Below are 144,179 nucleotides of genomic sequence, written 5' to 3' on the forward strand. Positions count from 1 at the left end.
GCTAAAGCATGGGTGCAGGGCTTTCCAGTTACTTGCCAAGCCCTACAAGGACATGTTTTTTGTCCTAAGTTGATTGTGTACTTGAATCTATTCATAGTTACTTCAGCTGTTACAGCGCCACATATCAATACCTCGTGGCCCTTGATACTCTTGGCTTTAGCATTTAGAGCATTGGTCACAACTGGAATGATTGTGCTTGATATTTTACTAGCAATCTTGGTTCTCAAAATAAATTTCTCAATGATTATTTGTCTTATCTTGTCATGCATATCCACAATTTGAAAATCCTTGGTTTTGGACACCCAACTATTAAAGCTTTCAGAGAGGTTATTATTGATGTAATCTACCTTGCATTCTTCCCCAAATTTGCTTCTACTCCACACAAGTGGATGGTTGTCATCCAACCAGGATAGTGCACTAGGATCCTTCTCAATGTTTCACATGAAGTACTTGAATTTGTCATTTGTGAAGCTCTTTGGCAGCTGCTCACATATTCTTACCATAAAGCTCACCACTGTACCCATTCTTCTTCATGTTCTTCCACAAGTGCCTCATGCATTCTCTATGTTCCACTCCTAGGTACACATCATGTACAACCACCTCAATTCCTTTGCCCGCATCTATACTAATGACCAAGCCTGTAGGAGTACCAAAAGCCTTCTTTAAGTTATTCACAAACCAAGTCCAACTTTCCATAGACTCAGTCTCAATCACACCATAAGCCACTAGAAATAAGCAGTTCTAACCATCCACCGCAACAGCTGCTGCTAACTGACCCCTTCCCCTTCTAGTCAAGTGTGTGGCATCCATGGCAATGTAAGGCCTACATCCTTGTAAGAACCCATCAATGCATGGTTTAAGAGCAACAAAGAACCTACTGAAACACAAATCAGCATTGTCATCTTCTTCAGTGTCTATGTCAATGACGCTGCAAGGTACTACTCTTAGAAGCTTAGCTTGATAACTTGGTAGCAAGTTATAACTATTAGCCAACTTCCCATATATGATGTCCATTGCCCTTAGCTTGCCTCTGAAAACTCTATCATATGGAACTTCTATTGAGTACTTCTTCTTGAGCCTATCTTCCAACTCCTTTGGTCTCATTTCAGGGTCTTCCCGCAACAAATCGACTTGGAGGCCATTGTTTCACCACAATTGTTGCAGGACCCACAAGTATGCTTTGGACCACTAGTCTTAACCTGTAATAAAAAAATAGCAAGAAAAGAACCATTTTATTAGTAAATTGCTACACACTAATACTTCTTACTTGATGTTGAATGTTACAAAAAATTGAAATTACCTTACAACCAATGTGTTTTTTACTTGTAGATGCAAAAAACTTCCACTTGCAACCCTGATCTGCTCTCTTGCATATGGCTCTAAATCTACTCTTGCCCTTTTTCACAATCTCAAAAGCATGATCATTCAAGATGGCATGATGTGTAACTGCAGACTTGCACTGATCCACGTCTAGGAACACCACATTTACATCAATATATGGATTATCAACATCATATGAGAAGGGTGGAGGGTCATATTCATCATCATCAATAACAACTTCACCATCAGGATTAAACTTAGGGTCAGAGCAATCGTCACAAGAATCAGAGGATGCATCCAAGTCACTATCATAGCTGCTATCACTTGCTGCCACAAGTGAATCAGTGTCAGAATATATGCCCTCCTCATCAACTCCTACACCCTCATCATCATGTGTGCCTTTTGCTTTGGATTTGGTGGCTCTCTTTTTTGTTTGTGGATGTGGCTCTCTCAGCAGTGTTTGTCTCATTGGTGGGCACTCTATTCCTTACAGAAGGGTGGCACCTACATTTTGTTGGTGAATATTGCAATGGACCCTCAAAATCATTAATTTGGGCATTAATGTACACCTATCCCTTATCTTTATTGAGTTCAAACCACTCAATCAATTGCTCATCCATTTTAATCTCAATAGAAGTTCCTCTAGAAATTTCATCCAATGCATGCCACAAAGTTATGTACTATTTTGAACCCCACATGTAGTGCTTAGCTATGAAATTAGCTAGCTATAGTAGGTCAAAGCTATGCATGTCAACAACTTGAGTAGGCAAGGTTCTACCCTATAGCCATGATTTTGGTACCCCATCAGGCAAACTGAAAAATGACATAACTAACAACAAGGCTCATATCCATGTGATTTGGCCTACAAATCACATCATCGAATACACAGTTAGCTAAATCGCTCTACAAATAGAAACAAATTCTTCCTACAAATCGCTCTACAAACAGAAACTAATTTTCCTACAAACCAAATGATAGGAGCTCCAAATCTTACCTAGTCTCTTCACCAACGTTTGCATAAATCCATCTTGCCAGGGTCGCCGGTCCTATCCTCGCGTGGCATAGCGCCTAGAGGCCTACTCGCTTGGGGCGCCTATCGCCTGGCCGTGCTAGGCCCTGTCCGCTCCTACACCGCTTGGCCGCCCACGCCGCACAGGGCACCTGGCCACCCGTTATGGCAAAACCGTCTAATCTAATGCCCTCCCAAGAGTACTTGTCCTCCATTAGACACTAAGTACCCAAGAGAGTGTACTAAATTATGCCGTTCCATTGAACCAACCCAAAGGGAGAGCTCAAAAATCCACATTTTTTGTCAGGATCGTAAATGAGAGGGTAAAGCTTACAACATTCTTAGCCATTTCTTACATCACTTTATTACAACATTAGGGTACTTAAACAAGTTGAATGCAACAACAGGATTAAAACAGTTTACATGTAAACAAGTTTATACATTTCAAGTTCACAAGTTTTATCTTGTAGCAGAAAATAAACATACGATCGGAGTTACAGCGGAAACAAAGATTAATTTAATAACATGGTGAAATATTAACATAGTGGACATTTATATACCCCAAAACACATGCCCCGCTTGTACCCCAGGCACAAATGGAACCAACTCGTCCTACTCCTATCAAGGGGTCTAGGTCCCCGTCCAAACGTGGACTCCAAGCCTCCAACACCTGTGACCCGGTCTCAGTATGGTGCTCAGACCTCCACCTAATACCCACCCCTAAAGTCAGTCCGGAAAGAGCCAGTACCCATGACAAGAGAGTGATAAGTCTTCCCACTCCCATATGTTTGTTTGTGCTCAGGATAATAGGTCTATGAACTGACTACCATCCACAACAACGGATGATCCTCAATTGATGCAGGCGGAACAAGTGCAATCCAAGCCTCGCTCGAATGCCTAACCAAGTCTAGATCCAAAGTACCATTCTGCCCGGTCTCCAATTAACATCCATATATATTTTAGGGGATAGTATATATAATAATAATATTTTTCCTATCTCTCGTGAGTGATAGGTAATCACTCGACTTCTACCGGATCCTATAGCATAGCAATCTACACGATCCTATCATACTAGTAAGACTCATAGGATAGGGATATATATATATATATATATATATATATATATATATATATATATATATACACACACACACACACACACACAAGTGGGTTTCATTCAACTCCTAAAAACTTAATGCACAAATATGAAATTAAGTGTTGCATAATAGAGGTTATGCACCGAGGCTTGCCTAGGCAAGACGTAACCAAGGATTAGCATTCCACCATTGCGACATGATCACCAAAGCACCACCTTTGCTGCTACTCCGGTCGACTCCACGATCCATCGTTTCCTATTATGATGTTCGCAGATGCAACGCAGAAAACATAATTAACCAACTGCAACCGCAACTCTAAAAACACGACAATGCCTCGCAAGCTAATGGGCTAGCCCTAATGACTAACGTACTAGGCTACGTATCCATGTCATCAAATAAGACCTCATTTTCAGAAAATGTTTTAGTTCTACAACCCTAAGGTGTTTTGGCTTCTTATTGATTAAATTTATATATTTGAACTAGGGTTCATTTAGCTACCTTAGCAAATTAATTATTATGGAGCTACAAAAATTACAGTGAGCATCTAATAATGTTAGGAATTTTCTGTAAAAATTCTAGAGCCAACACTACTACCAATTCCTCACAATAATTCCTACAAGTTGATGTTTTAACAATATTAAGTGCTTCCAATTAATTAGATTACTCTTGAAATTTCCATGAACCATGTGAACAAAATACACTAACAGGTAGATCATGATTTTAGCAACTAAACAAAATTAGTTTCACAATTTTTGGTCAACTACATAAATTTATATTGAATTTACAAGTTTGCCTTAGAAACTAAATTAGAAAAATGCTTTAGGAAAAGGAAAAGGCTGACGGCAACTAATTCGGCCCAAAAGCCTAGCGCAGGGTGTGACTGCGCACGTGTTGCTATGGTCCAGCACAATCCAAGGCCGGAGGAGCCCACGCGACTAGTGCAATTTCAGAACAAACCCTGTCATTTAGACGAATTACGCGTCGCAACGCCTCACTATTCCCTCAGTCTTTGGTTTTGCAAAAAACACCCCCAAAGAAGTTGCTTTCTCATAGAGTCGGTCCTTGATGCCCCCGCACATGATGGCGTGGCCCCAACCATCATTGCGCGCCTTCGCCAGTCAACAGAGTGAAGCACCGGTCAAATGAGCAAGCCGACGAGCACCGTGGAGCAAAACCGAAACCCTGGACAACGATTAGAAGTTAAATGGTGACTCTAGTGCACTGCTCATGCCGACGAACCAACTTCCATGATGGCATGTCCGTTCCGATGAGTCTAAGTGCTAACGAGATGATAGAGATTGCGAGGGACCAGAAGGGGCTTACCATGAGGCCAGCTGCGCAACCGGTTGAGGAGTGCACCCGTAAAGCACGGCGGTGCTTTGAGAGTGGCACCGGTGCATCACCGCACCCACGGTGGGGACCTTGGCCAGAATGACATGAGCACCGGCTAGAGGGGGTCAAAGATGAGCCCAAAAACACCATCAATTGAATCTTTTCCTTTGGTTTAGCACTTACCCCCAACTCTACCAGCTCAGCGGCGCACCTGGCCGGCGGCAAGCAAAACACCGAATTGGCCAACTACAAGGCTCGTCTGCGCCTTAGTGCGGGTCGATTTACTAGCTAGCTTCCAATCCTAGCTGCTAGGGCACTAAATCAAGGTGGGATATCATGGACTGCGTGTTTTTAGCTTGTGAAGCAGCGCGGATCCTTCTACGGCAATGGCAAACGGGCCAGCGGCTTCTAGGCTTGACCAACCTCGGGCGAGGCTATGTTTAATGAGCGAGAGCATCTGCACGGTGTGGCTTAGAGGGAGCATGTCGTGGGGTGCTAGGATGGGACGGCTTGGTCTTGGCAGGGCGCGGACGGTAGCAGCAGAACAACGGTTGCACACTAGGTGGTCACGCGGGGAGGGAAGCGACACCACGTCAAGGAGGCAGCAGCGCGACATGACAGTGGATGCAGGCGGTGACTCGGTGGTAGGAGGATCGAGCAGTTGAGACAGGCACCATGTCGGCCATATGATGACTACTACGGCATTGGCTAGGCCCACACATGGCATGGCCGGCAGTGCGCACATGATGGCCACACAGCAGCAACCCTGCAACTCAGTCCTGGCCTAGAGAGGCAACCGTGGCCAACCCTAGCCCGACACGTGGTCGGTAGCCAGCAAAGCCAGTCACAGGGCATGACCAAGGCCAAGAATGGTCAAGCAGCGACAGCGTGCGTGCATGGTGACTACAGACATTGGCTAAGCAACGACGAGCGGTGACATGCATGGATTTTAAAGCAAAGCAAGCCCTGCTGATTAACTCGATAAGGTTCAACCAATTCCCCGAACCCAAAGTTGGTACTATTGACTAGTTAGTAGACCAACTCAGACATCCAGAGGATGACCGGAGAGAAAGATAAAGATATGCCAAGAAAGGTTCATCATGCCGAACGCCGGTTCACTAACAAAGCGTCAACAACATGGTTACAACATGTTCCAACGAAGTTTGGGGAATTTGTAAGAGCACAACGTGACACCCAACACAACTATGACCTACCCCTTGCCCAAGAGCTTACTTAGATACAACCAACAATACAAGAATATGAAGCTAGTGTTTAAACATTTTAGTTAGAATTTAAATGCCAAAATGACATTTTAAACATAAGTTCATTTTCTTGCCGATTAAATGAAAAGTTCTAGTTTAAATTTTGAACTCGATGTTTGAGCTCCCAAAAACGCTAGTTAACAATATTCACTTCCCAAAAATTAAAGTTGCACTCTTATCTACACTATTTGCTCATCATTTTTACATAAACACTATACACACATTATATGTTGTTTTTGTTTATAGAAATTATTTTTCGTTTCATGTGTGTTTTAACGCGTTAAAATTTGAAAACTTGTTGGGCTATATTTCCTAAGGCCCTAACCTAGGTGCTAAGCAAGTTTGTAACACCAGAGGTGTTACAACCTTCCCCTTAAAAGAATCTTGTATCGAGATTCGAAACAAGAATCAAAAAGGGGAAAATGCGATTACCCTTCATAGATCTGAAATTACACGGAAGATTACACGACTTTAGATACTAAACCACCCAGAGATTTGGAGATACATGATTAAGAGCAACCTAGTACAACCAAGGCTTAATCTAGAAGTCTAGCTAGACGAGGACAATGGAGAAACAACAAGACAATGATCCACCAAAACATGGCGTATGACCAACAGATCTAGAAGAACGAGGGTGAAAAATTGATCATCGTGAACCCTAAGACTTAAACTAACCAGAGATGGACTTGAACTTCTTTGATAGAAATCTAGATCCCCTCTTCTTCTTGAATTACACAATCACCTCTGATTGGCGACCCTAGTTCCATGAACGATGATTAGATCTCATAGCTCTATCTCCAACTGCTTCTTTCTTGACTTAGTTACTTCCTAAGCTACTCCAACTTGCATGAACGGAAAGGATCTACTCTATGAGCTCTGCTTCAAATTCAAGGGGAATAGGATTGGAGGAGGAGAGAAAGGACATCTTATAGTGGTGAACGGAGGTGGGGGCGCAGCGCACCGGGAGTGGAGGGGATTCGCTTGATTGGGGAGGTGTGTGGCGGCCGTGTCCCCAAAAGATGAAAAAGGAGAGGGGAAAGGGGGGGTCGGTATGGGAGCGAGGGTGAGGATCAGGAGCCATAGGTGCCGGGAAAAGGGGAAGCACATAATGCACGAGTACGGGGGGAGGTGTGGCATAATGCCGTGGTCACACAAGAACAGGGTGTGAGTGGGCCCAGACATTCACGATGTCTGCAGGGCACACAACAATAGTGACCTAGCATGCATAGTGCAATCGAGCTGGACACAGGTCTTGGGACATGACGTCTACTCTGGCCTTACCAATCACTCCCGACCACCCGAGGACTAACTTTTCCTAGTTGCTCTTCTTTTCCTTCCCTTCCTTGACCACAATATGCACCAATCTTTCGTATGAACTAAGATTGGGACATACGTACTCCCTCCCAAAACCATGTTCTCTCAGTTACTTTGAGGGAACACTCTTTCACCAACCCATTGTGGATTTCCTGTTTGAACACCGGATTGTTTTCCAAGGAGAATATTTTGTAGCAAGAGCGGTACGACGGTGTAGCTTGGCAAAAGTGCTGTTCAACAACCTCGATACCAGCGTGTGTTGTGTAGCGTCACCATGTGGCAGCTATTCCATAGGGGCCCTTGGTTTTGCTGTGGCACCATAAGTTATTAACCAGGCAGTTTTACCAACTTACACACAGTGAAAGCAGTGGGGTCATAGACCATAGAATCAGAGTATTGCAAGGGAAGATTCAGACAACGAGGATTCCTTATACAATAAGGGACAAGGAAATCAAATCCCACAACAAATTTAATTTAAGAGATTCAAATGTTCTACTAGGATATCCACAACCAGTTGATACAGTGTCCTCTGTTATCCAATCATGGCTGGTTTGCTTGTATCTAAATAGTAGCTCTTCTTGTAACCCACTTAATGTCACCTCAAAAATCCTAAGCAAGTTTAACGAGACCTAAGGGTAGATCGACATAATAAACACAACAAAATAAGTGAAATGCATGTTCCAAAAGCCCTCACACTAGTACAACATACATGCACTCCCATTCCCATCACATCGCTTGCCTCCTACAACCAGATGATCATAACAACTATGGATGAAATACAACAGAAGGATTACACACTGGAGGATAGCGACGAGAAGCACCACAGACTATGGATACACCTCCCTAAGGCAACTAATCTACTTTGTCGGACCACAGCTTCATCCTCAGGCTCAATAGATTCTCCTACTGCCCGGCTATGGGTCTACCTCCTTTCTTGGTAGTGGCTGAGTGAGGGGAAGCAAGGGCTCTCCTTCTGAAACCTCTAAGGGTGGGAGTGGTGGCGGTACTGCAACACCGATCCTCCTTCTTTCTGTTGGGTGGACAGGGATCCCATCCAAGATCAAGGGGTTCTGCTGCTCAGCGGTGATGTCCTTCGCTTGGCCCTGGTGACAAGATAGGCCTCCTCTAGCTGATGGGCATGCCGATCTTCGGCCCCCTTTAGGGCTTCCGCCATGGCAGTTTCACAACTCTCTGTGGCTACCACACTAGCATGTGCTTTAGCAAGCTGTACCTAAAGCATCCTAGAGAAGATCTCGCCTTCCTCGGCTCATCGGAGACATTTCCTCAGCTTCGAGGCCTACCGGTCATACTGCTCATCCAGAGTGAGCAAGTATGTAGTCAAATGCACCATGTTAGGGTTGTCTTCTTTTCCAAAGGTGGTCAAATGCACCATGTTAGAGCAAGTACGTGGTCAAATGCTCATCCAGAGCGAGCAAGTACATGGTCTCGCCCTTGCAAAGCCTCCATGCGAGCCCTCCATACTTGTCGATTCTTTTCCAAAGGTGGAAAGAACCTCATAGGGGTATGAGCAATGGGCTCTTCATAGATCTAGCAAAGGTGCCACAAGGCTTTGTGGGCCACAACTTGGTAGGTATCAACAAAGCGAAACCCGGTTGTGGTCACATTCTAGGCTTTGGTGATATTGGGGAACTCTTCACTCTTCCCAATATAGATGGTAACCTCACACCGCTCAGTGCCATGCTTTTCATACTCACGTCCTTCATACTCAGGATGATCTTTGACTCTGAGCTTTTGTAAGGTGGCATACAGGATTTTGGGAAAACCCTCAACGTTTAGGTAGTAACTACTAACACAGGCTCTTGCCATCCCTGGCGGGTGGTTGCAAGGGAGGATTGAGGGAAAGGCTTGCTCAAAAGGAAAAGCTAGGCGAGCTAGAGGGCACCGAGTGGTGGTACCAATAGCTAGGCCAGGCCCTTTTTGTAATGGCAGAGTGGTCAGTGGTCCTAGCGTAGTCCACCTTTAGTTCCTGCGTGGGGTCACTCCAAAGAACACAACTAGAATTTTTGCACGCTCGAGGCGAGCGGTGTCCACGGCCATTAATGACTAGTATGACTATAGGGCAGAGGTTCGATAAGAGCGTAGAAAAGGGGTACGGACAACATGAGCCTTGGTGGCTTGAACCATGGGTGAGCGCAAAGTACGAAGCCACGGTACAACAGAAATTTATGGACAAGGACTGGGTCATCAGCGTACTTTGTGAAATACATGACACCTACGAGAGATGTACCTACAAGCAATACTGGCACGATGACTGAGGCAGTACCAACGCAACTGACCTAAAGATCATATACTGTGCATGATTTAGTCCACCAGAGAAAGCCTAGTTAAACCTATTCTGAATGCTTAACCATAACAATAGGGCTACCTATATACTTCATAGGTAAATGCCCTAACTTTTTGCAAAAATAGGTTATCAGATTTTAATTTGGAAAAGGGTTTTGAAGTTTTATTTCTTCATTTATGCTCTGATACCACATGTGGCAGGACCGTCTAATCTAATGCCCTCCTAAGAGTACTTGTCCTCCATTAGACACTAAGTACCCAACATAGTACACTAAATCATGCCGTTCCATCGAACCCACCCAAAGGGAGATCTTGAAAATCCACATTTTTTGTCAGGATCATAAATGAGAGGGTAAAGCTTATAACATTCTTAGCCATTTCTTACATCACTTTATTACAACATCAGGGTACTTAAACAAGTTGAATGCAACAACAGGATTAAAATAGTTTACATGTAAACGAGTTTATACATTTCAAGTTCACAAGTTTTATCTTGTAGCAAAAAAATAAACATATGATCAGAGTTACAGCGGAAACAAATATTAATTTAATGACATGGTGAAGTTTAACATAGTGGACATTTATATACAAGAGATGCTAGCAGATTTTATATCTTTTCTTATAAAAACCTTTAGTGAGGGTTATAAATAAACCAACTCGTCCCACTCCTATCAAGGGGTCTAGGTTCCCATCAAAACTTGGACTCCAAGCCTCCAACACCTAATACCCGGTCTCAGTATGGTGCTCAGACCTCCACCTAATACCCACCCCTAAATTCAGTCCGGAAAGAGCCGGAACCCATGACAAGAGAGTGATAAGTCTTCCTACTCCTATAAGCAAGTATGTGCTTAGGATAATAAGTCTATGACCTGACTACCATTCATAGCAACAGACGGTCCTCAATCGACACAGGCGGAACAAGTGCAATCTAAGCCTTGCTCGAATGCCTAACCAAGTCTAGATCCAAAGTACCATTCTGCCCGGTCTCCAATTAGCATCCACATATATTTTAGGGGATAGCATATATAATAATAATAATAATATTTTTCCTATATCTCGCGAGTGATAGGTAATCACTCGACTTCTACCGGATCCTATAGCATAGCAATCTACATGATCATACCATACTAGTAAGACTCATATATATGCAAGTGGGTTTCATTCAACTCCTCAAAACTTAATGCACAAACATGAAATAAAGTGCTGCATAATAGATGTTATGCACCGAGGCTTGCCTAGGCAAGATGTAACCAAGGATTAGCATTCCACCATGGCGACATGATGACCAAAACACCACCTTTGCTGCTACTGTGGTCGACTCCATGATCCATGGTTTCCTATTATGATGTTCACAGATGCAACACAGAAAACGTAATGAACCGACAGCAACCGCAACTGTAAAAACATGACAACGCCTCGCAAGCTAACGAACTAGTTCTAATGACTAACGTACTAGGCTATGTATCCATATCATCAAATAAGACCTCATTTCTGGAAAATGTTTTAGTTCTACACCTCTAAGGTGTTTTGGCTTCTTATTGATTAAATTTATATATTCGAACTAGGGCTCATTTAGCCACCTTAGCAAATTAATTATTATGGAGCTACAAAAATTATAGTGAGTATCTAATAATGTTAGGAATTTTCTATAAAAATTTTAGAGCCAACACTACTACCAATTCCTCACAATAATTCTTACAGGTTGATGTTTTAACAATATTAAGTGCTTCCAATTAATTACATTACTCTTGAAATTTCCATGAAACTATGTGAACAAAATACACTAGCAGGTAGATCATGATTTTGGAAACTAAACAAAATAGGTTTCACAATTTTTGGACAACTACACAAATTTATATTGAATTTACAAGTTTGTATTAGAAACTAAATTAGAAAAATGCTTTAGGGAAAGGAAAAGGCCGACGACAACCAATTCAGCCCAAAAGGCCAGTGCGGGGTGCGACTACGCATGCGTCACTATGGCCTAGCACGGCCCAAGGCTGGGGGAGCCCGCGCGACCGATGCAATTTCAGAACGAACCCTTCTGTTTAGACGAATTACGCGTCACAACGCCTCACTATTCCCTCAGTCTTAGTTTTTTTTGAAAAACACCCCCAAAGAAGTCACCTTCTCATTTAGTCAGTCCCCAATGCCCCCCACACGATGGTGCAGCCCCGACCGACATTGCGCGCCTTCACCGGTCAATAGAGCAAAGCACTGGCCAAACGAGCAAGCCGACGAGCACCGTGGAGCAAAAGCGAAACCCTGGGCAGCGATTAGAAGTTAAACGGTGACTCTAGTGCATGGCTCATGCCGATGGGCCAACTTCCATGGCGGCGCGTCCATTCCAATGAGTCTAAGAGATAACGAGACGATAGAGATTGTGAGGGAGCAGAAGGGGCTTACCACGAGGCCAGCTGCGCAACCGATTGTGGAGGGGAAGTGAAAGGTCCTAATATGGCTAGAGGGGGGTGAATAACCTATTTAAAAAATCTACGAATCAACTAGAGCAATTTGATTAGTATGACAAATAGCGAAATGCAAATTTGCTCTAGCTCTACAAGGGTTGCAAGCCACCCATCCAACAATTCTAGTTGCAATGATTACTAGGCACACAACTTGCAATGTTACTACTCACTAAGAGCTCTCAATATTGCTACTCTAAAGAGCTCCACTAGATGAACTTAAAATAACAAAGCAAGCTCCCAATTCTAATTATACTAAAGAGCTTGCCACAACTAGTTTGCAAGAATATAAATGAGTGAGTAGGGTGATTATACCGTCGTGTAGAGGAGTGAACCAATCACAAGATGAATACTAAATCAATCACTGGGAGAATACCAAAGGGCAAGAGACAACCAATTTTTCTCCTGAGGTTCACGTGCTTGCCGACATGCTAGTCCCCGTTGTGTCGACCAACACTTGGTGGTTCGGCGACTAAGAGGTGTTGCACGAACCTTATCCACACAATTGGACACCACAAGAACCTACCCACAAGTGAGGTAACTCAATGACACGAGCAATCCACTAAAGTTACCTTTCGGCTCTCCACCGGGGAAGGCACAAGACCCCTCACAATCACCACGATCAGAGCCGGAGATAATCACCAACCTCCGCTCAACGATCCTCGCTGCTCCAAGCCATCTAGGTGGCGGCAACCACCAAGAGTAACAAGTGAATCCCACAGCAAAACATGAATGCCAAGTGCCACTAGATGCAATCACTCACGCAATGCACTTGGATTCTCTCCCAATCTCACAATGATGATGAAACAATGATGGAGATGAGTGGGAGGGTTTTGGCTAAGCTCACAAGGTTGCTATGTCAATGCAAATGGCCAAGAGAGTGAGCTTGAGCCGACCATGGGGCTTAAATAGAAGCCCCCACGAAATAGAGTCGTTGTACCCCTTCACTAGGCATAATACGGGGTGACGAACGCTTTGGTTAGTTCGACCGGATGCAGGACCCTAGCGTCCGGTCGCCCGATGCTTGCCACGTATCATCGGCTTCAAACGTCGGTTGCCCGATCTCAATGGTCAAGTGATGACCGGACGCGTCAGTTAGAAAGTGACCGGACACAGGACCCCAGTGTCCGGTCATTTCTAGTAAGGTTCCAAACATGAAATTTCACGATTGGACATGTCCAGTCATGCTCGACCAGACTCACCCGGTGTCCGGTCACTCAACGTTTCTTCTGTGCACCTCACATCAGCATACGTCAGCACTGACCGAACTCAGACCATGAGCGTCCAATCAGTTTACACGCCAACGTCCGGTCACAAGACCAAGACAGTGTGCTTACTGCTATCACTGACTGGACTCTGAACCCAGCGTCTGGTCACTGCATCACCAGTGTTCGGTCCCTTTGTGAACCCTGTCTTTTCTGTATAGGGCGCCGGTGGCACCATCGGACTATCCGCACTCTACAGGCGGACACTCCACCGGTGAAGTTTCTAACCCTTGTTCAAATGTGCCAACCACCAAGTTTATCACCTTGTGCACATGTGTTAGCATATTTTTACAAGCATTTTCAAGGGTGTTAGCACTCTACTAGATCCTAAATGCATATGCAATGAGTTAGAGCATCTAGTGGCACTTTGATAACTGCATTTCAATACGAGTTTCACCCCTCTTAATAGTATGGCTATCTAACCTAAATGTGATCACACTCACTAAGTGTCTTGATCACTGAAACAAAATGGCTCCTACTATTTATACCTTTGCCTTGAGCCTTTTGTTTTTCTCTTTCTTCTTTTCAAGTTCAAGCATTTGGTCATCACCATGCCATCACCATCGTCATGATCTTCGCCATTGCTTCATCACTTGGAGTAGTGCTACCTATCTCATAATCACTTTGATAAACTAGGTTAGCACTTAGGGTTTCATCAATTAACCAAAACTAAACTAGAGCTTTCAGGAAGGTTGAGAGAACCTTGGCCACGTGCGCCCACACCGCGTGGTGGCGCTCCAAGTGTGGCACCGGTGCGTCACCGCACCCACGGAGGGGACCCTTGCTAGATTGACGTGAGCACCAGCTAGAAGGGGTCAAGACGAGCCTAGAAACACCATCAAATGAATCTTTACCTTCGGTTTGGCACTTACCCCCAACTCTATCGGCTCAGCGACATACCTGGCTAGCGGTGAGAAAAACGCTGAATTGGCTAACTACAAGGCTCGTCAACGCCTTAGTGCGGGTCGATTTTCTAGTTAGCTTCCAATCCTAGCTGCTAGGCACTAAATCGAGGTGGGATATCATGGACCACACGTTTTTAGCTAATGAAGCAGCGCGGCTCCTTCGGCGGCAAGGGCAAACGGGCCAGCGGCTTCTAGGCTTGGCCACCCTCGGCCGAGGCTGCGTTTAATGAGCGATAGCATTCGCACGGTGCGGCTCAAAGGGAGCGTATCGTGGGGTGCCAGGATGGGACGACTTGGTCTTGGTAGGGCGGGGATGGTGGCAGTGGAACAATGGTCATGCACTAGGTGGTCACACGGGAAGGGCAACAACATCGTGTCAAGGGCAGTAGCGCGACGTGACAGCGGATGCTAGCAGCGACTCAGTGGTATGTGGATCGAGCAGTCGAGATGGGCGCCACGTGGCCATATGGCAACTGTCGTGGCATCGGCTAGGCCCGCGCATGGCCTGGTCGGTAGCGCGCACGCATGGCCACGCAGCAGCATCCCTGCAGCTCAATCCTAGCCCATGGAGGCAACAGTGGCCAACCCTAGCCCAACGCATGGCCGACAGCCAGCAAAGCTGGCCACGGGGCATGACCAAGGCCAAGAATGGTCAAGCAGCGGCAGCATGCGCGCGTGGTGACTACAGACACTGGCTGAGCAACGACGAGGGGTGATCTGCATGGATTTTAAAGCGAAGCAAAGGCTACTGATTAACTCGATAAGGTTCAACCAATTCCCTGAACCCAAAGTCAGTACTATTGACTAGCTAGCAGAGCAACTCACACATCCAGAGGATGACCAGAGAGAAAGATAAAGATATGCCAAGATAGGTTCGTCGCACCGAACATTGGTTCACAAACAGAGCGTCAACAACATGGTTACAGCACGTTCCAACGAAGTTTGGGGAATTTTTAAGAGAGCAACGCGACACCCAATGCAACTATGACCTACCCCATGGCCAAGAGCTTACTTAGATGCAACCAACAATACAAGAATATGAAGCTTGTGTTTAAACATTTTAGTTAGAATTTAAACGCCAAATTGGCATTTTAAACCTAAGTTCAATTTCTTGCCAATTAAACGAAAAGTTCTAGTTTAAATTTCGGACTCGATGTTCTAGCTCCCAAAAACGCTAGTTAACAATATTCACTTCCCAAAAATTAAAGTTGCACTCTTATCTACTCTATTTGATCATCATTTTTACATAAACACTATACACACGTTATATGTTGTTTCTGTTTACAAAAATTATTTTTCGTTTCATGTGTGTTTCAACTCGTTAAATTTGAAAACTGGTTTGGCTAGATTTCCCGAGACCTTAACCTAGGTGCTAAGCAAGTTCGTAACACCAGAGGTGTTACACCCGCGATGCACGGTGCCTGGGCACCCGTGACGCGTAGCGCCTGGCCACCCACGACGCACCCGTGCCCTCGTCGCCCAGCCACACCCGCTAGGGTTTTAGAGAAGAACGGAGAGATAGAGAGGATACGGTAGAGAGAATGGAAAATTATGGAAGGTATGATTGGATAAGGGGTATTATTGTCCTTTGGTCTTATTGTGAAGGGTTTTGTTGTTTTTTATTTTTTTTTATTCCAGAAACAACTAACAGAGTTAAAAGTAGGGATAAACTGAGCCTTAGTAGTTACAAAGCAGAGGTAAAATTACAACGATGACAAAAACAAGGATAAAATCACAATTGGACATCAAAGTAGAGGCAAGAACACATTATTCCCATCAGCAAGAGGTTCCCTTCACTTTGTTGGCTACGGACTACTGTAGTACTTCATGGCCAGGGCATTTGAGTGCAGCGGCAGAGTGACACAGTAACATGGAAGAAGCATGATAGCTTGTGTGGGTGTGGGGGCGTGCTAGAGCCCACCATCCAGTGATTTTTTCTTCCACACCATCTTCCTTCCTCTTAGCGCCAAAACTTAAGAAGGTCATTCACATGGCTGCCACATGGGTCTTACTAATCCCATAAAAGATATACATGTGAATTACATCTGGATTTTTCAGTTTATTAAAAAAATAATGTAATTTTTTATTAAACTTTTTTCTGGGTGCATGTATTGTCTGTCGCTCTTATAGTGAAGCTAAATGTGTATAACTAATTTTATATAGGGAAATCTACTCTGGAAGGAGCTTCAAGTAGCATGGTCATTAATTTTATATACACTCGTGAGTGCTTTTATTCAGCGGTTAAAACTTGTCGCTGTGTTGTTGAATCAGACTCATTTGAGTGTTGCGCGTGTGTGTTATCCTTGCAAATCTAGAGAGAGAGAAAGAGAGTGAATAAACTGTCTAATTTGATTTTTTTCTCCATATTATAATTTTGTCCTAGGCAAATTTATTTGTTGTAAGACATCAGAGAAATAAGGTATTGACCAGGTCACACCACCAACATCGAAATTTGCTGAGTACCATTATGCAAACACAATTATTTGTTGTAAGACACCGTACTGATTATTTTATTCATTTCTCAAATTCAGAGAGAAAAGGAAGAGAAAATGTTTTTTTGCTCTTATCTTCGACCTCTAGTGTCGGGGCCACATCCTTTGAGTCACACTCCCACCCTCCTCACCGCCGGCTCACCACCCACCAATCTTCAACTACTGGGATGCTCCTACACCCATATGTGAAGATGAGCTGATGGGAACGAGTTCTCGATCTTCCATCAGGTGAAGGTAATTATCGATTTGGTGGAGGCTTGACACACCGATCTAGCTTCAGATCATAAAGACCTGAACCCTACAACCTTAGCACCAAATCTTCTCTGGTTATCAACAATGTCACAATCCAATTGACCTCGTTGAGAAGGCTAATTCCTTCTCAAATCAAAGAACACATGCAAGAACAAGATAAACACAATTGAAGTAAAGTGACAATTGCTAATGTAGGATTAAGCTCTCGAATGTGGGGTTTCACAAACCGACGAAGGCAGATTGATCTAAAGCAAAACCCCCCAAACCCTAACTCGGGCGATGGCTATAGAATATATAGTCTAACGGGTGGCCAAGGACATAGACATTAGAAGGCCCAATGGCCCAAAAGATGGCGACGCAACACCCTGACAGATTCTAGATGTCCACTTATTTCGATGACCCCATCGATTCCTAAGGAAATTTGACATGAGACCGGTTCTATTGGAAATCTTATCTCCTTAGCTTTCCATCCATAGGAAGAACATCCAAAATGGAGTTCAATTCGTATGTGACCTAGGCATCCATTTTAGTACGGGCTGCTCCTGGATTCTATGGTGAACTCGAACTTCCAACTTAACTTGGATGCCTACACTAGCCTCATAAGGTGGTGTCCAAGAAAGAGGATGTCCTTGAGCATGGTTGGGGCATTCTCCAACTTGGACCAGGTCCCAAGGTTGGTTATGAGGCCCAAGGCGACGCGCTGCACCTGACAAATACATTAGTAACTTGTCATGATGATTTGAAGGATTTTGTGATGTGATATTGAGGTGGGACCAGATCTATTTGAAAGGTTATCAAACAAGCTTTTCATCAAGTTCTCATTGATCTCAATCGCACTCTAGATGGGTGAGTTATGGTCTTCCCAATGAAGTACTATCGGGTTGCCAACGAACCGAATGTTAGGCTTCGATGAGATTGCACTCTATAATTGGTCTTGTGAATGGTGTATCATTGCCCCATATGTTGTAGAGGTCATAGAAAGTGTCTTTCCAAAGCTCATTTCATCATCACCATTGTTTCTAAGTATATTGAAAGTAAGACATTAGATAGCATCAAATTCGTATTTATAATGTTATGCAACATAGGAACGACCTTACCTTGTTTTTAACTAAGTTTCATGGTCGTATCAGTAGGTGTCATGTACTCATCATGATTAGCAGCCAACAGAATGTTGACATAGTTCAAGAACTCAAGAAGGGGATCCATTTCCAATTGGAATGGATCTCCCGCTCATCCTGGTCATGCTAGGCGTCTATGCTGTGGTGGTAGAGATAGGGGGAGCGGCCCACTAGGAGTGCCAGGGGCACCAACAGGAGCAACCACGACATGATTAGTAGTAAAGGCGACATTCACCATTTGACGTAGCCACCATGCTGAACCGGATGAGGACGAGGCCAACGATGCAGTGGATGACAAGCGACGCCAAGAGGGCGCTGAAGTGATAGGGATGGGTGACCTCTCCAGTGCATGCCGAAGGAGAGCTCCATGGTCAGGGCTGGGCTCTTCGTTTTGCTGTTGTTGGTCAGATCCAGCAGGCTTGGGTTATCCCATGGCACGGCATCGACCGGCATGGAAGCGTTCTCTTCTTTGCGTTGTCTGCTATGGGAAGGTGACATTGTGTGGTAGAAGGAACACGAGTGCCAGGAGGGGCATCTGGTCGATGGCTGAAGGGGACGTAGAGGCGGCGTCAGTTGTGTAGGTGAGCTCACGGCCGCGGGTCTGGCAGTGCGTCACTAGAGTGTGTGTGTGTGTATTTTGTGCTTGATGAAGGCACTAAAGTGGGAGCCAGTGTAGGGGAGAACAATGGTGGTCGGCCCTAGAGGTTGAAGACAAGAGCAAAAAAGATATTTCCTTCGGCTTCTGCCTCTAAAACTAAGAAATAAATAAAATAATCAATGCATTGTGTTTCGACAAATAACTGCTATTTCATAATGGTACTCAACTAGCTAATACCATGTTTCTCCAATATGCCATAACAAAATTTACCTTTGTTCTAATAAAGATTAGTAATAACATTTTAGTTTATTTTGAATCTTGCTCCGTACAACATATTTGACTACCCTTCATGTTCGCATCTATTCAGTTTGGTTTTTCTAAGTACAATTTTTTTACTATATACCTAGATATATGCTATATCTAGATACATCGAAATACTATATAAATATAAAAACCAAAGCGATCGACTTAAAGTCTGAAATAGAGAGAGTAGCATATTCTGGTATAACAAGTAAACACAAACACAAGAAGAACACATTTTTCAAGTTGGATAAGTTGAAACATTCCGAAAATACGTCAAAGAATCATTGATTGTTTATGAGCCACTAGTGATCTGAATTCCAAAGTACCCAGAAACACTTGCGATCGACCGATCGTGCTGTGTGGCAGCTGGAAATTAGCTGTGACATGGCTTTGTTGTTAACAATAATTAGAATGTCATAATATGAAATGAGGGTTTGAATTGCATATGAAAATTTTTGGTGGCATATTTAATTTGTTTACATGAATATGTCCACAATATCAAGTCCAGTAGTCTACGCTTGACTACAGGAGAATGACAGGGCCCATCGTAGTCGAGCCAGTCGTCGACCTCTGAATCTCTGATAAGCACACATAACCAATCCATGGTTTCCAATATCGGCCGAAATCTCCTGATATTTCCGATATATCCTCTTTATCTGTAGGTGCCGATAAGGAAATATCTATCTTTTTCATACAAATTTTATTTAAATTTATTTAAATTTACTTAAATTCAAATTAAATTTTATTTGAATTTGGTCCGATATTTCCGATATATCATGTTTATCCTCTTTATCTGTGACCCCCGATAAATTTTAATTTCCGAAAATGAAAACCTTGAACCAATCTCGCTCCTGTACACAGATCTAGTCTTTTTCTTTAAAAGATATATGCTTCTCCCAAATCAAGTTGGGCAAACAGTACGATTCCCACATTGCATTGAATTATGGACAAGTGCACACAAACTTTCTGTTCCAAAAAACTCGTTTTCGAATATTTGAAGATGACAGCAGTACCTCATTTTGATAGGGATATGTAACCTCTTTCCTGTGAAACTGTACCGAGATGCTCAAAATAACATGGGAGGCATGCACGCAGTTTTTATCAATAATAGTCAATATATAACTCTGTTCAAGCTAGTGGGCCTAAGATATCAAACATGCCTCCTAGGACCAAAGACAACTCCAATGCCGTCAGAGCTTTCTCATCCATATATATTGATAGAGAGAAAGAGAGTTGGCATATATAGTACATATAATTAAACTTAGCAGCTAAAATCTAGAGTGGATCAACTCATATATCGGACAGTAAATGGTGTAGACATTTTCCGATTGATCAACTGACCCACTGAAGGGTTTCAATGTCTGTATGAAATGTATCGTATCCGAATCTGGAGATTTAGCATCCATACCATTCATATGTTATCTGAAATATCCATAACTGAATATGAATCTGAATCCGACGTTTGTTGTAGCTATATCCATAGGTATCCAACCGTGTTCATCTGTTTACACCCCTAATCATATATATGGAAGCTGATGACACTTGGATTGTAGATTAATCTTGCACTGAAAGAGGAACAAAGGTTGCAAATCCGCAAGATACATCACTATAATAAGGATTTTAGGAGACAAGGCTCCTGATTCATAAACAAACTAAAAGAGAGGGTGCCTTCTAAAATGACCAGCGTTTTCAGAGGCGGTCCTCCCATTTATGGAGTTACTCCACCTTTGTAAATCAATTAACAAATACTGGTTTCTTGAGACGTTTGCCTCTGAAAGTGGCGGCTATTTTTAGAGATGAATCTCTTAAGAGACCCATATCTAAAAATTGAAGTCCAACCCAACAACTCATCTTGGTCCTCAGATATATATAAACACATGGAGAAACACTAGCTCAAATAGTTTAATTCTCTCTCACTCTTCTCCAGTGCATCCTCCCTAGTGTTCATCGACACCCTCCCTCCTCTCCATCTCCGTCTCCCTCCACCCCCAACCTCTCTCCCTCCTTCCCTCACTTCTCCCTCCTTCCTAGGGTGAGGCAAGACAACACAACCAAGGCGATGGATCACAAGGCACAAATCCGGCAATGACAATGGCAATGGCCGAGGCGCAAGAGGTGGCAGCGGTGCATATCCCGATAATGGTGCGGCCCGTCTTCAAACCAGTGGTGGTGGCATGCATCCCACGATGAGATCAAGTGATGGTGCAGCCCTAGACGTCTAAGCGGATGCTACATGACAAGGCCAAGGTGGCGAACGATGAGGCTGTGCAGATCTTCACCACCGACGAGTCCAAGGTGGCGCATGAACGAAGTGATGGGCTCGGCAGCAGGCTCAGATGGGCTCGGCGTAGTGAGGTGTGCCGACATGGTGGATTTTTTTATTTTTGTTTTCACAGGCGGGCAAGTGTCCTGCCTCTATTAATGCTTCATTAACAAAAGCCTCGTAGTGGAGGCGGGCGCTCGCTGGCTTGTATAAACCATGTTTGCCCAGTAATGATATGGTTAACTCATTTGGTTTTTGCATTCATCGTTCATCTTTTTGTTAATTCACAGTAGGATGCATATGCATCTCATATGTAAAGGTTAGGACAACACACCAAGATGGACTACGATCAATATTCGTTGGCTCTCTAGCTACAATGCACCTAGCTAGGATGACTTGATATCAACTGTCAACCAAATTATTCGTAGTTATGAGAGGAACTAGCTAAACTAGTGTCAGCAACTTGCTCTGCTCCTCATATGATATGATGTGCTTACACAGGCACAGCACAGGACCCCAACCATATTAGCATCAAAATCCAAGTGCCACAAGCACTGGACGGTGGCCCCTTTGAAACACTGAGAGCAACACATTTGTCAATTGGGGCGCTGGCGAGTAGTGTCTGTACTAGGCTTGTTGAGGCTGTCCCCTGGAAACCACATGCCTCTATTCAGGTGCCCGTGTCATGCGGACACATGGATGGGCTCCTCCTGCCCAGGCAAAGCCACGCATCGCTCCTTTCAAGAATTATTAGAGATCTGATGAAGGCCAGCAGTCCGTCCGTCACAGGGACCCATGCGTGCGTGCCGGCCGGCCTCCCATTCCTGCCTACAATCTGGGTGCAACTTGCATTGCATTTGCAATACAGTATGTATCAGTCAGTCAAATTGCTCACTTTCATTTCTTCTTTTCGTTTTGGGCTACAGGCCGGGAATCTAAATAGGGCACGTACGTTGCCTCCTCCTCCTACCTTTCGTTTACACTGCACATGCCATATTGCCATCTATTCCAAAAGGCTATATATGGTTTGCCTTTCCATTTACTTTAATTAAACCTTTGTTTAGATCATTGTTATCTATCTATATTCATGTAACCTGTTTTTATCTATATGTATGTATAGGCCGATCGACGGATCGAGAACTTAGTGCCGAACTCACTAATAAATGATGAAATTAAGTTTGAATGTGCTAGCTAGAGAGTTATGACAGCCCAGTGTGTGGTTAGAGGAGCTACTAGGACCACTCATTGTTCACAAGACATTTTGATGGGTACCTAAAGAAATCTCCCATCCAGGAAAATTGAGCACATGCTATTTACCTCAGATCTCTAACCCGGATGATTGAGATGTAAAGACCACCATGGGCAGCCCTACTAGGTTCTTTCCATGCCCCTACTTTGGGTGCAAATGCAAAAGAGATCCGTCATGCCTGTCAGCCCTGCTGTCCACTTGGACTTGAGTAGTGGAGGACTGCATCTGTACTGCGTCCAAGCATGGTTTGCTCTCAGTGAGTTTTTGCTGTTTGCACATGCCTGCTTCTGATTTCGAAAAGGTAACCTTGGTGTTATCCAAGGAAGCAATGGACAAGTTGCTGCTTCTGGTTTTTTTTATTAGTTTCCCCAAGCTCAGTCTCATGCTTGGATAGGCTCCGCTTGAAACATGGAGAGCGAGAGGCCTGTCACCTCTGTCTGCTTGCTGTTGTTCTTATCAGATTGGGGCTTAGTGGCAAAAACAAGGCTTTGTTGATATAAAGCTGCGAGACCATGCCCGGAATGTGATGAATCAGCACATGTGCGGGTATATATACAATGGGTGACACAGCGTCCAACTTATTCCCTTGGACCTTGGTATTGTTTCACCCTGAGATGGATGATATGTGCTCAGTCTTGACCAACAGTGTATGACTAGCATACTTAACAAGTATCTGTTCTAGAACTTCCAACTATGCAACCAATATTACTAACCGTATACAAATTGGGATTACGACTATCACAATTGGGTAAAAAACTGATAATATCTTCATCACAAATCTGGATACTAATAGCGCTTAGCTATGCACGGGAGATAATTGTTATATAAAATAAGGATTTTTTTGGGCCCTTTGGACATAGAAAAAATGAGATAACTATTGGAGATACCCCCCGCCCCCATTTGATCCTTTTGATCGGAAACCTTGGAAGATGGTTGGGGTTTATATATGATTACTAATATAAAATTTAGAAACTTGTAGATTTTGTTGAGTTCTACAAGTTTCATATGAACTTTTAGAATATGTTATCACTACTTATTCTAACTGATTATAATCACGTGGTCTAACTTGTTACCGATCATCAGTACAGTACCCACACTTTCTTGCATGCATGCAACACCGCTGCTGCCTTTTCATTATCTTCTCTCGAATTAGCCATGCTAGAGCTAGCCTAGGTGTAAAAATTAATTGATCTAAATGAAGTGAAAGACTTTGCTAACTGGTCCCCCTTGTTTTCATGTCAGGCTCACTGCCACTATAGAGTGGTTGTTGATGGCAAATGTGAACCAAAAACCAGGCAGCTTGCTTTGGAGACTGTAGGAACCTTGTTGAGAACTAGTGCGCATTCAGTGGTGCTGTGATGCATACGACGTGCCATGCTATCGGTGAGAATCTAATTAAGACCTTGCATTGATAGAACATATATCTACTAAATGTGAGCTCATTGCAGCTCTTCAATTGGAATGCTTCTCCTTAGCCCTCAATTTTATCACCCGTTTGCATCTCATGGCATTGCATAGATAGAACATGTACAAGTACACAATTTTACATAATAGCCTTGATTATTGACACGCAGGCACCATTATAGGTAAGTACATATAGTTATGAATAATGCATGAGGTTACACTGCTCATCCTTGGTTATGCATACATATGGTTGGTGTAACACCATGAATTTTATTAAATTGATGTGTTGGCCAAGCATACGAAAGCGAGGAGAAATTTTTGTTTTTTTGAACCACAAGTTATATAGACAATCAAAGACTATGGTTGCGTAGAGCTTGTCGAATCGAAGACCATGGACTATAGACTAAAACTCTCAAACCGACTTGTACCCAACCTTCCTCAGAATATAAGGGGAGGTTCGGCTCCCATAGAAGGAGAGCCCGCTCAGAAGGAAGAGAGGGCGACAGATTTGACAAGGCTAATTAGACAGCAGAACCATCGGTCAAGAGAGCAACCGAAAGGAACAACAGAGTGTTCCTCCCCCGGCAACCCAGCAAGAGAGAGGGCGGTCCCTTACTCGTTGGTGAGAAATCTCACTGCCGACGAGCCGTAGGATAGCACCGAGCGATCCCCTGACAAAAACTCTCATTCTTCTCCGTTGTAAACTCCAATTTGGATGCTCTTGAATACGAAAAACACCTCACCGCTGGACGTAGGGTCTCGATATATAGCCCAAATCAGGATAAACCACAATGTCTCCCTTGTGTTTTTAGTACCCGAGCCACCGAAGACCCACACTTCCGGCAACCAACGAACAACCACGATGCTTGTCGCGGTTACGAACCCACGACAGTCGTTATTTTCGGGCGGCACACATTAAATGCCAAAACCGGCATGGGATGGGTTGCCAAACCGGCTCCTAAATTTGTTTTTCTTTTGTTTGTATTTGGTTAAATCCGATTGGGACTTGTCTGACTTTTTTGCTGTCAAAACATATTAAACAATAACTCCAATGCACACTCCTTAGTCCTCAGCCCTCACAGACCCAGATGTATCTAGGGATGGAAACGGATCATATTGCATGGCGGGATATCACCTTTTATCATATTTTAATTCGATTTCGAGTATGGATGCGGATTTTTTTAATACAAATACAAAACATATGTCTCATATTCGGATATTTACTCAATTCAAGTGTGCATATTGTTATATTCAACATATATGAATAGGATTTAGTAAAAAGTTGAAATAAAATCAAAGTACACTTCTATTAATCTCCAATATCAAAGTGAACTAAATTATAACGGATAATATTTAATAAAATGATAGGTCAAGTAAATAAGTTCAAATTAGAATGGTTGGCAACAAGTTGCCATTTTATTTATCAGTGTTTTTGTAATTACAAAATTATTACACAAGCATAGATTAAAATATGTGGCTATATAACATAGACAAGCATAGCCCATAAAAACAATATAGTTATCAACAAATATTGAATGATTAAATATATAAATTAATTAATCCTTATTTATATAATATTAGGAGAATAACCCGCACGCTGCTGCGGGGATTCTAGATAATTTAAAAAGAAATTAGACTATTTATATTTATAGTTATATGAATGAAACTATCTTAAATTAACTTTGGTGAATGGCCAAACCACTCTACCGCGCAATGCATGGCGGCGCGGCTAGGCTGCCACCGTGGCAGCGACCGGTGATGTGGCCCAGCTCTGCCACGCCACAAATCATAGCGCGGCACCGACGCGCCATCGCGCACGGCGCGGCATGCCCTAGTAAAGGCCCGCGACGCGGCTCTCTCTTCCCTTTCTCTATCTTTCTCACTCGGCCCCAGTAAAGGCACGCCCGCCGCCCGCCAGCACGCCCGCCACCGCCCTCGCCGCCGTGCCATGCACGCCGCTGCCCCCCATCGCGCCACGCACGGCTGACGCCCCACGCACGCCGCCGCGCCACTGCCACGCCCGTGACTGCTGCCCCTCGCCATGCCACCTCCCGCCACCGCGTCATGTAGGGCCGCCGCGCCCGCCGCCGCCCTCACTGCCGCGCCACGCACGCCGCCGCCCGCCACCACCCTCACTACCGCGCCACCACTATACACCGCTATCCACTGTCGCGCGCCCCTCCATCTATCTCGCGTCCACTCGCCGCCGCCGAGGCCAGCGCCTGCGCCTCCCCCCCCCCCACGGCACCCGCCTCCCGGCCCGATCTAGCGCTCCGCCCCCGCGAGAACAAGCGCACGCTGCTGCCGCGAGGATGAACGCCACCGCCGTGAGGACGAGTGCACGCTGCTCCTGGTAGGACGAGCACCGCCGCTGCGAGGACGAGCGTACGCTGCTGCCACGAGGATGAGCGCCGCCACCGCGAGGACGAGAGCATGCTGCTGCCGTGAGGTACTCCCCTTGTGTATTTGTTGGCTGAATCAAAATTGTTGTTACTTAGGGTTAAGATGGAAAATGAGTTTGAATGATTAGTTAGTATAGTTAGTATAGTAAGTTAGTACAGTAAGTAAAGTTAGTATAGGTAGTAAAGTATAGTTAGTATAGTTAGTAAAATTAGTTAGTTAGTATAGTTAGTACAGTTAGTGAGTCTAGTTAGTTATTGTATTTAGTATAATTAGTTGTTGTAGTTAGTCTTGTATAGGTGTTAATATTAGATTAGTTAGTATAGTTATAGTTAGAATAGATATTAATATTACTATGGACAGTACGTAAGACGATTTTGATGACTTGATGATGTTTCTTGAAATGCTTTTGTAGATGGTTTGTTGTGTTAGAGTTTTTTCGGAGGAAGTGTTAGGAGAGAAGATGGTATGTTTGAGGATATGGAAGAAGAATTGGAATGGTATGATGAACCTCCTAGTTTCAATGACCTTTGTGTTCATTTGAATGCAAAGTTTGACGGTGATTTCACACTGAAGGGGAGGTTTGATACTAGGAAGACTAGGGCACACTATGTCCTAATGCCCTTGCGCGGCCCTGCTCACTGGTCCCGCTATAATAGGGTGCTCCAAGGTTCCAATGTGCCCATGGCTGAGGTGGTGGTGGAGAATAGGTACATGATACAAGGTGTCCTGGACGAGCCGTCCATTGACAGTGTTGGAGGCAATGAGCAAGAATTGAGGGTCAAAGGGGAAGCAACTCAGGGTAATATGGATTTAGACACTCAATTAACGCAGGAGCAGTTTCATTCAAGTCAAGTAGGCTGTATAAGCAATGACTTCGATGTGAACAAGTTTGAACTAGAAGAGGAGGAGCAAGAGGAGGAGGACATGATCGGTGATGTAGTTAGCAATGATTTAGATGATTCAGATGATGACCAGGGAGGCAGACATGCTTTGCCCACACTGGTTGATGCCATGCCAGTACCTGTTCATGGTATGCCATTACCTGTACCAACTAAGGTGTTGCATGCTATCTAGGCTCAGGGTAGACTCATCACAGATATGCCAACAGATGATACCCCCTATGATTTATGGGGCAGAATTAGCGAAGCGCATTAGTATGTTCCATCACAACCTTACACAGTGACTAAGCTTGAGCAACTAAGGTCGATGAACGTACCTTTTAGGGGCGCTCCAAACTATAGGGATGTCAGCATGACGGATATGGCAGTTTGTGACACCGGTCTCCAGATGTGTAGGAAATCATTATATGACCATGAGAAAGAAATCCTTAGTAAAGGGATGATATTCAATACAATGTCAGCGATGAATCTCTTCCTTCAGGACTATGCTATGTATCACCATAGGCCATACAGCGTCACTCATTTGGACTAGGAGTTGAGGTACAACGTGATATGCAAAAATGGTTGTATGTGGAGGTTAAATGCATAAAAGAGATAGAGTGATGGCAAGTGGAGGATAAGTAAAGTGGTCAAACCCCACACTTGCCAAACAAATAGGGGGAAGGAAAATCATCAGCAGCTCACTGCACGTTACCTTGCCCATCGTATATTGGGGCTCGTTGATGACAATAACGATATTTCGGTGTCTTCATTACAACAGTCCATATCTAGATTCGTTAAGTATGATGTGAAGTACGGAAAGGCTTGGCGTGCTAAGCAAATTACCCTAGCGATTCGTTGGGGTAGTTGGGAGGAAGCGTACAATAGGGTGCCCCGCATCTTATGTGCAATGCATTACTACAACCCTGGCTTGAAATGATTTGTGGACACCGGATGGATGTATTTTTAGGACCCGTTGAGGCATGTCCTCTATCGTATGTTCTGGTCATTCGCGCAAATGGAACATGCATTCTAGTTTTATCGGCCAGTCATACTTGTTGATGGCACTTTCCTAATAGGAAAGTATAGGGACACCTTGATGATGGTTGCTGCTGTTGATCCTGAGAATAATGAATCGTGGTCATGGTTCATGCGTCTTCTATGTATACAAGTGCTTGGCCCATCTCGTACTATATGTTTGATCTCAGACCATCACCCATGGCTTCTTAATGTTGCAGCTAAGCATATAGATGGGTTCCCGCCTCTAGTGCACAGATGGTGCATGAGACACTTTGCCATTAATTTCTGGTGGCGTCAGAGGAAGGAGGTATGTGACAAGATAAAGGCTCTATGTTGTACGTGTACATACAGAGCACTAGTTCAAGGAGACAAAGAGAGAACTAGACAAGATGTTAAATGAAGTAGGAAAGGCCTGGTTAGAGGCGCAGATGGAACATAAGGCTAAGTGGGCATTAGCATATAACAAGGGGGGTTTCAGGTATGACATCATGACCACTAACTCCTCAGAGTCTTTCAACCATGTATTCACCGGAGTTCGATCGTTGCCTGTGTCTGAAATTGTTGAGTTCTCCTTTCATAAGTGCAACGAATATTTTGTCAAGAGGTGAAAACTTGCGTAGAGGAATATAGATGAGCAGGGGCATTTTGGAAAGGCCAGAGCAGAACATTTGAAGGAGGGCGAGGAATTGGCCAAGCAGCACACCACCAAGCCGTATGGACCCCACTGCCATATCTTTAGTGTACGGGGCAAGGGTGGCACAAGCTTGGGTGGTGAACGTTATGGTGGACAAAACTACCGAGTTGATCTTGAAAAAGTAGAGTGCAGTTGCAACATCCCTCAGATCATGTATACCCCTTGCTCTGATATGATCACGGCCTGTAGGGTTCGTGGGTATAACTATGAGGATCTGCCATATATGTCACCCTTGTATGTTCGTTCGAACACTGTTAGTATTTGGGAGAGGAGCTTCGAGCCATACCAGACCCGACACAGTGGCCACCTTATCATGGTTATGATTACGTGCCGCATCCGGATCTAATGAAGGTAGGTAAGGGTAGGAGGAAGAATAAGCAACTCAAGGGGGACATGGACGCTATGAGAGGGTATGGCGAAGACATGTACGGAGAGGGAGACTTCAACGAGACCCATGGCAGGAATCTTTGTTCCGTTTGCAAAGAACCTGGTCACGTATGGCGAAGACATGTATGGAGAGGGAGACTTCAACGAGACCCATGGCAGGAATCTTTGTTCCGTTTGCAAAGAACCTAGTCACAAGGCTAGCAGGCATAGAAGACAAGGGCAGTAGGTGCATATAGCATACATTTTATTATATTAATGTTAATTGTTTGCTATGCTATTTAAAACTACTATGTTAGTACATTGGAACCTTGGAGCTATGTTTATTATGATATATGTTTATTCTCTAATTTTGCATAATAGTTTATTCCTTTTACATTTACTTTGTTTTTATGCACTAATGTTCCATCATATTATAGTACTCTTAATGTATGTTCTAACATATCCATTTGAAATTTGAACCACGATGGGGGATCATCATCCGTAGTACCCCATTCTTGAGGTGCACTATGATAAGGACCACCGAGCCAAGCGTCTGTCAGAGCTTTAGGAGGACTTGGTACCTCTTAGACTATGCACGCACTAGCCGCACCGCTGGATGAGCGATATCGGCCATACATATAGCGTGCCAACTTCCTTGAGATCATCCGGGTCTTCAACACTGGGCTACCGATCCTCGACCCTGCACTTCTCACTGCTGCTGTCGATAGGTATGATTTGATACACGTTTGCGACAGTACAAAGCATTGATTTGTCTCATTGTTTGAATTAAAAAAAATTCTTGTATTGAATTAAAAACCAACGAGTGGAGGCCAGAGACCCACATCTTCCACCTTTCGTGCGGCGAGATGACTATCACGATGCAGGACGTGAAGATGATTCTGTGTCTATGGTTGGGGGTCTTCTAGTGACTAGGATCCTTGATAACGATCATTGGATGGACTTGGTGGAGCAGTTCTATGGCAGAAGACCACCTGAGGACGAGGATGCTAAGAGAGCAAAGTAAGAATTTCTATATTCCAAACATTTACCATTTTGACACTAGCACATATTCTGCAAATTATTTTGCTATTTAGATGGAGGGTGTAGTACATAACTTTTATGATTTGTATTGTCTTTGTCTAATTTAATGTTTGTTTTTGTTCCCTCAGCTCTCATGTAACATCCGGTGTTAGCTCTAATTTAATGTTTGCAAAATATTTTAGGAAAACATCCGGTGTCAGTTCAGTCTAGATAACATAAAACTTTGGGGGCACCGCTGCACTTAAACTTGATGCATCGATTTTTTATTTTCCTCAAACTTGATGCCGCACTTATGACTGACTATCCTATTCAATGCAGGCATGGAATCACGTGGACGTAGGACCGACTGCTCTGTACGTCTGGCAAGAAGCGGAGGTAGTTAGAGAGAACCTAAAGCGGCGGTATAGGCAGTACTCGAACGCGCTAGACGTCCTAACACAGCACCAGGTAACGACCACTTTGATACTGCTAGTCAGTGTTGTTGCTTTTTTATTATTCCAAAAACCTAACTGTAGTTACCTAACTTTTAGGTGAATTGGTGTCCTTGGTCTAAATTTGAGCTAGAGGGGTACCAGAGTCCTCGCACTGAGGAAGAGTCGGATGAGTGGCTTTTTAACGGGCCACTAATTTTCTTCCATATGGTCGAGATGCACTACCCTATAAGGGTGTATAGGCAGTTCAGAAGATTGCAGCCATGCCCACCGCCGCTGTACACAACCAACAGAAAGTTGCACGGGTGCAACAACTAAAACATAATAATTTAGCAGTGATGTGCATACATACAACCACTAACTTATGTTAAACTTATAGGTACAATCGAAGGAATATGTACAAGGAGAAGAATTGGACCATGACGCATGCCACATTCATCCACGACTGGGACAGTCAGCAAAGGGTCCTGATCACCGAGATACCACCACACGACCAACCCAACTTCAACCCCTACCTCCAATGGTTGCATAGGAGTACCCGCACACATATGTAGGCCCCCTACACTAACAAGCCAATTGATGAGGATGAAGAAGAGGATGACATCGCTGATGCATATGACGAGGCGACAAGGATGGAGACACAGCTTCAGAGAGCCCCGCTACAGAGATACGTGGTATGAAATTTGAATTTCAATACAACTGCACGTCGGCGTTGCTATGAATTGTAGTGATACAAACTTAGCTCGCTTGTGTATGCAGGCATCACAGTTGACAAGTCTGTCCAATGAAGCAGTCATGCGACTTTACAAGACCAGAAGGGAGCCGCACGTCATTCTACACATCTTCGTCGATGTACATTCTATTCTCAAAGACATGACAGTGGTTAAATGGTTCCTATGACTCATTCATCCGTGTTTTCTTTTTTTGCAGAAAGTGAGAAGGAGCTGTAAGAAGCTGGCACAGAAGCTTAGCTACATGGATACTCCATGGGAGATGCCCTATGACATGGACCTGTCTAGTTCCTTACGCTCGAGCACTATGCCGACACGAGCAGGTTCCTCCGACACGATGGCTGGTGGGACCTCTTATGTTCGTACTCCTAGCAATGGAGGCAAGGGTCTTACGGAGTACGACGTTGAGGAGGATGAGGACGAGGACGAGGAGGAGGACTATGGTGAGATTAGGATGTCTCAGCTTGGTGATGCAACATTTCCTCCATAGTTTGATGAACAGGTACTTGAAACAACCATTCGTCATATACGTCACAATTACTTGAACATTGTAAGTAACGATGCCTATATTGTAATTGTAGGCCTTAGTTATACTCAGCAGTACCACCGGTTGTACCACCAGCGAGACCATACCGACATTGGGTTCACCCCTAATGTGCTGCCTTCACGTTTGAAGAGGCTGCAACGTCGGTGGTACCCATATACTCCTAGGTCATAGGAGTTCTTTAGGATGACATGTCGAGTAATGTCAAACTTATGTATTGACGAACTTGTGTCGTAGTTATGACTTCCTAAACTTATGTTGAACAGAGGTATTGTCGAATTTGCGATGAACTTGGGACGTGTATAAGTTAGTATTGCTGAACTTGTGTATTGATTGTCTCATGCACTTAACCTTCCTGCTGACCTATTCGTTAAACCGACACGACGAAATAACTTGGCTCATGTGATAACATAACATAAGTGCTTTGTTTCATTTGCTGCCGCTTTGACCATCGTGCCATGTCTGGGGCACCAAACTAAAAGGAATATGCGTGCCATCTCTCGTGGGTAAAGTTTTATGAGATAACACAATGTCTGTTATAAAAATTAATCGGTGTTTGTTACATGGGTACAATACATAAATAGTTCAAATGAAACACAATGTAGCACCGAGAAAGTTCTATAATACAAGTACCAAATCTAAAACATTGAACAAGCACACATGTACCAATCCTCAGTCTAAAACATACTGAGAAAGCAACTCGTCATCCGAGTACTAGTCCTCTACTACAACCTTGTTGCTGTGGCTAGGCTCACCTGCATTGCCCTGATCTGCCTGTCGCCTATAGTAAGCTGCCTCTGCTTCACTTGCGGCCTCTGCGGCCTGAGTCAAGAACGCGTCCTCCTCTGTCTGGTTCATGTGGCTAGGCTCTCCTGCATTGCCTTGATCTATCTATCGCCTGTAGTAAGCGGCCTCCGCTTCATCTGCGGTCTCTACGGTCTAAGTGAAGAACGCGTCGTCATCCTCCTCCGCCCGTAAGCCCGCCTCTGCTAGAGCGATGAGCTCACTCAGTCTACCAGTGTCGTCCTTAGCCTCCTCTGCCTGCAAGCCCAACTCAGCAAGAGCGATGAGATCGCTCAACTGGGTAGTGTCGTCCTCATCCTCGTCCCCATCATCAGCCAACACAATCGAAGATTGGACGGTGTGACCAGCTCGCGTTCTGTGCTCATCTAACTTCTTTTCCTCATACCTTGCACGGTCCACCTCTACGGCATGGTCCTCGCTGCATCCAATCCCTTCATGTATAAAATGCAACCAGTTAGCAATGCGATTATATTACATTTAAAATCAAGCAACAAAAATAAAAAGGCTTTCAAGCACTCGCTGGCACACAATACAACAACATGGTCATTTAAGACCAACATCTATACTCTTGACTCCTCCCTTGCCTCCTTCCTTGCCCTCTCCTCCTCTAACGCCCTCTGTCTCTCCAATCCCTATTTGTCAAGCCCAACATCGATCGGGTTACGAATACCGCTCCTTCTAGCAAACTCATGCATCTTGTTTTTGTGATGTTTAACAAATAGGTTGACGAAGTTAGGTCCATATCCCCTCTTTCGTGCAATTACTTGTCTCTCCATCAGTTCATCCAAGAACTTAGCTTGACCATCATAGCATTCCCACCTGCATTTCCTAGTGCTCTGTTCAAATAAAAAATTATATCATATATGTCTTAGCAAAAGAAACAAAATACGATTTCATGTTTACCACAAGAATAACCGACCTCATCGTAGTCAACCATATGGCCGCAATAATGGCCTATTCCAAGCTCCGAAGGGACTAGACCGTAGTTGGATTTAACACCACATTCACAATTGACTGGAGGTGCTTTGTAAATTAACCTTTCTTTCTTCTTTTCCTTTGCCTTTGGTGGCTCCGGCCATTGATTCTTAGGACCATAGAGCCACTCGTTGAAATGACACTTCACAAATCCATAATGCTACAAGAGAATACATTAGTACACACACACATATAGAGATAAACATTTAAACAGATACACTTTCCACTTACTTCGTATTTGTTTGGACACACAAACTCTAACGTATTCTCAGGGTTTATCATAGCTTGATCTCCGCATTCGCACAGAGCAGGTTCCTCGAGTCGTCTAACTGTGGCTAGGTGCTTCCCTTTAGCCGTCATTGGTAGGGGGTTAGGGGGGTGGAACCCACCGCTGGAAGTGCTCACGTGGATGTCTCCCTGCACACCAATCGTCGAAAAGGAGGTACCTATGGTCAAACTTGTCTGCATCGTCGACCCACTGAAAGAAAAAGTACCTCTCATAGGCCTATACAATAAGATTCCAACAAAATATTAGTAGCCTACTTACACAAATGAGAAAAAAATATAGTGGAAACAATTCCTTATATTAAAACGACTGCATGTATAGAAGCAACGCGCCGCTGTGTCTGGATGTCTCGATTGAAACACATCGGCCGGGAAACCACAGTCACAGTTAGGGACAGGGAGGTTAGGACGGATGGGGGCATCTTTGCTAGACGCGTCGGGGTATAATTCTCGAGGACGACCCCGTTTTCGCCAAAACTCCTCCCGATACATTTCTTGCATCTAACAAAACGGTTGTAATTTAACAAATAAAAATCAAAACATCACAAATTAATGTCAATGAGAACTATTTGCATTACAACAAATAAAATATAACATACACTTTGGTGCAAACTCTATCTTAGATGCAAATATGAAAACTATATAAAAACTATACTTTGTTCAGTAAAAAATAAAATTTAGTACATCAACCGTGTGTCCATATATTTATTCACATATAAAAGTTGAGATGCAAACTCAAACAAGCAAAATTCTTATAAAAATTAACCTTAGAATACATGGTAATCATAATTCTAACTAACCAATTAACTTTAACATTAGCAATCCTAATCCTTCAATTCAACGTTCTAACGAATTCATATTTTCCTCCATACCCTAACTACTCATTCAAATCATTCGATCCACCATTGAGGTCGAGGGGGAGCTTCATTGCCTTGACAAGGCCAAGGAGGAGCTTCGGGGAAGGTAAGGAGGGGGCCGGCAAGTGATGGTGCGACCAACGGCTATAGACGGCGGGCGCGGGCGAAGGGCGCGGGCGTCTGGTGGCGACGGGCGCGTGAAAGGGAAAGAAAGGAAGAGAGGGAGCCGCACTGCGGGCCTTTACTGGGGCCCGCCGCGCTGTGATCTGTGGCGCGATAGAGCTAGGCCACATCACCAGTCGCTACCACAGTGGCAGCCTGGCCACGCCGCCATGTATGGCGCGATAGAGTGGTTTGGCCGCGCCATGTCAGTTGGCGCGTCTAAAAGTGTTGGTTTTGAAAAAAAAACAGTGTCAGTTTTTAAAATAGTTTTAAAAAAGTGTTAAAAATAATAAAAAAAACCTAGAACAAGGGCAACGCTGCAGAGGCATCCGAGGAAGTGCCGAAGGATGCTACTCCCTCCGTCCACAAAAAAATGCAATTATGGGTTCCGTGCCGGTCAAATTAGTTCAAATTTGATCAAGTTTATAGAAAATAGTATTATCATTTGTGAATTCAAATAAATTTATTATGAAAATATATTCTATTACTAATCTAATGGTGTTTATTTTGTATCATTAATATTAGTATTTTTTTTATATAACTTTAGTCAAAGTTCAAAATGTTTGGCTCATAGAAATTTGAGGATTGCATTCTTTCTGTGGACAGAGGTAGTAATCGTTTCAGCTTTTTCTTTGCCTTTTGTGTCCTGTTTGTTGTGCATGGTCATCATATTGGAGCTCGAGGAGGTACAGTACATTCTACATACAACGGGACTAGTAAACACTGCTGTAAATTGTGGTAAATGAGAAGAAGTAGACAACAGTATAGAATAGCCTGTGGTTTGGTGGTAAGTTGTCGGTCATTCAAGCTGTTTCTGGCTCGCCGCATCCAACGCCGCGGCGACAGACAGGGTCAGGGAGGACCTTCACAACCGCAGCACGAGTAATGATTGGCAAGAAGAAGAATTTCGATGTACGACGAGTGTTTTCAGCACGGACTCACCTGTTCCTTGGTGCTGAATTTCAAGCAGTTGTCAGCATCTTGGGCCGCGTTTAGTTCCATGCAAAGTTGGCGCCGCCGAAAAGCAAGCTGCACTGTAGCGCACTGTAGTATATCGTCTACCTTTAGTACTTTATATATGTACCGTAAATTTGATGTGACGAGAAATCTTCTTTGTGCATAGTGCCAAATTCAGGAAACTGGGGGAACTAAACATGGCCTTGATCTTCTTGTTACCACACCATCTGTTTCAGTTTCACCACCACATTACTATACTACAGCATACATGTCTGTACAGTACTCTGTAGCCGTTGGCCATCCTAAAAGCAGCATTCCCTGACACCCGTCCACCTCCACCTGAGCCTGACATGGTTTCAGGCGCCCGGCCGGCAGAGACTCCGGCCTCTCATCATCGTCATGCATGTGCCACCTCCTGAACGTCGTCTCTGATGGCGCTGCGAACGAAAGGGCCATGCCATGCGCACATGTACACGCAGAGGACGGCCGGCCGGCCGGGCGGGGCGCCCTGGACCCCGGCCCTGCAGGTCTGGACCATGCATGCGTGATGCGAGCACGACGTGCCATCATTCCCCTCTCGGAGCCTGTGCCGCGCCGATCACGAGAATTTTTTTTTTAATTTTAACGCTTTTTAATATAATTTTAAATCTAACACGGTCGGGTTTTTTAAAACTAACACTTTTGGCCGCTTCTATTGTCCTGACGCGAGCCTGGGGGTGCTCATGTGGCCGGTCCTGCCGCGCCACCCATAATGGCGCGACAGTGCCGCGCCACCGACCCTGGCGTGGCAGTGTCGCGCCCTATTGGGTGGCGCGGCAGGATCAAACATACCGCACGAGCAGCCACACCACCTGGCCGCTGCGCCCGCCGCCGGCCCGGGCTACCTGGATGGTAGAATCGAAACGCGTCGCGCCCATATTTTGTTGAGTTTTTTCACGGCCGAATATAGAATTTGATAAGCCAATGATTAGTTTTTCGTCTTTCATAATACGGTTATGCACTATTTTTACTAATCAATTATGAAAAATTACCACCGGTGTCTAGATACGTCGGGGCTGCCGGTTCCCGAACGCAGGGTACTTAATCTCGCCGGCAGTGCTGCCGCGACTCAACGAAACGAATAAGAAGCAAATTGACAAGCTGCCACATAACATATTCATTATTTTGACATAAGTTTGACATAACATAACCAAATAACCCCGCAAGTTTCGGATGCCAATATTCGTTTGACCTAAACAAACTAAGACCCAGGAGTGTAAGGATCCCTCGGACGCCTCTATCTCTTCAGATTTGTTGGCAACATATTAGGAGTGTAGCCAACGTCGGTATAGTCGCGTCGACGGTGCGTACGGCTCGTACCCTGCAGGTATATGATACGCACGGTTACTTATAATTCTTTATGATCGTTAGTTTATGGAGCCTACGTACTGAAACAAACTATCTTTGTTAGTACCTGTGAGGCTCCTTGGGTGCCAAACAGGGCACCACCTAGCTGAGACATGCCGATCTCATCCTGCGGCCATTCGTCCCACTGACCGTGCTGTCCGCGAAAGCCCGGAGGTTCGTCGTCGTCGTCATCGCCGTCCTCCTCGTCCTCGGTTGTAGGGTCCTTCCCAGCGCTATAATGTGGTGGTGTACGCACCGCGGAAGTGGCACCCTGCGTCATCGCCTGAGAAGAGCCGTCTGGTGTCCTCAAAGAGGCTAAAGACGTGCCACCCGACCGCGCGGGGAGTGGCGGTTCCTCATAAGGAGTGTCCATGCAGCTCAACTTCTGAGCTAGCTTCCTGCAGCTCTTCTTCACCTTCTGCATAAATAGACGTTAAAGTTAGTTCATTAGCCAAATGCATATACAATAAAGACATTTTCGAAACGGACAAGTTTATGTTTACCTCCACAAAAGCTACGAGAACGCCTGTCCCCTGCTCTCTAGACTCGTGAAGCCGGAACGCTGCTTCGTTGGACAGCCTTGCCAATTGTGTCGCCTGAGTACAGAAACACGGTTGGACAGTTTTAGTACACATACTTAATACGAAAAGGATAACAAATTGTACCATTCAAATATCTTACCACGTATCTTTGAAGCGGGGCTCTCTGTAGTTGTGTGTCCTCCCTAGTGGTGACGTCGTACACATCTTCGATGACATCTTCCTCTGAGTCCTCGTCAATCGCCATGTCAGTGTACGGAGGCTTGATATGTGTCCTCGTAGACCTGTGAAGCCACCGCAGGTACTCATCGAATGTGTGCTGGTCGTGTGGAGGACCCGCAAGGACCGCATGTGGTACCCTGGTCTGCCACAAATAGATGTATGAGCTGTGTGTCACGCGCCAATCCTTGGTCTTGTACCTCTTCCTGCGATCAAACCTACAACAAAACGATATTAGTTGTACCAAACACACATCTGAATTGTAGCATTGTTATTAATCGATAACGCACCCGTGCAATACTTGATTGGTGGAGTAAAGCGGTGGTGGGCAGCCTGTCATTCTTCCAAACTGTCTGTAGACCCAGATAGGTAAGTGAATCTCGACCACATAGAAGAAAATAAGAGGGACGTCATAGCGATACTCGTGTGACTCGTCCCTAGTGACAGGACTTAGATAGTCATAGAGCTCCGGAGAATCCCAAGGACACCAAAACACCTAAAATTTCGTAATTATGTTAGGTTGTGATATAGTATACATCGAAGAAGACACTGCTACGATAGTATAGAGAGCGTAACCTGGTGCTGTGTCAGGACGTCGAGACCGTTCGTATACTCCCTGTACTTGCGCCATACATTTCTTCTAACTAACTGTGCTTCCGTTCAGATATACAGAGCTGTAGGGAGTGTATCATGCCCGTTCCATTGCTGCATTGAACACGATAATGAATTAGCAACAAATAATCTCATCATATCTAACTGCTTGGAAGAATATAATGAATCAAAGTACTTACCGGTAAACCATTATCTAGGGGCCTCCCAACGGACAATCGTTTCCAACACCAAACCTGGAGTAGGTAGGAGCAACCTCCAAGATTCGCATGTCCTGAGGTGCGACGGCAGGCAACGCATAGCTGTCGATGCGTCCATGCTAGGACTACGCTGCCCTAGCTATACCCCGCTACGTTCTCCCACGACTAGCGAAGTATATTAAGGAAGATTCAGCTGATGGTGTTGCCCAAGGCGTCTGGAAAGAGGAAAGCACCAAGAAAGTACCAGAGCCACACTCGAGCGAACCTGTCGATATGTGCCTCCTCAGCTTGTGGGTCCAAGTACTCAAAGCGCTCTGTGATCCAGGACGACGAAATACCGGAACTTTTCCTGTAATTGATCAAAGAAAATGAGACCCGATGCCAGCTGTAAAGCAATGCAAGTATTAAATAGGCTTGAATTACTCACTTATTTTTCTTGGAAGCATCGTCGTCCGGTGGAAGAAAACCAGTAAACTGAGCCACCAACTCCCTCCAGTGATCGTTGTTAACTATCCCTGTCACTGGAAGTCCCCCCAACTGAAGGCCTAAAATAGCCTTCACGTCCTGCAACGTCAAGATCATCTCGCCACAAGGTAGGTGGAACGTGTGGGTCTTAGGCCTCCACCTGTTATAAGAATAGAACGACTGTTAGTTGCCTCCAATTTGTTACGAGAAAGTTTACGTACAAAGAATGCACTCGCACCTGTCTACAGCTGCAGTAAGTAGTGCTGGATCAAGGGGCAGAAGACCGTGGTTGACAGCACGGACAAGCTTGAGGAAGCCGGCACGCTGTATGTACGGCGTATAACGCTCATCCCACTGATGCGCCCTGGTGTGAGTGCGGGACCTCAAAGCAGGCAAGGACACCTCTGTGTCATTGTCACTCAAGATGTATGCTCGGTGCTGGTCGTTGTACTCCACCTCCAGAATGGGGTACAACAAGTGTTGCGTGGGAGGGGTCATCCTGTTATAAATTGATAAACAAAACGTTAGAGTATTCAAATTAACAAAATTCAAGTTAACATTAGCAAGTTCACAAACAAATTCACTAACCTAACTAGCCTAAATCTCTAAACCCAAAATCCTAAGTATCCTAGATAATAAATACATAATCCATCCATATAAAACTTTGGTTCTAAAATTACAAGTAATCTCTTCGTCTCAAAATAAATATACATCTTGCTTCTCGAGTAGTCAAATATGTTTAAGTTTGATCAAAACTAAAAAAACGGTATTATTATTTCTATCTCCGTCTCAAAATAAATACACATCTTGCTTCTCGAGTATTAATATTTCTATCTCCTAATGAGTTTATTACGAAAGTATCATAAATATTAGTACGCTATTATATAAATTTGGTCAAGGACACTAATAGTAGATACAAAAAATACTAATTATACTACGTAATAACAAAAAAAAATGAAATCGAGAGGGATGTACCTTAGGAGCGGGCGGCCTTGACGCGCCGGCGTTCGTGGCGCGGCCGGCTAGGGCGCTGCGCGGCGGGAGTGGCCGGGCGCGGCGTGGGCGAGCGGCCGAGGCCGGGCGGGCGCGTGCGCGGCGTGGACGGGCAAGTGCGGGCGCGTGCGGCTGCAGGCAAGGCGCTGGCGGTGGCTGGCGGCGGCGGCGACGTGGTTCGGGCGTCGGGCGGGCGGGCAGGCAAGGGTGCGTGCGGGTGGGCGGGCTCGCGCGCGGTATATATCTGGTCCTGCCGCGCCACAGATCAGGGCGCGGCACTGCCGCGCCATGATGGGTGGCGCGGCAGGACCGGCCACGTCAGCGTCCCCCGGCCGCCCCACGCCACGTCAGTCCTGTGCCGCGCCACCATACATGCGCGCGGCACATGCATTTGGCCACGCCAGGACAATAGGCGCGGCCAAAAGTGTTAGTTAAAAAAAACCGACAGTGTTAGATTTAAAATTATATTAAAAAAGGGTTAAAATTAAAAAAAATTCCTATCACGACGGCTGCTGGTTGGTTCTGGCCGCCTCGGACGTCACCGGCCGAGGTTTGCGCTTCCGTCGTCGTCGCCGCCGGCCGGTGCGGTCCTCGTGCATGGCGTGTCCAATCCGTAGCTCTAGCTCATCATGGGCTACAGGGCTAGCGTTCTTGTGCGTGGTCGCAACCGCATGGGAGCCTGCCTGCCTGCGAGATTCATAGGTCTTTGGGCTGGACCAGATACTACTATATGGCTGCGTTAGATCCTCGACTACAGCTCATGTGTGCGTTGGTTGGTCGCCGGTCAATAATGGGACCTCATCTCCGGTCTTCTTCTTAGAAAAGCAGTGCTTTGGCGTGTGATTATTGTCAGTGCACTAGGCAGACAAATGCTGTTCACAAGTAATTGTATGATGGGGGAATATAATCAGGGTTCTGGGCCCATGGGAGGGAGTTTGCTTTTTGCACGATGGATGAATTCCAAATTCAAGTGTAGCATCATCTCACAAATACCTTTGACTCTCAGAGTACAAAACGGATCGGATGTTAGTTCTACGACAAAATCAAGTGTAACCTCATCTCACAAGATCCTAATCATTGATTTGATGCACTAAAAAAATCCTAGGACAAAATCCAATTACTACTGGAATACGTACACTGAAGGTAAAAACTGAAGGGACTGTACTTGCAACTCTGAATAAATAAACAGACACCAAGATACCAGGGGTCCAGGGGCGCATGCGAACATGCATCCATGTGCCACCACTGTGCGCTCATGAACTCGGAGTACGGCACCTCGTACTGCACCCTAGTTACTCCGCTGTTGGATGGACAACATCTGTGCGCTCCCGGCGCGTTCGATCGAGAATCTTGAACCTCATTGTTGGTCTGAGAAAATAAGACAGCAGAAACTATACAAACAAAATTACGGAGAAATGAGAGAATGATCGAAAAAGGTTGCATGGACTTGGGATAAATTTTGCAGATGAAAAAGGAAGTAAAAAAAAACATCGATCACCTCTGGTAACATTAATTGGTGACAGTACAGCTCTGCAGAATATCCATAGAACACGGCTTTTTCCCGGGCCGGATGTTCCGCAAAGCAAGGCAACCAGGCAGGTGAAGGTTCTGACGACATGCAGGTTCGTATGACTTCCATCGTAAATGAAAGTGAGTAAAACAAGGAGTCAAAAACACGATCGAGTTTGGTAAGTACGACAGCTGAACGTTGAATATTTCTTACTGCTGAATATGACACAAGAGAGGAGACAAGAAAACTAATGTTAACACCAACATGCAACTAGAGCAGAGGTTCATGTGAAAATGATATGGCAAACCCTGTCAGAAATGTGGTTCGGATAGGCTGCAATGTAACGCTCTAAACATTGTCTGCAGCACTGTAGATATATCTGAATCCCTAGCCTCATGGCATTTGGCAAGGGCGTTAATGCAACAAGTATTTGGTGCTGCGCTGCTGCTGGGTATCAACCTTGAACACTACAATTTATTATAATGAAAAGATCTGATCTGATTTAAACGCATGCTAGCTTTGGGATCACCTAATGGTAGGAGTACGTTACTGCTAGTCAATAAGATGGGACCGAATTATGTGACATCTCCGAGCACTAAGGCAAGCGTTAAATGGCACTTGTAAATAATCATTGTGGGTCCTGCTTGATCTTGGACCATCAATTTGAGCCCACACAGTTTGTGAGAACCAGTGACTGTTTGGAACGCTTGTCCCATCCGACTCTTTGTTATAGTACTCAGATAAGATAAGCCAGAGCAGGTGAAGCTTGTTTTATGATTTTACTGGCTTTCGGTTTATTTTGGAGGGAGAGAAAAACAGCTCTTTGCTAGAGTTTACAGGATTTTCAAGAAGCCGGAGCGGTCTTAAAAGAAGCCCTCCCAAATTAGGCATAGGAGGATTAGAACGCATTATGTTCCAAACATGCTTGGAATACTGCCTCCATTTTAGGCACTGCAAGTTATGCAAATAATTCAGAGGCAAATAAAACTATATCACATATCTCAATGAAATAAACAAACACGCATTAAAGTATCTGGAGAGAAATGAAACTATATATATCGCACATGAATATATTGTGTTGCACTTACGAACACAGTAATGTAACTCTTAATATTGGAATACTCCCTCTATTTTTAAACAGAGGCAGTATTATGGTAGTAACAAATATTGAGCATTTAAGTACAAGGAGCGTGGATAATAGCAAACGCAGTGAGCAACAAACCAAAGCGAACGTCCAGAGCAGAAAAATTCCTCTCGTGAGTCTCTACATGAAGTACACAATAAAGGAACCACAATATTTAGGCCAGATACAGGTCATTTCGACATCGCCACGGTTGCAAACGCCATATGTTATGGTTTGTAAGCTTTCTTCAGGTTTTGAAGTTGTGCTTCTACATCTGTCATCTCTGGCCTCTTGTCCACTTCAAGCTTTAGACATTCTGAGATAATCATGGAAAGCTTACGAAGTATTTCCATATCTTTCTCTGCTATAATTTCTTCATCAAATAAATCAATGGCCCCATTCTCTTGTGTAAAGGCGTCAAGAAAAGTTTTAATTAGACTATTGTTTTCACCCAAAGCTGCCTTTTTCCTGGCCAAGAGCTCTAACAGCACAATTCCGAAACTGTATACATCACTCTGCTTCGTTAACAAGCCTGACTGGATATATATCGGGTCAACATAACCCATGTCACCTATCACATATTTAGTATGTGATTTGTCTATTGCTATAAGCCTTGAGATTCCAAAATCAGAGATTTTTGGAACAAAGTTTTCATCCAAAAGTATGTTGCCAGGTTTGACGTCACCATGCAAAATAGTAGTAGAGGTTTTTGAATGCATATATGCCAAACCTTCTGCTGCTCCTGCCGCTATATTTAGACGAATGTCTAGACGGAGGCTCACCTTGGGACTGCTGTGCAAAATGTCATCAAGGCTACCCTTTGGAACAAACTCATAAACCAGCATTGGGACATCAACCTCCAGGCAACAACCAATGAGCTTGACAATATTCTTGTGGATAACTCGTGATTGGATGATGATCTCATTTGCAAATTGCTTCTCTTGCGACTTGTCTACATTAATTGATTTCTTAATTGCAACCACCTGATTATCAAGAAGGCCTTTGTAAACCTGCCCAAACCCACCTTTTCCAATAACGTTCTGAGATTGTATGATTGGCTTAAGCTCCTCTTTTTTGAATATCTTGATGTTGTTAACCTTTTCAAGTGTAGGACCCCCATTTTTAATGAAAAACTCTCTTGTCTTCCTTTTCTCCTCCAGCAAAAGCTTGAACAATACTAAAATAGACAATGCAGATGCAACACCGATTATACCTGCATACATAATAACATAATTAACCTCACTATGCTTCAATCGATGAATTTGCCCTTCATTTAAGTAATAAAGTATGGATAAAACTAGTTTTTGGAATTAATAAATTAAATTGGGATTGTTGGCCTAATCAAACAGGTAAAGGTGGCAAGTTGAGATTGCATAGGAACTTTAGTTCCTTTTTTTTGAAGAACCTTCCAAAAGTGCAAGGTGTCCCTATAGTTTGGTATAGAAGTGTCGGTGTTTCGGACCGGGAGGTCCTCAACCAAATAGTGAATTTATCCTGCGTGTTCCCGATTCCAGATGGTGATGCAAAGAGACACAAGGATTATACTGGTTCGGGCAATTCGAGCCCTACGTCCAGTCTGGGGGATCGATCTTGTATTCCTTGCACCGAAATGCTTGTAGTAGGGGGATACAAGCTAAGTGAGAGAGGGAGCCAGTCCCAGGTCTCGGCGTGGTGTGATGTGGGCTGCTTGAGACGTTGCTCTCAAGCGGCAGGGAAATGTGTGTGTTACAGGGTGTTTTTCTTCGTCCCTTTCCCCCTAAATGGCCCAAGTCCTCTCCTTTTATAATTGAAGGGAGGACAAGGACAGTACATGTGCTAACTATACGGCGTCGTGCAAACAGAGGTGGCGCATCCGAGCCCTGTGGCGGCGTAGTCGTCGGAGTGGTCCGTCCTTGGAGCACTGGGGCGGCTTGCTGGTCACATCCGATCCAATGCGTCATGGGAGCTCCAGGGCTGCCTCGGAGTGGGTGCGGCGGTCAGCGTGTGAGTCGCTGTTGACTGACTGTGCGCGAGGCCGAGGCTCGGTCGGTGCCGAGGCTGCACCGCAGGGGGGTCTCGGCAGACACGAGTCCCGAGATAGCCGAGACCTTGGTGCATAGTGCCGAGGCCCTGAGAGAGCAGTTGATCTGGTGCTCTGGCTCGGAGGCGGTGATGACCCGGGCCAGGCTGTCCATGTCGTGTTGTTTTTGAGGCGGGGATCGCGGGGCACAGTATAGTGCGGGCGCTGATCGTGGGCACAGCGTCAGAATACAGTGACCGGTAATCCCCGCCGTGCCCTGTTTCAGCCGGTATGGCGCCGATGCGACCTCATGTTCCGTCGGCCATTCCGCGGTGTCGAGCCATTGTCCGGCTGAGATTGCGGGAGTGGTCGACGTATTAATGGGACATGACGTGCTGTCGGGAAGACCGGCCGAGGCGGGGGCGACGGGCTATGGATAAGCCGGCCTCGCGCGAGATGGAGAATAAGGCCTCGCACGAGACGGAGATTGGTCTCCTTGCCGAGGCCTTCCGCAAGGGGTCTCGCGCGAGGCGGAGATTGCGTCTCCTTGCCAAGACCTCCCGTGAGAGGTCTGAGGCGATGCAAAGAGCCGGGTGGGCTCAGACGGGGCCGGTTATGAGCCCATGGCTTTCCCTCTAACTTTGTCGTTGATGGGATTTTAATGCCTCTTTTGGTGTACGCTCGGGGTACCCCGTTTTATGGTACCCGACAGTAGCCCCCGAGCCTCAGGGAGGGTGAGTGCATTCTCCCTAAGGGTTTATCGGGACTTGATTTGCAGTCGCTCCCGTAGGGATTGTGTTTTGTTTCTTGAGGTTTCGGTGGGTGCGCGCGAGCGCACCCGTCAGGTGTAGCCCCCGAGGCCCTGGAGGAGTGGAGTTATTCCTCCAGGGGCTTTTTTGTTTTTCGTGTTTGAATGAGGAGTTTTTATCATATTTGCCGAGCCCACAAGTGCGAGTTCGGGTCGCAGGGGTCTCGGCGAGGTTGCAGGAAGAGCCCTCTAGCCTCCGCACGGAGCGAGAGGTCCGTCAGGGGTTCCCCTGGCTTTTAGTACGACCCTCATGCTTCCTTTTCGCTCAGAAGGAGGGGTGGAATGTGCTAGGCTACCCTCGATGGGCACGAGCGTTGGCACTTCCGGTGAGCTGTTATCGGGTGAGTCCGAGTGGAGGCCCATGTCCTGTTCGCTAGGGGACGGCTAGTGGTCCAGAGACACACTCCAAGAGTACCAGCGGGTTTCTCTAGTGGGTGCCGAGGCCGTTCGCTGGGCCTCGGTGGCTCGGTGCCTCCCTACGGTGGGATCCCGTTCGGAGACTTCCCTACCGGTCTCGAACACGACTTAGGACGCCCCGAGCGATTGTTCGCTCGGGCCTCGGCCATTCGTTGGCTCGCCCCAAAGTCGTCCCTGACTCTGTTGCCTTGGGGCGGCTATCGAAACCTCTGGGGGCCCAGCCTTCAAACCCCTGGACCGTAACGGGTTCGGTGCCCTTTATCGTATTTGCAACGAAACTTCCAGTGCAGACTTAGACCATTTGTCTTTGTCTAGGGTGCAGGAGGAGCCCCCGAGCCTCCGCCTGGAGCAAGAGGGTGGTCGGGGGACCCCTGGATTTTTTATTCGACCCTCACTTATCCTTTTTGTTCAGACGGAGGGTTTGTTTGCCGAGCCCATTCGGGTGCGAGCCGAAGTCGCTGGGTCTCGACAGGGTTGCAGGAAGAGCCTCCTAGCCTCTGCATGGGGTGAGAGGGCCGTCGGGCGCTCCCCTGGCTTTTTATACGCCCCTCGCGCTTGAGGGTTTGTTTGCCGAGGTCCCTTTGGGTGCGAGCCATGGTTGCAAGGTCTCGGCGAGGTTGCAGGAAGGGCTCCCTAGCCTCCGCACAGAGCAGAGGGCCGTCAGGAGCTCCCCTGGCTTTTTGTATGACCCTCATGCTTCCTTTTCGTTTGGAAGGAGGGGTTGTTTTGCCGAGGCCCCTCAAGTGCAAACCAAGGTCGCTAGGTCTCGGCAAGATTGTAGGAAGAGCCCCCAAGCCTCTGCACAGGGCGAGAGGTACGTCGGGGGTTCCCCTGACTTTTTTGTACAACCCTCATGCTTCCTTTTTGCTCGGAAGGAGGGGTGGAATGTGCCAGGCTACCCTCGGTGGGCACGAACGTTGGCACTTCCGGTGAGCTATTATCGGGTAAGTCCGAGTGGAGGCCCATGCCCTGTTTGCTAGGGGACGGCTAGCGGTCTAGAGACACACTCCAAGAGTACCAGAGGGTTTCTCTAGTGGGTGCCGAGGCCGTTCGCTAGGCCTCGGTGGCTCGGTGCCTCCCTTCGGTGGGATCCCATTTGGAGACTTCCCTGCTGGTCTCGGACACGACTTAGGGTGTCCCAAGCGTTTCGCTTGCTTGGGCCTCGGCCCCGTATAGGCTCGCCCGCGGTCGTCCCTGACTCTGTTGTCCTAGGGCGGCTATCGAAACCCCTTGGGGCCCAGCCTTCGAACACCTGGACCGTAATAGGCTCAGAGCCTGGTTCCTTCATCTAAAAGGAATAGGTCGGGGGGAATGTCTTCCCCATTGGCTCGGCAATGGGTGGCATGCCTTTTGAGGCGGTTTCCTGGGGAGGCGAAACGACGCCTGCTGCCGTAGTGGCCGAGCGTGACGTGATGGATGGGACGTAACTGTTCCCGCAATTAATGGGAAAGAAGTGGGCACGTGGGCGGCGAAAATCAGCTCATGGTTAACTGTGCCGGATCGGGGGGAAACTTCCCTGATTTCATCGCCCGTTCATTTTGCCTCCCCCCTGCATAAATACTTGAAGAGTCTCGCCCCTCCTCACCTTACCTTGCCTGCGTTAGCTCTGCCTCCATTGAGCCGTCGCTAGAGCAGTGGGTGCCGGGAAGAAGGGAGAAGAGCGAGCCAGGGAGAAAGCGAGAAAAAGCGAGAGCGTGGGAGAGAGAGAAAAACTCATAGTCGCATCTGATCCTTCCATCGCACTCATGGCCGGTGGCATCGTCGTTGTCGAGGCAGACCCCTAGGATCCTTCCGATGTTACCGTGGAGACACTCTAGTCGCTCGTCGACAGCGGACTCCTTCGCCCGGTGACGGACCCCACCAGGCCGGAGTGGATTGCTCCGTACGGTGAGCCAGAGCCGAGGTCTCGTGACGGCTACGTCGTGAGCTTCATCTCCTTTCACGAGCATGGCCTCGGCGTCTCGGTGGATTGGTTCATGCGGGCGCTCCCGCACTACTACGGCGTGGAGCTCCACAACTTCAACCCTAACTCCATCGCACAGGCGGCTATCTTTGTTGTCATCTGTGAGGGGTACTTGGGGATTGCTCCCCATTGGGAGTTGTGGCTCCATCTATTCTGGGCGGGGCACACCACCAAGCCGACAGGCACATCGGGTACGAGGAAGGTGACGAGGGCCGGCGGCTGCACTCTCCAAGTGCGCCAGGACCGCCAGCACCTCTACATCCTGGCCCAGCTCGCGTCCTCCAACCGCCGATGGTACACGAGCTGGTTCTACCTTCGTAACGATGACGGAGGACTTCCCCCCTACACTAGGTGGATCGTGGGGAGCTGCCCGGAGAGGTGGAAGTACGGCGTCCCAAAGGTCGACCAGCCCAAGCTGCAACCGCTTCTAGAGGGGCTGGAGAGGCTATGGGGCCGTGGCCTTACCGTGGCCATGGTTGTGGCTGCCTTCCACCGCCGGAGGGTGCTGCCGCTGATGGCTCGGTGGTGGCGGCTGTTCGAGATGAAGCCGGGTGAGCCCATTAAGGGCATCCGGATGTCCTCCTCCGCCCTTTCCGATGAGGAAATTATTCGTCGGGTGGGGGAGATGGTAGAGGCAAAGCTGAGGGGCTGCAACTTGACCCCTATCGCGATGCGACCATCACGGGGGTTCCTCTCGCTGGTAAGTCATGTGCCGCTGTAGCCCCCGAGCCTCCTCCGCTTCACCTTACCTCTTGTTCCCTTATGCGCGTTCGTTGTTCCTGCAGGGGATGAGGGACGTGCGCTCCTCTCTGCCACCTGTTCCTGAGGATGCGAGGCAGCGGGTGATCAACCGGGCACACGTCGACGCGTAGAAAAAATAGAAAGACGCCAAGGCGGCGAAGCGCACAAAGAAGATCCTCATGCGCGAGGAGCTAGACAAGCGCCACCGTCAACAGAGGAAGGATGGCCTCCTGTTGGAGGAATCCCTGTCGCCATTGCTATCGACGGAGGCCTCGGATGGGGATGACAAGGGCGAGGTGGGGCGAGGTCACCTGGACTATCTCCCTGACGTAGTGGAGGTGGTGCCCGGGGTGTCGGCAAGCAGCCTGGCACTCCCGGGAGGAGATGGAGAAGCGGACCCGGGGTCAACGATTGCCTGCTCCGGGGCCCATGCTAACACGCCCGGGGTGTGGGCGTTGGGCAAACGGGCCGTCAGCCTGGTGGGCTCGACGGCGGTGGTGGAACAAGGGACGGCTAAGGCGACACAACCGCCCCCGTAGAGGACTGATGGGGCGCCGGGGTCCTTTGAGGACCGGCCAGCGCCGATGGACACGAGGCGATGCCTCTACCGCTGCCATCGCCTTTGCGGATGAGGGTCGCCGTGGCGAAGCGGTTGCCGCCCCATTCGAGGTAGGTGTATTTTTGGTGGGGTCGTAGTGCCTTCCGTTTGCTCTTTTGTCTCGTGCTGACCCTGTAGGTGATTTTTCCTTAGTCGGAAGCGGCCTACGGACAAGCTTCCCTTGGCACCCCTTAAGGCGCTCAAGGTGAGCCCCGGCTCCTCCACCCACTGGGTGGTGAAGGCGCAAGCCGCTATACAACGCGGCGCGGCGTCGGCGAGGGCCGACCCGAAGGAGCCGACCACCCAAGGAGGGGCTGCCGAGGCGACCCCGACACAGACGGGGGAGGGAGTGCTTCCACCCCGTGAGGGCGAGGCTCACGAGTTGGATGGGGTCAGGGTGCCCTTGGTTGCTGAGGCCCCCGGGGTCTTTGAGGCTGAGGCGACGGAGGCCGGGGCACCCAAGACCACTGCAGCAATGGAGGTCGATGCTTCTGCGACCACCGAGGCCACGATGGCGGAGGCTGGAGCCCCCGAGACCGTCGAGGCCATAATTGCGGAGGCCGGAGCCCCCGAGATCGCCAAGGCCGACATGATGGCGGTGAGGCCGTCTGTCCAGGAGGCGGAGATGAAGGCGGCGGAGGCCTTGGTGGCGCCCTTGGTTCAGGGCCCGTCATTGTTACGAGAGAGTTCCCGGGAGGCGGAGGTCTATCCGATCTCCTCCGATGATACTTCCTGGGCATGGGAGGTGGTCGATGCCAAGGAGACCGGTGCCGTGGAACAGTCAGCTCTGATCTTGGGCGAGGGAAGCTCAGCCCTCGTGCGGGCGCAACCCGAGCCTCGCGGGTGGGATCACCCGTGGGTACTGTGGCGGAGCCGGGATGCCCCTGAGGGGGAGGCTCTGTTCGCCCTCGAGGACGTAGCCGAGGGTGGGCGCTGGGGCACCTTTGAGCAATACCGCTAGCTAGTGGAGTGGTCGCTACAGATGGCGCTATCCGTGGTGGCCGACGAACTGCCCGGAGTCGCCCAGGTTCATGTTTTCTTTTCTCACGCGATGTTGTTTTTTTTTCCTGAGTTTTGTTGCAATCAATGACCCCTGTTCTGCTTCCCCAAGAGCTCAAGACTCGGTCCCTTGGGAAGTCGGTCTTTCTCCGGCAGGAGAGGGATGTCTGGGACCAGCTCCAGCGGCAAAAGGGCCTGCTTGCGGGTGCCAACGAGCTCCTGGTGGCGCGGAGTGCGGAGGTGGAGGACCTCTGCCTTCGTTGTGCCGACATGAAGGTCGAGGCGGCCACGGCCCAGGAGCAGCTTGCCCCTCTGGCGGCATGGGTCAAGGAGTTGGAGGAGGAGCTCGCCCGCGCGGCCAGTGAGCGGGATGCCTTTAGGGCTCGAGCCGTTGAAGCTACGGCCTCGGCCACCGCTCTCGTGGGGCAGCTAGGGGCGGAACAGAATGCGCACCAGCTGACGAAAGGTGCCTTAGATGAGGCCCTTGCTGTAGCTGAGGCCTTGCAAACCGAGGCTGTGGTTTGGAGGTGGATGGTCGAGGGTGAGTTGTAGTCCCCTTGTCTTGTTTTCTTTTCCTTAGGTTCGCTCCCTAACTTCCTTGTGTGACGTAGAGCTAGGGAGTGAAGCTTCCAGGGTGGCCGAGGCTTCTCGGGTCGAGGCCCAGCGCTTGAAGGAGAAGGCCGAGGCTTCCTGGGCTGAGGCCCTACGCTGGAAGGAGAAAGTCGAGGCCTGTTAGGTTGAGACCCGACGCTTGGAGCAGAAGGCCAAGGGTGAGTTCCGTGGGCTTCCGCCCCTAATTTAGGTTGTTTTTTCCCTCACTCAACCTCATTCCACTTTCCATGGTGCAGAGTCAGAGGCGGAGGTTACTCGGGCAGCTGAGGCTTCCAGTGCGGTGCAGACGGTGCTCGAGACCGAGATCGAGGAGCACGAGGCGCTGAAACATGCCACCTTTTCCGCCTGCGAGGCCTTGGAGGTCAAAGAGGTTCAGTCAGGCAGCTCCCTTGGGAGCCGTTTGATCGCGCTGAGCAGCCAGATGCGCGAGTGGCTTCGAGGAGTGCTGCACATGGGTGTCAAGCGCTCGTTGGTCATCATCTCCTCTCATTACGTTGGCGTTGACCTCCTGGCCATTAGTGATGGCTATGTCCTGCCTGATGACGACGAGGAGGCCGATGCGGCGGTCATGAAGCTGATGGAGGCGGCGGAAGGCCCTAGCACGGCACTGGCGATGCTCTTCGAAGAGGAGGTGGTCCCTCCCCTACCATCTGCCGATGCTGGAGGCCCTGAGCCTTGACCTGGGCCCAAGGGGCCATGTAAAAATAGAGTAGGAATTATCTTTGTATCGTAACGCTTGTGGCCGTCGAGGCCTTTCTTTTTGAAGTAGTTGTGTTTCTTAGTTGTTTTTCTCATGTTTCCGAGCCTCTGCCCTCTGTCGCTTCTGATCAGATTTCTTTTGCAAAACGCCTCCTTGGAGCCTAAGCCGCCCCTTGGGTGAGAGGTAGTGAGGGAGTGCCATAGCCCGGAGGCATGGACCGTCTCGCGACTCTACCGGCCTCTTGCTTAGGAAACAGACTTTGGTCCGAGGGGTTTTTACAACCGATTCGTCAGAGCGTGCTAGAGACTTAGCGTAGGATTTTTTTTCGAAAAACGATTGAAGAATGGTGCATGGGACTTAGGGGGAGTCCCCCATCTAGCCCCCGAGGGAGGCTTGGTTCTGCCGAGGCAGAGTCGAGTCTCCCTTACCGTGTTATTGTATTGCCGAGACCCACGATGGGCTCGGGGGGTTTCTCAAAAAATTAGACCAACTAAAGAACGCTTTTTAATTGTATTCCGAGAAATAATATATACAATGCTTGGAAATTTAAGGATAAAAGCGACGTAGCTGTTCTATGTTCCAAGCGTTGGTGAAGATTTCGCCCTTCTCGTTGGTCAGCTTGTAGGTCCTGGGCTTCAATATTTGGGTGATGATGTATGGTCCTTCCCATGGCGGGGTCAGCTTGTGGCGGCCCTTGTTGTTCTGTGCTAGCCTCAACACCAGGTCGCCTACCTTCAAGTCTCGGCCTCGGACGCACCAGGCCTGATAGCGTCGTAGGGTCTGCTGGTATTTAGCCGAGTGTAGTAGCGCGACGTCTCAGGCTTCCTCCAGTTGGTTGAGGGCGTCCTCTCGAGTGGTGCGGTTACTTTGTTCGTTATAGGCTTGTAGCCTTGGGGAACCATATTCCAAGTCAGTGGGGAGGATGGCCTCGGCCCCATAGACCAGGAAGAAAGGCGTGAACCCCGTGGCTCGGCTTGGAGTGTTCCTTAGGCTCCAGATGACCGATGGGAGTTCGGCGAGCCATTTCTTGCCAAACTTTTTCAACCGATTGTAAATTCTCAGCTTGAGGCCTTGTAGGATCATGCCATTGGCACATTCTACTTGGCCGTTGGTTCTTGGGTGCCCTACGGCCGACCAAGCCACCCGGATGTGGTGGTCGTTGCAAAACGTTAGGAACTTTTTGCCGGTTAACTATGTCCCGTTGTCGGTGATGATGGTGTTAGGAACCCCAAACCTATGGATAATGTCAGTGAAGAATAGCACTACCTGCTCGGATTTGTTTCGATTGATCGGATGAGCCTCGATCCATTTGGAGAACTTGTCGATTGATACCAGTAGATGGGTGTAGCCTCCGGGGGCTTTTTGCAGAGGCCCGACCATGTCGAGCCCCCATACGGCAAATAGCCACATGATGGGGATGGTTTGGAGGGCCAGGGCCAGGAGATGTGTTTGTCGAGCATAGTACTGACATCCTTTGCAGGAGCGTACTAGCTTGGTGGCGTCGGTGAGTGTCGTCGGCCAGTAAAACCCTTGGCGGAAAGCATTTCCTATGAGCGTCTGAGGCGCCGCATGGTGCCTGCAGGCGCCTGCGTGCAAGTCCCAAAGCAGGGCTTGGCCTACCTCGGCAGTGATACATCTTGCTCGACCTTGGCTTGAAGCTCGCGGAGTTGTTCTAGGTCCGGGCGCCGGAATTGTCCGAGGGCAAGGTTCTCATTCTGTGCCGCCGGTGGGACAATACGTTAAGGCGTAGCATCACCCGTTCCTTGATGAAGCAGAGTGCGGTTATCTACCCCCTCATCCTCGTCGCCCGTGCTTGGCATCCCAAGCCCAACATGGAAGCACTCACGAGTGGGATCGTAAGTACTTTCACCATCAGAATCGGAGTAGCCAAAGCAATAGTTGCTAACGGTCGGGAAGCAGCGCATGGTCTCACGGTCATGGAGGTCAGAGAAATCTGCTCCAGCCCATGCCTCGTCCTTCTTCGAGGAGTCGGCGTGCGTGTGGGTCGAGGCGGTGGTATCAAAGTTGAGAGCGAAGCGCTGGCGGCACTCTGAGAGATCTGCGTGAGCGGAAGCATAGGCGTAAGCATAAGATGTGGCAGCATTCCTCAACCCGAAGGGGTATGGAGATAGTGTCATCGCCGGGCCCTGTTCTGCCAGAGTTAGCTCCTCAAGGATTGGTGGAGCGGAGCTTGATGTCAGGGCGTCGTCAGGTGCCACCGGCGTTTTTCCCTTGTCCATGCTCAGGCTAGACAGATCCCTAACCAGGGACCCTACGCCAACAGCTGGTCATGGGGTGCTGGTGGAGAGCAGCGAGTCGCCCTGGGTTTGTGTGGCATTGGGATGATCTTGCTCGCATCGTGCCTGGAGAGCGCGGCGAGAACGGCCACCCGAGCATCGCCTGCGCCTAGGCTGCCGATGCGTGACATCGTCACTGGCAGGCGGGGCTCGGGGTGTGAGAAGTACCATGTCATATTCGTGCCCTAGAGACATGAACTCTAGGCTCCCGAACCACACCACCGTGCCGAGATGCAGCGGGCGTACGGGGTCTGCCATCCGAAACCTGTTGGGATGATGACGCTGACACGCAGAGGCCCCTACCTGGCGCGCCAACTGTTGGTGTTTTGGATCGGGAGGTCCTCAACCAACTAGTGAATTTATCCTGCGTGTTCCTGATTCCAGATGGTGATGCAAAGAGACACAAGGATTATACTGGTTCAGGCAATTCGAGCCCTACGTCCAGTCTGGAGGATCGATCTTGTATTCCTTGCACCGAAATGCTTGTAGTAGGGGGATACAAGCTAGGTGAGAGAGGGAGCCAATCCCAGGTCTCGGTGTGGTGTGATGTGGGTTGCTTGAGATGTTGCTCTCAGGTGGCAGGGAAATATGTGTGTTACAGGGTGTTTTTCTTCGTCCCTTCCCCCTAAATGGCCCAAGTCCTCTCCTTTTATAGTTGAAGGGAGAACTAGGACAGTACATCTGCTAACTATACGGCGTCGTGCAAATAGAGGTGGCACGTCCGAGCCCTATGGCGGCGTAGTCGTTAGAGTGGTCCGTCCTTGGAGCACTGGGGCGGCGTGCTGGTCACATCCGATCCTGTGCGTCATGGGAGCTCTAGGGCTGCCTCGGAGTGGGTGCTACGGTCAGCGTGCGAGTCGCTGTGGACTGACTGTGCGTGAGGCCGAGGCTCGGTCGGTGCCAAGGCTGCACCACAGGGGGGGTCTCGGTAGACATGAGTCCCGAGATAGCTGAGACCTTGGTGCATAGTGCTGAGGCCCTGAGAGAGTGGTTGATCTGGTGCTCTGGCTCGGAGGTGGTGATGACCCAGGCCAGGCTGTCCATGTCGTGTTGTTTTCGAGGCAGGGATCGCGGGGCACAGTGTAGTGCGGGCGCTGATCGTGGGCACAGCGTTAGAATACAGTGACCGGTAATCCCCGCCATGCCCTGTTTTAGCCGGTATGGCGCCGATGCAACCTCATGTTCCATCAGCCATTCCACGGTGTCAAGCCGTTGTCCGGCTGAGATTGCGGGAGTGGTTGACGTGTTAATGGGACATGACGTGCTGTCGGGAAGACCGGCCGAGGCAGGGGCGACGGGCTATGGATAAGCCGGCCTCGCGCGAGATGGAGAATAAGGCCTCGCGCGAGACGGAGAATAAGGCCTCGCGTGAGACGGAGATTGGTCTCCTTGCCGAGGCCTTCTGCAAGGGGTCTCGTGCAAGGCGGAGATTGCGTCTCCTTGCCGAGACCTCCCGTGAGAGGTCTGAGGTGATGCAAAGAGCCGGGTGAGCTCGGACAGGGCCGGTTATGAGCCCATGGCTTTCCCTCTAACTTTGCCGTTGATGGGATTTTAATGCCTCTTTTGGTGTACACTCGGGGTACCCCGTTTTATGGTACCCGACAAGAAGAATCAAGTTGATCCAAATCATAAGCGAAATCAGGTCCAAAAGCCTCGTAACCACATAAGGAAAACCGGTGAAACCCCCCTAAATAAAAATGAGGCTAGAGCGACAGTCACCAAACCTACAAATAGATGTAGACCAACATGGGTGATCATTAATATCATTGCCAAGCTTGTGTCGCACATCTCAATCACATGAGTGATCATTATTTCTATTGATGGGGAAAACACTGCTGCTAGTTAGAACATCCCTCCGGATACTATTGGGGGTGTGCCTCTTAGCACCAAAAGAGAGCTTGATCTTGGACGTGTTGTTGCCGATGCACTAGGGTCACATCTCCTGGTGATGCTCATGAGCTTGGTGTTGGGACCGGTGGTGACCATCGAGCTCATGATCTTGAAGCTAACTTACAGCCGGCCCAGCTCGTTACCACGAGCCTGCGCTCCCACATGTCCTAGGTCCACCGGAGCTACAACATATAAGGTCTTTGGGCCTTACTCAACCCAGAAGACTAGCCTGATAGGTGGGGGCTTCTTCTGCCTTATATGTTGTGCTCCCTCACCATCGCTACACGATGTGGGACTAAACCCCAACAATCTCCCCCTTAGTCACACATCGGGGTGCCCCCACCATATGTGTGACAGCTTGAGATTTTTTATTGGGTTTATCTTTTCTGACCATGGGCTCTGATACCAATTGTTGGAACCGGTGGTGACCACCGAGTTCACGATCTTGGAGCTGGCTTATAGCCGGCCCAGCTCGTTACGAGCCTGCGCTCCCATAGGTCCCAGGTCTACCGGAGCTGCAACATATAAGGCCTTTGGGCCTTACTCAACCCAAAAGACTAGCCTAATAGGTGGGGGCTTCTTCCGCCTTATATGTTGTGCTCCCCCACCATCGCTACACGATGTGGGACTAAACCCCAACACTTGGCAAGGCCACATGTCATCACTAAAACGGAAATTGTATGTCCTCAGGTGGGGTGGGAGGAGGATGCCCTTGCATGTGGTCGAGCTGGGGGAGCAACTGTGGTAGGCCTAGGAGGATGTCGAGGCTCACACTAGGTGTGTTGTGGAGCTAAAGACATATCCAGAGAAGGATGCCTTTTTAGGGAACAGGAGGGGCTCAAGAGCCCCTACTGAAAATTTTATTAAAAAGCAACCAAGGAGGTTACAAGAGGAGTCATACCAATTTAAAAAGGGGGAGGGAGGGGGAGAGCGGGGATTCAGGAAACAAAAAAAAGAAACAAAGAAAATTAAGCTTATTACACAAATTGCTCTAGCCATGAGACAATGTAGGGGAAATATTTCTTCTTGGGCCTCCAGAGAAGGATGCCTTCAAGGTCACATCGAGTCCTTGCGCATGGTGAAGGAGAGCGTGCTTGCAGGTGCAGGTGACCAAGGATGCCATGGAAGAGACAAACCATGCCTTGGAGGAAGAGCGTGTTTGGTCAGCTAACCAGGCAGCTTTGGCTACCAGTCAAGGATCCCAGACCGTTGATTTTTGTCGCCTAGCAGCCAGGATCACTACCTAGGAGGCCAGTTGCCTATCAGAGCGCGAACCAAACATACCCTTATTCACTATAGTAGGTGTCTACTAAGAAGGTGAAATGGGTTATGCTACAGTAGTAGCAAGCGACCACAATTTGGGTACACACAACATATTGTCATGCCTTTGTAAAGAAAATGGACCACATTGGTTTAGCTTAGATTTTGGAGTTTGATGGTCAACAAGACCAATTGGACTAATAATGTTTGGAAGTGTGTATATGATATAGTTCAATAGGATGCAAATGTGGACTTGGACAAATATGGAGATGATCTACACCTCAAATGAAGACCTTTAGAGCTTTGTTGAAGACGCTTAATCTTATTTTTTATTATTTATAAAATCATATATAGATAAAACCACCTTTGAAACCAGACTTATGGCTAAATATGTCAGGTTTTGTAAAATCAAACTCAAGAGATAGTTTAATGGCCAAAAATAAATTTTAAAATGCAGTAAGGGTTATTGGATAATCTTACCGAATGTAACCACCATTGCTATCAGGGGAAACACTATTTTGCATGTGCCATTCTTTGCATCACCTTTCATTCCAAGTTCGCATTGACAATCGTAGCCTCCTATTGTGTTCTTGCAGATCCTAGAGCAAGGATAAGTATCTCGTAGATCAGGGTGCACATCTCGGAGCACGCACTCATCAATGTCTACAAAAGAACATATATTAAAGAATAAACATACACTTTCATGCAAGATAGAAAAAATGGAATGAAACATCCTACTCGGGCTATTATAACGCGTAGAATATTATAATTGTTATTATTTGGATATGACAACAAATTATATATTCTTAAAGAATAAAAGAAAAGATGTTTCCATCATCATAAAATATAATTGCACCAAAGTTGAGAATTGTTGAACCCTTCTACGGAAACTTAGTCAAAGTAAAAAAACCATACTTTCCCTTTTTTAATGAACACAAATGCCCTTAAGATTCTAAGTCCAACACATAATTTCTTGTGGCAGGGTAAGATCGATGTAGCAATGATAGCCACATCATCCCTATTGTTGACTAGGTTAGGGGCTTGGGGTATGATCCCCAGGTCCTTTTGACTATAAGGATGTGGGGATTAGACCTCAAGTCCTCTCGTATCATTGGAATCAATTTACTATCCACATGCAACTTGTGAGGTGTCTGACACTAAGACATCCTAGGCCCACTTGTCAGCCATGAATAAGTCACCAAAACTAGGCAAAATGCCTCTTTATCTTATTCCTCCACACTCCACTCCTTCATCAACATCATCTTCACCTTCTACAACACAAGGTAAGCACTGGGAAGGCATCAATGAAGCTTCAATCCAACATACCAATCCATCCAAACTCTCCAAGGTTTTTGTAGAAACTTACCAAGGTGCTCCTTCATCTTCTCTAACCTTCCTCTTCACCGGGGTTGGAGGTTGGAAGCTCTTCTTGGATTCCTTCTTCCAATTCAGTATCAAATCTTGCAAGAGTGGATCATTATAACAACCTCCCTCTAATCCAACATAGGACAACTTAATTACTAGAACTAACATATGTATTGAGATATGTTAGACAAGGTTATTTAGATTGTAGGGATGCAAGGAAAGAGTTTGATCAAGATCAGAGTAGAAATTGAGAAGAAATGGGGAAGATTCTTCACTGGAGTATGCAATCAATAAAACAAATTAGAGACATTTGATCATATAGCGGCTAGTAGAGATAAAACCAATGAAATTAGGGCGCACAAAATGATCTATTGAGGAGTAAGGAAGGCCAATGTATCATACAGTGATGATACATACCTATGACAATGAAAAGATGACGCTCACAACGCCACTAAATCATCCACCAAATGAAGGAAGATAGGCCACAGGTTGTCAGATGCAAATTAGGGGCACGTTGGTTGATGGAGATGATATGGTAGAGCATTGGGACCAACCGACATATCATCTAGTATTGTTGGACCTTATTGACCCAAGTGGCAACGACCATCAATTGTTAGATACCCCATTGGACTATTAGTTGCACGGACTTGGGAGCCATCACATCATCTGGTGACTACTTTTGTAGATTTGTTCCCAATGCTAGCTAGTTTCTTTGGGGCTACATATAGACCATTCAAAAGCATGTTGAACAATAGAGCAACAGAAAGCTCGAGCATGTATTGCAACACGTCATCCACCTTATGAAATCTTAGTGTGCATATCCAAAGCTTATAATCTTTCTTAGAGATAGATTCACAAGTGGTTAGGATTTTGCTTGTGTGCTAGACAGAGCTAGGCTTTATGCCATTGTAATCTTGGTCTGTTGGGACACTTGGTGGCTTGGTGCTACTCTAGCGATGTAGACCATTTGAGTTTGCTGTGGAGCGGTGGTGACATGATGGTTGAGGTATGAGGAGAGACCTTTCTTGATGGACAAACTTCATAATGGATGGCTCCAATGTGATTGAAATAGTTTGGTAGTGATGGAAAACCTTAGTGGCTTGCAGCATTTGCCTTAGTTTGTGCAATGCCTTTCTATTTAATTAGCTCAACACCATGACCAGCATAAGACTTGGTGACCGAGAATGTACCTAGGTAGAGCTTCAACATGTACTAGGTAGTCCATTTTGGCAACTGACTCCATAGGATACATCTCAGTGTCTTTCAGAGTCTACCCTTTTTGCTTGATATGTTTACTTATCACATTTAATCTTCCATAGTATGCTTGTTTTTTGACCTTTACCTTTCCTAGATTCATTTAGGATAGTTGATAGATTTAGGTTTAGGTTGTAAACTCTTAGGTTTTTGGTATATATGTAGAGGACACTAGAAAACATAATTGCACATTTGGCTAGAGTAGTCTATTGTTTCTCCAATGTAAATCAAGTAAAGCCCTAGGGTAAGTTTTTAGAATACCCAATTCACCCCTCCCCCTCTTGGCTCTCCTAGGTCTAAGGCACCCTAGGTTCCTTTCAAGTGGCATCAGAGCTAGATCTCACATGTTTCAATGAGGCTAAAGCTAGTTCCATTAGCATACTTATGAAATCATCTTATTTGGAATTGTTATCTAGGCTTCATTTCTTAATGAGCGAAGAATTTGACAAAGGGGATAGGTATAGATATGGCTCCTATTTTATCACATAGGGTTTTCACATTAGGAAGTGCTTATGTAGGAACGCCTTCAATCAAAGAGGCTTGATGTGTAGTACACACGTCTCATGGAAGAGGACATGAAGAATCAGACTAAGGTTAAGATAAAATTTTATGTGGTTGCAAAATCAACGATATTTCCTCCTATATATATATATATATGATGGTGTGTTCAGTCATGTTTTTGTGTACAATTAAACAAGAGCTTTGGAATGGTATAGATAACCATCGAGGTACAAAGGGTTTAAAACTACCATTTTCTCATTGAAAAGATTAATAGCTTCAAGCAACAAGAGCATGAAAATGCACACGATATACTCTCACTCCTAGATATTCTTGTGAATGAAATCAATAAATTATTAGGTGTCAGGAAAATTGAATTTGTAGAGCACATCTACAAGGTTATTCAATCTCTTCAGCATCTAGAGGAATAATTTGGTCATTTCCTTTCTCCTTGAGAAGGATCTTGATAGGATGACCACCAATCATGGCATCAACAAATTCAGCACACATGAGCTTTGCATGAACATCAACAATAATCCTTCTTCACCTACACCAAGCATCTAGAGCTTAACATGCGAGAAACAACATGCCAATGCGTCAATAATCAAATTCAAGTGACGAATAAGTGAGCAATGATGAAGATGATGCTAGCTGACAAAGAAGTTTTAGGAAGGATAAACTCTTCATGGTTCAAGTGTGACCAACAGGGCCACAAGTCCTTGCAATGCTTAAAAGTCAAGGACAATAAGATGGAGAGGGTAAAGATCAAGCCAATCATGGAAGGAGTACAAAATGTACATCAATCCTAACTACAAGAACATGATCAAGAGCATCAACTAAATCATCAAGAAGCTAAACAATGACAACGTGGTTGACAACAAGGTTGGGCAAAAGGATTGGGGATGTAAGTATGTAACAAGCCTATTTGGGTACTCAAGGAGATGACCAAGAACACGGTTGGGAGTCAAAGAGTTTAGATCTCCAAGCTGTGAAGGTCATGTGTGGCACTACACAGAACATGGAGAGTTAGCACACATGGGTTGCATACCACAGAGGTGCAACATATTGGCCAAAACCAATGCCAAGTGGGTAAGTATTGATAACATATCCAACCCTTGTAGTATCATGTGGCATTACCTTCTATAGGATTGCATTGCATATTTACATTTGTTTACTACACTTTGCTCAAGGTATATGACTTGCTCCCTAATTGATCATTGATATCATGATCAATGTGAATTCTATCAACTGGTATCAAAATTACAATTGGCACCAGCTGATTCAAAGCATGTAATCTTATTAGGGCTAGACTAGAATGTGCTTAGGCTTTAGTTTGGAAGCTATAGAGAGCTAGGCTTTGTGGCCTTGTAATCTTGGTGTGCCGAGACACTTGGTAGTGTGGTGCTACTCTGGCACTATCGATACTTCGGGCTTGATGGGGAGTTGCTGCGACTTGGTATGCAGGAGAATGAGGAGACCCGTTCCTCGGTGAAGAAACTTCAATGAACGGTACCAAGCAGGGGCGGAGCCAGAATTCAAACATGGGGGGGGGGCCATGGTGCCCGCACAGATTTAGGATCCAAACATGGGGGCCAAGGTGTATGTGAAGATTTTTTTGGAAGCTCATAGCCAACAATTTCTAATTATTTGCTAGCTAAAGAAAATCAGAACATAGCCACGTCGAATAGAAACCATAAGAGTGAAAAAATGTCAGCAAGTAATTAAGGCAAATGAGCTATATATCCATTCCAGAAAATACATTTATCTAATGAAGAAAAATTCTAAGGTATAGAATTATACACTCTATATCCATTAGTAGATTCATAGCCTTTATGCTACATCCCACTGCAGTGTGGTGGCTTGGCAAGCATAGCGATAGAGCAGCTGGTAGGGCGCGAGACGGCCGGGGTGCATGTCGGAAGGCATGCATATGGATAGGGGAGGTGACGGAAAGCCACGCAATTGCCAACGACGCACCCACACAGGCCATATACGCCTATACTGGAGTTTGGAGGGGCAAAGTGCATGCACTGATTACCATCATTAGTTGCTAAACGTGAGGTTATATTGTAGACCAATCAGAATGTTGGGGGGCGCCTGGCCCCCTCCAGCCCCCCCCCCCCCCCCCCCCCCCCCCTTCCCTCCGCCACCGGTACCAAGGTGACCAAAAGAGTTCAATAGCCATGCAATTAACCTTAGTGGCTTGCAACACTTACCTTGGTTTGTACAAATTAGAGCCTTTGTGGCTAGCTCAACATCGTGGTTAGGGGAAGGCTTGGTGACCTAGACAATATCTCACCCTGTGTAAATAGTGGCAATGAGGTCTAAAATCTTGTTTGCTAGAGTACCCCTTGAGGAGCTATAGCAAATCCTTGGAGCTGGCCTCTAACTCTAGGATTTTTTTGGATTGGAGTTGGTCGAGCCGAGCATGTTTGGCAATGAGAACAAGAAGTGGAGCTGATTTTTTTTTGATATATAGGAGGGGTCCCAAAGAAGCCCAAAGTGAGGGGTGGATGTGGATCGATCAGGGAGTTGAGAGAGAAAAGTATTGGATGGCTAAAGTCTGGTAATGGGCTGGCCGGTTCTTATTGCAGAGGCGGGTCTCTCAATAGTGTCACATTTGAAAATGGTTAAATTTTTTCTGTATTAGGGTCTAAATATGATTTATAGAGGCGACAGATAAAGATAACATCTCTGAAAATGAAATTCATTGTTTCCTGAAATTGATTTTATAGTAGTGAGATTCTAAAGTTATGCTGTATATGCTGAGCACATTGTTTATATGGGAATACAAATAACTGATAACACTCAAAGTTATGATTATCCAGATTCCAGTCACCATGGCAAGGGCAAGAAGGACAACGGCTGATGCCCATGAAATTTTGGGGATCGGAATCTGTATCCTCGTAATAGATCAAGCAGGTAGCAATGAAATGAATGAAACTTGGACAAATTGCATGTGTGGACAAGCAAGATGCCTGGTGTGGCTAAAGTTTGCAGCTAGCACCGAGCTGTCATAGTCAATGGCTACGTACTTTAAGAGAGGGGTACGTACTAGCCAAAAACTTAACTTGTGGAAATCTTTCGACCGTATCAGCCCATAACAAATATGGCAAGACCCATATAAATTTGAAAATTGCTCAAGGATATATAACAGCAAATTAGTTTCATTAAACCTATCAATATGAAATATGTTTTAATATAGTGCATTTATTTGGTCTAGTATGTTAAGTCCTCTACAAACTTAGTTAAAATTAGAGATGTCTAGCTTAGGATAAAATAAATATGACCTATATTTTGAATCGAAGAAAGTAGTTGGATTTACTTTCTCATGTTTTTGTTAACATTACTCAAATGGGCACATACTTTATTTCCGGTGTATGTGAGAAATGTGCGCAGCAATTGAGAACTAAAGGCATTCTGCTAGCGTCACTACTCTGGGATTGTGACCAGAATTTTGTCTTAACGAGCTGATCCAACTGCCTGCTTGTATATGCATAATACAGATTATCACAAGTTTGCGTACCTCGGCATCCATCAGGTAAGTAAGGGTTTCCTTCGTAACCATCGTTGCACTTGCAGAGATACCCAGGGCCGTGGGTGGCGTTGACGCACACGCTGTTGCTGCTACGGCACGCTGCGGGCAGCCGTCCTCCGACCAGGCACGACTCATTCCTGATGGCGAAGTCGAGGACGAGCGGGACGCCATCAGAGACCATCTTCCTGTCGAAAAGGTCGTGGCCGTACAGATCCCGTGCAGAGAAATTGTACTAGGATTTGTCCACCACCATGGCGTATCTGCATGGGGTGGTCTTCCACCCTGTGTTGTTCTGGTGTTCCATACTGACGGCAAAGAAGTCGGTCCCCGGTGGCAGCTCTGCACTGCAGCAGCCGAGCCCCAAGCATGTCCCGTTTTGCGCTACCGACGGCGTGTCGATCAGCGACTTGCATGTTGCAGAGTAGTTGGCGGTGCTGCTAGTCTGGCCTGACAAACGGGCGCCGACGCTCTGACCGACGCCCACCAGGGCGTTCCTCGTCGTCGACAAGAGGAACACGGGCGAGAGCTTGAGGCTGATGACGAAGACGCCAATGGAGTGGTAGGTCTCGTTCACGTTGCAGTCGTAGGCTCGTAGCTGACAGCCCCGTTGACCCGCGCCACACCCTCTGCAACATCAATGTCGATGAGGTCAAGGAACCACAAGAGGCCGTCGTCGTTGTTTCTGATACCAGGCATGTCGGCTTGGTTCTCTAAGTAGTAGCCGCTCGCGTTCTTCATGAGGATGCCACTGACGCTGGCTGACGGCGGCGTGTAGGAGAGGTTGCAGTTGATGTAGAAGCCTGCGTCGAAGTAGCAGCCCTCCTTGGTGCCGAAGGGGTAGGGGATGCTGATGTTGCCGCACTTGTCCGGGCAGCCAGGGAGCGCGATCGGCCGCGCAGATTGATCTTCGGCAGCTACAGCTACGGCGGACATGATCAGCAAAGTCGTTACTGCGGCAAGGCTCAGCAACGACGTTATTGGCATTAAACATCGCCTTCTTGTGCACAGTGAAGGGAACATAGCTAGCACTAGCTGCTGATGATCTTGGTTTTTCCTGGCTAAATGCCTGCTCTAGCTATTACCCCTGCTAAGCTCGGTTGTCCAAACATGGCCCACGCACTTATAAGCAATATGTAGACAAGCTATCATATGTCAATCATCAGGCATTCAGCTGGCAACAACGGGAGAGAGAGAGAGAGAGAGAGAGAGAGAGAGAGAGAGAGAGAGAGAGAGAGAGAGAGATCATTAATTTCTTTCTATAAAAAAATTTCTAGATTGATGGCGTCATGGCGCCATGGCATTGGCAGTTCACGTACAAGGAATCATTTCCAACGAACTACTACCTTCATTTTCTTTTGCTTGTTGACTTTGTTGTTATATAGGTGAAAACAGGATATTGATAATTATTGGTCGGTCTGCTAACATTTACATTATTGTTACAATACACCATCAAATTGGGCTCCGTAGTGCGTAGTTAGTTTTAACTTGTATAAGCACAGGTCATGAGTTCATCACAAACAAGACAATAAACCAATTAGCATTAATTCTTAGGTTGCATTTGGATTAGGGACTAGGGGATGACCGGATGGGTTTATTCTAATTTTATGGAATGGGCTGGTTCTACATCTCCATTTGGTTGAGGGGATGGGAATGTCCATATTTCTTGTTTGGATGAACCAGTGTGAGAATGAACCAGCCGTTACCCATCATATGCCACCATCTTCCGTTACACAATTGTGTAAATACCCACATCAGGAGGAGTATTGGAGAGAATTTGTGAGTTGGAAGCTATCAGATGAGGCAAAGTAATAGAGTGATGCAAACACGATCAACTCCCACAAAAATAGGAACCCACATCGCAATGGTTCGCGTGGCTACACGAGGAAAATCCTAGAGTGGGAGGAGGAGGTGGAACAGTTGTCCCAGAGCGGTGTTACGATTAGTACAAATGGATGGGATGCTGGCTATGTAGTGTATCTTTGTGCGAGGGGGATTTCCTTCAACCCCGATGGCTCCCTATGTTATCGGGATGTTGCAGCTGAGGATCTCACACGAAAGGTTTAGGCGGTCCACAATGAAGTTGCTTAGGGTATGTTCAATCCTAACAGGGAAGAGGATGAGCTCACCCGGGCACATAGAAACAAAGAGCATCCTAGTCGGACACGGGGATTTGGACTCGTTTTCCATGGGCGGTTTCCTTCCCAGATGACCTCGCCACATACAGAAGTTGTTCAAGGAGGAATGCCAAAAAAGAATGGGAGTGGCAATGTATGATGGCAGTTGTTCGACAAGAAATGAAAGAAATCCATGAAAAATTATGTGCAGAGTTTGAGGTAGCATTAACCAACTGTAACATCATCGGTGTTACACCCTAAATCATCTACTAAAACATGTCATGAGCACAATGTTTATGTGTTAATGCATGTGATAGGATGTGTAGATAATTAGTGAGGGGTAATAAAGTATTTTTCCAGACTGCTTATTTTGTGTGAAAATCGCTTTGATTCCTTATATTTTAGGATAGAGGGAGTATTTAATAGGAGGAAGGATTTGTTATTTTATATAGGAGTAGAATATTTGTGTGGTCTATTATTTTTATTAGTGCCCACATGGTGTTCTAGGTATGTAGAGTATACTCAAACGAAAAGTGCAATTGTACAAAGCACCTCGGTATACCTTCCAATTAGTACTCTAATGGTTTACATGTGATTAACGACCTTATGCCAGTCTCGTTGGATAGTTTCGTAGTGTTGTTTCTAAAACTGTTATTTCATATAAAATAAAATGAAAATAGACAAAACATCTACTCTGAATGCAAAGTTTCATTATGTAGTTTTATAGATATTTAATTTCATAACTAATAGAGAGTTGGCAAATCTACCAAGAGAGTTTTGTTTAGATGAAACTAATTTATTCTCTCTCTTCTATCATGTCATGAAAATACCTATGTGGCAACCTATTTCATGTAAATGAAACTTATATAAAACTTTCTCTGTGACTGGCCACACAATACACTAATTACTGGCTATACACAGTGTTGTGTCCCTTCAAAGACAATAATTTGTATCGACCCGAAGGCAGTGCAGACTCGTAGGTACTTTCTTTTCTCTTACAGTATATGACTAAGAGAAGTCAGCGTCGGGAATCTCTCGGTCTGCTTATTCGTGCCAGCACGTTCCATTGTTAAGCTGATCTATTGCTTTGTCGGCTCTCGACGATTTAATAACAGTCCCTCCATTCCAAAAAAAAAATATTGATGTTCTGTGACTACAAAAATTGTCTAAAACTTGATGTTCTAGGTATTGTACATGCACTTTCTAGGGCGCTTATAATTGCACAACCGCCCTTCGCTACCCTAAGCCCTTGCTCAATCATCGGCCAACCTTCAACCGATTGCACAATCGAGAGATCCCCACCCTCAGGGGCCGTTGGGTTTCGCATTCCCGGTCGTTCCTGACCAGGAACGGTTCCGGCCTTGTAGAAATTAACAAAGAAACGCTGAGACCGGGAATCAATTCAATATAACCGAACGAGGTCTTAGGAATCTTTGAATCTCCATTATTGAGAGGTCGGAGATCTCGTTGCCGACTCCAGCGAAGCCTTGGTAGAGGAGTCTGGTCCTTCGCGGGGAGAGCTCTAGCTGACTCATCTCCACTCACTTGCCTTCTTTTTTTTTCTCTCTGCCTTTTTTCTCTCTGGTTCTTTGCCTTACTCTTTACTTGGTCTAGTCTTGTTGATTGCAAGCTTCTTGATGGATAACTAGGAATGAATTATGAGTGTGCTTACTGTTCACTACTACTTCAGCATGGCCATGTTCGCTTCGCAAGGAAATACTGTTCATTTGCTGAAAAGTATTGAAGTAGTGGTGAAGAACAGGGCGGTCATATTTGCAAAACTAAGGACTTTACTCTTAGTGTGATTTTTTTTTTTTTTGCTAAGGACGGCTTGATTAGTTATGTTAATCCTAAGGAATCATTAGCTTGCTTTTGTAGTACAGAGCTGTAGTGATCTTGCTCATAAGCGACCTGATCCAATTATTGTTACGCATTCTTGCTCAACAGTTTTGTTCTTTCGCTTGATAAGCAAATCTTAAAATTTTGCCACATTTCTTCAGAGTTGTATTCTCAGTAGCTATGAACAAGAAATTAGTCAGGAATGAGGGATGATTCAGATTGCAATCATTTGGAGATTTGGGATCCAATGGTAAAAGTAACAAACACAAGAATATCATTACAAATATGTATTTACATGCACGATCACAAAGGCACTTTGCTCATATCCAGCCAAAGAAGCAGCCTCCGTGGTCTCCCTAGAAACCTAGCCTTCCATGCAGGTTCTTCGCCTTCATAAACAAATCCACTCTTCTCGTACAGCTTTTGCCCTGCTATGTTGTCAATGGCGACATGGACATACAGGTCTGTTATGCCTGCCAAAGTTGTTGCGAGCACACCAATTTGACATGAGCATAATGGTATCAGTAAAGAAAGAATAAGGACTAAATAATTGCAAATAAAGAGCATCGGTATGAAAAAAAGAGTAAATGGATCAACTACACTTACCCCATTCACGAGCTAATTTCTTGGACTTGTCAACCAATGTATAGCCTAAGCCCTTTTTCTGAAGCTCCTTGGCAACACAGACATTGCTTAGGTATGCTCTTGTCTGGATGTCTTCATTTACCTATTGGCAATCAATCATGGAACAACATTTTCATTCAGTGAAGCAGTAGAACAAATTTGAGCATTTTGCACAATATCTATGCTTAGAAAAAAAAAATCTTGGCAGCCAACAAGGCTTTCCAAATGATCAAATAAAAGTGGGAGTGGCACTGAAAAGTTATGTCAAGAAAAAGTTAGGTGTAGTGAGTTTATCTTTATTGCCAAAAACAACCAAGAGATGACCAAAGAAAGTCCAACAATACCAATCACCGGTTTACAGATGGCTCTTGCTGTCAACCTAAGAGAAAGGTGTTTTTCTGGTTGGCTTTAAAAGATCGACTCAGTACAAGAGAACTTTTGAAAAGGAAAAATATGGCCTTGGAAAGTTATAATTGTGTTCTCTGTCACCTAAATGTTGAAGAATCTTTGCATCATCTCTTTTTCCATTGTCCTTTTGCTATGTCCTGTTGGAATTTGCTAGGTCTGGCCCATCTAATTCAGGATGATATTTTTGGACTCCTTACCTCTGTTTAAGATGCAGATTCATAATCCCATCTTCATGGAAATAATCATAGCAATGTTCTGGGCTATTTGGTCAGCTCGCAATGACCTCATTTTCAGACAAATCCAGCATTCTTTGGCTTCATTCAAGATTGTCTTCAAGCAAGAGTTAGCTCGAGTTAAGCTTAGAGCTAAGGCAGATTTCAAACTCTTAATAGATTCATGGCTAGACAGCTTTGTGTAATCTTTCTGATTTTCTTTATTAGTTTTTTTGGTTTCCTGATCTGTTTGTACAGAACGAAGAGCGGGCCTGGTGCAAGCGGTAGAGTCTTACCGCCTGTGACTGGAAGGTCCCGGGTTCGAGTCGCGGTCTCCTCGCATTGCACAGGCGAGGGTAAGGCTTGCCACTGACACCCTTCCCCAGACCCCGCACAGAGCGGGAGCTCTCTGCACTGGGTACGCCCTTTTATCTGTTTGTACAGAACCTTTTACTTTATGTTAATAAAAGACCAGTAGGGGGCTTCAACCCCCTCCTGTTTGCCTCAAAAAACCAATCACAACTATCAAAAAATATGTTTTGACCATCAGTATTCTGCAATAGCATAGAAAAAAGGAAGCAACAGTCGTACCCCAGGCCTCTTTCCAGTCAATTCATCTGGTAGCCAAAGACACTGATTAAGGTCTAAACTACCAACTACTACTCTCTCTTCTCCATCCTCCACAAACTGCATGTATAGCCAGCTAAAATGACATCAACTTTAGAGTCAAATCCTTGTATAAAGGAGCATCCATATTTACTTTATTGGAAATAACATAAATGGCAACTGAAAAGAGGGCAGAATGTAAGGAAAAAGATACAAGATTGCATTATGAACGGTATATTTTATCTAAATGAACAAATAGCAAATACTGTACCATTGCAGCAAAAGTTGGCATATTAGTTTCTGTTGTTCTTTTACTCCAAAAATAAATGATCATAAAAATGAATTACTCTCTGCAGTCATAAAAGCATGTTGTTTATGATTTAGTAAAACCTTAAATACTACAAACATCAATAAGACAATAGCTTTCAAATTATTTAGTTTAGAAACATGTAGGATTATGTTTGTCAAAGATATACAGCAAACAGGTGCAAGCTCAAATGTGAAAGTATTTTTGAATGGGGGAGTACATAGGAAATCTATAGGCCAACATAAGTATTTACACGTTTCTTCTTATTATCAAGGCTTCAATGAACATAGAACATATATAAATGACTTAAAAACATTTTGTCTACCAATTTCATACAATCGAGTTGGGTGAAATGGAAAAGAACAGGGCCAAAGAAACAAAAACTGTGAGGAAATACAATCTGTACCTTGCACGTAGAACAAAGTTCCTCAGCTGACATTAATGATGGGGACAGTGGAACAGTCCCGTTTATGCAAGAAACTCTTTGAAAATTTATCATCTTCCCAGAAATTCTATCCTGTAATGCTTCAAACTCCCTATCTGCAAGAGCCTTTCTGTAATCCTAACAGAACTTAACAACATTGAGTAAAATTTAAGTCATTAATGGACCGATACAATCTTACAGTGATGGAGTACTGCAATCATACAAAAAAGAAGCAGAAAATTGCATGGAAAGTGAATAAGGAACTAGTAAGAACTAAACAGGTATTTACATCCTGCAAAATACGGTATTTTTTTTATAAAGGAAGGATTTTATTAATTCACGATCATTACATCCAGTCGATACAATAATCATGAACTTCCGGCCTCTGCATAAAAGCACACAGCCTAAACAAAACAACAATAAGGTATTGAAGTCATGATTCAGTCTAATAATATTGTATTGTTTTCAACAAGAAAACTTGTTTCAGCTAAAAAACAAAATAGACCTGACCAGAGGAGTGCGATTTCCAGAAAAGAAACTATCTATTAGTGAGACACACGCTCAATTATAATCCCTTTCTTTTCCCAAATAGTGTTGGTTAACCTCAACAGTAAATTTGTCTCTTTAAAACAACAATGTGATACACAGCAAGATTGGGATGAAGGATCAGTCAGTTAACAACATAATAAAGCTTGGTGCAGTTCATCACAGAAAAACCAATTATCTACTTAGCTTTATAGTATTCTATTGTGAACTTGTGATGCTCCATTGCATCACCAGAGACCAGTGTATTTACATTTCTTTACTGTTTTGGTTGAAGTCCAGGTGTGATGAAGACGTCATAACTGCGCGTGTTACAAGCACCAGTCTGTCCTGCCAGCATGGATATTATCTCCATCAGCATTACGTTGGAATTGGTTTCAAGCACCAGTCCGTCCTATTGCAAGTTGGCGCCACCAATCTCAATGGCATCTTAGAGATCATGCATCTGGAGCTTCACCTTCATAAAAAAGAACCACTCATTTCAGTTTTCGTTCGTGACCATTGGTACTTTGCTAAGCCTCTGATCTCCTTCACCACACGGTGTATCACTAGCCTGCGGTTCATCATGCTCCCATTGTGGGCACTAGATCTCGGTGGAAAGGAGCTGAGGTGGCGTCGTCTGACCTCAGGGCATGAGGACTATGTCTAGCGCCTACCAGAATTCGTGGAGAGTTTGAGAACACACACGATTTAAGTAGCGAACGTGGTAGTTTTGGTGTTGCACTATCAGAGCAGCTTTTCTGATTGTATTTGTTTGCCCAGTCTAAACCTACCTTTTCATCAATATAATCCGCAGCTATCCTAGTTGGGTTTTTTTCATTTAAACGAAAAACAATGCTAATTGCAGCAGCTAATCTCGTGTCGCTACACACTACCTCACAGTTCCCTTAACGTTTTCTTTAGTCTTTTTATGCAACAACCGAGTAATCCAAGTGCAACCACCACTTGATCTTTTTGGCACTTAGATATAAAATAGAGGGCTCAGATTGAATCTATCTCTCTCCACCTTATCTTCTTCCCTCCTTCCACCGCCCGCACCCGTGCCCACACACAACCCTGACCCTGACATGCCACTTGCCCCCACCATCTCCGCCTCCCCGCCCGATTACGGCGGATTCTATACCGCCGGATCTACCGCCAACTACCACAGCCTGTCCCTAAATCCATCGGATGTGCCTCGTCCTCATCTTCCTCGTCATCTCGGGCCGAGCTCCCCTGCCAGCACCGCCTCCCCGCCCGATTATGGCGGATCCTCCACCTCCTGATCCAACACCAACCACCACGGCCTGGCCCTAAATCCATCGGATGTGCCTCCTCCTCATCTTCCTCTTCATCTCGGGACAAGCTCCCCTGCCGGCACCGCCTCCTGCCAAGCTTCGGCACCCCAGCGCATCCGCCGCCACCGCCGACCACCGCGATGCTAACCCGGTGGAGGTTGCCGGGCTGTCTCATTGCACCCCCTGTCCTTGCCCCGCTCAACCGCCTCCCCCCCTTTCCACACTGCCTGGCCAACGGCGCCACCGCTGCCTCACCCCAAGCCACACCCACACCCGCCGTCACCACTGGGCCAGCCTCCTCCCCAGCAATCCTTGTAAGCCCGCCAGATTCACGTAAGTCCCCGAATCCCGAACCTAACCCTAACCTTGCCGTAGTTAGGAAAGAAGACAACGTGTCATTCTTGGATTGGGCAGAAAAATTCGAATTGAGAGGAAGCCCAATCGGTGAAGTTTAGCTTTACTCTTTCTTTAACAAAACTTCAATTAAGATTAGGAAGCGCTCCGCATGCTCGTTCATAACTTACGGCTAGAAACGAGTGCAGCTGTCGTATTGTGGCAATGTGACTGCGGCACGACACAACAAAAGCGGCAGTCTGAAACAGGTAAAACGCCTCTGATGACGTGACAAGAGTATCGCAACATAACTTGCGAAACTGAAACTTACGAATCGCACACCAATTTACAACACCCGAGGTGAATACTTCACAGAATTCTTCCAAACTAACAACAGATAACACAATTGGATTCATTCAACCTACCGAACACTTAAAGGCTAATCTGTCCAGTTCCTCCACCCTTCCCGACTAAGAAATCAAAGAACCAAGAACAGCCTCGCGATCCAATCCCAATCAGACAGCACGCCAGAAAACAGATGAGAAGGGATCAATCACCTCGGTTCCGACGGAGTCGACGGCGTACTCGTAGAAGGTGCGGACGCGGAGGCGCACGGCGGCGCGGAGCTCGTCAAGCGTGACGAACTCCCGCACGGCCACCGCCGCGGGACCGCCACGCTCCAGCAGCACGGCGCCATCAGTGGCCGAGGCGGAGGCGGCGGCGGCGGCGCGGCACCGGAGGCGCGGCACGGCGAGGCGGTCCCGCCGGCCGCGGAGCTGGGCGGCCGGAGGAGGCACGGGCGGGAGCAGCCGCGACGCCGACGCCATCGGTGGTTTCCGGTTTGATTCGGGTGGTTGGGAGGCGGAGGCGTCTCCGCCACAGCTGCCCGACTGGCTTGGCTTATGCTAACCGTCACTGCGTTGTGCACGTCTGTTGCAGTGTTGCTGCAGTAGCTTTGCCCGTCAAAAATAGTCGCAAAATTAGTGAACTCCAGTTTTTTATTTTATACTTTGGCAAGCGTTAGAACGTCGGGACTGATGCGATTGTGGCTGGGGTGTCTGGGTTCTCCTCCTAAATTTTAGTCGCTGTCTCATCGAATATTTAAATATATGTATAGAGTATTAAATATAGATTAATTATGAAACTAGTTACATAGCTTGCGACTAATTTACGAGAAGAATTTTTTAAGCTTAATTAGTCCATGATTTGACAATGTAGTGTCACAGTAAATATATGCTAATGACGGAATAATTAGGCTTAATAAATTCGTCTTGTGGAGTACTGACAAATTTTTGTAATTTGTTTTTTTATTAGTATTCGAACACCCCATGCGACATCCTCACGTAACACCTCCTAAATTTTAGTCACCAGATCCAAATACCCCTTTAGTTTCTCCTTCGTTTTCGCGTGTCCACACGTGGACCCACGCCGCCCAGACATCCACGTCTGCATCGCCCACACCCACACAGAGACCGCACACGCCCCTCCTGCTTTTCAGGCGCATCCCACGTGCAACACCCGATCCACTTTTGAAACATCCAAATGCAACATTTATAACATACAAAAAGACATATAAAACATTTGAAACATGCATCTGAAAAACTTGCAAAAACAATTGAAAACAATTACAAATATACGCAACATCCAGATAAAACACTTGCAACATATGTTTAAAACATACGGAATATCCAGATAAACACGCTTGCAACATACATTTGAAAAAACAAATGAAACATTAGGAACAAACACTTGCAACATACATGTACAATAATTGTAACATATGGAACATTTCGATCTACTTTTAAAACATCCATATGAAACACTTGAAACATACCTCTAAAATATCTGAAACATTCCAAATGTACACTTGCAACATGCATCATATCCTGGTGCGGCCTTCTTTGCCATCTGCATCGGGGCACTACGGTCGTAGTAGGAGGCAAGGCCGGAGGGTTTCCGCGCTAAGGCTAACGCTTCTCCTTGTGCTTGGTGAACTATTTGATAAAAACAACTTGTACTGGTATGCAAATTAGCGAAGTATTCATCGTCCTGTTTGCTTGGCTTATAAGTCGTACTTTTTCAGCCAATGAACAATATTTTTCTCTCGTAATAAATTAGTCAACAATACTTTCAGCCATGCGAACAGAGCACATAATGGCCCCGTTCGGCTGACAGAATTTTGGCTGAAACTGGCTGAAAACACTGTTCTTGCTGAATTATTGTGAGAGAAAAACACTATTCCGGCTGAAAAAAAAAGTCAAACGAGCCGAATATAGGGTAAGCCGAACGGGACCCATACCCTTCTATTTTCTCTTTTTATTTTCTTATTCTTCATTTTTTCCCTTACTTATTTTACCTTTCCCTTTTCTCTCTCCACGTTCTCCATCCCAACAGAAGCGCGAATGAGGCGGTGGGAGCGACAGCAGCGGCGGTCTGACACGGGAGCGACAGCGCTCGGCTCCGCGTCGAGCTCCACTTTGTCACCGATGCAGCACGCAGCCGAGCTCCACCTCATCGTTGCGGCCAGCGCCCGTGCTCCTGCTCGCCGTCCTACTCATACCCGCCTGGCCTGGCAAAAGGGTCTGGGCCCACTCACTATCAGACGAAGCACGAGTAAGCCACTATTTTGGACTTCACCTCACGCTGCTCGCTTGTCTCACCAAAGAAATTAGGAATTTTGCTGAGGAGTGGGCTTCACTAGAATGTCCTTAAGTTTGTAGGTTTCGCTAGAATGCTTTTATGATAGATGTGTTTCACGCTATTTTACCATTTCTTGTTTTTTCTAACTTTGTAAATTTTCCGACCCCATATTTTTAACCAGGCGTGACGTTTACCCCTGTCCACGACTAGGGAAAGCGAGCAGATGCAATCGAACAGAATCAAGCAGAGAGAGAAGTGCGGGCGATGGTGCTGCTCGCCGCTAGGCACAGAAAGAGACGGTGGGAGACAGAGAGGAGCTTGAGCGGTGGAGCTGCTCACCGCTGAGCAGAGCACCTAGACGAGCGGCCGGTCGCTGGACCTGGGCGCTTGGGCGAGTGCCCACCTAGACCGAGCGCTGCTCTAGCGCTGGGAGCACGTGGCTCCTGTTGCTCGGCCTCCCACGATGAACAAGCAGGAAGAAACGAAGAACAACAGGTGCTGCCTGCCTACTGCACGTGAGTAATCGGGGTTGCTAGCCAAGGACGAGTGGCGCACTACACTGGCCCTGTTTTCCGACCCTGTGTCTAAGCAGAAGAACAGGAGACCGATGCCTTCAAGAACAGAAAAAGGGCGACAACAAAATCGACGAAATCCGACTCAAAACTCCATGATTCGCTCCCAAATTTTGCGAGAAATTCAACTACCTACGAACTCATCCCCAACAAATCATCTATTGGGATTAACCCAAACTCTGAAAAATCTAGAACAGGAAATCGGTGGCCACAAAATCGACAAAAAACTGGACCAAATCAAAACAAATCGCGACCAAACTTTTCACAAGCCATCACAAGGGAGTTGGTGAGCATACTCTAAGAGATCATAGCCCAATTCCAACCCAAACTCCGGGAAAATTAGATCATGGCCAAGAACACGAAAAACTCCCCAAAAACGAAATTCGTTCAATTTCTTCGTGCTTGACTCGATTCAATCAAATTCACTTAAGGGGTAGCATCAACTCATGTCATAGTACGAATCTAAGCAAAAAAAAGAGCGAACTAAATTGGTCTCAAAATGAAGAATCAAAGCAAGGACGGGGGAGGGAAAAACTGAGAAAAAAAGCTACAAAAATAAAATCATAGACACAATCCCTTGAATCCCACACAGAGGTGTTAGTTTGATCTCATCAATGGAGATTTTTTCATCTTTGAGATAACTAGTGTCATTGTCAATTGGTGTCGTCCTTTTACAGATAAACACAGAGAAGACAACACATTAGAACAACAGCCATTCTAGGCCAAACCCTAGAACACGAATCAAAGTCATCGAAGGGACGAATCAGAGAGATAAAAGTAAAATCCCAAAATACAAGAGGAAATGGGAGCACCTGAGACTGCTTTGTGCCAGCCGCGGCACCGCCGAGACCCACCGGCACCGAGCACGAGCACCATGAGCGGCCACAGCAGGAGAGAGGGAGAGGGGGAAAGATGAGGACGACTGACCTGCAAGGCCATGCCTCTACCCTGCCTTGCCCTGTGCCGGCCACGCCATGGCCTGGTGGTAGATCGAGACGGAGGGAGAGGGAGAGGGAGAGGTAGAGGGGAGGGGGCCGCCCACGCTGCGCCACCTTGGGAGAGAGAGGGAGAGGGAGAGAGAGGAAGGGAAGGCAACAGGAGTAAGAGAATGAGAGGGGGAGAGACGAGAGGGCAGTGGTTAATGAGCTTAGGGGCAAAATGGTCAGTTCAGGCTAAAATTTTAGGTGAAAAATATTAAAAATAGACTTAAATCTCAAAATGGCATTATAACGTGTTGGCGTAGCGCCTGTGAGAGGTTCAAATCATCGGAACCATATCCACGGGACGGGAATACAGAGCCCGGACGTGATAAGCGCCCAATTACGTGTCATGCGCATCTGTTTAGAGGCGCTTCGACATATTTGTTATGATGTGCCTGATTTATCGCACTTTAAGGCACTTGCTTTGAATGCTGATGATATCCCCGCCCTACAAGCAAGCGAATGGTTTATGAGCTACAATCATGCGGATGTGGTAAAATGATCACTTATACCTGAGTCGTGGTTATTTGTTGTTTATTAGTGTAATAACATTCTTTAATTTTTTTTCTTTTTCTCCGCATGTAGATCGCGCTACAGGACCTTACCTATGCTACATGTGGCTTATGGGCCGTTCTAGACCAAGCTATAGAGCAACTCGGGTACGATTGAGACTTCTGCAATGAAAACCTCAGCCAGCTCACTATAGAAGGACGCCAGTACTGTATAAGGATTACTAACAGGGGCAGTGGTCATTCAGTAGGTTACATCTATGGCCGACCATTCTTTCAGTATTGTGAGACACGAGAGAGTGCACTCATACGGGTATTGGACTTCATCGATATAAGCGGATACATAATCCGTGACATTAATTACCATATATGGCTACAGAGGCATGTTGCTCGGCTCGATCGATCCCAGTAGTGATTCCGATAGTAATTAATGTTTATTTAGCTAGGTTTTCAAAGTCGTAGTTTAATTGGGTTCTAATTTTAATATGTACGGCTTTGTGTGTTTAATTATTGTCATGTATGTAATTCGTGTAACATTTGTTGGGCAACTAGAAATATATATTCCGGTGTCGTATTGGTCTCAAAATTATTCTCAGTCTTGCATGTGCCACGTGTGAAGAAAACACTAAGTTTAGGATTTTCTGGAGATGGTTTGCTACTTTCTGAGGTTTAATTGAATTTTCACGCGACGACACCTATTAATTATAGGCTGAACTGAGTCTACCCACGAAAAGATCTGGAATGGTGCTAAACTTTTACACAGACTCTAATGTGCCCTAGGGATAAGAATTTTATGGAGGTGGATGAAAAATCTATTGGGCCCAAGATGAAATTCACCCTCTTTTGTCTCATTTGGCACAGAGAAAAATATAATAAATAAAAAAATGATCAAAAAAATCTAAGATCCTGTGTGGGGTCTTAATTTGGATGTATATGCTTGCCAAAAAAGTTTCAAGCTATTTTGACATAGGCAAAGTATACATGCTTTACAGAGGTATATTTGCCTTTTCATCGAACCGTGACTATATACATAGGTAATCAAGGTTTCTGTGGTTCATAAGCATTCTGGTGTTGTATTGGTCTCAAAATTATTCTCAGGCTTGCACGTGTCACGTGTGAAGGAAACACCAAGTTTGAGATTTTTCAGAGATGGTTTACTACCTTTTGAGGTTTAATTGAATTTCCGCGCGACGACACCTATTAATTATAGGTTGAACTGAGTCTATCCACGAAAAGATTTAGAATGGTGCCAAACTTTTATATAGGCTGTAATGTGTCCTAGGGATAAGAATTTTGTGGAGGTGGGTGAAAAAATCTATTGGGTTCAAGATGAAATTCACCCTCTTTTGTCTCATTTGGCACAGAGAAAAAATATAATAAATAAAAAAATGATCAAAAAAACCTAAGATCCGGTGTGGGGTCTTAATTTGGGTGTACATGCTTGCCAAAAAAAATTCAAGCTATTTCGACATAGGCGGAGTATACATGCTTCACAGAGGTACATTTGTCTTTTCATCGAACCATGACTATACACATAGGTAATCAAGGTTTATGTGGTTCATAGGTATTCTGGTGTCGTATTGGTCTCAAAATTATTCTCAGGCTTGCACGTGTCACGTGTGAAGGAAACACCAAGTTTGAGATTTTTTAGAGATGGTTTGCTACTTTCTGAGGTTTAATTGAATTTCCGCGCGACGACACCTATTAATTATAGGTTGAACTGAGTCTACCTACGAAAAGATCCAGAATGGTGCCAAACTTTTATATAGGCTGTAATGTATCCTAGGGATAAGAATTTTGTAGAGGTGGGTGAAAAAATCTATTGGGTCCAAGATGAAATTCACCCTCTTTTATCTCATTTGGCACGGAGAAAAATATAATAAATAAAAAAATGATCAAAAAAACCTAAGATCCTGTGTGGAGTCTTAATTTGGGTGTATATGCCTGTCAAAAAAAATTCAAGCCATTTCGACATAGGTGGTGTATACATGCTTCACAGAGGTATATTTACCTTTTCATCGAACCATAACTATACACATAGGTTATTAAGGTTTCTGTGGTTCATATGCATTCCGGTGTCGTATTGGTCTCAAACTTTTTTTAGGCTTGCACGTGCCACGTGCGAAGGTAACACCTAGTTTGGGATTTTTCAGAGATGGTTTGCTACTTTCTGAGGTTTAATTGAATTTCCGCGCGACAACACCGATTAATTATAGGTTGAACTGAGTCTACCCACAAAAAGATCCGGAATGGTGCCAAACTTTTATATAGGCTCTAATGTGCCTTAGGGATAAGAATTTTGTGGAGGTGGATGAAAAAAAATCTATAGGGACCAAGATGAAATTCACCCTCTTTTGTCTCATTCAGCACATAGAAAAAAATAATAAATAAAAAAATGATTAGAAAAAGCTAAGATCCTTTATGAGATCTTAATTTGGGTGTACAAGGTTGCCAAAAAAATTTGAAGCCATTTCGACATAGGAATACATATGCTTCTATTTATTTAGTATATAATTTTTTTAATATATATAAACATCACTGTCGGTTTCAAAAAACCGGCAGTGATGAGAAGAAACCGATAGTGATCCTGGTTATCACTGTCGATTTATTTTGAAAACCGACAGTGATATATAAAAAATAAAAAAAAATTGTGCCAGCCCTCGGGTTTGAGCTCGGGTCTCGGGCTGTAGAGTTCAGAGACTTAACCGCTGCGCTAGTATAGGATGTGTGCCAAGTTTTATTTATTTTTTCTTTTTGACCTTTAGACCGCTTAATAAATTATAAAATTAAATAAAAAATTGAGCTGCCTGGTATTCGAACATTGGTATCGGGGCTAAGTTGCGGGGTCTTAACCGTTGAGCCAGTAGGAGGTATTCGAAAGAAGTAGAAAAGATAACTTACTTATGCTGGAACTGCTACATGGCAATCACTGCCGGTTTAAAGAATGGTTCGGCAGTGATATTTATACATCACTGTCGGTTTAGACTTATAACCGGCAGTGATGTACCCCTATCACTGTCGGTTTATAATTAGAACCGATAATGATGAGGTCTGGTATAAAAGCCCGGCGCGGGTTGAAATTATCCAAATTTCAACCCCGCGCCAACCGTTCCCAGCCCCGCGCTCCACTTCTTCGATGCCGATGCCTGTGCACCGCCCTACGCCGGAGCACCCGTCCACCACCCCCCACGCCGCCGTTCCCAGCCCCACGCTCCTCTTCTTCGACGCCGACGCCCGTGCACTGTCCCATGTCAGAGCACCCATCCACCACCCCCCTGCACCACCGTTCCTAGCCCCGCGCTCCTCTTCTTCGACGCCGACGCTCGTGCACCACCCCACGCCGGAGCACTCCCCACGATGTCCACTGGCCCACGCCGTCCACCGGCCCATGCCGGAGCACCGCCGAGGCCTTTAGGAGCGCGCGGATAGCTGCTTTCCCACCCCCACGGTGAGTGCGCGGCTCACTGCTAGCTAAGTATTTGATGAAATGCCCCACGGTTGTTGTCTTCCCAATAGCAGTCGATTCCTATTCGATTGAGTTACATGCTATTACTCCTTGGTTTAGCTATCCTTGTATGTACATGCTGTTACATAAACTAGTTAGTTTTTCTCTGAAGAGATTATGCTACCTACTGATTTGTTGAGGACCTAGTAATCATGGTCCTAAACTGTTTAAGAACCATTGGTGTTATTTGCATATTGTCGCAACAAGTTATTCCCTCGAGTCACAGCTAAGTGACCTTTTACGCTGTGTGCAGTCTAAGTATTTAAACATTGATCATCAACACCTCTTGACATAGTTAGATTGAATATGTGACAATGATATGAGCATATCTATCTCGGATAGTAGTTGCATAATGTTATGATATCTCTGTACTTTGTAATTATTGCAAGCAATGGAAACTAGCAGTCAAAGGTACACGTTAATGACTATGGACGTCTTATTTGTGACGGTAGGGAGTGTTTTGTTTGTGCAAGAGTTAGATAAGAATTTTTGCTCTTGCTTAAGCAATGATGGATTCTTGTCAAATGTGTACAGGTATAATCGCTATAGGTAGAGTGTCAATTGATTTTGATGGGATGTATAGCATGCTTAGAAAAGACATCTATAGATGTTTGTTCCAGGAAAAAAAGTTAAAAACAACTTTTAAAAATTGGCTTGGCAGCAGCAGCAAGTATGATTACTAAACCACATTGATCTCTGAATAATAAACAATCCAATTATTGAGATAATTTTTTTTATCATGTCAAGGATAAAGAACATTAAATAGATTTAGTTTGTCCATATAACTTGAAAAATAACTCTTGTTCAGTGAGTTACCATTACCACTTACCACATGCCTAATTTACTTAAATGTATAGGCAACCATGGCATGGTATGTAGTGCATGTTGGTCACATGTATGGGATTTATCAAACCTGGGAAGATTGCTATGCTCAAGTCAATCGCTACTCTGATAATTTGCACAAAAAATACAACACAGAAGCTGAAGCTTTCAAGGCCTACTATAGTCATCCGGCCTACCTTGCAAACCATGGGCAACCGGACTACTATGGTCCAATGAATGCAAACCATGGCCATCCGCTGGCACTGGAGATCGAAGAGAAGTCACCCGCCGGAGATGTGAAGATTAGGAGAATTGCTCCTTGGTCTTGGAAAGATGTCATACTTTTATTTATGGCTATGGTCATCGCTTTTCTTATTTGGAAGTTGATGTAGGCTTAGTTTCGTAGAACAGTAGGTGGACTTTGTTGTATGTGGTCAATCAAATAATGAATTTGTTCTAGGTGAACGTATGCTATTATTTGACTTTGTTGTATGTGGACTTATTATTAGACTTTGCATTAAACATATTATATATATGTGAACATATGCTATTAGTAGTTGTCCGCGACCAAAACTAACCACAATCGTGTCACAGCCATGACTCATCGTCGCCTGTTACCCCATCGCCGAAGAACAGATCGGCAACAAGAAGCGGCTGATATCGCTGGAATAGGAGAGCCGCATGATTCGACAAACAGTGATGGTGTCAATCAGGTCGATGAGAACGAGGGACCAAGATGGCCATGTAACTTTGGTATCATGTGACTATGTAGCCACACACACTAATCAATTGAGAGGGTCATAGCTTACTTGGTGTCTCTAGCAGGAGCCTCCGCTAGCCGAGGAGCCAGAGGGTTTAGGTAGCAGGAAGGCCAGATCCAAGTGAGGCGTGTCAAAGATTTCTGTTGGTAGGAATGCATACTGGCACATTACTGAGTTCGATGAATTCAGGGATCCACTCTCACCGCCTATAGCTTTGACCAAATACAAGACTATTCTCGGGTTACTTGTTAGGGACTTCATTTTGATTAATTACAGGAAGTAGATTGGGAAAGATGATGATCGGTGGAGGGTTCCCGAAAGCGAGAAGGATTACATATGAGATGTCAAGATCCCAGAGTATTTCACTTTCCTAGCCGAGTATGACAGGGAGTTAGTCAAGAAAAAAGCAAAAGAAATCATGGGGACATGCTTCAAAAATTTCAAGGGGACATTGTACAAGAATTTTGTCCTCCAAAATAAAGAGCCAGATTTCGATGGTGGACAGTTTAGCAAGCAGAAGGATTTTTGGTAGTATTTTAAGGAATATAGGTTATCCGAGGAGTACTTAGAACTGAGCAGGAAGAATAAGGAGAATTCATAGAAAGTGATGAATCCTCATCATCTCGGCTCTCGTGGCTACGCCAAAAAGATGCCAGAATTTGAAGCAGAACTTCAAAAGATGGATCGCCTTGCTGAGGAAGGCGTTCAGGTTGAGACCGCCGATTGGGAGCCCAGATCAGTATTATACTGTATGGGGAGAAATGTATGGCACACCGAGGATGGGACCTTTAGCTCCTCAAATTAACCCATGAGCGAACTCATCCAGAGGATCTCCCAGGTAACTGAGAAGGTGAGGCAAGGGACTCGCACTTCTAATAGGGAGAAAGACATGCTCACCCAAGCACTCGGAACCAAGGAGCACCCTGGTCGTACTAGAGGAACCAGTGTTGTTCCTTGGAAACTAGCATTCCCCCAAGAATCTAACACTTACCGGAGCCGCTCGAGGGGTAGAGTGGAACAGGAGGCAGAGTCTTTGAGGAGACTAAAAGAGACGGATTGAGGCGACCGTTGAAGCATGAGTCGAGCAAATTTTGCTGTCTAAGGGGTCAGTAGTACCACAAAACCCTACTCCTACTGCCTTTAGCCCATAGTTTAGGGGTCGCAGCAGCTACGGATTGACCCCACTCAACGAAGAAGAGGCGAATGTGCCTCATCTGGTGGACGACATCACTAAACCCGTCAATGTCAGGTTGTACATCTGTCAGGAATGGACAAAGGATAAGGTGGCGCTCGGCCAGGCCTGGCCTGCGGGAGACGGGACAATTAATGGCCGTCCAATTCTACTGGGGTATGCTCACATCACTATTGACAGAATACTTGATAAGAAGTTTAACAAGATACCCATTGAGTACCCCATAGCGGAAGACAGGTCGAAACTTGGTCAAAACAAGGGCTCTCAAGTGCCCTGGCGCAAGCGCTTCATTAAGCTTGACCATCAATTGTCCTCTGATGATGAGGATGACTGTGACTCTTCGCCCATCCATGATGATCACTCACCATCTCCTAGCAGAGATCACTCCCCTCCTCATTCGGAGCCATCACCCTCGAGAAGACAGAGGTCTCATTCTATTTCTCCTCGTCCGACTCCATCTTCATCAGCCCCGAAAAAAGAGACTCCTCCTCCTCCTCCTCCACCTCAGCCCAAAACAAGATCAAGGACATCCTCGCAGTCGCAGAAAAGGTCCTTGGATTCGGTCGCTAATGCTCCCAGAGTGCACCAACAGAAAAGAAAAAGGCCGTTCAGTGGTAGCGTTACCATCTTGATGAAAGAAAAAATTACAGCACACATCTCGAAGGAAGATTGTGTTAGTTTCTTCAATCTCTGTGCCTCACTGCCTTCCTAATTTATGAAGTCCGAATTCGAAAGGCAAACATAGAATAAATATGCTACAACAAGAGACAAAGAAATACACAATAAAGATTTAAGGAACATACAGAAGTACATCGAAGACAACCTAGGACTAACCATGGAATAGGTCGCGACCATCTATTATGATGTACAAGGGATGGCAACACCGGCAATGAAGTACGAAAGGGGCAATCTTTTGGTTCCCGATGAGGAGTATAAAAATCTGACAACATATATGCGCCAGTTGCATGAATATTACATGGCTTAAGCAACAGAGATGGACGACTTTGGTTTTGAGGTTATTATCCGTTCGCCACATGTTTTCCATTATCCTGAAGAATAGAAGTTCCATGTCGAGTGGGAGTGCTTGTTTCAGCTATACCAGAAACGCTCTCTCGATGTTCAAATGTTGACGTTGTGGACTATGTAAGTACCCTACACGCACAATATTACAATTAACTACTCTCTCGAGACAAATTGTTAACTTTTGAGCACTTTCCATGATTTTATGTAGGTGTATAGCAAAATTTTGCATTCTAAAGAGACAAATGGGATTACATAGGCTTCTTGGACCCCTTGCGAGTCAATGAGAGGACATGTCTAGGCCTCTATGGATGTGACGTAAAAGACCTAAAATAGAGATTGATTGCTGTTTTCGACGAATTCACCATGAAGAAGAAAACCCACATACTTCTAGCCTACAACTACGAGTATATGTTCTCGGCTTTTAATTTTATGCTTCTTTTTTTGTTAAGATTATTCGATAATTAGGATTCTGTGATTCTAGCAATCATTTCGTCTTCATTTGTGTCAATCTTGCCAAAAATCTGATCGAGGTGTGGGACTCGAAGAAAAAACCATTTCATCATCTGGATGTACTAGTGGCAGTGTTGAATTAGTAAGCGATCCTAATAACATATTATTTTCTAATCACACATACCGCTTTCTAATGTTTCTACCTTTAATGTTGCTCAGTGTCCGAAGAAGACATATCGGTGGGACGCCGGTCCCATTCAAGGTTGTTGATATGGAGGGGAAGTACCTGTCACAGCCGGCGGGAAACATTGAATGCAGGTTTTATATAATGTGGGCAATGCTTCGCTACATCGGCGGGAAATCGGAAGAGGCCGATAAGTTGGTGTGTATAATCCCCATTTCATTTATGTCTGTTAATAATTCAACAAAATAATTTAATGTTCCTCTTTGGATATCATCTTTTTTGAACGACAGCACAAAAAATATAACCACCAAAGGCTGTTAGACATGGAGATCATCGCACTACAATCGGAGCTCGCAAAATTCATCTTAGCTGAGGTATTGGAAAAAGATGGAGTATTTTCCATTGCATAATCCATGAGATACAAGGACCAGTATAGCCCAGAGCGGCTCGCCAGATTATTGTAAGAAGTCCGAGAAGCATGTGTGAAGTCCAAGAATATTTCTTTTTTATTTTGAGGGATCGAGATATAGATAAGAACATTTGAATTGTAATTGTAACATTTGTAATGTTTAATATTGATGGACATGTCGTCTACGTAGCATATATAAAGCGAAACCCGATTCCACGAAAAAATATAAATTAAAATCAATTATAAAACAATAAAATGCGAATGGGCCATCACTGCCGGTTAGCAACGACCCGACCGTGTTGTCTTGCAAAACACTACCGGTTATCAACAAACCGACAATGTTGTCTTGCAAAACACTACTGGCTTGAGCTATGAACCGACAGTGTTGTCTTGTTCAACACTGCCGGCTTGAGCCATCAACCGCAGTGTTGTCTAGATCAACACTGCCGTCTTGAGCCATAAACCGATAGTGTAGGCTTGCTCAACACTGTTGGCTTGAGCCAAGAACCGACACTCTTGAAGCAACCATCACTGTCGGTTGGGACTATAAACCGATAATGTTGTTCAACTAAACACTGTCGGGTGGAGCCAGAAACCGACACTGTTTCCTGCAGATCAGTGTCGGTTTTTAAAAACCGACAGTGATGTCAACCCCTCATCACTGCCGGTATGCCACTGTCGGTTCAAAATCCGGCAGTGAAGGGGTTTTTTGAACCGACAGTGATGTCCAGATCTGGGGTAGTGGCATCCTTCTACTGTTAAGCTCTTAGCTACATTGGCAGTATAAGTAGTGGAGAAGTTTAGTCTACATAATGGTGTCATCAAATTCAAATATGAAAGGAGAATCTAGGTAGAGGGTAATACCTCAGTTCAAAGTAAAATCCTGCACTCTAAATTTGCAAGTGAAAAATGATTTATAAGGGCAGGTCATGTAAGGCTGCCGCTAGTGTAAATAGATTTGTATTGGCGGATAATTTTTTACGCCGGGGTAGAAATGCACTATTTTCACTGGCCTTTTACACCGGCGGTTCTGTTTTTATTAGTGTAATACACATGTTGTTCGCAAACTTCAATGTCCAATAACCTATATACCACATAATTCATGCAATGTACTAGTACTCACACTTAGTAAATAATAAAGCTCCCATCCTAGGCACAGCTGCTGTTACAAAATACATGCATACATAAAATATATGGACGTGTTCGTCAGAGACCAGTGGGCAGGAACCACATCGTCCACAGCACATATAATGGATCACTCACACTCATCAGAGACCAGTGGGCAGGAACAACTCTAACATGCGCACGCATGTGGTTCCGGAAGCAGGATGAGCTTCTCCTCCTTTCGACGGACTGTCAATCCAAACACCTCTGTCATATCAATATCCTCTTCCTTCATGCCAATGGGCAGACCCCAGTCAAAACAGTAGACGAGGTTTGCCAACATAATGTCAACAGTAGCCAGGCCAAAGTTGAGGCCCGGGCAGATCCTCCGGCCAGCCCCGAACGGCAAGAACTGGAAGTCGTTCCCCCTCAGGTCAATGGCCGCGGCGCTGGCAGCGTCCATGAACCTCTCCGGCACGAACTCCTCCGCGCTCTCCCAGGACTCCGGATCCCTACTGATGGCCCATGCGTTGATGATGACTCGTGTTCCCGAGGGGATTCTGTAGCCATCCACGTCACAGTCCACCATTGAGAGGTGAGGAAGCAGGAGTGGTACCGGTGGGTGCAACCTCAGCGTCTCTTTCACCACGGCTCTTAGATATGGCATGCTAGCTAGGTTATCTTGCTCAACCATCTCTTGTCCTTTGGGTGTGTTCTTCCGCACCTCTGCTTGTAGCTTGCTCATGAGCTGAGGGTGGCGCATAAGCTCCGCCATGGCGAGTTCTAGAACTAGTGATGAAGTCTCCGTGCCCGCACCAAACATGTCCTGGATGTCCAAAACGCTATTAGTTATATCTATATATATATATATATTCTCCTTTTTATATAAATTATAAACAAATAGAAGTTATTGGGAATATATATAATATAATTTCCTAACCAACAAGATGGCCTTGATATGATCTCTGGTGATACCATACTCTTGCTGAACTGAGAGCAACACATCGATGAAGTCACTCTCTTCTTTGATCAACACCACCACCACCACCACCACCATGCCCATGCTCAGATCTTCTTCCTCTCTCGTGGTCGCTTACTATCATTTCAAGTAAATCGTCCCATCTTTTGTGTACCTCGTCGGCCTTGTTGCTTACAAACCACCTGGTGAGCAAACCTAACACGTTCGCTAGCCCTGGGAAGTTGTCTTCGAGGCTGAACCCTCCAAACAGAATAGTATTCAGCTGGATCAGAGAAGGCCGCACCGGGATATGATGCATGTTGCAAGTGTATATTTGGAATGTTTTAGATATTTTATAGGTACGTTTCAAGTGTTTCATATGGACGTTTCAAAAGTAGATCGAAATATTCCATATGTTGCAATTATTGTACATGTATGTTGCAAGCGTTTGTCCCTAATGTTTCATTTGTTTTTTCAAATGTATGTTGCAATCGTGTTTATCTACATGTTTCATATGTTTCAAACATATATTGCAAGTGTTTTATCTTGATGTTGCGTATATTTGCAATTGTTTTCAATTGTTTTTGTAAGTGTTTCAGATGCATGTTTCGAATGTTTCATCTATCTTTTTGTATGTTATAAATGTTGCATCTGGATGTTTCAAAAGTAGATCGAGTGTTGTACATGGGATGCACCTGGGAAGCAGGAGGGGGCGTGTGCGGTCTCTGCGTGGGCGCGGGTGATGCAGACGCAGTCGAGCGACGTCTAGGCGGCGCGAGTCCACGTGTGGACACGCAAAACGAAGGAGAAACTAACTACAACCGCGTTCGCCTGGACGTTCGAGCGCTAGGTCTTTGCCAAAGTATAAAATAGTCTACTGAACAACCATGTGTTTTATGCAATTCCAACGCGTGAATTTTTTTGCACCATAAGATTAAGATCCAACAGCCTCCACCCTTCTTCCACCCTCTAGTCTTCTTCTACCTTCAGACAATCACAAGATCACAGATCCACAGATCATAGGTCACATATTACATAAAATAATTTTTTTCTATGGAAAGACAAATTACAAAACGGTTGGTTCCATTGCCTACCATGTTAATGTGGTCGGCTGTGATAGCATGGCAGGTGCTGTGAGTGCTATGGTCCTCGGGAGGGACGTATGTGAAGAAGCTGCCGAGCACGAGCACGGTGGAGGCGTCAAGCGAGATGCTCTTCATGATCTCTGTCCTCTCGTCGTTGCCGGTGAGGAGCAGCTGCGGCGGCCCCCGGTCGTCGGTGGTGAAGCAGGTGAGGTTGAACGACGGGTGCTCCAGGTGGCAGCCGGCCCCGATGCTGAACGGGTACGGCACGGTCACGTCGCCGCAGCTGGTCGAGCAGCCGGGCAGCCTGATGTTGCTGGCGCCGGCCGCCCCTGCCACGACGATCGCCACCGCCACCACAGCTGCAAGCAGTGGCCGCAGTTGAACTCGCGCGCATGCCTTGAAGCATTGGCAGCGTGGTTTTTGTGCTAAAAAATTCATGTGTTTTTTTGCGCTAAAACATATGTGTGTTGTATAGCATTTATGGTTACAAAATAGGTACATACATAAAATATATGGACATGTTCGTCAGAGACCAGTGGGCAGGAACAACTCTAACATGCGCACGCATGTGGTTCCGGAAGCAGGATGAGCTTCTCCTCCTTTCGACGGACTGTCAATCCAAACACCTCTGTCATATCAATATCCTCTTCCTTCATGCCAATGGGCAGACCCCAGTCAAAACAGTAAACGAGGTTTGCCAACATAATGTCAACAGTAGCCAGGCCAAAGTTGAGGCCCGGGCAGATCCTCCGGCCAGCCCCGAACGGCAAGAACTGGAAGTCGTTCCCCCTCAGGTCAATGGCCGCGGCGCTGGCAGCGTCCATGAACCTCTCCGGCACGAACTCCTCCGCGCTCTCCCAGGACTCCGGATCCCTACTGATGGCCCATGCGTTGATGATGACTCGTGTTCCCGAGGGGATTCTGTAGCCATCCACGTCACAGTCCACCATCGAGAGGTGAGGAAGCAGGAGTGGTGCCGGTGGGTGCAACCTCAGCGTCTCTTTCACCACGGCTCTTAGATATGGCATGCTAGCTAGGTTATCTTGCTCAACCATCTCTTGTCCTTTGGGTGTGTTCTTCCGCACCTCGCCTTGTAGCTTGCTCATGAGCTGAGGGTGGCGCATAAGCTCCGCCATGGCGAGTTCTAGAACTAGTGATGAAGTCTCTGTGCCCGCAGCAAACATGTCCTGAATTTCCAAAACGTTATTAATTAGTTCTATCTATATATTCTATTTTTTATATAAATTAAACAAATGGAAATTATTGGGATATATATATATATATATATATATATATATATATATATATATATATATATATATATATATATATATATATATATATATAATTTCCTAACCATCAAGATGGCCTTGAGATGATCTCTAGTGATACCATACTCTTGCTGAACTGAGAGCAACACATCGATGAAGTCACTCTCTTCTTGATCAACACCACCACCACCACCATGCCCATGCTCAGATCTTCTTCGTCTCTCGTGGTCGCTTACTATCGTTTCAAGTAAATCGTCCCATCTTTTGTGTGCCTCGTCGGCCTTGTTGCTTACAAACCACCTGGTGAGCAGACCTAACACGTTCGCTAGCCCTGGGAAGTTGTCTTCGAGGCTGAACCCTCCAAACAGAATAGTATTCAGCTGGATCAGCTCTCGGAAGACCTTGTTCCGCCCTTCCGCCCTGAAGAACTTTCCTGACACGGCACGACACACGATATCGTTGGCGAACGTGTTCATCATTTCGCTGATGTCCACCTCCTTGCTCGCAGCTGCCGCCTCCTGGATCTTCTTGATCACTAGGCGCACCTATGCACGGATGAGGATATTCATGTTAGACGTAAGGTCTGAGCTATCCACCGTACCTATGGACACACACATATATAAATAATAATAACCCGGTCTTTGTTATAAAGGTCTGATCTCTATTTTTAATAAAGCTTCCTTCATCTAAAAAAACTCGTGTTGAATATTACCTCCTCTTGGCGGGAGAGCCGGTAGGAGTTCACCTTCTTGACAGTGAAGAGGTGCGTGGTAACGAGCCTCCTAAGCTGACGCCAATGATCGCCGTAGGGGGAGAAGGCAATATCAGATGACCCATACACGAGGGTATTGGAGATCTTGGAAGCCGGCCGCGAGGCGAAGGCGTGGTCATGTGTTTGCATGATCAGCCGAGCCGCGCGCGAGGACGACACGACGAGGTTTGGGACGGTGCCGAAGCGGAGGAGCATGAGGCCGCCGTGCTTTGCGGCCAGGCTGCGGAGCGAGACGTGCGGGAGGTCGCCGACGAGGTGCAGGTGGCCTATGATGGGCAGGCCAGGAGGCGAAGGAGGCGGGATATGCTTCGGTCGTCGCTGCTGTTTTTCGTTGCTGCCACGACGGCTTCGGGAGGCGAGGTGCAGCAGTAGCGTTAGGACGAGGACGAGAGGGACGAGCAGTAGTAGCCGTTGCGCTAGAGATGCTTGCAGGAGCTGGTATACTACATTCACATGACCCATGGTTACGTTCCTAGCACCAAATTGTTCTGGTTTAGTACTAGATTCGATCTGGTGTTTCTGGCTAAAAAAGGATAGCCTTGGGCTGCTATATATAGAACTGCGTGGGGTGCTTTTACATTTGCATGCCATGCTCTCTTTGGCTGCCCATCATTTTCCTTGAACTGGGCAGCATGAATGATTGAGCTGATTACAACCGTTCGTTTTCGAGAAACAGTTCTAGAGATTAAAAAAACAAATTAGGGAGATGGTTTAAGAGATTCATTAAGTTAAACAAATACTATATACTACTGTAGAAACTGATAGATCTTACAGCCGAGCATTGCGGGTCCAAATGAAACTAGCAAATAAAACAAAAACGCTGCAATACCGTACCTAACATGACTACTACTAGTTAGTAAATATGACCACAAACTGACAGTAATAATAATAGATATGCAAGGCTATATCTCAGAGTGGTTGTTTCTCAAGAGTGCTCTGGAAGACGCATGCAGTGGGTGATATGGCCGGCCACGCGCGGCTGTTTTCGTTGGCACCCATGATTGTTAGGCCCTCCCATCCGGGGGCTCCTAGTCATGGTCGCAATTCAAGCCCTCTTAGTTCTTACTGTGCGTCTATATTTCGTCCTTTTTGTAAGCTCAGGCTTACCGATGTGTGTACTGTGATTGCTTTCTTTTTAATGAAATACTCCCTCCATCTTGAAATATAGAGCAATATGATTTCTAAAATGTGTACTAAAATACAATGCATTTTATATATTATTCATGCTTAGATAGATAAAGTTTGTTAAAAAGGAAACCATAATTTAAGGAGAAACACCTCATTTGGCTCCAACCTATATGTACATGGGTCATTTGAGTAGGACAAAAGGAGTACATATAACAGCACAATTACGCAAAAACCATGAACTGCCACCGAAGATGCTGCCAACAGGTGTTAACAAAACTCGAGAGCGGTAGACATATATACCCAAATCCAGAAACGAGTTCAATAACTTCGTGTCGGTCTCGGTCCTTAATCTCTCACCTCCCGAGATTCTCCATCTCTATATCCCAGCCTGACTCTCTATAGTCTTCCGTCCCTCAGTTCTCTTTGTTGGAAATAAAGATTTGTATGGTTCGAGATAGTTGGAGATGATGGAAACAAACTTTAGAGAGAAAGATAGAATCTAGAGATAGAATAGGATTAGGCTTAGTACAACTTGGCTTGCAAGTGTCTCCCCCGTATGTACCTATAAATGCCCCCCTCCCAAGTCAATGTAATTAACATCAGATAAACAACATATCAATAGGGTTTCCTACCATATCCAATATTTTCCACCCTCTTATCATTTTTTTAAAGATAAAATCGCATCTACTTATCCATTATTATAGATAATCTACGTAAACCTTGAATTTGCATCTAAATTAAGATTTCTATCAAATCTACATCTAAATTATGAATCTTTTTTATTTTTAAAAATTAATAATCATAAGCACATATATTTCTACATTATCCATTTATTTGATATTAACATATTAATATTTGGTTAAAGTAAACATGCATATGGCATTATGCAGGTCAAGTATTGTCGGGGACCTAATACCAGGGTACCCAATGAGGTGGAGCTAATAACAGTCGAACGTTGACGCTTCCGGTCAGACAAGAACGCTACTACGCTTCTTGCCCGAATGACGGAAGATTGGTTCCACCTCGCCCGACCCCCGAGGGCTAGACTCCGCCTCGCCCGACGACTGAGGGCTGACTCCGCCTCGCCAGATGGCTGAGGGCTGGCTCCGCCTCGCCCGACGTCCGAGGGCAGGCTCCACCTCGCCCGACGTCTGAGGGCTGACTCCGCCTCGCCCAACGCCTGAGGGCTGACTCTGCCTCGCCTGACGGCTGAGGGCAGGCTCCGCCTCGCCCGATGGCTGAGGGTTGGCTCCACCTCACCCGATGTCTGAGGGCTGGCTCCGCCTCGCCTGACGGCTGAGGGCAGGCTCCGCCTCGCCCGACAACTGCACCCTGCTTCATCATAATGACAAGTACGAGGTAAGACAAGACATTCGAGTCAACCGCAGTACCGAGGACCCCACCCTGCACACCTGCAGAAAGGTACCATCAGATACGACGGGATGGGCGCTTTAGGCCCTTCCAGGCATGACAAAGCCCGAACAGTGTTGTAGGCGCCGACTTTTGTCTTACAGTATTGCAGGCGCCATCATCAGCCCTCGAACGCAAATCCTGATATATGCATACGACGACTACTACAATCCAAGAGGGAACTCACATCATCAACAGTAATAGGCGTATAGTCACTTCCCCGTCTACTCCCCGCAGAGTCATGGCTCGACGCCCTGACACACCGCACCGTCCGCCGAGGGAGGATGGGACGTGACCACTCGCTGAAACGAAGCTAGAGCCCGGCCCTATCAGGATCAGTGAGACATGCTATCCCTGGCGTGGTCTGCCATGTCAACAGGGAAGGCTCAAGGAAAAAGGAAGACTTGACACCTTCGAAGGACCTTCTCTATCTTTGGTTTTTTCCTCTTTCTTCCATCTGTAACCCCTACTCCCCCGTTGGTCTATAAAAAGGAGGGTAGGACACCCCACTAGGGGAATGGATCGATTCCACACACAACACACAGCCAAGCAGCAACCGAGCTCTTGATGTCCTTTCGACCTTTCCATCAGAGACTTGGGACCTGTCCCTCTCTCGACCGTTTGTACCCCCTACTACGAACCTTTTTCGGTACTAATAATGCGAGCAGCAGCAAACTGGACGTAGAGACATTCTGCCCAAACTAGTATAAACCTTGTGTCCTTTAGTACACCATCCGAACCTAACGTGCAACATTTATAAATTTACTAGTTGGTGTTTGTTTAAAACAACGACAGTTGGCGCGCTAGGTAGGAGCCTTTGCGCGTTCCAAATCAGGCCTCGGATGGCTAACCACGCAATTAGCTGGGTCCCGAGCGCACACATGCATTTCGATGACCTAGACTTCATCGTCACGGTGGGAGGAGAGTTGGCGTTGGCCCACGCCGCCATCCAATCTCTCCCCTCTATTGGCTTCAACTACGGGAGGCTTGAGCGCCAGCCTAGCGTCTCCTTGGACCTCAGCCATCTAGGGAGGACCCGCGCCTCCTCACCTCAGCCATCTAGGGAGGCCATGATGTGAATCGAAGGATCATTGCCGATGATGAAACCCTTCCTCGCTTCGCTCGGGCAATCTAGAACATCGCCGCCGCAATGGCCTTGCTTCATGGCCTCCCAGAGTTCACAACGCCCGAGGATCATCGTGCCCACCGCAAAATTCACACGCTACTTGAGCATGCGGCGGTGCAGCATGCGGAAAGCTCATTGTCTCAATGACGCGAGGTTGACACCAGCCAGCGTACGCCCTCGGTGCGCCCTGCTAGGGCCGCATTAGTCCACTAGGCACCACAAGGTGGCAGGCAGCGCGCTGTGATCCTGATACATCAACGCCTCGGCTGCAACCGCGACACACGCAGCACCCTCGACGCCCATAGACGCACCTATAACGACCCAAGAGAAGAAGCCCACCGTGGCTATCATCCTCGTTGTGGCAGACGCTACGACAGCGGCAAGGACCGGAGCCCGAGCCCCGGCTTGCCAGGCCCTCAGGCCTTCGGTCGACACATCCTCAACGCTGTTTTCCTGCCAAGGTACCGACCACCTACCAATATCCCTTAGTACTCTAGGGAGACAAACCTTATACTTTGGGTCGAAGACTATCAGCTTGCCTATCAAGCTGGTGGTGCGGATAATGATGACTTTATTATCCGCAACCTTTCACTGTTCTTGGTCGATTTGGCACGAGCGTGGTTGGAACATCTACGGTCCAACACAATCTAGAGTTGGGCGGATCTGAAGGAGATCTTTATGGGAAACTTTCAGAGCACTTACAAGCGCCCTGAGAACCCATGGGACCTCAAGAACTGCCATCAAAAGGCTGGCAAGACCCTCTATGGGTACATCCGATGCTTCAACTCCTAGACATCGCCACCAGCCACGCCTTAGGAGAAGAGGCGGTCAGAGCGATCTTTGATTGCCTCGAGGGCAAGGCAAGGCGGGACGAGGGCATCGGTGAAGGCACCTCCAATCATTCTACCAAAAGGAAGAATAAGAAGCAATGGCACGAGGACTCACGTGGCCGCTGCTGACCGCAAGGGTTTTCAGAAGCCCATGGAGGGCACTCCAAACCACTTCGAAAAAATACTCGAGGGGCCATGCCTGAACCATGCCTTTCCTATTAAGCATCTGCTCAAGGACTACGGCCTCATGTGGTGGTTCTTGTTTGGAGGCTCCAACAAAGGGGAGCAGGGAAAGAGCCTCCCCCCACTATGGACAATGTCGAGGAGAAGGACGATGGCTTTCCAATGCCAGATGGCTACCTTATGATCTTCGGAGGATCAGCGACCTATGACTCCAAACGCTGTCAGAAGGTCACGTGCCGCGAAGTCTACATGTCCCAACCAGCCACACCTCTCTTCCTCCAGTGGTCAGAGTCCACCATAACCTTCGATCGGACCGACCATCTGGATATCGTCCCCTACCCGGGGAGATATCCACTTGTGGTCAACCCAATCGTCGGCCCAAAGTGACTCACCAAAGTGCTAATGGATGGGGGCAGTGGCCTCAACATCATGTACACCAAGACGCTCGACGAGATGGGCGACGACCGGATGCGCCTCCGCCCAACCCAAGCACCTTTCCATGGCATCATGCTCGGGAAGCAGGCCATGCCACTCGGGCAGATCGATCTGCCCATTACCTTCAGGGATCAGTTCAATTACAGGACTAAGACCCTCACCTTTGAGGTGGTTGGGTTCCCCAGAACCTTCCACACCATCCTAGGACGTCCATGCTACGCAAAGTTCATGGCTGTCCCCAACTATACATACCTCAAGCTAAAGATGTCGGGCCCCCATGGGGCATCACCATTGGCACCTCCTTCCAGCGCGCCTACGAGTGCGAGGTTGAGTGCTGTGGCCATGCCACGGCAATCGTCGCCTTCGGGGAACTCAATGCCCTCAAGGAGTAGGTCATCGAAGAAGCACCTGACATGGAGAAGTCAACCAGGTCGTTTGAATCAGCAGAGGGCTCCAAGGGGGTCCTCATAGATCCCGGTAGCTCCAAGGGTAAAATGGTACGCATTGGCTCCACGCTTTCCTCCGAATAGGAAAGCGTGCTCGTCGACTTCCTCTGCGGCAACAAAGACATCTTTGCGTGGAAACCCTCAAATATGCTAGGCCTTCTGAGGGTGGTTGCTGAGCATACCTTGAAGATCCATCTAGGCTCTAGGCCAGTGAAGCAACGCCTACGTCGCTTCGATGAGGAGAAACACAAGGCCATCGGGAAGAAACAGCCAAACTCTTGGTGGCCGGATTCATCAGGGAAGTACCCCACCAAGAGTGGTTAGCTAATCCTGTTCTTGTTCGAAAGAAGAGTGGGAAATGGAGGATGTGTGTTGACTATACGGGCCTCAACAAGGCATGCCCAAAGGATCCGTTCCCTTTGCCATGCATAGACCAAATAGTCGACTCTACCTCAGGGTGCAAAACCCTCTACTTCCTTGATGCATACTCCAGCTACCATCAAATCATGATGAAAGAGCCCGACCAGCTCGCGACATCTTTCATCACCCCCTTTAGATAATTCTGCTATGTCTCAATGCCGTTTGGTCTGAAGAACGCTGGGGCTATGTACCAGCACTATATGCTCAAATGCTTCGGGGACCTCATCAGGCGGACTGTTGAGGCCTACGTTGATGACATCATGGTTAAGTCCAAGCGGGCTAACTATCTCATTGCCGATCTTGAGCAAACCTTTGCAAAACTCTGAGCGAATGGCATCAAACTCAATCCCAAGAAATGTGTTTTCGGGGTCTCAAGGGGCATGCTGCTCGGCTTCATCGTCTCCGAGCGTGGCATTGAAGCCAACCTAGAGAAGATCTTAGCCATCACAAGGATGGGCCTAATTCAGAACATAAAGGGAGTTCAGTGAATCATAGGGTGCCTTGCCGCCCTTAGCCAATTCATCTTGTGCCTCGGTGAATGAGGTCTCCCCCTTTATCGACTCTTGAAGAAAGCTGACCGCTTCGAGTGGACATCCGAGGCCTAGGAGGCACTTGACATGGTCAAACTGCTTCTAACAAGGCCCCCGATCCTAGTTCCTCCAAGCGATAGAGAATCCCTCCTATTATACATAGCGGCCACCACACAAGTGGTCAGCGCCGCTCTAGTAGTGGAGCGGGAAGAAGAGGGGCACGCCCTCAAGGTGCAATGTATTGTGTACTTCATCAGTGAGGTACTATCCGACTCTAAGACTCACTACTCCCAAATCTGAAAGCTCCTATACACCATCCTCATCACCAAGAGGAAGCTATGCCACTACTTCGAGTCACACCCCGTGACAGGCGTGACGTCGTTCCCCCTCAGCGAGGTCGTCTAGACCCAGGATGCCATGGGAAGAACCATGAAGTGGGCACTCGAGTTGATGGATCAAGGCATCACATATGACTCCTGAACGGTGATCAAGTCCCAGGTGTTGGCTGACTTCATCATGGAATGGACCGAGGTCCAGACACCATCGGCGGTCGTCGATTAAGAGTACTAGACGATGTACTTAAATGGATCGCTGATGAAGAAGGGCGCCGGCATGGGGCTGGTCTTCATATCACCACTCAGGGTCCGCATGAGGTACATGGTTTGGCTCCATTTCCCCTCATCAAATAATGTGGCTGAGTATGAAGCGCTCATCAACGGCCTACGAATTGCCATCAAGTTGGGCATCCGATGCCTCAACATCCGAGGCGACTCCCAGCTAGTCGTCAACCAAGTCATGAAGGAGTTGAGCTGCCATGATGCCAAGATGGCTACGTACTACCAAGAAGTCTGATGGCTAGAGGACAAGTTCGATGGCCTCGAGCTCAATCACATCCCAAGGTGCCTCAACGAGGCGGCCGACACACTTGTGAAAGCAGCGTCCGGTCGAGAGCCAATGCCGACGGGCATCTTCGCCAGCGACCAACACAAACCCTTAGTGTGTTATGAAGGGTTAGAGCGGGCCGACAATGGCCCATCTGATCTAGCCCCAGGGGCTGACCAACCAATGGCTCCATCCAGCCCTAAGGTCATGGAGCTTGAAGAGGATCCAGCGATAGAGCCTGACCCTCTGATCGACTAGAGAACACTCTACCTCGACTACCTCTTCTGTGACATGCTACCAACGAACAAGATGGAAGCTCAATGGCTCACATGTCGCGCCAAGTCTTTCGTTCTTATAGAAGGCAAACTCTACAAACGAAGCCACATCGGGATCCTGCACCTCTATATCGCCGTCGAATAGGGGAAGCTTCTGCTAAGCGATATCCACGATGGGGTCTGTGGTCACCACACCGTGCCTAGAACCTTGGTGGGGAACACATTCCGACAGGGCTTCTACTGGCCCACTACAGTAACCGACACCGAGCAGATCGTACGCACCTACGAAGGGTGCCGGTACTATGCTCAACAAACTCACCTCCTGCCTAGGCACTCTAGATGATCCCCATCATGTGGCCCTTCGCGGTCTAGGGGATTGATCTGATTGGGCCTCTCAAAAAGGTGCCCGGGGCTACACCCACTTACTTATCACCACAGACAAGTTCACAAAATTAATCGAAGCTCGGTCGATCTCCATGATCAAATCCGAGCAAGCCATGTTGTTCTTCCTTGACATCATCCATCGCTTTGGAGTACTGAACTCCTTCATCACGAACAATGGCACATAGTTCACCAGCAAGAAATTCCTTCGATTCTGCGATGAACAACACATCCAGGTCGATTGGGCCACCATCGCGCACCCCCGAACGAACGGGCAGGTTGAGCACACAAATAGCATGCTCTTGCAGGGCCTCAAGCCCAGTATCTTCAACCAGTTGAACAAGTTCGACGTATGATGGGTCACCGAGCTCCCTGCGGTGCTCTGGAGTCTGAGGACAACTCCCAGCCAGGCCACCGGCTACACACCTTTCTTCATGGTCTATGGTTCCAAGGCCATCCTCCCAACTGACCTCGACTATGGAGCGCTAAGAATTAGGGCATACAATCAACAGGGAGCCGAGGCATCCCACGAAGATGCCATGGACCAGCTAGATGAAGCTCGTGACATCGCCCTCCTCCGTTCAGCCAAGTACCAGCAGGCACTGCATTGGTACCATAGCCGATGGATGCGGGACCGAGCCTTCAACGTCGGGGACCTGGTTCTCTACCTCGTGTAGAGCAACAAGGACCGTCGCAAGCTCTCCCCTCCCTAGGAGGGGCCATACGTCATCACGAAAGTACTCTAGCCAGGAACCTACAAGTTGAAAACCATCGATGGCGAGGTCTTCACCAACACCTGGAACATTGAGCAGCTACGCCATTTTTACCCTTAAATAAATACATACTTTTTCTTATCAGTTTTTGTCTTCAAAAATCCCAGATCTTTAGTGACATCCGGCCCCTACAAAGTGTGAGGGGTCAGACCTCACTCGGGGGCTGATACAAGTACGTTTATCTTGCAAACACTCTCTGTGTTATCTTTGTAAACTTTCTCTGAGTTTTCCCTCTTTTCTCATGGCAAGTCCTAAGGGCTAGGATTTTAGGAGCAAAATCTAAGTATAACTGGTAGGACTACAGGAAACCCATGCCCCAGCGGCTATGGCCTCCTTGCTCACCAACGTGATCAAAATTGGCTCACCCACACTCTGAGTTTTTTGTGACCTTAACTATGAGAAGGGTTGGAGGGCACCAAATCTCTTTTACAAAAAGAGGGAGAAGAGCTAAAAAGCTGTTTGCCGTAACAAAAGTTGAAAACTTGTTCATTTTTCACACAAATTCATCGCTTACAAAGGACTAATGTATTCATAAATACAAAAGATTCTTCAGTCGAGGGCTCCCCCACAACTTATTCGATTATAGTTTCTGACCAGTTCTACTATGAGCACTACTACGGTCACCGCGCCACGGTCTCCATCGGCGACGTCCTACCGCTTCGTGGGATCCTCGAGGGCGTCATCATCTGCAATGTTGAGCACCACATCGGCGACTATTGTGCCTTCGCCAGGGCATCTAGGGACTATGCCATCATGATCAGCCACAACCCTGACAATGGCACCTGGATGGGGGGCGCTTCCCGCCAAAGAAAGGCCGCCATGGCTGATGTATGCCTCTGACATCTCATCAAGCTTCATGAACTGGCCAATCTGAGTGGCCACAAGGGCGAAGTCCCCCATCGATGCAGTCCTAAGCGGCTTCCCCACCAACAAGACTCGCCCGGAGAAGATTCACCGAAAGAGCCTCCCGTACGGCTCCATCCCAATGAAGGCCTTGTGGACAATGGCGAAACCAACGATGCTCACCACCCTCCTGTGTGCCTCCTCCTTCGACAGAAGTGGCCCCTTCTTGGCAAAGGCGACCAGCACCATCTCATCTACATTGGATGACCTCTAGCTCGACATCGCACTCTAGATTCATGAATGGATATGTGAGTCCTTCTTTCCCTCGCATTACCCTCTCTCACTTAGGAATCGCCATGACATACGAACGCGCTCGGCGAGAAGGAGAAAGGAGGAGAGGTAGTGGCTCAGGAACAAGTGAAGGAATGGGACGAGAACTCCTCTCCCCTTCCCTATTTAAGGAAGAGGCGCAACAGCTGAGGAAAGGCAAAAGGTTGGGACAAAAAACTCTCTCCCTTCCCCTATTCAATGCAGATGGGAAATCAATGCTGACGAGAATCCAAGGGGACATGCTTGGACCAACGGGACACACTCTAGTCGATGAGATGTCGCCTGGTCAAACAAGACGTTGCCTAGGCATGGCCCACCACTACCACGCTCTAGGCGTGAGAATCAGGGCGCACCCGCATGCAGACAACTCTTGGCTTCCCTAGGCAGGACCTAGAAGGACCCGACGATGGAACCCCCATCAAGGGGGCCCAACGGGCCTCCTGGGTCGATCAGACAGCCTAGGTAAAACGACGAACGAACGACCACCGAAAGATAAGCACCTCATTTACTTACTTTGCGTGTTAATTTCATTACCAAGCTTTCGACCCCAGCGACAGCAGGGGCACAGACATCGCTCGAGGGCTACCGAGAGTATCTACTCGTTTAGACATCCTCTTTGCCCGACCCCTCCTTACATTTAAAACCAGAGACATGGTGTGCGGGTGTAAGACTTTGGGTAAAACTGGATGAACCACTAGACCCTACGCCCTGGAGGCTATGGTGTTTTTGTTCACCAGCATAATCGAATTCATAGTTCCCCATACCCCAAGCTTTAGCATCCACCTTCTTGAGAAGGGTTTAGAGGGGTCCGCCTGTAGAATCTCCTTCAAGGAGAAGCCATCAGGTCACTTAAAGTCAATCGAATGGCTCGGATCGCCATCGAGAGACGAAAACAAAAAATTGCGATGCTCGTGCAGGTTACACCAGCCCCGTCGTGAACGTCAGACTCAAAACCCACACGAACGTCTAGTAAGAGCTTCCCGTTGCTCATACCACCAAGGTAACATTACCAACCCCGCTTTTGTTTCAATTAAATCGTACATTAAACCCATACATCCAAACGTTGCATATGCAATCGTCGCATCTCAACGCTTCATGTCACGCCACGAAGCGGCTCCCGCCTCATTCAATATGAGCGGCAACTAACCAAGGTTTGAAGACTGACCCACAAAGGGCTTGAGGCTACCTAGCATCAAATAGAGCTAGGGGTGAAAAACCGAGAGGAGCCCCAGCGGCCTTGCCCGACCCCACTCAAAAGCGGACAAGGACATCTCGACCTTTCTCGTTCAATTCTAACCTCGAGCCAAACCCATAGAATCTCCATCGAGGAGAGGCCAATGGGCCACCTAAGCCTATCGAATGGCTCGGGCATCTGTCGAGAGGTGGGTTAAGAAGTAGTGGAATGCCACATGAGGGCTCTGCCGACCCCGTCAGCTAATGATGGACCTAGATTCCACATGAACATACCCATTAGCGAGCTCATTGAGCATGACACTAGAGCCATCGAGGCAAGTGTCATCAACTCAGCCGCTCCGGTTGTGGAAACTGAGGATGGGGTCACGCGTGAAACACGGTCGACCCCTATTAGACCCTAAGGGGCTCGGGGGCTTGAGCCGCTTGATATGAGATCGAGAGACCAAGGTTCAATGGCTGGCCCGTGAAGGGTCCAAGGTCGCTCCGCATCAAATAAGAGCCAGGGGGAAAAACACAGATGAGCCTTAGTGCCTTTGCCCAACCCACATTGAGGTAGATAGGGTCATCTCAACCTTCTAGTTCAATCTAGCCTCTAGCTTAGCCCATAGAATCCCCATTGAGGGGGAATCTATTGGAAGGCAGGTCAAAGAGCAACGAAATGCCACCTAGGGGCTTTGCCGACCCTATCGTAAAGCAACGGGATCAGATTCCATTCGAACATCCCTGTTAGCGAGCTCATCAAGCACGTCACTCGAGCCGTCGAGGCAAGTGATGTCGCCTCAACCCCTCTAGTTGCAGAAACTATGGATGAGGCGACAGTCACAAAATGAGCTGACCCTTGACTGAATCCCTGCCACGCGTAGGGGCTCGGGGAAGGCCAGGCCAGCAATGAGACCAAACACACGGTCACAGAACGATCACCAAAATCCTAAGTAAGGGGTATGTGCGAATACAAGAGTAAGTTTGCTACCCTCACTTCAGTCTCCAGTAACATCTAGCCCCAGTGACCGCAAAGGGTCGGATCTCACTTAGGGGCTGATAAAGGTATAAATACCTCCCCTTTTTTTGAAACATTCATTGCATCAGACCTCTTCCTCGTGTTAAGGTTAGCGGCAAGGTTTGTGGGAGCAGATAAACGAGCATGCCTGGTAAGACTGCAAAAAGCCCATTCCCTAATGGCTACGGTAACTTTGCCCACCAGATCAAAATTTCCCCTTACACACCTCGGGCCCTATGGTCTTAACGAGCGGAAGGGTCGGATCACATAAACCTTTTTTCTTGATTGCAAAAGGGAAGAAAGTAAGCTCAAATGAACGGAACAAAATTGTGAAATGAAATTACAAATTTGTTTTCAGACACAAAAGTACCAACACTTGTCCACATATTATAAATAAATATTTATCAAACTTATTCAACTAACTACTTCCTCGGAGGGAGAACTATGTCTTTTAGCCTGTTCACCAGGTCCCGCGCAATGGGAGTCACCGCCTTCTCAATCTCATCTAGCTCGGAGTTTGCGTAGCTAGGCGTGAAGCCAAGGCTCATTGCCTCCAAGTTGATTTCTTGATCATAATGAGAGCAGGCAACAGCAAAGGCTTGGGTGATCCTGGTGTGAAAGGCATTCTCCTCAAGCTGGCACACCCACACCGTGATATCCATGGCACGGGCTACAAGTGAGCCGGTTTCCTCCGACCGCACCACCCCTAGGTCATTGAAGACCACCCCAACGACAGCGCATAGAAGATCATGCTCATCACTCTCTGCCTGAACAATCCCTCGCACCTCAGCAAGCTCCATGCCCAGCCCGGTAGAGATGCTCTTGGCCTCCAACCTTTGGGTCACTGTGTCTCCAACTCCATCCAAAGGGAGCTAACCACCTGACGCGCCTCGTCATGCTCTCGGATGGCCTGGTCGTGCTCCTTGTGGACCATGTTGTGCTCCGAGCGGAGCATTTCTATGATCTGGCATAGCTCATCTCGCTCCCTGCGTAGCCAAGCAATCACCTTAGCATCCTGATTCACCCTCTGCTGTAGGGCCGTAGACCTTTCCTTAGCTTCTAGCTTGAGGTCCTGCTCCCTCTCTAGCTCTTCCAGGAGCTCAATAGCCTGCTAGCTAGCCTTAGCGTCCTTCTAGAGCAGCTCGTCCTACTCCTTTTGGACCCTGGCGGCTACCTCCTCATCCTACTACACCCTCACCGATAGATCCTAAAACATCCCATGGATCTCCTCCGTGTCCCGACGTGCCTCAGCTTCTTGCTGTTGGGCGGCAGCAAGCTGGGTGCTCACATCTCCGCGCAGCTGGGCCTCCTCAATGAGGCGGTCCCATTCCACCTTCTGCTCACAGAGGAACTAGGATTTCTCTCGGCTATAAGCAATGAGGGACTGAAAAGAAGACCAGTATCAAAAATACAAAAATAACAAAAACACATGAAGAAAGAAGAAAGCGAGAGGGAAGATCAAGTGGATACCCGGCCAGTGGGAATGATGATGTCATGTAGGACACCCTTGGCCTGGCTCAAGGCATCCATCATATTTGAGAACCCAATGTCGAGACTCTCCCACTCCATGCTCTTGGTAGCATCGTCGAGCAAGAAGAGAGTCGATGTTGGGTCTTGAGGAGCCATCCACTGGAGCGGCGGCTCACCCCGCACGGGCGAGCGGCTGCCCCCTAACATCAGGGCTGAGGACGATCCCCCGTTGATCCTCTCCACCACTACCATGATGCCAGGGGACACTCTAGCCACATCCTCCTCCATCCAGCCCGCCTCGAGCACCATCACCTAGGCCGCCGGTGGCACGGATTGCGTCGCTCCTTCGGACACCACCGTGGCTATGTCCGGCTATGCCTGGCTTGTCATGGTCATGGTCACCTCCGCTTGCAACGCTAGGGCCTCAGCTTGTGGTGCCGCCCCCACCACACAGGGCACCACAAGCACATGCGGCGGCTCCATCCGCTCCTCCATCACCGTTTGCTCGGCAACCCCCGAAGGCACTTCTTCAGCCCTGGTGCCTGCTTGACCCACCGAGGGCATGGGTGCCACCACGGGTGGTGCCTGATCGGCCGACAAGGCTACAACATTGGCTCTGCTCCTACCCAAAATAGGAGCAATGTCGAGCGATGGCACTCATTCCACCTAAAGAGCAACGCTCTTCTTGGGCGCCAGCGCCAAAGAATGGCCCTGTCTCAAGACTCTGCCAGTGTTAAAGGCATAGGTCAAACAGAAAAATAGAAAAACTAGAAAAAACAGAGGAATCGGTGACTTATGCTAGCGCTGTTGGGTGGTAGGAATGTTTTGGGGATGAACCCCCAGTTTCCTACTCTAACTCATTCGGGCGGGACCGTTTTGAGCCTGCCCCTCTGCTCCCAGGCAGAGGGGCTCATCTCCCTTGCCTCTGAGGGCGCGGCGGTGGAGCCACCCCTCTTTGTCAGCACTTCAGATGTGGTGGCATATTCGCCCGCCCCTATTAGCTCGTGGGGCACTGTAGTGGAGCCATCCCCCTCCACCGGCACTCGGGCGCGACGATTGATCCGCCCGCTCCCATCGGTCCTACGGATGGGCCGATGGTTTGGCCCGTCTCCACTGGCCTCACGGACTCACTTTCCCCCGCATGGAACAGGAAGGGTCCCTACGTGGATGAGTGGGTACCTGTCAGCATATCCTCACCCTCTAGGATATCCCAGTCCATATCAGCAACTACCTCATCAAACTCCTCATCATCGTCATCGTCATCATTGCCTGTCTCCTCTCCTCGATCCCGTGCTTGCTGCTTCCGTAGCATCTTCTTCCTCTTGAGCTCTCTCGTCTTCCTATCCCACTCGGCCATGGTGCAATTCACCGTCGCCATGATCCGGTCCTTCGGCAGCGGAGCTAGGCTATCCCCGAAGACGTGTCTCTTCGGCTAGTCCTACTATCCTGAGGTCAGCATCAAGGGACTGAGAATTCAAGAAAAAAGGAGGCACGGGGAAAAAGAACTTACAAAATCGATGAACCCTGGTTCTGGCCACATTGGGGGATGCCCCGGCACCAGATACACAAAATCAAGCACAACGCTGACGTTGTCTTTCAAAGGCTCCATTGCCTCCTTGATGAGCTGCGCCACTTCGGTGGGGTGGAGCGCTTCGTCGACAAGCGTCGTCCCTTCGAGCGATGTCCCGGGTGCCATCAGGTAAAGGGGAAGCACGTGGCTCATCAGTGGTGCCACCCTCCATGTATGATAGGCACCGATGATCCCTGATCCCTTCACACCCCTCTCCTTCAAAATTTGGAGGTCAGCGAGATGGTCCTTGATCTTCTTCTTGTCTGTGTCCGAGACACCCCACTTCCACGACCCTAGGACCTCTTTGATGATGTGCCCAGAGAACGCTGGCAAGGGGGCAGCGATGTTGTCCTTGACGTAAAACCAATGCGAATGCCACCCCTTGTTGGAGGTCAATAGATGCATCGACGGGTATTCGTTCACTCGGTTGTTGCGGAGATGAATGCCAATGCATCCCATCGGCACGCTCAGATCTTGCATTCTGACCTGCTTCTTGTAAAGATTGATGGTGAAGAGATACCATCACAAGTTGAAGTGGGACTAATCCCCAGGAACCCCTCACGTAGGGTGATGAACTCTTCAATGTGCTAGACCCCATTGGGAGTAAGGTGCTGCAACTCCACCTAGTAGTAATGCAACAGCCCCCGAAGGAACTTGTGAGTAGGTATGGTGAATCCCCGCTTGTGGGTGAGCGAAGGACACGACATACCCTTTGGGCAGTGATGGCTTGTCCTCATTACCAGGCAGCCGCCACTCCTCAGCGGCGGTCAGCGGGCAAAGGAGGCCACGATGAATGAGGCCCTCCAAGAGTTGAGGCATGATGTTAGATCTGCACCATAGCTCCATTGAATGATTAGGAGGGGGTGGACACGAGCTTGACGGCGGCTGCGATACGGATGTGAGCTTTACGGCGGCTGCGATGCGGGCGCGGGAAGCTCAGGCGATTGGTGGCAGAGATTGTGGATGCAATGGTAAGGAGACAAAGTACGGAACCCTAGGGCGAACCCCTTGGTTTTATAGGGGTGACGGATGTGAAAAGAGTAACCATCCACCTAGGTCTCCGAGGCTACCATGATACATCAACACGTCACCTCGTGGGATATGCGCCCATGATCCCTATCCTTTACCATCGAAATCACGCCAGACGTTTTGCCTTCCTGAGTAGACCAGGACTCTTTTCCCATAGAGGGGATATGGGTCAAAAAAAGCATTTCTTTGGCCCACCTAGGCCCAAGAGTTCGAGGGCTAGCCTAATAGTTTCAATGGTCGTCCCAATGAGGGATGGGCCCACGAGCGACCAGAACTCAAGTGCACGAGCCTCAAGGGAACCTCGATCTACAACCAAGTCCCAACTAGACTGACCCTAGATGAATCTCCATGAACGGGATACTAGGGTTCCCTTTAAACTATCCAGTTGGCAAAAACCAAATCTCATAGCCATACCCTCGAAGGGTTCGAAATTACCCCCCAGGCGATTCTATCCGAATCACCCAGGGGCTTAGGGGCTACACCCAAATGGTGCGCTCGCGTGCACCCTCTAGCGAATCGAAATACCCCTGAGCGATTCTACCCAAATTACATAAGGGCTCAGGGGCTACACCCATCGGGTGTGCTCACGTGCACCCTCTAGCAAATCGAAATACCCCCCAGGCGATTCTGCCTGAATCACCCAGGGGCTCGGGGGCTACACCCGTCGAGTGCGCTCACGCCCACCCCCTGGCAAGTCAAATCACCCCCCCGGCGATTCTATCCAAATCACCCGGGCGCTTAGGGGCTACTGTCGGGGACCTAATACTAGGGTACCCAATGAGGTGGAGCTAATAACCGTCGAACGTTGATGCTTCCGGTTAGACAAGAATGCTACTACGCTTCTTGCCCGAACAACGGAAGATTGGTTCCGCCTCGCCCAACCCTCGAGGTCTAGACTCCACCTCGCCTGATGACTGAGGGCAGGCTCTGCCTCGCCCGACATATGAGGGCTGACTCTGCCTCACCCGATGTCTAAGGGCTGACTCCGCCACGCTCAAAGGCCATGGGCAGGCTCTGCCTCGCTCGATGGCTGAGGGTAGGCTCCGCCTCACCCGACGTCTGAGGGCTAGCACCGCCTCACCCGACGGCTGAGGGCAAGCTCCACCTCGCCTGATGGCTAGCTCTGCCTCGCCCGACGACTGCACCCTGCTCTGTTATAATGACAAGTATGGGGTAAGACAAGACATTCAAGTCAACCGCAGTACCGAGGACCACGCCCTACATGCCTGTAGAAAGGTACCATCAGATACGACAGGACGGACGCTTTAGGCCCTTCCAGGCATGACAGAGCCTGAAAAGTGTTGTAGGCGTCGACTTTTATCTTCCAGTGTTGCGGGCGCCGCCATCAGCCCTTGGACGCAGATCCTGACATATGAATGCGACGACCACTACAATCCAACAGGGAACTCATATCATCAACAGTAACAGGCGTATAGTCACTTCCCCGTCTACTCCCGGCAGAGTCATGGCTTGACGCCCTAACACACCACATCGTCCGTCGAGGGAGGATGGAACGTGACCACTCGCTGAAATGAAGCCAGAGCCCGGCCCTATCAGGATCAGTGAGACATGCTATCCCTAGCATGGTCTGCCATGTCAGCAGGGTGGGCTCAAGGGAAAAGAAAGACCCGGCACCTTTGAAGGACCTTCTCTACCTTTGGGTTTTTCCTTTTTCTCCCATCTGTAACCCCTGCTCCCCCCTTGGTCTATAAAAGGGAGGGCAGGATACCCCACTAGGGGGACGAATTGATTTCACACACAACACACAGCCAAGCAGCAACCGAGCTCTTGGCATCCTTTTGACTTTTTCATCAGAGACTTGGGACCTGTCCCTCTCTCGACCGTTTGTACCCTCTACTATGAACCTTTTTTCGGTACTAATAACACGAGCAGTAGCAAACTGGACGTAGGGACATTCTACCCGAACCAGTATAAACCTTGTGTCCTTTAGTACACCATCTAAGCCTAACGCGCAACAATTATAAATTTACTAGTTGGTGTTTGTTCGAAACACCGATAAGTATACATGCATATAGGAAGCATGTTGTATGCATTTTTAGGGGTTGTTCCGTTAAGAGAACCATCTCTAAAAATGCTATTTTCAAGAATGGTTGCTTATGTCAACCGTCTCTGAAAATGAGTGATTTTCGGGGACGGTTTTATTAAGTCAACCGCCTCTGAAAATCGATTTTCAGATGTGGTTGACTAAGTCAACAATCCTTAAAAATAGCTGCAGCACAAATAAATTCATATCTTTTTTAAATGAAGTCGGATGAAGACAAAATTTATATTAAAATTGTAGAGCTCAACGAGATCTAAAACTTTCTAGTTGATAAAATTTTTGTTTGAGATCATTTAGGGTTCCAAATATATAAATTAAGTTATCACCAGAGTTCCACACTAGAGGATCTCAATGGTCGAATTCCAAAAGCTCAAAAACTAGCCGTTACATTACTGATCACTTCGGTGAGAACTGCGGAGTGACAGTCCATGCACATTCCCATGCAACAACTAGATGGTTCCCTTGACCACAATAAGAGACTACACATAAGGTTTTGGAGCTCCTAGGTCTCTTTGGTGAGTTGCTTCGGTGCTCACTAGACATTTCCAGTGCCCCCATTTGAAAAGCCCGCGTGTGTCAATCGACACTGCTCCAAAACTTCAACACTACCTTTCTAGTGAGGACCAGAAGTTAATGAGATCGCCTAGATGCTTGAGCCAACAAGCAGGCAATAAGAAACACTCTAGTACACCAACTTCGGTAGCCACTAGAGGTTTTCAGTGAGTGCAGAAATACCTCACCAAGTGCAACCCTCAAACCATTTGTCAATTGTGCTAACTCCCAGCTGTGTCCAATGAGGTAACAACAACTTAAGCATTGAGTTAGTATTTTTAAAACATTTTCCAAAGCATTTCTCTTGCTTCTCACCATGTTAGTAGGTCTAACGCATATGCAAGGTGAGTCCTCACCTTGTGGCACTAGATAACTATATTAGCTTTAGAGCTCCCCTCTTAATAGTACATCTAACTATCCTAAATCAAGCCATGTACTCTATTGCACCTTAGCTGGTGACAACCAAACTCTATATGCTATACCTTTGTCTTTGAGCTTTTGCTCTCCAATCCATCCACCTCCATCATCTGCTTCATCTATGTTGAGCACTTGATTACTTGGCCATCATCATCTCCACCATGGTTGCCACCTTGCTCAATACCTTTGTGTGGACTAACCTAGCTTATCACTCAAGTAAAGCATTAGTCTGCTAGTTGTCACTCAATTACCAAAACCAAACTAGGTACTTTAGTCCACTTGTTGTCACTCAATTACCAAAGCAAACTAGGTACTTTCAAAGTGTAGGGATACCGACCATGACTTGAGTTCTTGTACGTGATTTACACTCATTGATGCATTCATTCCTAAGGTCCACATGTTCTGAATTCAGGTAGAGTATAATTTATTCGTCACTTATTTTAGTCTAGGAACTAAGCCGATATGGGTGTTTTTTATTTTTCTTGGTTAATCTTCATTCATGCACATAGGCAAGCTGATCTTACTAATGTGTTAGCTGGATTTTCTTGAACATTTTCTTCATATGGTAAATTAGAAGAGAGTTTATGACTACATAATACTCCTCTAGCCTGAAATACAAGGGTCCAGTTTTGTCCTAATTCAAATCACTATTAGAATCTACAGGTTTCAATAGAGTTTTTTGTTTTTTATAGGAAAGTTAAAGAAACTGTCGGCATAAAATTTTGTCCTGTGCCAAGGCACACGAGCAAGCTGGAAGGGTCCGCTCGATGGAGCTGGAGATCCACCTAGCTTCAACGCAGGGATTATCGATCCTACACACTCCTCTCGAGACGTGCCAGTCAATTTGACCCTATAATTGACAAGGAGAGAAAGCTAATCAGTAATTTAAGGCGGAACATGCCTGTGTTGCCAGACAGTCCTGAATGTGCGGCTCTAAGAGCAGATGTGGAAGGAAATCGACTAAACAGCCGACTCCAGCATACTCATAAGAATAAATTAGTTAAAGCTCATTGGGTTGTAGAAGAAAAATTGGTTATCATTCAGAATGAATATCGTTATTTAGACAAAAATTAGTCAATGGCAATAGAATGTCAACAATAATCAGTTTATGCTAAGCCAATGACTGCAAGTAACCAAATCCCTTTATATATAAAAGAAGCAGTTCATCATCATTTAACCATTTAATAGAGACAAATATAATGCACATATTAGATCTCATCTATTGTTATGACCAGTGGGGCATGAGGCAGAATCATGCAGACCGTAGAAACAGTGATAAATTCGATGACCCTAACTTATTACAAATATCAGTGGGGCATGAGGCAGAATCATGTAGGCCATAATACAATAATAAGATTATGGGGCTAACACATCTTTCAACCTATCTTTACTTTAATGGTCTCGTGACATGAACGGCATATGTGAAAGCACTTGATATCGGCTAAAATAGTCGATTCAGGCATAACGCATAGTTAAGGTCATACCCTATCAGGAGCAGATCTACCAAATAATGATCTCCACTCCACGGTGCTGACAGTGGGGTGTGAGGCAGAATCACATAGGCCATGCTAACGGGCCATGGAACGGTTCTCATTAGCCAATAGATCTATTCAAGACCAGACATGCCTTAACCGCACACTATGCATGATCAAGATTGATATAAAACAGCCGATAAAACATAACTCATCGTTTAAAGTGCATATTAGATCAATTTAGATTAATAACCGATGGGTTAAACAAGATATAAGACCGATATAGATCAATCCCAATCGAGCAAAGTGATATTGTTGTAATTAAATAAATAATGAAAGAAATAAGCAATATCGGTAACTTAATGAATCTATCCGAAGGACGTCACCCTTAGATAGAGCCGATAACTTGACCTTAATCTAGTTCGAGCAGTGGAGGTCGACCGGATCGATGCAGCCATACTTGAACTAAACAAGAGTCGATACCAAGCTTATACCAGAGTCGCAGTGGAGGTCGACCGAATCTATGCAGCCCTGCTCGCTGAAGAACTCGCTAAGATCTACTCTACTCCTATTCATAAGGGGTGGCCGGAGCCGAAAAAAGAAAGTAAGTTGTATTTGATTAATTGTGTGTCCTTTACAATAGCCGTGATCTAGTATTTATACCCGGAACCTACGTATGAATCCTACTTAAGCATGACTCATTACAATTTTTGGTCTAAGAGAAAACATTCCTAATTTAAGATAACTTGGACCCTAATCTTTCCCTTTTTGTAGAGTCCAACATAATTTTCCTGGCGTCGATCATAGCTTTTGTTGTTATCTGCTGGCGCTATCTGAAAAAAGTCAATTCTAGTGTTGCATTCGAATCAGCTGATACCGACCTTCATGCAATTGATTCCTTGATGACATGATCTTGGAAGCTTTTGAGTCCCTGCAATTCTTCTTCCAAATTTTGGTGTAAACACATGCCCCCAAATTTTGAAATAAAAGTAATTTTATTCCAAAATTATCTCGTCTACACCCCCGATAGGTCCGCAGTCATGGGTAGAGAATATTGATCTGGGGTCTACTATTTGTCACCGTCTATGTCAGCTCATGAGCCCATGCTTCAAAACTTTTACGAGAGCATCATTGCTTCACGGGCGCTTGGATCCATCTTTCTAGGCCGACTATAAAAAGTCTATCCGACTCTGGTGAGAGCAACTCAACGATTCAGCTATGTTTCTCTTCTACCTATCCCCTCAAGTGCCTCTGACTCGCTGGACCCTCCATGGCCCATCTTTTAGCCATGAAGATCTTGAGTGGTTAGAAGAATTCTTGTGCATAGGGTGATTGTGTCGCTCATCTTAGCGCCTTGTCAAGCAAGAGGATCAGCTACTGCAGTTAGAAGAATTCTTGTGATATCACCTAAGTCTTCTCTCCATGCTTGCAGAGCTGTTCTAGTGTTTGCAAGGGCTAAAATGTGTGGACACCTTCCCCTTGCTTGCTTCATCAAATGCCCATCAGGAAAGCCATAGGCTTCTTTCCCACAGTTTCCCAGTCACCGAGAAATCAGCTGGGCATCTGTTAGGTAGGCGGCTTTTCCCCCTCTCTGGCATAATTTTATCAGTGGGCCAATGTGACTTGGTTCATGATTTCCTTTTGCCTTGCGGGGATTCAGACTCCCTTCAATTCAAAGAAGCCTCGGTGAGTCGATCGCTGGTCAATGTAAATCTTTTGTATCTATCCCATGATATTTTGTAATTATGGGAAGCAATAAGTCTGAATCTGTTATCTCTTCGTTATTCGTCCTCTAAATTTCTAGAGTGTCGATCTATTTCTGTATCTGAATTCAATTCCACACCCCCAGCGAAATTTATCTCCTCACCTTCCATTGCTATATATACGGGCCACGGCGGTGGATCGAAAAAGATTCTGCTTCGTCTCAAACCTTTCATGTTTTTAGTGTGGTTTCTACTTTTCCATAGTTTTGAGATCATGGAGAACAGCAAGAGGTCTACTGAGGAGGCCCTCCATGGAGCTACATCATCGCGCCAGCGCATTCATCATCAGGAGGGTGCAACTCGTGATGCTCTCACTGCTTTGGGGTATAGGGCCAACTCTGTTCAGCCTTTGAGGTTCTCTTTGTCAATAGCTCACCACCAACTCCCCTATTATCTGAGGAGGCGGGTCGATAATGACAACCTGCTCGCCTCCATCGATAGGCATGGCTAGAATCTCACCGACTGTCTTTTCCTCGTAGAATCGGCTCTGGCTATGGTCTAATGCCGATCGCCTCTCGAGGTCAATTTGGTGGAGGATAGGTTGGCCAAGGCTAAGGCCAGAATCGTGGGTGAGATATCTATCATAACTTTTGCTTCTTCTCAATTTTATCTTCAAGATTCTAATCATTTCCCCTTTGAATCTTTTTAGATTTGTCCGCTCAACTGGAAAGCCTTCGATTAGCTGCGGAGTACGCGGTGGGTTCATCAACGCTAGAGGCGCCATCCTAGTGGTTCACCTACATGACATCCTAAACCGTGTCAGGGAGGTCGCTTTGCATGGTGTTCGTAATGGTGCCGCCATGGCGTTGGCTATTGCGCAAGCCCGTTCGGGCCACGAACTTCGGTTTCTTCCCCAAGGTTTTCTAGCCGCGGCACACCCTGAGGATCATGAGCGCCTGGTTGAGGATTTCTCCTGCGTCGCCAACTCTGTAGCCTTCATTTCCTAGGCCGATGATATAGTAAGCAAAGTTTTTTCTGGCCCGTAGTCTGTAATAGGTGATATTTAGCAAATAATTTCCCTGTCTTGAGTTATTTTCCTTTGCTTCATACTTCATATTATATGCATCACTTTGTCCATGTTTGCTTTGCTCCTATAGGTGATACACATCATACCGGATTTTACCCCTTTGGGTTTATTTTTGCACTAGAGGCGATACCTTTCTAATATCAGCTATTAGAGCTAACGACCGAACAAATCGGTTATCAAGTATTAATCCAAATGCTAGTGTAATATTTCTTTAGATATTTCCCATTGATTGCTCTGCCAAATTCTTCCTCTCCTCTTAACGTTTCCAAAATATAAGCATTACCAGGCGCACAACGTTTGATCCGATAAGGTCCCTCCCAATTAGGTGACCATTTGCCAAACTTACCGTCCTTTGACCCGATTGGCAATTTTACTTTCTAGACCAAGTCTCCTTCAGAAAATTGCTTAATCTTGACCTTTTTTATTGTAATATTTTGCAACCCTTAGTTTATTGGCTTCGATGTTTTCAGGAGCACGCAGCCGAAAGCAACTCAAGTCCTCTAAGCATCTATCATAAGATTCTTGTAGACTTCGGCTGACAAATCATTTTGCAATGTAACGCGCCTCAATCCAGTCTAAACTTCCCAAGGAAGAATAGCATTGTGGCCATACACAAGTTCATAAGGCGACGTTTTAATCGATCCATGACAGGTCATCCTATATGCCCATAGTGCCTCATTAAGCGTTGAATGCCACTTCCTTGGCTGTTCCTCAATCTTTTTCTTGATCGGCTTAATCATAATCTAATTGGATGCTTCCGCCTGGCCATTAGCCTGAGCATAGTAAGGAGAAGAATTTAGTAGCTTGATTCCCATACTAGCAGCAAAATCTCCAAACTCTTCTAATGTGAACATTGTCCCTTGATCGGTAGTTATAGTTTGAGGAATCCCAAAACAATACGCAATGTGCTCCATGATAAAATCAACCATGTTCTTTGAGGTTATCGTTTTCAAAGGAATTGCCTCAACCCAATTAGTGAAGTAATCTGTGGCTACCAATATGAACTTATGTCCTTTGCTTGAGGGCAGAAAATTCTAGCCAATTAAATCAATTCCCCAACCTCGAAACGACCATAGCTTGATTATTGGATTCATGGCCGATGTAGGTGATTTCTGGACATTACCAAAACGTTGATAGTCCTGGCACCCCTTGTAATATTCAAAATAGTCTTCCAATATCATTGGCCAGAATTATCCAGTTCTATGAATAATCCATTTTATCTTATAAGCCAATTGATGAGCTCCACATATCCCTTCATGCACCTCATCCATCAACACCTTAGCTTCTTCTTGATTTAAGCATTTGAGCAACACCCCATCGACTGTTTTATACTATAGCTGATCATCTAGTAAAACATACTTAGTTGATTTATACCTTAGCTTTCTGGTAACTTTCCGTGTTGGGTTCCTAAGGTAGTCAGCTATTTCAATTCTCCAATCATTACTCAAGGTTTCAGTACTCAAGACTTCTTAAAACACTCGATAACCTAAAGTGCTTTAAGCTAGACGATTAGCTTCTTGATTCTGTGCCCTTAGAATATGTTGAAAAGAGACATGAGGAAACACTTTTAGCAACCTTTAACATTCATCATAATATCCCTTCAGAGTATCTTCTTTGCACTCATATAGGCCGATCAACTGATTAATAATTAACTGTGAATCTCCAAATACTTCAATTGCTTCAGCCTTTACTTCGTGAAGAAGTTGAAGTCCCTTAAGAACAGCTTCATATTCTGCTTGGTTGTTGGTAATCATTGGTTCAGTTGGAAGAGCAAACTCAAAACTTGTCCCCCGAGGCAAAATAATAACAATATCAATACCACCACCTTGCTTGCATGATGATCCATCAAAGAATAATGTTCAAGGCATCGGCTCTACATAATCAATGCTTGGCTTATGATGCTGGGTGACAAAATTGGCCATTATTTGTCCTTTGACTGTTTAGCCGATTCGTACTTCAAGTCAAATTCTGATAAAGCGAGAATCCACTTTCCCACTCTCCCATTTAGTATTGGCATTGATAACATGTGCTTAATCACATCAGCCTTGGAAACAACCGAATATTTCGCCAATAATAAGTAGTGTCGCAACTCAGTGCAAGAGAAATATAAGCACAAGCATAACTTTTTGGTGAGAGAATATCTTGTCTCTGGATCTAAGAGCCTTCTACTCAGATAGAAAACAACTCGCTCTTTTCCTTCAAACTCTTATATCAAGGCCGATCCAATTGCCTTGTCATCAGCCGATATGTACAACTTAAAAGATTTACCTTGCTGAGGAGGGACCAGCACAGGTGGACATTTCATATATTCTTTTATCTCTTCAAACACCTTTTGTTGTATGTTACCCCACTTACATTCTTGATCATTTTTCAACTTCAACAAGGGAGAAAACGGTAGAACTCTTTCCGTCAAATTTGAAATAAATCTTCTGATGAAATTAATCTTACCAAGCAAAGATTGTAACTCTGTTTTAGTAGTCGGGGGAACTGCCTCATCAATTGCTTTCATGCTTTTTTGACCAACTTCGATCCCTCTCTCGTGGACCATAAAACCCAAGAATTGTCCAGCTGACACTCCAAAAGCACACTTATTAGGATTCATCTTTAGACCATGTTTTCTTGTGCATTCCAAAGTCTCTCGCAAATCAGCTAGATGCTCCTTGTACCCTTTGGATTTTATCATCACATCATCAATATATATTTCAACAACCCTATCGATCAACTTATGAAAAATATAATTCATCGCCCTTTGATAAGTTGCACCGGCATTCTTTAGACCAAAGGTCATCACAACCCACTAGAATAAATAGATTGCGCCAGGGCACCTAAAAGCGATCTTTGCTATGTCTTCTTCGGCCATAAAAATTTGGTTATACCCTACATTGTCGTCCATAAAGCTAATAACCTTGTGCCCGGCTATTGCATCTACTAACACATCAACTATCGGCATCGGATAACCTTCCATGGGTGTGGCTTTGTTTAGATCCCTAAAATCAATGCAAACTCTTAATTTTCCATTCTTCTTATACATAGGGACAATATTCGATATCCACTCTGCATATCGGCATGATTGGATAAACTTTGCTTCTAGTAACCTTTCAGTCTCCTTTTTGATATCATCAAGCACGTTCAGGTTGAATCACCTTAGAGCTTGTTTAAATGGTTGATATTCAGGTTTGATTGGCAACCGATGTTCAATAATTGATCAGTCTAGATCAGGCATCTCATAGTATTTCCAAGCAAAACAGTCTTGAAATTCCTTTAATAAATCAACTAACTCTCGCTTATACTCATGATCCAACTTGGCACTTACATACGTCGGCCTAGGTCTATCTCCAAAACCAATATCTACTTGTTCTAATTCATCAGCCGACATGAAGCCATGTCCTAGTTTACCAGCTGTACCATCTATTAGATTATCCATTAAGACAAATTTTCAAAGCCAACTACTTGGATCGGCTGTTGGCTTTCATTATTGACTCTAATGAAGCCTTCTTCCCATGTCTTGCTAGAAAAACATTTGAAGTCTCCTAGTTCCCAAAAGACTGGATCGGCTGTTGCAATACTCATAGACTCATCAGCGTGAACCAGCTTGACATCATCTCCATGCCATTGAATCAAACATTGATGCATGGTTGATGGTACATAATAGTTCGCATGAATCCAATCACGACCAAGGAGCAAACTATACGACCCTTTCCCATCGATGACGAAGAATGTGGTGAGCAGAGTCTTACTCTCGATTGTCAGTTCAACATTCATTGCCCCTCGGGTCTTAGACGCATTACCTCCAAAGTCCTTAAGCATCATGTCAGTCTCAATCAGATCTCTTGGTCCCTTGCCAAGTTTACGAAAAGAGGTGTAAGGCATGAGATTGATAGAAGCACCTCCGTCCATCAACATCTTGTTCATTGGCTTTCCATCAATAAAACCTTTCACATATAAAGCTTTTAAATGCCGATGCTTGACTAGTTTATCAAATATATCCTTCTGTATAACCGTCATCTTGGCAACTATCTCTTCATACTTTGATTCATCAAAATCTAAATAAACTTCTTGATCTGCCAAAGCTCTGAACTCTGATGGTAATAGAAAAGCCATTTGAATATTAGCTGATGGTTGCCTTCTATCAGCTGTTTGCCTAGCACGCCATATTTGAGGTTTATCGGATGCCTGAGCCTGTTCCAACTCTCTATTCCTTAGGTGTTGCACCCTTCTCTTCTGGCTTCTTATCAAACCTCCTGGACACCATTGGCCTTCCTGCCAAACATATTCTCTCTTGTTGCCTTCTTCTTCATAATCAGCCTAGTCTTGATCAATAACTCTTTTTCCAAGCCAATTATGAACACTTCCATTTTTTAAGCATCCATGTTATTATGATGATATGCATCTTGAGCATGGATAGACCAGCGGTTGGCTTGAGATTGCCTAAACTCCCAATATTGATTGCTGCACTTTGGATAGTTATTCCTGGTAGGCAACTTCAAACCTTCGTTCTAGCAATGTCTGAAGAAAGGACAATTCCAATGTGATTCAGCTTGCTTTCTTTCATACCTCTCTTTTTCCTGTTGACGCTGGTACTCTAGCTCTTCTAACCAACACTGATAATCCTTTTCTTTCTACCGCTGCCAATTATTCAACAGAATTCAAGATGTAAATCGTGGCTTTGTCACCCCATCTTTTAAAATTTCTCCCTGCTAATATCAGCACTTTTGCTTGTCGCGATGTGTTCTAATTTCTCTATATTCGTGAGCCGATATTTGCATCTCAGGATCGACTGTCCTAGCTTCTCTTGATTTTGTTGATGTCAGGACCTTAGTCTTTCCTTTGAGCAGCCTAGTATCGACCATATTTTGATCTCGTGGGAAAGGATTATCATCAACTTTCATTTTCCAAGGCGTATCAAATTTGAGTCTTTCTTGCTGAATAGCCCTCTATATATGCTGCTGGAAAATTATACATTCATTAGTGGAATAAGAAGTAGCATTATAGAACTTGTAGAACTTCTTATTCTTCAACTGATCAGGGGGAAACATAACATGATTATCAGGCAACTTGATATGTCCCTTCTCAAGCAAGAAATCGAAGAGCTTGTTTGATTTTATGACATCAAAGTCATAGCTCTCCTTGACTCCTCTTCCCTAAGGATTTGGCACTATTATTGTCTTTTTGCCCCAATTCCATTCAGCCGCAGCAACCTCTTCTTCTTCATCTTTATAGCCATCATCGACTGAGTATGGATTATAAGCTCTAGCCACTGTGGTACTCTTCTAGAATTAGGTATCTCTATGCATACTCTAGAATTGGCTATTGAGCGCTGCCACTCGTTGAGCCAATTGACCTAAGTTGTCAAATTCTTGTCCCAATAGCTTTTCTTTCATGTTGGTAGCATTCCTTGAATGGCCAAAGCAGCTAGTTGATCATCAGCCAAGTTTAATGAGAAGCACAAATTTCTAGTCTCTCAGAACCTCTGAAGAAACTCAGTGTCTGACTCATTAGTTTTTTGCCTTATAGTTATCAAATCGGTAATCTTCTTTTCTCCTGTTCTAGTATAGAAATATGTATGAAATTTCTTCTCGAGGTTGGCCCAATTGGCAATGGAGTTGACTGGTAGTGATGAAAACCAAGTGAAGGCTGGCCTTGACAGTGACAGGGAGAAGAAACGAACTCAATGGGCCTCTTCAACGGATGCTTCACCCAACTATGTAAGATACCAATTGACATGTTCTATTATGCTTGTGCTGTCTTAGCTAGTGAACTTAGCAAACTCTAGGACCTGTAATTTGTAGGAAGAGTGACCAAATCATACCATTCTAGATAGGGGCATTTGTACGAGAAGGTCAGCCCTTTTGGCTTCAGACCAAACTTATTCTTTATCATCTTGGTCACCTTTAGCAACAACTTGTCAGCATGTGAATTTGGATTTCTCTGCACTTGCTGACCCATCTGTGGATTGAAATCCTAAGTGCCTTGATACCTAGGATTCGGAATCATATGAAGGGTGTTATAATCTGTGCCATAATGATATCCCTATGTAATCTCTATCTATTGGGTCTTTTGCTGGTTTGTTGCTTGAAGTCTCTGGTTATAGACATTAGGATCTATATCTCTATGAATCCTTTGAATTGATGGTGCTATTTTTTGAGCCAACGAAGGTATGTGGCCTGTTGTGCCAAAATTAATCATTGGTTCTGACCTTGCCCCGCCGGCTGTTGCACATGCTATACTGATGATCTAGAATTGTACTATATCTGATTTGTAGTAACACTTTGATATTGTTTAGATGAACTCTGGACTGCTTAGACATCATCATTATGAGCTGGTGATGCTTCTTGATGGCTGGTACTAGTTTGATTAGTCCCTTGAGTCAACGGATGTGGAATGTTGTAACAAGCCGGTCCAACCTGATCAAATGGAAACCCATGAAACACCTCTTTCATGGTGTTATGGAATGTGTTCAAGAAAATTTCATTATGGTTCGATATGGCATCATGAATAGACTTGTTTATGGCTTCCATGAAGAAACACCTATCTTCAGTCTCATCTGCATCTGTCTGCCTATGCAACAGAACTTTGGGTAGTGGATATTTCTGAACAATTGTATTGTCACGTGTTTTGGTATAGGATAACAAACACTTGTTCTAAAATTCTTTTATAGCTTTACCGATGACATCTTTATCTCCATTAGGTAAGTCTTTATAATGTACCATAAGGATGTCATTGTTGTTGTAAACCGTCATGATGATTGTGGTGTCCCACCAGGCGTGCCAGAACGTGTGTCGGCACGAAATTTCGTCCTGTGCCGGGGCACATGAGCAAGCCAAAAGGGTCCACTCGATGGAGCTGGAGATCCGCCTAGCTTCAACATAGGGATTATCGATCCTGCGCACTCCTCCCAAGATATGCCAGTTAATTTGACCCTGCAATTGACAAGAAGAGAAAGCTAATCAGTAATTTAAGGTAGAATATGCCGGTGTTGCTAGACAGTCTCGAATGTGTGGCTCTGAGAGCCGATGTAGAAGGAAATTGACTAAACAGCTGACTCTAGCATACTCATAAGAATAAATCAGTTAAAGCTCATTGGGTTGTGGAAGAAAAACCAGTTATCATTCAGAATGAATATCATTATTTAGACAAAAATTAGTCAATGGCAATAGGATGTCAACAATAATCAGTTTATGCTAAGCCAATGACTGCAAGTAACCGAATCTCTTTTTATATAAAAGAAGCAGCTCATCATCATTTAACCATTTAATAGAGACAAATCTAATAAACATATTAGATCTCATCTATTGTTATGACTAGTGGGGCATGAGGCAGAATCATGCAGGCCATAGAAACAGCGATAAATTCGATGACCCTAACTTATTACTAATCTTAGTGGGGCATAAGGCAGAATCATGCAGGCCATAATACAATAATTAGATCATGCACATCTTTCAACCTATCTTTATTTCAATGGTCTCATGACGTGAACGGCATATGTGAAAGCACTCGATATCAGCTAAAATAGCCCATTCAGGCATAGCACATAGTTAAGGTCATACCCTATCAGGAATAGATCTACCAAATAACGATCCCCACTCTGTGGTGCTAACAGTGGGGTGTGAGGTAGAATCACACAGGCCATGATAACAGGCCATAGAACGGTTCTCGTTAGCTAATAGATCTATTCAAGACCAGACATGCCTTAACCGCACACTATGCACCATCAAGATTGACATAAAACAGCCGATAAAACATAACTCATCATTTAAAGTGCAGATTAGATCAATTTATATTAATAAACAATGGGTTAAACAAGATATAAGGCTGATCTAGATCAATCCCAATCGAGCGAAGTGATATTGCTATAATTAAATAAATAATGAAAGCAATAAGCAATATCGGTAACTTAATGAATCTATCCAAAGGACGCCACCCTTAGATAGAGTCGATAACTTGACCTTAATCTAGTTTGGTTAGTGGAGGTCAACCGGATCGATGCAGCCGTACTTGAACTAAACAAGAGTCGATAACTAGCTTATACCAGAGTCACAGTGGAGGTCGATCGGATTGATGCAGCCGTACGAACAGAAGTATAAGCCATGATGGTACTTACAGACAAGTTGGAGGTCAGCCGAACTGATGTAGCCCTGCTCACTGAAGAACTCACCGAGATCTACTCTACCCTACTCCTAAGGGGTGGCCGGAGCTAAAAAAAGTAACTTATATTTGATTGATTGTGTGTCCTTTACAATACCCGGGGTCCAATATTTATACCCGGAACCTACGTATGAATCCTACTTAAGCATAACTCATTACAATTTTTGGCCTAAGATAAAACATTTCTAATTTAAGATAACTTGGACCCTAATGTTTCCCTTTTTGTAGAGTCCAACATGATTTTCCCGGCGCTGATCGTAGCTTTTGTCGTTATCTGCTGGCGCTATATGAAGAAAGCCGATTCCAGTGTTGCATTCGAATTAGCTGATACCGACCTTCATGCAATTGATTCCTTGATGACATGATCTTGGGAGTTTTCGAGTCCCTGCAATTCTTCTTCCAAATTTTGGTGTAAACAGAAACTCAAGGGAAGTATCTTTCCCTAGGACAGTATTTGAAAACCGTAGAGATACCTTATCTTTATCTAGGACTTGGCTATTTTCTTGGGACAAAAATGCCATGTCGACATCAAAATGGTTGATTTCTCTAGGAAAAATTAGAAACTGTAGGGACATACTATGTATGTGGTGCACGAGGCTAAAAACCCTAAGCACACACACACTCGCTCTCTCCCTATGAATGGCTAGGCCCAATAGAACCTTCACCTCAACTCCCATCCATTTTCTCCACTACACACCTCTCACTCTCTCTTCTATCCTCTATCACATCCCTTGACTCTCTTAGATCTAGAGCAACCATGGGAGGCTTGAAGCGGTGGTGCGACACTAATGTTGGTGACCTAGAAAGGTGGTGTTGTAGTGGATGAGAGGGTCCATGGACAACTTTTGTAGTGGTGTGCTACCCTCATGGACGATGAAGCTCTTTGGCCCATCAACCTCCCAAAGTATCTATCTCTATCAGTACCCACAAGGTAAGCCTCACCTTCCTCTAGTTCAATAATCTATCCACAATGTAATCATCTTTCTTCTTGCTATAGAGGAGCGTGGTCATAGAAGATCTGTGATCATGCTAGGTTAGTTGCATAAGATGAGGAGCAGGAAAGAGCCAACGCATGAGGGTCGGCCTTGCCGCTATTGCAGCTAGTCCCACCATCGCTATCACTGGCCTATGATGAGAAGGAGCATGTCAAAGCCAATGCGTAGGGGCCAGACCTACACTTCCACAACATGTTTCCACTAGCCGTTGTCATCATCTTGCAGTGAACAGGCCTACATGGGCCAGACATGAAGGAGGTAAGTCAGATGGAGGAAAGAGCCAGTGGGCACACAACTTGTGGATTAGCATTTTCCTCTCATAGTCTATTTTTTAATCCTCTAAATCCTTGCTTCATGATTTATAATGCATTTTACTACTGATGAAACTAGCACTACATTAATATAATATAACTTTGTTTTTCATCAGGATAATCTAATTGTTGTTTTCGGTGCAGTTATAGCAGTGACATTGATTTGGAAGCTTGAAAGATGTAAAAGTTGGTGGTTTGTTGCATGCTTGGATTCACATAGAGCATCTCAATACTATATAAATAAAATAAATTTTGAAAAATGCATATGTAACATATGGATCTCAATGTAAAATTCAATATATAAAAGATTACTTTTGTTTGTGATTTGTTTGCGTTGTGAATTGTTCTACATTTGAGGTAACAGAATCATAACCGATACAAGCAAGATTATGATTAGCTCTACAAAAATATATTAATAAGAAGACTACATCAATGTTTTCTAAGAAAAATTGACCCCTAGGGTAAGCAGCTTTCCATGTTAGGTACCATGCCATGGTTCCGTGCGTATCAAAATCTCTAGGGAAAGGTTTTCGATAAAAAAAACCATAGGACACGTTATCTGCATTACCGTTGAAGTTGTTGCTAGGAGACTTTCCTTACGAAAATTGAGTTTCTCTACCAAACCTTTCCCCTAGGGTTTCAACCATAGGGAAACCGGTGGATTTTAGGAATGAGCATTGCTTAGTTTTACCAAATGCAGATGCTCACATAGAAAAGAAGTGTAATTCTTAAAGAATAAATATGTAGAGGGGGTGCTGGTTGGGTCGGCCCAAGCCCAACCGACCAGCCCAACTCTCCCTGATCCTTTATCCCTTCCCTCTCCCAGTCATCCTCTCCAGAATATCCATTTCAGTTTCTTACATTCCCTTCTTCCTCTCCCATGGCTTCCCTCCCCTAAATCCCCTCTCTACATCACCAAACCCTTGGGGGAATCTAGCAAAACGGATCGGGACGTCAAGAGGAGCAAGAAGAGGTGCATCTTCCATGGAGATCCGTCCTTCCCCGTCTCTTCCCGCTGCTCTAGGGTTTGGGGGTAACCAAGGTGAGTAGGATTCCGTCCTTCCCTGCATGAATTAGATGTCTGTGATGGGTTTGGCCTTGGGTATAAGTGGATTAGAGGGGAACAATAGTTGTTGGGATGTCATTTCTCGGATCTCAGCGGTGCAGTTACTGTAGCTTTTTTTTTTGGAACGATTAGGGATACTTAGAGGCCAAAATAGGTGTTTTGGTGAACTACAAAGTTGTAGAGGACATTCAGGTCTATTATCGGGTCAAATATCATGATTTTAAGCCAAATGATTTGAGAGATATGATGTTTCTAAGTAAGATGTCATGTTCTACAAAAGTTCTGGACAGAAGTGAATCTAGGAGGTTTTGGAGGACCTTAAAAGCATGATGGGACTTCACAAATCCTAAGATATTTATAGTACTTTTCATTAGCTTTCCATATGGTAAATATCATGGCCTTTGGATAAGAGGAACTCTAGATATAGATTTTCAAAGTTAGTTGTACTATTTTCTCTGCAGAAGTTTCAGTTAAGCTTTGCTCATGCATTAGGCCATCTTGTTGACCCTATCTGCAAATGGTAATAATATGAAAGTTGTAGATTATGCAATTATTTGATAGCTGGTGAAATTTTATAATTTTTGGACTTATGAATTTGGAGATATGATAATATGAAGCTTGCTGTCTCAATTCTAGAGCAGATTCTGAACTCTGTTTTCAACTGTGGATTAGGCCATCTTAATGGCATGGTAAAAATATAGATCCATTATGAAAGTTGTAGATCAAGAAGTGATTTGATATCTGGTGAAATTTCATAGTTTTTGGACATAAGGGTATGGAGATATAAAAATATAAAGCCTATTGTCTCAATTCTTAGACAGTTTCTAAAGTCTGTTTTAAACAGCAGTTTAGACCATCTTAAATGCGTAATACAAATATAATCTCTTCATGAAAGTTGTAGGCCTTGTTATGTAGATTCCAAAAGTGTATTTGTTTGCTATCATAGCATTAATAGATTAAAAGATATAACAAGGTGAAGCAGCACTGCTGCAGTTGGTTTGATCTTTTGTTTGTTGTTTTGCTTGTATGTCGGGTCAGGGCGTAGGAGCGCTTTACTTATTGTTTATATTTGTTGAAATGAGCTATACGTCTGACATTATGCTACTTAAGCAGGTGGTAGTGCTTTAGATCGCACATAGAGCGGTCGTCACTCCGTTGGAGGCAAGTAAACGTAGTAGTGGTTTGCTACAAACTTTAACTTGTTGTTTATTCAACCTCAACCTTATAAAAAATCCAAAATTCAATCCAACATAATATTACATCTCAACTATGTTATGGAATTGTCACATGCTCTATTCTCTCTATTTGAGTATCTATGTTCCTATACTTTTGGTTTGATGATGCTCATGTTGATTCAATAGAATATGGTTTGTTGTCTACATGGAGAGATGCTCATGGTGTTATGTGATTATATATCTTTATTTCTGTGCCATTTGCATTGCATCTCATTCATTCATTGGCATATGGAGTTATGTCACTGCTTGCTAGCTGCGACTGTACCGGTACAACATCGTTTATTGGGCATAATGATGCGGCTTCATACCTTGTTGGGTATGAAGGCAGGAGACATGGCATTTGCATTGCTTATGCACTATAATTTTGGCCTATGGCATGATGGACTTGGACTCAGGCTTTGGATGAGTTGTAAGAAGCTATGCTTCTCCAAGATTTGGTGGTTATTAATCTTTACCATGTAGGGTTGTATCAATTGTTGGACACATCTCATTGCTTATTGTTGTCTTACATATAAATGAGATCTAAACTGATGCTTAATGAACATGTAGTTTAAATAGCTTGTTAAAGCAGTTTACTTGTTGAGATTTTTATATCTCACACCCCCTTTCTATATTTCCAAGTACTGAAGTAGCTTTGCTTGAAGGGTGAGAAAGTAGCAGCACCTTTGCACATTAATGCTGCAATCCAATGTTAAAAGAATATGTATTGTAGTAATAACATGATTAGAAGTGGAGCTTATACTTATGGTTCTTGTTGGGTTGTTTCCTTTAGTTTGATGTTGATGCTTATCTGCTCATTAGGATGCTATATCTTGTTGGTTGAGCTTATTTATATCTCTCTATATGTGGTTGCTTCCGCGTTGCTCTTGTTTAAGGGGAGATGATGCCAAAATTATTGTTGATCGCTCTAGTTTCCAACTCTTGTGGCGGCATCTCAGGTAGGGAGGTTTTGGGGTGTTACAGTTGGTATCAGAGCTTAGGTTATAGGTTCTAGGCTTTATTAAAACCTTACTCACTAGAAAAAATTTGACACACATGCACTTGTAGGTTGGGAGTTGTTTTTTTTCTATCTTGATGTGTCTTGCCTTGCTTTATGTTAGATTGATATTGCTATTTACGTGCTGATCTTGTTTGTGGTGATGCTTTTAGTTCATATAATTATCTTTTCTTGGCTAGTGGTAGTTTTTGTTGTTGGTTTTTGTCTGTACGACCCTAAAAGTTTTTAAAGATAGTAAGTGTTGTTTGGCTTTGTAGATGGGTTGAGTGGAGGACCCCCACAACACCTTCTCTGCTTTGCCAAGTGAGGTTGCCCAAGTGTTAGGTTGACTCAAACATCTATATTCAAAGGAAATGGTTGAATGACAGATGGGTTGGCCTCCATGTTGTGCATTCTAACTATTTTCTCTTGACATATTAGATGAGTGGGTCATTATATGTTTTGTCCTATAGATAGTAATGCTATTTTGGTTTGCTCTTAGTTTGGTGTAAGGTCTTTTCATGCAAATCAATCTCTACTTTTGTGCTAGTATCAAAGATATAATGAGAGCAAGACTCAGGTGGAGTTTTGAGAGATTTCTAGAGATTCTTACAAACATGTTGCTAAGGTGTATGCATTAGTCTCTTCTTCCTAATACATAATGTTTGAGTAGTGTTATGATTGTTATTAGTTTGGATGCTAAAAGGTTTCTTAAAGTCAAAGAAGCTTTGTAGCATTATTTGTTAGCCTATGTGCTTATGGCTTTAAAGGCTATGATGTTGATCTAAGTGTCTTCAATCTAGCCTATCAGAGTGGTATAGATGATCTAATAGTGGGAGTATAGAAGTTGTTCCCTTATCACACAAGTTGAATTGCATATTTTTGAATATGGTGCCAACGATCTATTGGTAAGGATCATGGCTTATAGTTTTACTATGGTTGTGCCTCTATGGCTAAGTTAGATATGGTGGTTGGTTCATGGTGGTTAAGTTTTTGTCATGCTTCCTTGATGTACATGTCATGATTGTTTCTTTGGAAGCATGAAGTTACAATACATAACCCTTAGCGAGGGCCATGGTATGGACATCCCTTATTGACATAAACTAATGGGACAAAGATGTGATGCTATGCATGTGTAGGTCTACAAAGGAAGTTCTAGTTGATCTAGTGGTTCTTATCTTTTTTGTGACGCTTAATTAGAAAGAACATCTAAGTCATTCCAACTTTGATGATTGGAGGAATTGTTGTGGCACCACATTGGTGTATCTTCTAGAGATTTAAGAAAGGTGTCTTTCTTTCCACTACTATTTGTTCTCAATGATTGAATGGTGATAAGGAAGTAAACTTAGTTCTTCACCTGATGATTTATGGCGTAGAGGATCTATGTGTACATGTTCTAGGATCATTTGTTGAGGAGGTTAAACTAAGGATTTTGGATAAGTAATTTGTTCGAATCAAAGTTTTGATATGAGATTGGCTACACTGGCTGAGTGAAGTATTTAACATGATTGCTACACCATAGAGGTTTGTTCCATTCATGATGCAAAGTCATGTAGTTGAATCCCATATGAGAAGAATGCATAATGTTTGGCTAGTGTTATTCCCATGGATATATATGTGAATCCTTAGCTAGCTCTATTTGCTAGTAATGTTTTCCATCTTATTCAATAAGTCAAAAGACAAGTTTTGGAGAAGTGTGTCACTCTAATCTTTGTGCTTATGGTAAGTGCTATGTTCATAGGCATGCTAGCACGTACGTGTGGTTATGACACAATGAAGTTTGACCCTTGTAGCTGAGGTTTCAAGGTGGTCCATTCTTCTAGAGTGAGATGTTATAGAAAGACAAAATACAAACATGCTTTCTGGCTTTTCGAGGTTGCTTCCCTTATGTTATTAACCAAAATGGTGTTACTATTGATCCCAAATATGTTAGTGGTGGAATGGCAAAGATTGACTATAGTCTAGGAGGTTTGGAGTTTTCCTGGACTTGTTGGATACTATCATTAGTTAGTTTAGGATTGCTCTAACATTGCTAAGCCTATGATAAGACAAAGTCATATATGAAGGATGCTCCATTTGTTTGGATTGTTGAGTGTGAAACGAGCATTCACACTCTAAAGGAGAAATTGGTGAAGGCTCTGATTTTGATTTCTTCCTGAGTGTGGCCAATGCTTTACAATATATGTGATGCCTCGCATATTAATCTTGGACTCTTGGTTCTATGCTCATCAAGGAAGGTAGGGCGATCACTTATGCATCTAGAAATAACATGAGGAAAATTATCCTAGAAATGATTTGGAGCTAGCAGTAGTTGGAAGCATTGTCTTTATGGTGAGCCCTTTGATCACTTCATAGACCATGAGTATGTATATATTTTATTAGAAAGTGCTAAACTTGAGATAGAGAAGGTAGCTAGAGTTGATTAAGGATTATGTTTTTATAATGTAGTATCATCCGATCAAAGGCAAATGTTGTTATAGATGCTTTCAGCAGGATTGGTGTCCCTAAGGCATGGATGGTGTTGATTGGACACTTGGACCACATGGCTATCTTCCTTGCTATGCTAGTACTGCACACGAGAAGACTCATTTTTTATTTAGTCACCACTGTGTGAGTATGTTGGAGTGCTACAGTTGTAGGATTGATTGTTTCAGGATCTTCACAAGTGCATTGAGGCAGGAAAACCCATCAGTTTATTAGTGTGGAGGATGATGTTCTTTTTTTATTTCAAAGGTTGTATTTGTGTGCCATAGTACATTGATGTGAAAATGGAGATTTTGAGGGAACCTCATTGTTAATCCATATACAATACATCAAGGTGAGACTAAGATGTATTGGGATTTGAAATAGAGTTTTGATGGCAGTAAGACAAAGTTGTTATTCTAGGTATGTGTTTCCATGTCATTTTTCTTAGAAGGTAAAGATTGAGCATCAGAGGCATGCCAGTGCTAGGTTATTGAGGACATTAGAGATTCCAAAGTGGAAATGGGATAACATTACTATGGATTTATGGTTAGTTTACCTCGTTCTCCATGGGGTAAGGATGCAATTTAGGTGCTCATTGATAGGTTCACTAAGGTTGCTGACTTCATTACAATGAAGACCACTAATTCCACAGCAAGTTTTGTTCCATTGTATATCAAGGAGGTCCTGAGGTTGCATAGTGTGCCCAAGTTTATTGTATCAGGTCATGATTCTAAGTTTGTATCTATCTTTTGGTGAAGTTTGCATAGCGCTATGGGCACGAAACTTAATGTTTAGTACTACATTTCAGCCACAAACGGATGGTCAACTAGAGTGCACCATTCTAATTTTAGAGGACATGCTCCATGCTTGTTTTTTTTTCTTGGAAAGGTAGTTGGGAGGACCATTTAGCTTTTGCAAAGTTTGCTTATGATAATAGTTATCAAGCTAGTATCAAGATGGTTCCATATGAGACTATATGGGAAACTTTGGGTGATTGTTCTTGGTTGGTTCACATTGGGTTCAAGAGACATCTCAGAAGGTACAAGAAATGCGACAAAAATAGTCAGCTGCTCAAAGTCGACAAAGTAGCTATGAAGATGTTAGAAGATGAGATCTAGAGTTCCAGTGGGTGATCTGGTACTTCTTAGAGTACCACTGACAAGGTATAGGGAAGTTTATCCCAAGGTACATTGGTCCATTCGAGATCATAGCCCAGGTAGGAAGTTTGGCCAATTGTTTGCAGTTGCCAACTTCATTGAGCGGGGTGCACAATATCTTTCAAGTTTTAATGTTGAGAAAATATCTAAAGGACCTTGAGCATAAGGTTGTTGATCTAATGCCAATTAGAGTGGAGTTAGACTTGGCAGTTGAATGCCTTCCAGTGCATGTATTGGACTCTTTAGATAGTCATGAGGACAAGAATTATTTGATATGTTAAGGTTATGTGGACTAACCAGTTTGAGTGAGAAGCAACTTGGGAACTTGAAGAGAACTCTTTGAGACTGGTGGGTTATGTCTTCAAGTTTTTTTTGGCTTGCTAGTATACTTTACCATGGCTGGAATGTTGGAATTTGGGGACAAATTCTTGAAAGGAGGGGAGAATGTAACACTTAAAGAATAAGTATGTAGAGGGGGTGCTGGTTGGGCAGGACCAAGCCTAGCTGACCAGCCCAACTCTCCTTGATCCTTTATCCCTTCCCTCTCCTAGACATCCTCTCTAGAATAGCCACTTCGGTTTCTTATGTTCCCTTCCTCCTCTCCCATGGCTTCCCTCCCCTAAATCCCCTCTCTATAGCACCAAACCCTTGGGGGAATCTAGCAAAATGGATCGGGGACGTCAAGAGGAGCAAGAAGAGGTGCATCTTCCATGGAGATCCGTCCTTCCTCGTCTCTTCCCACTGCTCTAGGGTTTGGGGTGTAACACCCTCAGTGTTACTGCTTAAACAACTTGCTAAGCTATGTCATGAGCCTCATGTTTATGTGTCAATGCATGTGATAAAGTGTGTAGACCAATTTCCATAACTCAAAACAATCAACAGAAACGCTAAATGAAAGTTGATTCAATAGTCATGTTATATCACTTAGGGTTTAAAACCAATTTTTATTAAGCAAAAATACTATAGAACATGTATGTGACACTTAAATAAAGTTGGAAGTACAAACTTGGTAGATGACAATGCAACTTTTGTTTTGATAAATAAATGTTGTTCAATAGCATTTTTGATAGCTCAAGGATTTAAGTTAGAATTTAATTCCAGCCTTTAGAACTGAAATGATCAAGTCTGAAAACCTAATGACGATGCCATTTTGGCATTTAAATTTGGATTAAATTTCTTAAACACTAGATTCATGTTTTTGCACTATTGGTTGTACCAAGGTGAGTACATGAGCATGGTGTAGGTCAAAGTCATGTTGGTTGTCACGTGGAGCTCGTAAAAAATTGCCCAAAACCCCTTAGAATGCGTAATGGATCATGTTTCGGTGATCCATTTGCAAACTGACGTCAGCGCAATGATCTCATTTTAGCATGCTTCTATCTCCCTTTCTAGTTGCTCTCAGGGCATAAGATTTGCTTCACTAGCTAGTGGGTAGTACTAGCCTTGGGTTAGTGTAATTAGTTGGACTCTAGTTGAGTTGATCGATAGCCTTTGATTCACTTTGAAAATCATGCAAGTCGCTGGTAGCAACCGCTCTGTCGGGGTTTGTGGTCACCACATGCACGGTGCGGCTAGCGACGAGCTCAAGTGTGGTCGAGCGGTTGCCGCTCCGTCGATGCGCACATGTCTGGTCATTGCCGCGTGGTGTTCTAGGCTCTATCTGCCCATTCCCAGTGGGGCCACGACCTTGCTCCTACCGCTGCCCATGGGCTTGCCAAGCTTGGGCGGCTAGCCGCTGTGCCACGCACTAGATCGGGTCAAGCCTATGACCATCATGGCTGGGCCAACATGGCGACTGTTCCACCCCTCATTCCACCTACCGTGATGATGGCCCAGTCACCCTAGAGATGGGATGCCTCCCTGCCCTACTTTGATCAGCTAGCCAACGCTGGTGTGCCACTCGGGTTTGGCCGCTCTGATTCAAATGTGTCGCGCCAAGCACCCACATCGTGTTACCAAGGTGCAAGTACTCACATTGTCACCACTGGTTGGAGCTGCCCTGCTTTAACTTGCTCGGCTCGCTCAGGTGCATGCTCCATGGCCGCCCTTGCGCTTGACCGCCACCTCTTCGTCCCTTGATTCGCTTAGCCATAGCTTCTCGGTCTAATTCCTCCTAGCTGTGCGTAGTCTAGGGAGTTGGCTAGCCAGTCAATTTCTATCAAGGCCCTACCGTACCTCAGCATGGTCGAGATTGGTGTTTCTGTGGTCATCGGTCATCTCATCGCCATGGATGATACAATTGGGGGTAAGGCCCGTAGGGCTGGTAGAAGTTCAATTACTTGCAGCCAGGAACTCGTCTTGACCTTCTCTAGCTGGTGCTCACACCCTTCTAGCCACGGACCTCGCCGGAGATGCGGTGACACGCCAGTGTTCAGTCGAAGCACCACCGCCCTTTCAGCTCACACGTGGCCAGCGCTGCGGAGGCTGTCTCCGACTTCACTACCACCTCGACCATGTTCGTTGTAAGCTGCTCATGCTCAATCGCCCCCTTTTAGTCTGTTAATTGCATTAGCTCACTAGACCACTCATGCCGCCATGGTAGTTGGGCCACCGCCATGGGAAGCACTGTAGAAGTCATCATTAACTCCTAATCGCCGCCTAGGGTTTCATCTTGGCTCTACGGCGCTCGTCGGCTTGATTGTGGGGTCGGTGTCTCGTTTCGGTGGTCGGTGTATGCGTGTTGCGCCGGCAGGAGTCGCGCCATCATGCGTAGGCCACCGAGGACCATCCCATGGTAAAGATAGGCTAGTTCAGGGGTCTCTCTACAAAACATGTCTCTGTTGCAATAGTGCACATAGTGTCGCATAATAAATGGATAGATTGGGGACTCTTTTGTAAAACTGTCAGCGCGATTTCGGACTCCCTGCCTTGGGCCATGGCTGGGCCAGCCTACTACGTGCACCGTGTTTTGTGTGGGCCGTATTAGGCTGCCAGGCCAGATCCGGTTACCGCCGGCCCTTTCCAATTTCTAAAGTCTTTTCTAATTTAGCTCTTAAGGTAAATTTGTAAATTCAATGAAAAATTGTGTAGATGTTCAAAAATTATGAAACCAATTTTGTTAGGTTTCTAAAATCATGATCTATCTAATAATATATTTTGGTTCACTTAGTTTCATAGAATTTTTTTGAGTAGACTAATGTCACACCCCAAAATTTCTGATTTTGGGTTATGCATAGAAAACACTAAATAAAATGAATTATTTTAATATTTCAATAAAATTTACCAAGTTTAGTTTGAGCTAGCATAAATTTAGTTATAAGAAAAATGTGAATTTTCAAAATTTTCTAATTTTGATGGGCGTTTAGATGATATGATGTTTGCTTGTTGCTTCTTTGTATGTTGAGAGTGAGCAAAGTCTTTAAAATGCGTTAGTAGGTCGATTTTCCTTTTCCGGCATGTCTTTCTCTTTTTCTACAATCAAATTATTTGTTTCTCGGCTCAAGTTTTTATTGAGAGCTTCCTAAAATCTTTTCTTCGTAACGCAAATCACTCCTTTCAGTTCCTCGTCCGTCAATCAATCTCTACAAATTTCTCGGGAATTTTTCCAGCTTTTTTCTAGAACTTGTTCCTACTTGTCTATGAGCATAATTTAATTTTTATATACTTCAAATTATTTTATCATGGGCTCTAGATACTTTATTTGGGTTTCTCATGTTCCATAATGTCTCCGAGAATTTCCCCTGAATTTTTAGAGCTTTCGGAGTATTTTTCGTGGCTTAAATAATAATTCTAGACTTTTATGGAATTATTTTATCCACGAAATTTATTAATTTCGAAAATAATAAATTTCTTATTTTTTCTAACGCTCAAAGCTCATGTGCAATAATCCTAATAAATCCTAAAGTCCCATGTATTTATTTACTAATGGGCTTTAATGATTATTTAGGCCCATTAGTAAATGTGGAGGGTGCAACATCAATTAGTATCATATTGCTAGTTGATGTAGATATGGAGAGTTTTCTCCCTATAAATATATACTAATCCCTTGGGTAAAGCACACCAAAACTATCATAAGGGGAGCCCCTAGTTTGAGAAATCCCTCGTGTAGTAAATTAGATTTTTCTCCTCCTCTCATCGTCGTTGTCGCCGTCGCTGTCGCGCTGCCCAGCCCAGCCATCCTCTCCTTCATGTAACAAGTCGAGCCCACCCCTGCACAGCTGCTATTGCCATGGCTGTGTGGTGGCTGTACGGGAGGCTAAAGGATGAAGGCAAGGTAATTACGAAATTACCACCAGTTCGTAATATCGTCGTCGTATATTCGTTTTAAGTCCGTTTTGAATCATTCCAATTGTGTTAGGTTCGTAATTTCATAATCTATATGTTCATATTACTGTTAAATATGTTTTCAACTTTTAAAATTTAAGGTTAGATTTAATCTATTATTTTAATAAAAGAAAATCTTGTTAAATTCATATCTTCTACATTTTAGCTCTGATTTGACATGTTCAAGTTGTGTTAGATTCATAGCGATGAGATCTATGCATTAGTAACATTGTTTACCATATTACTATTTCTAAAATTTCATGGTTTAAATCATATCTTGATTAATAATTATGCAACTAGACTTTATAAATAAAATATGATTTGTTTTACTTAAGTTTTATAATTCAAATATAAAATTGACTTAATTCAATTTATATTATTTATAAAATATCTTATATATGAATTTATTTAGTTAAAATAATTGAAGCCTATAGTTTTCTTTTTCACGTATAAAGCAAATCTATCGGTAGATGTATCTTTTTAACTGTAGCTCTGATTAGAGTGTTTTTCCTGTCTGTGTGTTTATAGTGAGATGTAGATTTATTTTACAAACTTTTCATCTTGATTTTATGTTTGGTGTATTGTTTTAATTTAGATATATTGTCTGCTTCGTGTATGATTGCATGGATGTTTGTGTGGTGCTTTACGATTTTGTCCAGTCGGTGAGCTTTACGTGTTGATCAAGAAGGATCCATTGAAGGTTTGGACTAGAAGAAAGATCTAAGTTTAAGATAAGTATAGCATGTGATTATCCTTGTTTCCTATTCACCATAATATATTTAATTCATACTGCATGTGTCTACCTTAGTAACTGTAGTAAATTTTCCTAGCTACTTGATATCTTGGATTCCTTGTCACCTATGGGGTATTGCATTGGGTAGTATAATGCTAGTGCTCAACTACAACCATGATCTTGTAACTTGACTAATGGTATATGCAATAAACACTAAAATATATTTTTAGCAACATGGAACAAGGGGCTAGAGCATTGGGCTATTTTTATGGTGCTCTAAATTTCTCTCTCTAAGGACTTATCTGTAAATGATCATCCGAGACTTATAGTACAGCTGTACGGGCTATATAACTCTGGCTTTAGCTTAGTATGAGGACTTTTTCTAGCTTGTTAGTGGTTACCTTTATTGGCGTAAGAATGTCTTGACGAATTGAGTATAGTGCGGCCTCTATCCCCTTGTGTATAGGCTGTGCGTCATTGTACCATCGAGAAGGGGGGCTCCATATCTGTTTATCGAGTGAATCTAATGGCCCTAACTTGTTAGACGAACGTTTAAAAGGCTTCATAGTGAACCCTACCGACCTTCCTTGATAGTGGGTCAAGAGGCTGATCACCTCGGGCGAAAGGGTAAATCATGACTCACAGTAAAAGTGTACAACCTCTGTAGAGTGTAAAACTGGTATATCAGCCATGCTCATGGTCACGAGTGACCTTGGAACCCTTATGGAATAGATGATGAACACTAATGATATGGATGATGAAGATGCTATTCATTATTCATGTTTACCTGATGATGTGTTTATATGGGCTTATGAATAAACTTATTGCCACCTAATTGCTAAAAGATGACTCATTAAAAGCTAATCACAGTTAAACCAGTGTCAGCCTTTTGAGCCTCATGAACCCCATGCTATATTTGTTGAGTATGATATATACTTACGCTTGCTTTATTTTTCAACTATTTTGATAAAAATCCCAGATGGGTACTAGATTGGTAATCTGGAGGAGTTAGGCTTGTGATCAACCAGTCTGTTGTCCCTATGGAATTGGAGTCTTCACCCGAAGATTAGAGTTGTCTTTTCACTGTTTGCTATCCAAGGATTATATTCTTTATACTAAGTACGTATATATTGAGCATTGTCTATTGATATTACCCTTATTTGTAGCTATATATGAGATTTGACTTCCTGGGCTCACATATGATGTGTATCTGATTTTGTCCTTAAAACCGGGTGCTACAACTAATTAATTTGAAGCACTTAAAATGGGTAAAATAAGAACTTGTAGGAATTATTGTGATGAATTCGTAGAAGTACTGGCCTTGAAATTTTTACAGTAGATTCCTAACAATATTAGGTGCTCACTATAATTTTTGTAGTCTCATAGGAATTAGTTTGTTAAGGTAACTAAATAATCCCTAGTCTACAAATATATGGTTAATCAATCAAATGTCAAAAAAATAATTGAGGGTTTATAGAACGAAAACATTTTCTAGAACAAGCATTACTTGGTGACATGGATACGTAGACTAGTACGTTAGTCATTAAGCTAGCTTGTTAGCTGACGGAGCGTAATCATATTATAGAGTTATTGTTACCATTGATTAATTGTGTCTCTACGCTGCATCCACGTATATCATAATAGGAACAACGATGGATCGTGGAGTTGACCGAGGTAGCAAAAAAGATGGTGCCTTGATGATCATGTCACCATGATAGAATGCTAACTTTTGGTTATACTTACCCAGACAAGCCCTGGTGCATAACCCCTATTATTCTGCATTTTATTTTATACTTGTGCATTAAGTTTAAGGAGTTGAATGAAACCCACTTGCATATATTCTGCACTTTATTTTATGCTTGTGCATTAAGTTTAAGGAGTTGAATGAAACCCACTTGCATATATATATATATATATATATATATATATATATCCTATGAGTTTTACTAGTATGACAGGATCGTGTATATTGCTATTCTATAGGACTCCGGTAGAAGTCTAGTGATTATCTGTCACTCGTGAGAGATAGGAAAGATATTAGTGTTGTTGTTATATTACTATCACATAGAAAATATATGAATGATAATTGGAGACTGGGTGGAATGATACTTGGATCTAGACTTGGTTTGGCATTCGAGCGAGGCTCGGATTGCTCTTGTTCTGCCTGTGTCGGTTAAGGACCGTCCGTTGCATTGGATTCTAGTCAGGTGATAGACTTATTATCATGAACACATACTTGTTTATGGGAGTAGGGAAGACTCGTTGCTCTCTTATCATGGGTTCTAGCTCTTTTCGGGCCGACTGATTGGAGGCGGGGATGGTGGCGGTCTAAGCACCACACCGAGTCCGAGACTCAGGTGTGGGGGTTTGGAGTCCAAGTTTGGACGGGGACCTAGACCCCTTGACAGGAAAGTGGTGGGTTGGTCCTGCTTGTACCTAGGGTACAAGCGGGGCATGTGTTTCGGGGTACCCAGCTAGACACATTGGTTTGCGAATCACCAGGTAATCCGGTATGACTTGTCTATAATCTGGCACCGTAATAAGAACTGGAATATGAAAGATGATAAAATAGTTCTGATTGCTTACCACCTGCTTGAAAGTAGCATAGATGCTTAAATAGAATGGTTAGTTAATGAACTAATGATGACTGCTAATGAAATTGAATATAAGGACACACGTTTAGTAATGCTTCCTACAGATGCAATAAACCACAAGCCAGATAGCCTTGCATATCCTTGAAGTCTTTTCTTTCCTCCTGGCGGGTAAGTCTTGCGGAGTACAATTGAGTACTCAGGGTTTGTTCTACCCTGTTGCAGGTGACAAGCACATATAGAGTTGACACTTGTGTGTGGAAACCTCCTGGTGGGCTCAGCGAGGATTTCCTTAACATTGCGGACAGATTTGAAACATCCACCCAAAAATGTTTTACAATGGAAAACTTATAACCTGTTATGATGTATATAATGGATCATCATGTTAATGTTTAACTTGTCCTTAAATGGTTTTATTTCCGCTGAAACTCTGATAGTATGGTTATATTCCGCTGTTATAAACAATAAATATTATACTCTGATGTTGCATGGAAAGTGATGTAAGAAATGTCTTAAGAATGTTGTGAGCTTTATTCTCTCATTTGTGATCCTGATGGAAAAATGTGGATTTTTGGGTTCTCCCTTGGGGTGTGCTCGACGGTATTGCATAATTTAGTGTCCTCCCTTGAGTACTTAGTGTTTAATGGAAGACAAGTACTCTTGGGAGGCATTAGATTAGACGGTTCTGCCATAGGGGGTAACCAAGGTGAGTAGGATTCCGTCCTTCCCTGCACGAATTAGATGTCTATGATGGTTTTGGCCTTGGGTATAAGTGGATTAGAGGGGAACAAAAGTTGTTGGGATGTCATTCCTCGGATCTCAGTGGTGCAGTTACTGTAGCTTTTTTGGGGAACGATTAGGGATACTAAGAGGCCAAAATAGGTGTTTTGGTGAACTACAAAGTTGTAGAGGACCTTTAGGTCTATTATCGGGTCAAATATCATGATTTTAAGCCAAATGGTTTGAGAGATATGATGTTTCTAAGTTAGCTGTCATGTTCTACCAAAGTTCTGGACAGAACTGGATCTAGGGGGTTTTGGAGGACCTTAAAAGCATGATGGGACTTCACAAATCCTAAGATATTTATAGTACTTTTCATTAGCTTTCCAGATGGTAAATATCATGGCCTTTGGATAAGAGGAACTCCAGATATAGATTTTCAAAGTTAGTTGTACTGTTTTCTCTGCAGAAGTTTTAGTTAAGCTTTGCTCATGCATTAGGCCATCTTGTTGACCCTATCTGCAAATGGTAATATTATCAAAGTTGTAGATTATGCAATTATTTTATAGCTGGTGAAATTTTATAATTTTTGGACTTATGAATTTGGAGATATGATAATATGAAGCTTGCTGTCTCAATTCTAGAGCAGATTCTAAACTCTGTTTTCAACTGTGGATTAGGCCATCTTCATGGCATGGTAAAAATATAGATCCTTTATGAAAGTTGTAGATCAAGAAGTGATTTGATATCTAGTGAAATTTCATAGTTTTTGGACATAAGGGTATGGAGATATAAAAATATAAAGCCTATTGTCTCAATTCTTAGACAGTTTCTAAAGTCTGTTTTAAACAGCAGTTTAGACCATCTTAAATGCGCAATACAAATATAATCTCTTCATGAAAGTTGTAGGCCTTGTTATGTAGATTCCAAAAGTGTATTTGTTTGCTATCATAGCATTAATAGATTAAAAGATATAAAAAGGTGAAGCAGCACTGCTGCAGTTGGTTTGATCTTTTGTTTGCTGTTTTGCTTGTATGTTGGGTCAGGGCGTAGGAGCGCTTTACCTACTGTTTATATTTGTTGAAATGAGGTATACGTCTGACATTATACTACTTAAGCAGGTGGTAGTGCTTCCGATCGCACATAGAGCGGCCGTCACTCTGTTGGAGGCAAGTAAACGTGGTGGTGGTTTGCAACAAGCTTTAACTTGTTGTTTATTCAACCTCAACCTTATAAAAAAACCAAAATCCAATCCAACATAATATTACATCTCAACTATGTTATGGAATTGTCACATGCTCTATTCTCTCTATTTGAATATCTATGTTCCTATACTTTTGGTTTGATGATGCTCATGTTGATTCAATAGAATATGGTTTGCTGTCTACATGGAGAGATGCTCATGGTGTTATGTGATTATATATCTTTATTTCTGTGCCATTTGCATTGCATCTCATTCATTCATTGGCATATGGAGTTATATCGCTACTTGCTAGCTGCAACCGTACCGGTACAATATCGTTTATTGGGCATAACGATGTGGCTTCATACCTTGTTGGGTATGAAAGTAGGAGACATGGCATTTGCATTGCATATGCACTATAGTTTTGGCCTATGGCATGATGGACTTGGACTCAGGCTTTGGATGAGTTGTAAGAAGCTATGTTTCTCCAAGGATTGGTGGTTATTAATCTTTACCATGTAGGGTTGTATCAATTGTTGGACACATCTCATTGCTTATTGTTGGCTTACGTATAAATGAGGTCTAAATTGATGCTTAATGAACATGTAGTTTAAATAGCTTGTTAAAGCAGTTTACTTGTTGAGATTTTTATATCTCACACCCCCCTTTCTATATTTCCAGGTACTGAAGTAGCTTTGCTTGAAGGGTGGGAAAGTAGCAGCACCTTTGCACATTAATACCGCAAATCTAATGTTAAAAGAATATGTATTGTAGTAATAACATGATTAGAAGTGGAGGTTATACTTATGGTTCTTGTTGGGTTGTTTCCTTTAGTTTGATGTTGATACTTATCTGCTCATTAGGATGTTATATCTTGTTGGTTGAGCTTATTTATATCTCTCTATATGTGGTTTCTTCTGTGTTGCTCTTGTTTAAGGGGAGATGCTACCAAAATTATTGTTGATCGCTCTAGTTTTTAACTCTTGTGGCGGCATCTCAGGTAGGGAGGTTTTGGGGTGTTACAAGAGGAGTAATATTTAAAATGTTTAATTAACATCATTGGATACATTATGAAATATATTTCATAAGTTACCTCTCTTTGACATGGTAAACCTAGTACAAATGTAGATGCTCACATACATGGTGTACAATCTTGTTTAATATTTGGTTAATTTTAACATAGTTTGAGTTAGGATAAACTTGGATCGGACACATTTTATACCAGACAGAGTAGTTCGCTTTACATGGTGACAAAAAGAGTTATAATCTATTGTCATTTTGTAATCATATCTTTGCATGATGCACTGACATCTATGAAACTGATGGCATATGTAGTTTTGCATAATTGGTTCGATTTGTTGTTGTGTCACTACATGAAAAATGGTTTGTAGCAACGGAGCAAATTTTTTGTAGGGGCGGCTGGTGATGGAGCCGCCCCTACAGTGGCGTGCTGAGGAGCCTAGAGACCAGCCGCCCCTATAAATGGAACAGTAGGGGCGGCTGGTGATACGAGCCCCCCCTACAAATGGGTCTAATTTATAGGGGCGGCTCACTCACCAGCCACCCCTGGTGTTGGTATTTGTAGGGGCGGCTGATGATTGAACCGCCCCTACAAATGCCCAACGTACACCAAACCAAAATAGCATCTGCCCTCCTCTCTCTCTCTCTCTCTCTCTCTCTCTCTCTGTCTTGACTCTTCCTTCCCCTCCCTCTCTCTCTCTCTCTCCCTCGCTCGTTGTCCCACGCCGCACCCTTCCTCTCCTTTGAGCCCCTCCTCTGTCTTTCCCCCACGCCGCCCCTCCCTCTCCCCCACACGGTGACCCTCCCTCTCCAGCGGAGGCACATGGCATCGCACCCCCCTCCTCCAGCGTCGGTAGTTGTGCGGGGGCCCGTCCCCCTCCTCCTACACCGGTGGCGCGCGGGACCCTGTCCCCTCCCCCCAGCGGAGGCACGATGGCGGAGCTCGGTGCCGTGGCTCGGTGGCACAGCCTCCTGTCGAGCTCTAGCGATGGCAGGACTTGGTGGCATGGTCCCCTTCACCTTCTCTCCTCCGGCGCGCTGCTGGAGGCCGCATGAAGCACATGGTGGCGGCCACCACCAGATCCGGCGAGGATGAGCTCGATCCAGCAAGGACCAGCCTAGATCCAAGTGGCCACCACCAGATCCGACGAGGAGAAGCCTGATCCAGCGAGGACGAGCCTGGATCTGGCAATGTAAGTAGTCATTAATCAATTCTTGAAGTTAGGTCAATCAGGTTATAGTTCCTATCATGTTTACCACCTGCGGGATCCACCGTGTTGTTCTGTGGCTGAAACTTGTTTTTGTTCCCACCTTCATCACAATGCCCTACCAACAGAGCTCATGTAGATGTACTGAAAACAGTTGTCTTTATGCGTCAAAAGTTAGTCAAGGTTGATGGATTTCAGTCAAATTAGTTGAGCTTACATGTTTATCATATGGACAGTGGTATTTGAAAAATACTTTATTCACTGATGTCATCAAATCACCAAAATTATATTGTATGACTTTGGTCGTGTGGGTTGTGACTTCTGAAGTGGTAAGCCATTGATCCTTGCATATTGTTTACTTGCAACCTTGGGTACCCATGGTCTATGTCTGGGCCACTTTTTCAAAGATTAACAGGAGAGGATGATGAAGATGAGATACATACTTTTTTTTCAAACATGTAGCATAGCTGTGCATCATTATCTTAAGAAGTAAATGGAGTCTAGTAGATGATTTATTCAACCTGTAGTGGGGCAAAAAAACATGACTTGCCAAGTAAACACTAAAAACACGACCACTGAAAGATGAGAGATATGTTCCTTACAACTCATCTTCAACTTTCTTCTAGGAAAGCCTTTCACCAAAGGATGGTGGCAATAGTGTATAAGATGCATTTTCTTTTTGTATTTAGGAGTGGACACTGTGTTCCTTTCAATTCTAGAAGAAGGGGCATAGATCCATTTAGTGTCCTACATTAGAAGAGTCAATCCTTTTGTTGAATTAAGTGCAAAGGTAAATGCAAATATTATTCTTTAGAATGTTTGTCTCTTATGATGTTGATTTTTGCATGTTGAACCCAAATTTGCAGTATAGTATCATCTCTTTTAAAGTCAATCTAACGGTTAGAATATGCTTTCAATTTAATAATTATTATTAGTTAAGTAGTTAAACTTACTAGATGGAAATTTCTTGTTTCCTTGGAATATGATTGTTTCTACATTTGCTATCTCCTAGGTTGAGCAATTGGAACAAGAGTTATCCGAGCTAAGGCAAGCTCTATCAGACAAGCAGGAACAAGCAATGCTTCAGGTGCAGTTCTTGCACATATGATGCTTTAAATAAACCTTGTTACCACTATATCATCTTTAGTCACACACAATTAGGTCAACTGCAGGTTCTGATGTGTGTAGAGCAAGAGCAGAAAGTCACAGAGGATGCCCGTATCTGTGCGAAGCAAGATGCTGCTGCTCAAAAATATGCTGCACATATACTCCAGGTTAATTCAGTTTGGGCCTCTATAATCCATGCCGTTGTGTTTGTCTGCTATGTCTTGATCTGAGTTTGGCTGTCATGTTTGCATATGAAAACAACTATTTTTTTTATCTTCCTGCTCTTAAAAAATTGTTCCTACGGCATATATTGATATTTAAATGTAACTAAGTGTTGTAATGCATATGCACCTGTATCTAGGTTGCTTCAAAAAAGTACAACAGTCTTTGCTTTGCTTACTGAGTTGGTTTTTTTCTTTTGCAGGCTAGACGTCTAAAGGTGGGAGACAAG

The 144,179-nt window shown here is 45.2% G+C and overlaps 4 protein-coding genes and 2 pseudogenes across 7 annotated transcripts; all 6 read right to left on the reverse strand.

Annotated features, from left to right (window-relative positions):
* Nucleotides 1-486: 486 nt before the first annotated feature.
* Nucleotides 487-1,789, reverse strand: LOC136468991 (uncharacterized; annotated as a pseudogene).
* A 41,582-nt stretch (nt 1,790-43,371) lies between these two features.
* LOC136468993 (wall-associated receptor kinase 5-like) lies at nt 43,372-65,103 on the reverse strand (annotated as a pseudogene).
* Nucleotides 65,104-68,228: 3,125 nt separating this feature from the next.
* LOC136476302 (GCN5-related N-acetyltransferase 7, chloroplastic-like) lies at nt 68,229-73,724 on the reverse strand. Of its 4 annotated transcripts, none has more exons than XR_010763519.1 (6): nt 73,328-73,724; nt 70,600-70,755; nt 69,872-69,967; nt 69,577-69,712; nt 68,643-68,763; nt 68,481-68,509 (listed from the first exon to the last, which is right to left on the reverse strand). XR_010763519.1 is itself a non-coding variant. In XM_066474084.1 (5 exons), the coding sequence occupies exons 1-5, from the start codon at nt 73,595-73,597 to the stop codon at nt 68,340-68,342; spliced, it is 813 nt and encodes a 270-aa protein (XP_066330181.1). In that variant the 5' UTR covers nt 73,598-73,719; the 3' UTR covers nt 68,229-68,339. The 4 variants fall into 4 exon arrangements, 2 of the variants coding, with proteins under 2 accessions (XP_066330181.1, XP_066330182.1); XR_010763518.1 differs by lacking the exon at nt 68,481-68,509 and adding an exon at nt 69,150-69,398 and having other exon boundaries at nt 68,642-68,763; XM_066474084.1 differs by lacking the exon at nt 69,577-69,712 and having other exon boundaries at nt 68,229-68,509; nt 73,328-73,719.
* Nucleotides 73,725-87,088: 13,364 nt separating this feature from the next.
* LOC136476303 (indole-2-monooxygenase-like) lies at nt 87,089-87,999 on the reverse strand. The gene is made up of 2 exons (XM_066474086.1): nt 87,862-87,999; nt 87,089-87,747 (listed from the first exon to the last, which is right to left on the reverse strand). Exons 1-2 carry the CDS (start codon nt 87,982-87,984, stop codon nt 87,112-87,114), a joined length of 759 nt encoding a protein of 252 aa, XP_066330183.1. The 5' UTR covers nt 87,985-87,999; the 3' UTR covers nt 87,089-87,111.
* Nucleotides 88,000-88,831: 832 nt separating this feature from the next.
* Nucleotides 88,832-89,433, reverse strand: LOC136476304 (uncharacterized). Its single transcript, XM_066474087.1, has 2 exons — nt 88,974-89,433; nt 88,832-88,863 (listed from the first exon to the last, which is right to left on the reverse strand). Exons 1-2 carry the CDS (start codon nt 89,400-89,402, stop codon nt 88,849-88,851), a joined length of 444 nt encoding a protein of 147 aa, XP_066330184.1. The 5' UTR covers nt 89,403-89,433; the 3' UTR covers nt 88,832-88,848.
* LOC136476301 (indole-2-monooxygenase-like) lies at nt 89,383-91,509 on the reverse strand. Its single transcript, XM_066474083.1, has 3 exons — nt 90,948-91,509; nt 90,322-90,780; nt 89,383-90,151 (listed from the first exon to the last, which is right to left on the reverse strand). Exons 1-3 carry the CDS (start codon nt 91,467-91,469, stop codon nt 89,516-89,518), a joined length of 1,617 nt encoding a protein of 538 aa, XP_066330180.1. The 5' UTR covers nt 91,470-91,509; the 3' UTR covers nt 89,383-89,515.
* Between the last annotated feature and the right edge of the window lie 52,670 nt (nt 91,510-144,179).

The sequence above is a fragment of the Miscanthus floridulus genome, chromosome 8 (assembly GCF_019320115.1).
Source record: "Miscanthus floridulus cultivar M001 chromosome 8, ASM1932011v1, whole genome shotgun sequence".
In the NCBI taxonomy this organism is placed as follows: domain Eukaryota; kingdom Viridiplantae; phylum Streptophyta; class Magnoliopsida; order Poales; family Poaceae; genus Miscanthus; species Miscanthus floridulus.

Bases quoted from the DNA above. Each gene is read 5' to 3' on its own strand.
- LOC136476302 (XM_066474084.1), bottom strand. From the start codon at position 73,597: ATGGCGTCGGCGTCGCGGCTGCTCCCGCCCGTGCCTCCTCCGGCCGCC. The intron at 69,968-70,599 runs GTACAGATTGTA...CTATACATGCAG, and splicing joins AACTTTGTTCTACGTGCAAG to TTTGTGGAGGATGGAGAAGA. The intron at 68,764-69,871 runs GTACGACTGTTG...GATTGCCAATAG, and splicing joins TGACTGGAAAGAGGCCTGGG to GTAAATGAAGACATCCAGAC.
- LOC136476303 (XM_066474086.1), bottom strand. From the start codon at position 87,984: ATGGGCATGGTGGTGGTGGTGGTGGTGGTGTTGATCAAAGAAGAGAGT. The intron at 87,748-87,861 runs GTTAGGAAATTA...TTGGACATCCAG, and splicing joins ATATCAAGGCCATCTTGTTG to GACATGTTTGGTGCGGGCAC.
- LOC136476304 (XM_066474087.1), bottom strand. From the start codon at position 89,402: ATGAATTTTTTAGCACAAAAACCACGCTGCCAATGCTTCAAGGCATGC.
- LOC136476301 (XM_066474083.1), bottom strand. From the start codon at position 91,469: ATGGGTCATGTGAATGTAGTATACCAGCTCCTGCAAGCATCTCTAGCG. The intron at 90,781-90,947 runs GTAATATTCAAC...ATCCGTGCATAG, and splicing joins GGCTCTCCCGCCAAGAGGAG to GTGCGCCTAGTGATCAAGAA. The intron at 90,152-90,321 runs GTTAGGAAATTA...TTGGAAATTCAG, and splicing joins ATCTCAAGGCCATCTTGATG to GACATGTTTGCTGCGGGCAC.